This window comes from Leptosomus discolor, chromosome Z (genome assembly GCF_034619465.1).
Source record: "Leptosomus discolor isolate bLepDis1 chromosome Z, bLepDis1.hap2, whole genome shotgun sequence".
In the NCBI taxonomy this organism is placed as follows: domain Eukaryota; kingdom Metazoa; phylum Chordata; class Aves; order Leptosomiformes; family Leptosomidae; genus Leptosomus; species Leptosomus discolor.
In genome coordinates, this window is record NC_141419.1 from 79965969 (window position 1) to 80110147 (window position 144179).

At 39.1% G+C, this 144179-nt stretch overlaps 1 protein-coding gene across 4 annotated transcripts; it reads right to left on the bottom strand.

Moving 5' to 3' along the window:
* Positions 1 to 22379: 22379 nt before the first annotated feature.
* Positions 22380 to 86522, bottom strand: SLC1A3 (solute carrier family 1 member 3). Of its 4 annotated transcripts, XM_009949464.2 has the most exons (9): positions 86342 to 86522; positions 66763 to 66900; positions 40293 to 40497; positions 38871 to 38913; positions 30036 to 30331; positions 28172 to 28405; positions 25394 to 25588; positions 23828 to 23962; positions 22380 to 22584 (listed from the first exon to the last, which is right to left on the bottom strand). In XM_009949464.2, exons 1-9 carry the CDS (start codon positions 86520 to 86522, stop codon positions 22380 to 22382), a joined length of 1632 nt encoding a protein of 543 aa, XP_009947766.1. The 4 variants fall into 4 exon arrangements, with proteins under 4 accessions (XP_009947766.1, XP_009947768.1, XP_009947767.1 ...); XM_009949466.2 differs by lacking the exon at positions 66763 to 66900; XM_009949465.1 differs by lacking the exon at positions 23828 to 23962.
* Between the last annotated feature and the right edge of the window lie 57657 nt (positions 86523 to 144179).

Here is a 144179-nt window from a genome sequence, read left to right on the forward strand (position 1 = left end):
CCTGGGCCTGAATGAGGGATGACTCCACCCAGCTGGCAGTGATCCTAAGAGACAGTTTGGGTATCACCAGCTGTTACAGGACTTCTGACCCTGCCCTTTGCCACAACAACCACTGTGTTGGCTCCAAGTAGAGGTGATTGTGTCAGCCCACCATTATCTTGTATTTCCACTTGCCCTAAAAACCTCTTTTGCTCTGCACATTGGTGAATTTTAGAGGCACCAGTGGAGTTTTATCAGGTTTTGTGCACAATTTAGACTATAGGAGATTGATTGGATCTCCCAGCTAGAGATCTGTGGGATGCAAAACTGTTGAATGCTTGGGGTGAGGCTGATTCCCATGAGTGCATGGTTTCTATTTTCTTAGCATTTAATTTTGAAGCCAGTGATAGATTTCTTGTCCCTCTAGGGTGAGAGGAAGTGCTATCGGAACCACAGCCCTCCCCAGGGCTACAGGGAAATATGCCAAAATTATGTGTCTCTCCTTTTGCTCATAAGACCTCCATATATCTTGCTCGCCCTGAATGTGCCAAGATAATGCCAGAGGCACTTTTTGTGGTGATGAGGAGTGTTACACTGCAGTAACTCCTTGTCTCTGACTCATGCTTTGGGTTTTGTTGCCCTATTTGCATTTTGCTTCACACATTTCCAGAGTTCACAGAGGATGGGAACAGAAAGACTGGAGTTAATCCTTAGTGTTCAGGAAGCACTTCAAAGATGCCAACACATGACTGCTATTGCCGTTGTAAAAATGTGTTTTCCACCTCTGTCATGCATGACCTAATCAGCACCTACCTGTTCTGAGGGCGTTCCCAGCAGCACTCTCCCAGGTGGCAGTGCAGAGTGCTGCTAGCCTGCTAGGCCTGCTTACTAAGCATCCCTTTTCACATCTGACTCAAGCATTTTTATGCTGGCTGCATAATTACTCTCTGAAATGAAAATGGTTCCAGCCTATGTCTGGCTGAGATTTCTTACTTCAAATTAACCTTAAATGTTGCATGCATGAATCCTGTATAGACTGGAAAGGGAGGGGTGGTGTTGCTTTGTGGCATCTAGTTCCCACATTAGATGATACGAAACTAGTTTGGTGCAAAGAGCTGGATTTTCACAGACCAGCTAGAGGTGCAGTGGAAGATTTTCACTGTGGGGGAACTGTGGCTGCAAACATGACTTGAGCACAATAACCTATGAAGACAGTGAGATACTTACTTGAGTGAGCTCAAAGGGCTCAGGCAGAGGCGGATTTACTGTTTCTGTCAGAAATAGATTCCCTAGGAGAATCTAGTCAGTTCAAGACATCCGCCTGCAGATTCAGGCAGGGGATATTCTTATCTTAGAGAACTCTTCTCCACCTGGTCTCTCCTGTTATAAATGCCACTTCCTTCAAGCAGGAAAACAGAAGAGCTGTGAAATGAGCAAACCTGTTCAAATAGCTAATTACTTACTGCTGAAGAGGACAATAAATACTTCACTGAAAATCCTAGGATCCATGCAGAAAACTGAGATCACTGTGCTAGCTTAAGAAAGGATGCTGATGCATCTGGCACAGGGGCTGTGTCTGGCCACATTCCTTCCCAGTTTCCTAATGTGCTTAGTGCTTAGGTAAACGCCTGCTGGTAAGCAGGCCTTTGGACACTTACATGTAGATCCCGCAGGAACACCTATAATCCTGCATAGGTCAGAGCACAGTGTCCTATTGTCCACTCAGCGCTTTCAGGAGTTACTCTGTTGCTGAATCAAGACGACTTATTTCCCTTACAAAATTATTTAGATGTAAACTGAAAAGGTCCTTGATCAGTGAAGGGAATTCAACATAGTCCACTGCTGGCACTGACTCTCTGACAGAAGATAAACAAACACGATTTTGTACCTTGTTCTTTCCCATGCTGGAAAATGTCCAGCAAAATATTATTGCATTCCCTTTCTCACTTTCCCAGCCCCCCTCCCTTTTCTTCCTCTGCCTGATACTAAACCTGGTTTTAATGAAGATGCTGCTGCCAGTAAAATGGTGGCTGTATTTGTTTAATGAGCCTGTTCCAATGTGTCATTTAATTGCTCCATTATTTCCTTTGTCAGCGCTCTGGATAACAAAGTTATTAGTATTTGACTAATTTTTCATGCTTGAATTAAAATACATCAGTAAATACAATGTCAGCTGCAAAGAGGAACACCAGCAAATTATGGGGATTTAAGGACTTGTTTTTTTTTTCTCTATCCCTAAGCAGTAATTACTGAGGTAAATGAAACTTCTGGGAACTCTTATTTGAAATTGAATTTTAACTGCTTGCTTCCTGCAAGTGAAGACATCAAGCTTACTGTCTGAATGAAGCATAAACAAGAATAAATACAGAGATAGTGAAGAACTCCCAGGGAAGGCAGAGAGTGAGGTGCTTATGCTAAAGGTTATGCCTCTCACATTTAGGTAACAAAATATGTATTAGCTCAAGTGACTGCTACCGACATAATGTTTTTATCTGGGACAGGGTTGTCTCCTTCCCTGAGGAGATATACTCAAAGGGAATTTCAGGTCTATTTTCTTATTTTCCTTTCCCAAGAGGGTAGGGTTTCTAGCATGATCACTGGGAAATCAGAACACAACGCTCCAAGAGGAAAATGTTCTGCCGTCCCTATAGTCGGTGCTGTAAGGGAAAGACTAGACCCGGCTCCTATAGTACAACTTCCTCCCCTACAGGGCACCTTTCTGACCTGCATGCACCTCTCCTGTTCCTTCTGGGAAGGGAGAGAAGGGGAGGGAAGAGAGGGGAAAAAGGAAGTCTGATTAAATTCCACACTGATCTTTTCATGGCACCTGAAATGAGTGGTTGTATTAGTAGGTACGGGCAAAGTGGGACCCATAGTGATATCAAACACAGCAGTCATACTCAGAAAATGAGTGGATAAAAGCAGATGAAAGCGTTGTTGGCCTTTTGCAAGAGGATACTTTCAAGTAGGATATATTCTGAAATCATCTCAAGTAACAAAGACAGAGTTTCCTGCTAAGCTGCAGAAGACAAAAGTTTTCCTTCTGTGTTGCTATGCAAGCCCAGGCTTCTATAATCCCTTCAGACATCCTATCATTGGTTAGCATAGAGCATCATAAAGCAGGAAACTTGGAAAGCTACTTGGAACTGGAACACAGCCTCTTTATAAAACCTGTGATCGCTGCAGGACAACATCCTTTCTAGCTAATTTCATCTGAGCAGCAGAAGGTGAGATGAGAGCAAGTCAATGGAAGTCCTACTGCCAAAATAAGCATGGTGAGCAGCAGAGGAGCAGAGGAGACTAGGTGTGAGGATTGCAGCATTCTTTAAGAAAATAAATGGAGGGGTTAATGTTAAGATGTGGTTAATAAGGTACAGCTGTGCCACGGTTTGAGGCTGGGCCGGCCACTAACGAATGACAGACGCTCTCTACTAACCCCTCTCCCCTCCCAAAAGGGAAAAGGAGAGAGAACAAGGGAGAGAGACTTTACGGTTTGGAAAAGAAAACGAAAACAGCTTTAATGGAACAATAACAATAAAAGAAAAGATAAATAATAAGAATAAGGAAAAAAATGAAATATATACAATATGTACAAATATATGCAAAACCAATACCGAACCCAACTCCCCCCACCCTGATGACAATACGTCACCACCACACCGCAGGGCTGGCACTGGGGCAGTCCCAGGCTGGACTCGGCAGCAGGACAGGGATGGGATACAGGAGCTGGACTCAGGCACTGGATTCAGGGATGCACAGATCAGTCCTCCTCAGATATCGGCCATCGAAGAAGAGAGGAAGAGACGAAGAAGAGAGCGAGACCCTCGTGATCTCTCAGCTTTATACTGAATATGACGTCTATGGGATGGAATACTCTGTTGGTCAGGTTTGGGCCACCTGTCCAGTTCGCTCCTCCCTGTAGGTGCGACCCTTTTCACTCCTGGCACCTCAACACGGAGTACAAGATTTAGCAGTGACTTTGGTCGCCATAAGAACAAGTATAAGCAAGGGCCTCTCTGCACACTGTGCCTTGGTACAAACTATAAACATCAGGCCTTATCACTGCTGGGAGCAGTCACTGTCTGGAAAAACAGGCTGCTGTTTCAGAAAATGCTGTTAGAGGAGACTTAACTGAAAAGTTAAAAGCACTAAAACAGAATTAGTTCTGATTTAGCCCAAACCAGGACAAGCTGCCACTTGAGAACTGTGCTCTTGCATCAGGTATTTAGGCACTTTCATCATGGTTGTTCAGTCAACAAGACTGGAATTCATGCGTGTCAACTGATGCAACAGCGCTTATGGAGCTGAAAGCAAGGGACTAGTTACCTCTGTGATGGCAAGGAGGGAAAGAAAAACTCCTAAACAAATAGTTTAGGCTCTGAATTAGAATACAAAGGAGGACATCTGAAGTACATCAGTGCTACAGAAAAAATGTGTGAGATAGATGAAATTATATCTGTGGTCAAAATGATAAACTGATCTTTGAAAAAAGTGTAAAATTAGAAAGTACTAGTACTTTACTAAGGCTTCTACATGGGGAAAGGCTCTATGGGAAAAGCCTTAGGAGTCACTTGCAGCACAGCATGGGAGATCTTGAAGCATGGCAAGGCTCACATTTCCAAGATAAGTCTCAAAGAGTCTGTATTCTAATGATTTAGTATGTCTACAGTTACACGTTCTGTCTCCTGAACATCTCTTTTGATTATCGCATATGGAATCATGCGATAAAAATACCTACCTTCTTTTAAATGGAATTTGATAAATTTCTGGGCAGGCAATGTTACATGGCTGTCTATCCACTTAAGAGAGAAAAACTTTTAATGTCACTTCCTGCTTCAAGCTATGTTTATGTGTTTTTATAGTTGACTGTTTAATATAAATATTTAAGCATGCATTGGAGCAGAGGCCAGGACACAGCTGTGTATCCAAATCACCAAGCAACAGAATAATGATATTTCTAGCTCAGCTTCTTAAATTCTTTTCCACATAATGGTACAATTTTAAGCAAAGAAAGTGATCATACTGTCCCTGTCTGCCTCCATCCTGAGAGCTTTTTACAGTTCTTACCTCTGTGGCAGGTGCACCCACTGCACCTGTGTCATGAAAGGTACTCTCCTTCTGCTTTATCCAAGAATCAGTTAAGGGGAGAGCAGCACCCTTTGCTGGCAAAATAAATGTGGCAGAGCAGCACCTATTTACAAACATCTGTCTCCTCCAGAGAGAGCAGGGTACTTTGTCACCAGGTGGGCAGTCACTGCTGGATTATCCTGTGATGAGTTCTTGTAGTGAGACCAGAAGTGGAAAGTTACATGCTGACCAAAACTTCATTCTGATATTTTTTCGAATAGTTTTGAATACTGTAGAAACTGCTAGAAATTTTATGCCATTCATAGATGTAACAAGTCTATTAGCTATCTTAGATACTATTTACGAAATGTAGATTCGTATGTCTTAATAATAATTCTTTCGAAGTAGTAATCAAAAACTGTAGGCATGAACTCTGTAGAGTGATTGAAGTGACAAGTTTTAAAGTCTGTAGGATCAGGGCCTCAGATATGTAGAGGAGAGGAAAAAGTAAGATACTTCAGTTGGGCAGCAGGTGCATCTATTTGACTGATACACAGTGAAATATTTGCTTCTCTGGTTACCAGGCTCAGGCAGATCTTGTGTATATTTGTTTGTACAGGCTCATATGTCCCTGTGTACCTGTTGCACAGTAAATACTCACTGTATTGGTTGCCAGGTTTCATTCTTGCTTGAAACAGCAATTACAGGATTGTAGGGAAATTATACTGTGAATTACAAGGAACAGGTTAGAATATATAACAGTTTAAATGCTATTAAATAAACTGGAGAAAGTCCCAGAGAAAATGTGAAGAAATGTAAAAGGTTTGTAAAATATGCTATTGAGAGGCTGAGAAAACGGGGTTTGTCTAAACTGCAAGAATCAAGACTACGAAACAGCCACAGTCTATCCATATAGCAAGAATATTTTTCTTCAAGAACAGTTTTCTGTTCTGGGTGGGAAAAGAACAAGAACAATCCATCATCTCTTGTTGCAGAGAGGGCTTGAAGTGAATAGTAGGAGATACTTCTAACTGGATTGTAACACTGGCTGTGGTCAATTGGAGATTTTCACAGCTGTATTAGTTTTTGAGAGCAGATTGGTCAAACATATTTAAAGATAATGTTGGTTGTACCTGATCTTGCCACTGCACAGACACTTAGACTGTACAGATCTCTCTGAAGCCCTGTCTAGCCTATTGCTGTGACACCAGTCTAGCCTAAGCTTAGTAGAATGTAAAGACTTGGCAAAAGTCAGAAGGAAGTGAGATGTGGGGACTAAAGGCAACAGGATAAAATGCAGTGTGGATCCATGAGATGTAGGTCAAGCCAAACTTGCCATATAATTTTCTTATGTGTATATATATATATATATATATATAAAAATATATATATAAACCTAATGTTCTTGACAAAATCAATTTACTGGATCTTATTTATTTGCTATTCAACATAGTGTTTGGTATGATACTTTGAAGAAATTATTAACTGAATTGAAGAAGTTTGGTTTGTACAGAACTGATCAGGAGTTTGAGACACTGGTTAAAAGAGAAAAGAAGAAGAGTATCACTGAAGAGGGGGTTACTAGTAAAGTTTCCCACTTGAGACAAGTCTTAATAGTTCTATTAATGTCTTTGATATAAAAAGAAGTCATGTACTGATTGAATGTAATGACATTCATTTGTGCAAAGTGAAAAGTCGTTACACTTAGGGACTAATAACAAGAATTTTTGCTCTGAACTGGGAGATAATTAGTTGAAAATGTTTAAAGGATGACTGCATATAGAGAGAATAAGATGGTAGTAAAGCAGTAAATGAGATCTTGGGATGTGTCAATGAAGTATTTGGTAGCTATTAGGAAGAATTAATGTTTGTGTGCATCCTTAACTTCATATGAAACACCATTAGCAATTCTAGTTGCTTGTATGTAAGAAGGGTAAGGGCTCAAGTGTAGAAGAGGACTGCTAGCACAATCAGGTGAGCAGAGATATGTGGGACTAGACTTGAAAAAATTTGGTCTAAGTTCAGACAAAAGAAGGATGAGAGGGAATACTGTAACTCAACATGGGGAGTAAGAAGAGCTGCTTACATACTAGAAAGTATCTGGAATAAGAACAAAAGAATACAAAATAGTTTTATAAAATAGAAAATCAAAAGTGAATTCCTAGCCCCTGGATAGATTAATAAACAGCTTCCAAAGTATAATGATAGTGGTAAAAAGCCAAATCCTAATTGCATTTAAAATGGAGCTTGGTAAATTAATGACAGGAGAAGTACGATTTGGTATGAATGATAAGAGGGCATCTGCCTCACAAGATCTTGCTTTCTTGTCTTCCCATCCTCCAGTAATAAACATACATGTCTTTTGCTTTCACATGCTGCTGTGGTAATTGGGGACATGAGAACTGCCATCCTGGATCAGACCTCCAGTTCATTTCATTTGTTAATTTGATTTTGGCAACAACAGCAAGCCAAAGCTTTGGAGAAAGTGCTAAACTGCTGAAGAAGGCATGTGATCTAGCATGCCCCTGGGGGATTTTCCTCCTAGGGGCACACAGAGACTGATAGGTGTCCTGAGGCATGAGAATTTCTGTCTCTTTTAAAAATTTGTATATGAACTTATCTGATGGTGAGTATGGATGTTCAGATTGTCTTATAAACATGGAAATGCTCCTGGATTCTGCTGAAGTCTTCACCTCATTATAATCTGAAGTAACTAACTGTAATGTGTGAATTTTCAGCTTCTCATTTCATGGACTGCCACTTCGCTTCTTCATTAGAAGACATCATAAATGGCATATATTCTTTCCACTTGAATCCTGGCCACCTAATGTCTTCTTTAGTAGCACTCCAACTCATTCTACTCCTTCTATGCTCCTTTCAGCTAGAATGTTTACAATGTAATTTCTCTTGCCTTTCTTGGAATGACCTTTTGCTATTGCGTAGTTTTCAAAATGTTGTGCTCAAAGATGAACAGTGAGGAGCTGTTACTCAGCCCAATGGAAAAAATCCACAACTACTTTCTGCCTTTATCCATCCTGTCTGTGCATTGACTTTCTGAATACTGCATTTCATACTAGCAGTTCTTGGGTGTCTTTTTGGAAATTGTACTTGAAAGAGATATTAGCTTAAATGAGAATAGTGAAAAGTAACAAGTAAGGTACACCAAATCCAAGATTTCTATGTGTCATTTGTACTGAGTGCCATGTCTAAAGGTAACATGGTTATTTTGGAAAATCCGTATTTTGGCTGTTTTTAAAAAGCAGGACAATTGTGTAACACAGAACAGTTTTTTTACTGGTCATGTATCAGAGCTGTTCTTCCACGACATGCCTGTGCACGTGGGAAAGACTGATGGCAAGCAATTATCTTGAATATTGATTGACATCTCTATACTTTTATTTAAGTTTTTTGCTTCGCTTGAAAGGTAATCAGAATTCAGATCAAAATCACAGAAGCACAGAACCACAGAATGGTAGGGGTTGGAAGGGACCTCTGGAGATCATTTAGTCCCACCCGCCTGCTAAAGCAGGTTCATTTACAGCAGGTTGCACAGGATCACATCCAGGTGGGTTTTTAATATCTCCAGAGAAGGAGGCTCCACAACCTCGCTGGGCAGCCTGTTCCAGTGCTGTGTCACCCTCAAGGTAAAGAAGTTTTTCCTCACATTCGGGTGGAACTCCCTGTGCTCCAGTTTGTGCCAGTTGCCTCTTGTCCTGTCACTGGGCACCACTGGAAAGAGCCTGGCCCCACCCTCTTGACACCTGCCCTTTAGATATTTATAAGCATTGATAAGCTCCCCTCTCAGTCTTGTCTTCTCCAGGCTAAAGAGCCCCAGGTCTCTCAGCCTTTCCTCATAACAGAGATGCTCCAGCCACCTCATCATCTTCGTAGCCCTCTGCTGGACTCTCTCCAGTAGTTCCCTGTCTCTCTTGAACTGCGGGGCCCAGAACTGGACACAGCACTCCAGATGTGGCCTCACCAGGGCAGAGTAGAGGGGGAGGAGAACCTCGCTTGCCCTGCTGGCCACACTCTCCTTAATGCACCCCAGGATGCCATTGGCCTTCTTGGCCACAGGGGCACATGGCTGGATCATGGTCCACTTGCTGTCCACCAGCACTCCCAGGTCCTTCTCCACAGGGCTGCTCTCCAGCATGTCAACACCCAACCTGTACTGGTGCATGGGGTTGTTCCTCCCCAGGTGCAGAGCCATACACTTGCCGTGCTTGAACCTCGTTAGGTTCCTCTCTGCCCAGCTCCCTGTCCAGGTCTCGCTGAATGGCAGCACAGCCTTCTGATATGTCAGCCACTCCTCCCAGTTTTGTGTCATCAGCAAACTTGCTGAGTGTGCACTCTGTCCCTTCATCCAGGTCATTGATGAATATATTGAATAAGACTGGACCCCTGGGGAACGCCAATAGCCACAGACCTCCAGCTGGACTCAGCACCACTGATCACAACCCTCTGAGCTCTGTCTTTCATCCAGTTTTCAATCCACCTCACTGTTGACTTGTCTGTCCCACACTTCCTGAGGTTACCTATGAGGATGTGATGGGAGACAGTGTCAAAAGCCTTGCTGAAGTCGAGGTAGACAACATCCACTTCTCTCCCCTCATCTACCAAGCCAGTCATTCCATCATAGAAGTCTATCAGGTTGGTCTGGCATGATTTCCCCTTGGTGAATCCATGTTGACTACTCCTGATAATCTTTTCCTCCATATGCTTAGAGGTAACAGCCAGAATGAGCTGTTCCATCACCTTTCCAGGGATGGAGGTGAGGCTGACTGGCCTGTAGTTTCCTGGGTCCTCCTTCTTGCCCTTTTTGAAGACTGGAGTGATGTTGCCTTTCCTCCTGTCCTCATGCACCTCTTCTGTGCTCCATGAGCTTTCAAAGATGAAGGAAAGCGGCTTAGCAGTAAAGTCTGCCAGCTCCCTCAGCACTTGTGGGTGTATCGCATCAGGGCCCACGGATTTGTGGGTGTCTAGTTTGCCTAAAAGATTAGTAACCTGATCCTCCTCGACCAAGGGGCAGTCTTCCTTCCTCCAGATTTCCTCCCCTACCTCCAGGATCTGGGAAAAAAAGAAACTAATTTAAAGCACCTTCAGGGGAACATGCTCGAAAAGGCCACAGGCCATCCATCTGAAACAGTAAACATGGTGTTCAGACTGAGTGTGTATTATCCAAATGGGAAACGAAGAAAAAGCCGTGGAGAGCTGCTGAAAATGTTTCTGTTTAGGACCACTAGATGGCAGGCAGAACGAAGATTTCACCCTGCCTGATTCGGGGTCTGTTTCTGTCCTGGTGTAAGTGATTACTGCAAAGCCTGTGAACCTGCTTGAGGAAGGGAGGAGGAAACAGGTTGACACTCCTTGCGCTGGCTTTCTCTTCAGAACTGTATGTCACATCTATCACTCGAGATTTCTCTGCGCTTCTCTGTATGGTGACCGCTGCCCTTACAAATGTTCAAATTGGACGTTGTAGGGACAGTACATCTTCTGGACAAAAGCACTCTGCTGAAGGACTTTAAACCTCACCAAATTAGCACGGCTTTTAGATGCAAAATTTCTAGTGTGGGGGGAACTAACAAATTCTGTTCTGTTTCTTTTCTCAACTGATTTCATGACATGAGGATAAATGGCCACTGCACAGTTTCTGGGAGGGACTTCAAGGAGCCCTCTTGATAACAGGCAATGTACATAAATGTACAAAAAATGCCAGTCTTAGCTCTGGAGTGAAAGAGGCAGGAGGCAAAAACGCATAAAGGAGAGAGATGAAAAGGGATAAAAAGTAAATGAACAAAGCTGCTATCCTTTACCGTTTGATAGAAATGTGTGGTTCATTCTGTGATGTCAGCTGAAGGAATGTTTAATCTTGGCAAAAGTAGCTAATCAGCTGAATGAAATATAACCCTATGATTGAGCGATAACTGTTTACAGCCCTTACCTGTTAACATGTAGGAAATTGTGCGTCTTGTGTTCCCTCATGCTTCACACACTAGTTAGAATAGAGACATCACGTTATATCTGGAGACCCCAGGATTTTACTGCTAATGATATTTGTGTCTATCATGAATTCTCCCAAATGAATGCATCAACTCATAAGTCTGATTTGCCGTATGGTACAAACCTGTGTACTTTTTTTTCAGAACTGCTTTTCAACACAATAAAACCTGAAAATGCTCTGTACCTTGCAAGAGAGAGAGAAAACTAAGGAATTTCACAGTATGCCATTTCTAAATATCCTTATACTGTGTTTTCTAAGTGACATGTTTTTAATAGGATTAGTTCATAGATTTGCTAGCAAAGATGAAAATTCCTAAAACATTTGCACAAGAACATTTTTAATAATAAATTTTATTAACAAATGAATAATAATTTAATTTATTAAAATAAAAATAATTTATATTAAAGAAATTTTAAGCTGAGCTCTTCAGTGATGGATACCGGCAGCACTTTCATTAACAGGCAATGAATTACCATACTAAGTTGCTGTCTTTATCTATGGTTGCTCTCTCCAATCAAAGGAGTAGGATGAATCTGGAAAAAAGTCCATTTTATGGAATTTTTGTTTCACAGTCCAAATAGTTCCCCAAGTTCTTTAAGAGAATATTGCATGAAGTGGCAGAAACATCAGAATAACAAAAGCAGTATTTCAGGAAAGTGCATGTAGGTGAGCTGAAGTCTCTGTGCTTCAGACTTTGAGCTTTCTCTGAGTGAGTGGATCAGCTGGAAAACAGCAGAGCACAGCTGTACAGCTTCGTATTGACACGAGGCTGCTCTGAAGCGAAGCTAGATTTGCTGAAATTGGTTAAGGAATAGAAAAACAGGAGATGAGAAGAGGTGACATTTTGTTCAGTATTTCACCTGGCCTTTCTTGCATTGCCTGAGAGTACTTAGAAGGAACTCTAGGAAGCGGGACTTGCTGCTCCAGGTCTAGAAGAGAGATCAGTACCTGGGGAAGTCATGTCAGTTTTGTAAAAGGTTTAACAAGGAAACTTCGTAACATGCTGCAAAGGAGGATAGCAAGTCATAAACATGAACACATGCAGCACTGCAAGAGTGAGAGCAGAAAATAGATCTTCCTAAAAGATATTAACCAACAATTTCCAGCTCCAGGGTGACTACTTTATGCAAGACGCAGAACTTCGACGTGTGAGTCAGTGAAGTGGAAAGCCACAGAAGGAATTACTAGTGCCATAGGATACTTATCAGCAGGTAACAGAATGGACCATGCTGTGTTACCCAAATGCCTGTTGTTGTGGGACAGGTGGGAAAAGTAAACACATTAGGAATGTCCTGCTAGGTCAGACCAATGTTCTGTTGAACACAGCATTTTCTCACTGCCCTGCAGTGGAGACACTATTTAGTGAAAGCATGTGAACCGGCCGCTTCTGTGGGTGACTTCCTTAACTTCCAAAGTTGTAGTAAGGATGCTGGAGGGTTTGTCCATCCTTATTTCTTTGGGGTCTGCTTTTCTTTTGGGGTCTGCTTTTAGGACTGTTTGTGAATGTATGTGAACCCTTTTTGGGCTTGTTGATACACCCTCCTCCACTGTCACACTGTCTGCCTGTACGTCCTGTGACAGCCAAGTTCATTATCCACTTCCTAAAGTTGTACTCTCTTTTAACTAGTTTAAACTCCCTATTTAAAACCCTCTCCCAGTGTCATCCAGTTGCTCCTCTGTCTAGTGGTGGATAAGGTGAATAGCAGTTCTACGTTTACCTTATCCATTACCCTCTTGATTTTGCTATTCTTCATTATGCAACCTCTCCAAGTAAAGGACTCCCAGATGTTTTGCATCACCTCCTAAGGCAGCTGTTTTATTTCATGTTCATTTCTCTGTACCTCTCCTAATTCATAGAATCACAGAATGTTTTGGCTTGGAACGGACCTTAAAGATCATCCAGTTCCAAACCCTCTGCCATTGGCAGGGACACCTTCCACCAGACCAGGTTGCTCCAAGCCCCATCCAGTCTGATCTTGAACACTGCCAGGGAGGAGGCAGCCACAGATCCTCTGGGCAACCTCTTCCAGTGTCTCACCACTCTCACAGGAAATAATTTCTTCCTAAGATCTAATCTAAATCTCCCCTCTTTCAGTTTGAAACCATTACCCCTCATCCTATCCCTACCGTCCCTGATCAAGAGTCCCTCCCCACCTTTCCTGTAGGCCCCCTTTAAGTACTGGAAGGCCGCTGTAAGGTCTCCCCGGAACGTTCTCTTCTCCAGGCTGAACAATCCCAACTCTCCCAGCCTGTCCTCACGGGAGAGGTTCTCCAGCCCCCTGATCATCTTCGTGGACTCCTCTGGACTCACTCCAACAGGTCCAAGTCTTTAGTTGGGGGCCCCACAGCTGAACGCAGCAGTGCAGCTGGGTCCTCGCAGGAGTGGAGCAGAGGGGGAGAATCACTTCCCTTGACCTGCTGACCACACTTCTCCTGATGCAGCCCAGGATACAATTGGCTTTCTGGGCTTTGCGCACACATTTTCGGCTCATATTCAATTTTTCATCCACCAACACCCCCAAGTCCTTCTCTGCACGGCTCCTCTCAATCCAGTTATTGCTCATCCTGTATTGATACCGATGATTGCCCTGTCCCAGGTGCAGGACCTTGCACTTGGCCGTGTTGAACTTCATGAGGTTTGCACAAGCCCACCTCCCCAGCCTGTCCAGGTCCCTCTGGATGGCATCCCTTCCCTCCAGTGTGTCGACCACACCACACAGCTTGGTGTCATCAGCAAACTTGCTGAGCGTGCACTCAGTCCCACTGTCCACGTCACCAACAAAGATGTTAAACAACACTGGTCCAAATAAACACCCCTGAGGAATGCCATTCATCACTGGTCACCACTCAGACATCAAGCCGTTGACTGTGACTTTTTGAGTGTGACCGTCCAGACAGTTCCTTAGCCACTGAGTGGTCCATCCGTCAATTCCATGTCTCTCCAGTTTACCAACCAGGATGTTGTGCAGGACAGTGTCAAATGCATAAGTCCAGCTAGATGACATCAGTTGCTCTTCCCTTATCCACCAATGCTGTAACTCTGTTGTAGAAGGACACCAAATTTGTTAGGCATGATTTTCTGTTAGTGAAGCCATGTTGGCTGTCACCAATCACCTGCTTACTTTCCATGTGCCCTAGCATAGTTTCCAGGAGGATCCACTCCATGATCTTGTCGAACACAGAGATGAGACTGACTGGCCTGTAGTTCCCTGGGTCTTCCTTTTTTCCCTTTATAAATATGGGGGTTATGTTTCCTCTTTTCCAGTGAGCAGGAACTTCACCAGACTGCCATGACTTCTCAAGTATGATGGATAGTGGCTTAGCCACTTCATCCGCTAGTTCCTATACATCCTACTTGAAATGCACAGACTTGAACTGTCTAGAGGACTCGAAGTGTGGCTGCACCAAGGCACATAACACTACATAACAGTGAAATTATGTACTCTGTTCTTGTTCTGACTATCTTTGCTCATGATGTCCAGGATCTTGCTGTGTTTTTCGGCCAGTACCTTGATCCAATGATTTCAGGAAACTATCAGTGACAACTCTAAGATACTTTTCTTGGCTCATAACTGCCGGTTTTGAGTTCAGCATCATGTAGACATGGTTTAGATTATTTTTTTTTTCCATAGGTACACTACACTGTATTTGTCTAAAGGGAAGCTTACCTGTCAGCCTTTCATTCATTCAGTTTTGTGAGCTCCTTCTAGAATTTGGTGCCATTGGCAAGGATTTTAACTACTTGAAAGAGCATAATATCACCTGCACTCTTAAAGAGATTTCACTGTAAACTTCCCTTCCCTAGGGATTGATAAAGGTGTTGAGTAAAACTCGTCCCAGCACCAGTTTCTGGGAGGACTTACTTTGGACAATTTTTCATCCTGAGAAATGTTAGCTAATCTTTTAACAATCTTTACATCCATAAAAGACCTAACCCCCAGGCCAAAGCAACTTACTTCTGTATTAAACTTTGGTGTAGGACAATGTCAATGGCTTTTTGGAAATTGAGATATAGTGCATCCACTGATTTCCTTTACTAGTGCACTAGGGTATTTTAAGACAGCGCATGCAAAATTCTCCTAATTCTAACTCTACGAATTTGCAATGCAATACTTAGTAATACAAGAGTTTCAGCACTGCTGGTTGGCAAAGGAAAAGCTCAGGCCCTGGCCATGTACAACATAGCATTTTCTTCATGCACACAGAGAGCAGCTGCATAGCTAGTGGATGTGGCCCTGGAAGATCTCGCCTGACTCATCTGAATTCTGAAGTAGTTCAGAGATTTTGAGGCACATCATCAGGCCACCAGGAGGAAACACAAGGACGAAAAGTGCAGAGCTCATGCTTTGTTTGTACTCTGAGGGGCTCTGTAACTTGTTGGCAGGTTCGAACAGATGAGTTAGGGAACTGGCCTAAGCCAGACACTGTCTTAGGAGAAAGGAAACTTTAAAAGTTTTGTATGTTCTTCTCCTCATCAGGTACCAAATGCTTTTTGTCCACAGCTGACAGCTTGGATGATACTTTCTCAATTAGGTGTTAATCAAGGGTTCCTGTAGAAAGATGAATATTTGGCCTGCCTCCCAAGTCCCTTCAAAATGCATTATGTCAAGGTACTGTCTATATGTATCAACGGGGACAAGGTTTGGCAGGTATAGGTTCCAAATGTTCAAATCCAGCATTTTTGTAGCACCTTGGGGGGACATCATATTACCAAGAAAAAACCCATTGAACAAGAAACAGTTGAGATTGGAGGAGAGATGAATAGCTGCGTGAAACTCCACTGTGTGAGCAATTAGTGTTAGCAAACTAGCCCATACACCACCATTCCTCCAGTATCTAAACGAATTTTTCAGACACCTTCATCTTGCCCCAAAAATGCACACACATACGAAAGAATCCATATGGGAATAATGATGTTTACAGCTGAACATCTTTAAGGCTGTGCTGAACAGAGGACAAGATAAATGAGTATATTCTTTATGTGAATAAATTGGATTATAATAATAATAACATTCTGCAGCTGAAGCAAATGTTAAGTGTTGTGCTCAACTGTTCATCAGAGGACCTAACCTAATTTTTTTAATTGGAGGTAAAATGTTACTTGTAAAAAACATTTGCCACAAGGTGGCAGCATAATCCAATGAGACAAAAGTTTTGGCTGTCATTGCTGAGAAACACTTTGCAGTTTTTAGGAGGCTGATTATTACAGAGCCACAGTACATTTGAAAATGAAGCGTTGGCAGCATCTGAATAGCTCTTGTGCACTGTGGAGGCTAAGTGGCACAGTGGGTTAGTACCGTAGTCTTTTTCTTCTGGAGACTCGGCATTACATCCTGGCTCAGCCTGTAAATGAAAGCAAGTTGGGTGGTCTCATCCCAGTCCCCATTTGTGCATATCACAAAACCACCAGGCAATTTGGCATGGCCAGGAGTTGCTGCCTGGGAGAGGAGAGGGGTTCGAATAGGAGAGGAACTGCAGGTCATGAGCAAGGTGAACCGACAGATCTGTGAAGGGAGGTTTGGGGAGCACCTGCCCAGACTGAATGACAGTCGCCATCTGTCATTAGTACTAATTATTTTCTGAACATATTCACACTGTACTTTATTCTCTGTGTGTGAAATCCAAGTCAGATCTTTATTTTATACTTCTCCCTATTGCTATTCATGGGAGTTTTGCCAGTGAAAGGAGCCAGCAAACACCACAGGATTTGGCCTGTTTTTATGTACAATTACAATGAAAAAATTAATTTAAGTTTTGTTTTGAGGAGAAGGTAGTATAAATTCTAAAATACACCTTGAATAGCTACAGCACAGGAGATGATAATACAAAGGTACTATGCACTAAGGGCAAATCATCAAGGTTGGATGGTTCACGACATGTGGCCCAGGGGTGTGTGTGTGTCAGCTCTGTTGAGTGGGCTCTCCACAATCTTGATTTCTCTGAAAACAGCCCTGGTGCTAGGGCAATGCTATTGTCAGCATTTTATTGATTGGGAACCAAAACACAGAAAGGCTGAGTTGTGTCTAGGTTTATGAAGCAGACCAAGAATATCACTGAGGCCTAAGTCAGGGTTTATGGAGACCTGCTGCAGTGGAGTTCTTGGAGGAGAAGCTGTAAAAATGAAGAGTAAAGCCAAGAGAGAAAGTGGGATAGATGGAGAAGGAATGTGATACTACAGAAAATGGGAAACCGGTCGAGGCATTGAAAAACATCAAGATGCTGGAAATGAACATGTTTAGGATCAAGAGTGATGGTAATAATAGTGGAAAAACATAAGGAAAGAGTCGGTTTTTGTAACTTTTATCAAATATCAGGAGTTTTATAAAACTCTTAAAAAGCCAATAGTACAGTCAAGAAAAAATCTAAGTAATCAGGAAAAGCAGAAAAATGTGCAGTGTCTGGAGAAAGGAAGTTGTAAAGAGCAAAGAAAAAGCATTAATAGAAAGATATACTGCTGAAAAGTGCAGTTTTGGGGCAAGTACTTGTGAAGCTAAGCCAACTTCTGTAAATACAATTGGCTTTAAAATAGGGAGGTATTATAGAAAAGTTGAAATATTTCATTTTGACATTTTCCTAGCAAAATGGTTCAATGTTTTATATCCAAGTTAAAGTTAATTTTACAGCTGAGTTTGTCTTAATTTAAAGTGAGAGTAAAACAAATCCAGAAGTGAGATAGGATGTTTCAAGAAGCGGAGAATGAAACATTTTATTATTCCTGAAGAGGCTCTTATTTTTTTTTTTAAGCAATATCTTTTTTGTTGTTTAAGCAATAAAAAAAATGTTTCATGATGCCCTGGAAGAAGTATTCTCCCCAGTTTTTCAGTTCTCTCACTGAAGTGAAAAATCAATTATTCGTGCAGCCCTAGTTGTGTAATGAAGCATGTTGAAGAAAAACTTTGGTTAGACATGCAAGTGCTCCTGTACTAAAATTTTGGGATTTTACATACCAGTGGGTATCTGAGGAGCCAGGTGGGCAAAAAGGGGAAAGGAAAGGGCTCACCATGCAAGATTGTATCATCTGACTACAGCTCTCTTTGTTATCAGAAGGAATGTTCGTGCTGCACACAAGTTGCAAGTCTGGGTTTTCAGCTTAGCATGGGGGTATACAAGTCTTTCTTCATCTTCCAAAAGTCTTTCTCCATCTTCCTCCATGCTTCTAGGGTAAGCTGATCTCTTTAGAAAGAGGACATAGAAATCCAGACAGGGTGTGATATATCAGTTCACCTCAGATTTTTTTAACTTGTTCTGGGAAATTGTTGATCATAATAGACACAAGTTGATCACACCCTGTTGATCACAACTAGCACAACTAGCATACTATTGATCACACTAGAAGTAAGATAGACTCTTCTGTACTATTTCCATTGTAGCTTTATTAAGCCGAACAAGTGTCACAAGGTTAGTTGACAAAAAAATGCCCTAAAATTCTTATCAGTTGCACTTACGTTGGAACGCAAATGTCACTTGGGCAAATTCAGTCCTTCAGAAGGGAAGATGGAAACATTTTCCTGTGCCAGTAGTTGATTTTCCACATGCATGATCACTTTGCTTTATACTGGCCACACACTGTTACAGAGACATAAATTCTTGCCTAAGAATGGCATGTCTGTTTTGTACCCCAACTTCCAAATGAAAACACTGCTGGTAAATTATGGAATATCAGAGATCTTTATTCTGAATGGAGGCACAGAAAAGTGAGCAAGGCTGCCATGCCAGTAATATCTCCAAGTGATATGCTAACCCCCTTTCTTTAGCTCTTCCGATCATGGTAGTAATTCTAGAAACACAAAGGTATTTACCTGGATTGAGGGAATGAATGTGTAGATAACTAAAAAAACACCATGTGTTCTCTGAAATATTTTTTATGAAACTGATTGCATACATATTGCTTCCATTCAAAATAATAATGTCAAATTTATAGAGGTCATTATCCAGTGGTTTGTTGGTGTATGTTCAGGAAGGCAGGACTTCTCCCTGCTGCCTCTGTTTGCTCTGAGCAACAAAACTTTCCACATGCAAGTGATTGATCTCTTGTCTTTTATACCTTCCCAGTCCTCCTGACAAGACATTCACTTCTATTAGATGATAACTGCTAGCCAAATTTGCTGCCAAATGAATCCTGACACCATCACAAACCACTTCTGTGAGAAAAACAATGGATTGTCTAGGATGGTTGTAACGTTATGACGCTATGATACCCCAGTCAATGGGGGTTTTGGACCATAGAATCACAGAATGGTTTGGGTTGGCAGGGATGTTAAAGACCATCTAGTTCCAACCCCCCTGCCATGGGCAGGGACACCTTCCACCAGACCAGGTTGCTCAAAGCCCCATCCAACCTGGCCTTGAACACTGCCAGGGAGGGGGCAGCCACAGCTTCTCTGGGCAACCTGTGCCAGTGTCTCACCACCCTCACAGTAAAGAGCTTCTTCCTAATATCTAATCTAAATCTCCCCTCTTTCAGTTTCAAGCCATTATCCCTCATCCTATCACTACACTCCCTGATCAAGAGTCCCTCCCCACCTTTCCTGTAGCCCCCTTTAAATACTGTTTAATTATTCATCCAAAATGAACTGGCAGCTTTGCAGTAGCTGAATTAATGAAGATGTAAATACATATTATTTTAGTAATTTGCAGATATCAATATGAATTTATATTCTTGAATTTGGGTGTACGGTGAACACTGGTTCTTATAATTTTTAATCTTCCTCCCTCCCCTTCTTTACTTTTTTTTTTTTTTTAAATTATGAATGTGTAAGCAGGTATTTGAAGTGAGGAAGCCCTGCTACATCAAAGTCTTGCTATATCAAAGTCTTGCTATATCAAATCCCTGCTGAATAAAATGACCTGGAATTCCTGAAATCCCACATTATGAATTTGTCAGCTCTGAGTCTGTGCAAAACTACTATAATAGAGCATTTGAAAGAAATTCTAAATCACAAAAAAGCAGTAATGTAAAACTATTTTTATTGAAAATACATCTACAAAGTAATGTTTCTCAATCCACTCTGGGTGCATACCAATGCAGAACCAGTGAAGGATGGGGAAGGGAATCTTTCTATAATACCTGATTTCCATAAGAAACAGAGTTAGTATAAAAAAAGGATCACATAATTTGTGACACAATTACTTTTTCTCAGATGATGTTATAGAAAGACAGCCATTTACATTGTCTTTGCAACGTATTTCCAAACAAAATCTCAACAAAAAATTAAATTGTTATGCCATAAATTCTAAAGTTAATGTTTATACACACATTCTGAATACAATATCTATATAAAAATATCTCTAATTACATATTTGAAAATGCCTGTTTGTATCCTAGATTTGCATTCTGTTAGCAAAAAAATCCCCCATATTTGTTTTCTTTCAGTCAGAAATTCAGTTAGTGCTTTGTTGGTTTGACTGCTCAATACTCTGCATTAAACCCTGCTCACTTCATTCATGGAGAGTTCCTGCTCATATTGTCTGGGTTACTCAACTGGAGAAGATGTGCAGGAGTTTTCAGTCCTGAAAAAACAGTCTTGACCTGGAAAAGACTTGCTTTCAACCAGCATGCTGACATTTTCACTACAGTTGCTTGTACATGTATTTTTGTTCTTTTAGTGACAGAAGCAACGTGTTGAATGTTTTTTGAGTGGCAACTGGCACATTGCAAGGAATCCTTCATTTCCCTCATTAGAATTTTTTGGTCAGGGGAGGGAGAGAGAAGACAGCTGAACATTTTAATAATAAAGAGCACTCAACACTGTTGTGCCTGTTGATCAACATTTTTTTGTTCCTCCAACTGTAACTGCATTGTAAAACTTTCCAGTTTAACATCTATAATAATGCAAGGCAAAAAGGAAAAAATACATAATTTATGTTTCTAGAAAAGGTCTTAATCAGGGAATAATCTTGAAATGAACAAAAAAAGCCACAGGATTACAAGTGCATTGTCTCCCTTTTTTCGTTCTTTCCTTATCGATTCCCCGAAAAAAACCTAGACTATTGTGCTTCAAAATCCTTTCTAATTAAAATTTCAACATCTATTATAGTATTTACTATTTTGCAATTTATAGTTTTTCCTAGTAAAAAATAAAAAAGCACCCATTAGTTTTACTTTCTAAAGTGTTATTTTTAATTTTTGAGATGCTACTGATAAACACACAAGGATTTCAAAATTTCACATTGAGATAGGGACCCTTCTTCTCCAGATGCAAAAATGTTATTCCAGTTAATAGCACTATAACTTACAAGTGATATGACCCAGCACTTGGGAGGTTTCCATTCAGAAAACCTCCTGTTGGTCTCAGGGATTCAGATTAGAATCCAGTCTCTTTAGCATCTGAGCATCTCACCCTCTGCGCCTTCTGCAGAAGGCTGACACTGCCTTCTGTTCTTATTATTGCTTATTAAGCAGATAATTGGCATACCCAGAGCATGCTATATATTTTTTTTCCAAGTAGAGATGAAGATATGTTTTCTGTCACAGAGTCTATACAGCCTAGGGCCTTGCTCCTACAAGCACTTACACACATAGATTGTTCAGCTGGGATGTGATGTTGAAATTAAGCGGGCAAATTCAGATTGGAGATACATACATACATGCGTAAATGTTTGCAAGTCACTGGGAGCTGACTGGGCTAAGTTTTCGTCAAGATCAGCTGAGGCCTATGTGAAAAACTGTGTCTAGATGAAATAACTTTCTCAGAAATATTTAAACTCAGCTGATAAAAGTGCTGATTTCGAGTATTTTTATCTTTGTTTATGTATCTTCCCCCTTTTTATCCTTTCAATTAATGTCCTTCTTTTTGTTGTCCTGCTAGTATTTGAACAATAATGTAACACTAGAGAAAAACAATCAGATAAAAAAGCAAAAATCCTGTTAATTTACTTAGCTGGATGCAGATATCACGTTAGAAGTATTGATTGTGTGTTTACAGATGTTAGGAATTTTGCAACAGGTATTTAAAAAAATAAACCATTTAAATGCTCTGTTATATTTTTTTACTTTCCAATTCATGAAAAAAAAAAAAAAGAAAAGGAATTGGTTCACAAGACTAACATATTCACTGATTTTTGTTTTTATTTAATTGAAAATCTCTCTCTTTTTATTGTCATGTAACATATGTCTAGCAGGACAAATGTTGTTGCCTATTAATTTTTTTTAAGTGGTAATCCAACACTTACCCTGATCACTGCTAATTTGGAATACATTTTCATTAATTCTTTTCAGTGCTAGCATGAAGGAAGAAATCAAGGAATAAGGAACTTGGTGAATTCAAGATATAAATGGCTGGAAAAACTGTGTTTTCCACACTTGCAGTGTTGGACTCACGTTTTCTTTACCCTACATCTTGGTTTCACTATCTAATGGTTTCTCACTCTCATTTTCTTGTGAGATCAGTTGGTATGGTTTCTTCATTTCATTCTCCTCTATCACAGAATTACCCATTTCAGCATCTCTGTTCTTCAGCTCATGCCGTGATAAATGTTCCACAATTCCTGCTCCAATGGAGTCTCCCAAGACATTGGTAGTGGTACGGAGACGATCCCTAAGGAGAAATAGTAAGTTAGCCTTGATTTCACCCCTTGTTCAGGGAAGCATGCGAACTCGCTGTTAGAATGGCCTTTAAACAGCTACTAAATGATTCAGCTGTTTTATGTCTGTTCATTTCTCTGAAATGTTGATGCTATGATTTCTTCTACAGAAATTAACAAATATGCTAGGATTTGGAGTTGCAAAATGTGTTAATACTCTTGGCAACTTCATAGCAAGAAACAGCTATGTAATGAGGATGACAAAGCATATGGCAGATGCTTCTCAGAGGCATTTCTATACTCTGATGGTTTGGATTTATACCCTCTGAACATGTAAGCCAGTGGGAATCTACCTAGCTAAGGTAATTTCTCTCCTGACCATAAACTATGGTCAATAATTTAGGGTGGAGTTGTGCTGAAGTAATTCAAATTAAACTACGATAATTTAGCCCTCTTAGAGGGCTCTGCCCAGAAGGTGTAAGAGGCAGCTTGATAAGGAGTGACTGGCACAGTTACCCGATAAACGTTCACTTATGTAAGGCTGTGGGCATGTGGTTAGTTAATAGTTTGAAGACATTATGTTCTGGTAATGTGGGTAACTTCTTGCAAGGATCACTTGAGAAGACTGAAGGGTAAAAGCCTCTGGAAACTATAACTAATAGGCATTAGATGAAATAGAGATCTGAGGAAACCTGCCTTTGATTTAGTTCCTGGACCTAAGAGGTTTCCCCGTATACCTACAGGCGTCAGTCTTCCACAGACAGAAGAATGAAAAAACTGAGGGGCAATACACTGTGGTGGCTGGATAAGAGTCACACAACTGTTCTTGATTTCTGTGTCCATGGGGTAGATATACGAATCTTTCCTAAATTAGACAGTCATCAGGGCTACAATGAACTGGGTCAGATCTGAACCAGCTCTGAGCTTGATGGAAAGGTTTACATTGCCATCCTATAAAAACTAGAAGACTAAAGCAATTCTTTGTTAGTTTAATTATAGCGTGTCTGAAAGTTTTCTTAGTACCCTAAGGATCCAGGTTTCTAAGTAAATCTTTCTCATGGAAGAGAAACCATCATCAGCATCTGCTCTAAGAAAATACCTTAATTGCAATAAACTTTGATTCTTTTTAACACTTCTTTCCAATTGCCTTCCACAGCAAAAGAAGTACACCACTGATTGCAATATTGCCAGAATATCTCTGGCTATTGCACTTCTAAATATGGTCTAAGCCCTTAGTGCCTCCGTAAAAATACTTACAAGAACCAGTCCACTGCAATGATAAGAGTGATATCATCTGTAGGCAAACCTACTGATGTAAGCACAATGACCATAGTGACAAGTCCAGCTTGAGGAATGCCTGCAGCCCCAATACTGGCAGCTGTAGCTGTGATGCTGTGCAAAGAGATGGCAAGAGCAATTAATTGACTTCCATAATAAACTCTCCTTATCATCTAGCAAACATTAAAATCAGATATGAAGCAAGAAGGCATTTGCTCAGTAGTAAATAAAAAGATGAGCCCAGTCCTTTAAGTGAACACTGCATAGCTGCAAGTGAGTGTGGATCTTAATTCAAAATGTGTACACTATACCTCAAAACATGATTTTGTTAGGTGGTAAATCCCCTACTAGATGCTAAGGGGCAGACAAAAAACATTATAGCTACATGTACCCACCTTTAACAAACTCACTCCACAAGCTCAAACACGTTAAAAGAAAAGCTGAGGAGGTAATTTTGTCCTGGCAGATCTAATGAAAGAACCTTTATTCTCTGTCTGTCTCACTGTAACTTCATGCCGGGTGAAGTATCTGTCCTCCAGCAGTTGGCATTCTGCCATCAGAAAAAAGAAAGCTGCCAGAAACTCTGAATCCTACAGTCTAGTCACTTGTTAGAAATATGCTTGTTCACACCTGGTTTAGGAAGAATTTGTTTTATCAGGTGATTTGGCAGGGAGCAGCTCGGGTAGTAATGAATGTGGAACTACTGCCTCAGAGTGTGAAGGCAGAGTTTTGCCTTCTATTGATGAATATTGAATTAAATAGTGGTTTTTATGGAGAGAAGCACTTCTGCTTGAAAATCTTCTACATTACTAGTTCACCACATCTGAACTTTCAGTGATCCTGAGTGATAAATACGTATCTCTCTGTCCCATGGTGTCTACCTTTCCACTTGCTGACATTTCTTTCTTCTGCACATGTACCCATCACCTTTTTCTCTTAAATTGTTTGACCAACATATTGAAATTAATGCAAATCAGTTGTCATCGAGAGCCTACTTTGTAGGTTGTTTCCTGTTCTATTTCAAACTTCAAGGCTTGTGTGCTTGAAAACACACCTATTTTGTCCACCCTAACAGCTGGTGTAATAAAAGGTATTAATGCTTCTTACACAGCTTGCTCTACTTCTATGTTGAGACCATTAGGACTAGGAAGCCATTACCTCTCCTAGCATTAGCACTGTGACGCTTTTATGCTACTGCTTTGTACACGCATTAAAAAGTACCTGGTACTGATTGTAAGTCTAAACTCCCAACAGCTGCATGAGTTCTTAAGAAAGAAAGTTAAGAGCCATTAAAAACTGTTCTTGTTGACTCTACTAAATGCACTGGTAGGTGTGTAGTTACAGTTTTTTGAAGGTTTACCTAATGGAGAATATGTGCTAGGGGCTCTCTTCTATGCAGAAGATGTAAATCATCACAGTTATTCAGCTATTGTAGAAGTTCTTGAGTTTAGCTCTAGATGCTTTTGTTTAACCCCACATATAACAGCAAAAAGGAGTCGTCATAAAGGTGCTTTTATTAGATGTAGGTAATAAAGGCTTCTGTACCTGATTGTGATAATCTGTCCAAAGTTCAGATCAAAGTTGTTAACCTGTGCAATGAAAATTGCAGCCAAAGCCTCATATAAAGCAGTTCCATCCATATTAATTGTAGCACCAACTGGGAGTACAAATCTTGTAACTCTTTTGTCCACTCTATTTATTTCTTCCAGACACTTAAATGTAACAGGTAGTGTTGCAGAACTGAAACAAAAAAGAAAGAAGGTAATATATGACATAAATTCTACAAAGAGAGAATGAAAAGTATCACACATTGTGATAACAGGAGAGATTGTTTTGTCACATAAAAATTAATTTTTATGTGATCTACCAGAATATTTTTTTAAAAAACGCTAAGACTGAATTGAAACACTTCTAGTGATGGACGTTCTCTTAAAGCTGTCGGAAACTTTTTACAATGGTTAATTACTGTGAATCTCTATGTAGTCCCTAGTCTAACTTCAGTATTTTGTCATAAGATTCATCTGCTAGGCAGAGGAATTTATTTAAAAATTCTCACTTTTTGTTTTTTATGTAATGGAGTTATGATTGTATCATCCCTAAGCATTGTTTTCCTGAAGTTATACCAATTCAGCTTTTCAAGCCTTCAGTAAACAGTATGTTTCATCTTATTTATTTGCTGGATCCCCTGGAAAGGGCATTTTGATGGACAGTTACATTAATTTACCACTTTTGGGTTAACACCAGTAGGCAGATAAGCATCACACAGCCACTTGCTTACTTATCCCCACACCCTGAGTGGGACAGGAAAAGAGAAAAGAAACAATAAAAGCAGGGAAATGTAGGGGCTTATATTAAAAAAAAAAAAAAAGTTTAATAAGTGAAGGATAAGTGGAAGAAGAGAGAAAGAAAACAAAACAAAACAAATGATGCAAAGGCAATCACTCACCACCTCCCACAGACAGACCAATGCCCACCCAGCTACCAAGTAAAAGATGTCTAGCCTCCCTAAAACGCCCTGTTTTCCCTTTTTATTGCTGAGCATCATGTATAAGGCATGGAATATCTCTTTTGTTAGTTTGGGTCATCTGCCTGGTTGCATGCCCTCCCAACAGCCCTCCATCTACTCACTGCAGGGGCAGGGTGAGAAACAGAGAAGACCTTGATGCTTTGCAAATACTGTTCGGCAATAGCTAGAACATGAGTGTGTGATCAGTGTTGTTTATAAGCACAAAAACCTAAAACACAGCACCATACAAGCTGCTATGAAGAAAGTTAACTCTGTCCCAGCCAGGCCGTGTACTTAATCTCGTTTCCTTGCTGCTACATCCAAATATGACAGAAATGATAATTTCATTTAAAGATCAACCCAACTGAACATTTTTGCTTGTTACGCTACAGGAGTGTCCGTTCAGCCCACATGACACCAAGTTCCTTCTCAGAGACACTGCCTTGGAAGGAAGGATAAGATGCCCATTTTGTAAGAGCTGCCTGGGCTCTTTGTTCTTAAAGATGTGTATCTACATCTGATCACACCAAAGTAAAGAGGTTTTTCAAGACCCAGCAATTCAGATTACTCTGTCTCAGTGACCTCTTCATTACTAACTACTTAACAGACTTTCATGTCTTTGAAAACTTTATCAATATTGATAAAATAAAATACTGATAAAATGTTAAGTAAAGAAGGGCTGTGCAAGATTGTACTAGAAAAATCTCTTTGATGACAGTCAACCTACAGTTGAATTTTTAACAGCTTTTAAATCCACTTGCAGTGTAGTATGCTGTCTTACGTCAATCTAGGTTTTTACTGAGAATCTTTGGCAACATGAAGCGGAATGTCTTATGGAAGCTGGAACATGGCCTCTTAGTGCTATTACTGTTACCCACCAAAGTTGTAGTTTCATTTTATTTTCTCTTAAACTATGTTGACTGGCATTAGCTTTATTATCTTCTTTTAAAAATCATTATTGATCAAATTCACTTTTAGGCATTCCACAAATTTGCAAGGATTGACATCAAAATGTCAAATGTGAAATTAGTAATTGTCCCTCTCTACCCATTAATATACTGTCATAATTTTTTTCAGTCCTCAAAAGCTTTTTCAGTGATACAAAACTCAGTCAGATTTCTACATTTATGATCGCAATAACTTGTCATCCAGATTCTCAACACAATGCCAAACAGCAGGGACTTGGGTGTCTGACTTAAAACATCTGTCTTTAGGAGAAACTTTAAAATCTATTAAAATAAAAAGTGTTTTATGAAAGGTCGTATAGAATGTACATTTGATTGCAATGATGTTTCCTTTCTTCATAGATGCAAATAGGTTTTTTATTCATTTGATGTACCTATGACTTCATCAATAAAGAGCAAAACTGGCAGGTTGTATATCCATCAATGGCTATCAGGATTTTGAACACAGAATGTCAGCTGCCAGTAAGGGCCTCAAGCTCTCTCAGAATCCCCTCTGAACTTTCCCGTTTGCTGCTCCATTTTTCCATATGTATCCTTTGCGAGCTGCACTCTTTAACAGCAAGCCATTAAAAAATATTTTAAAATATCAGGCACCAAGGCTAATCACTCACAAGGGTTCCAGCCATACAGTCTGCATGACCAAATGGACTCATTTCATCTCTGTTCAGGGATTCTTCTAGGAAATAGAGGTCAAGTCAGTATAATGATAATCTCTATAAGTGAGCAGCAGAACTGAAATAAAGTGCCCAAGTGAATACTTGAATACAGAGTTAGCCAATTACATTAGGCAAAATCGTTTCTCAAACCACTAATATTATATAAAAAACATGGCCTTAAAATACAGTATTATACCTGGAAGATGTTCCCAAAGCTGTGACTAATGCCTGGATTAAGCCTCCAATAAATACCCAAGGGTTCTTACGAGTGATCAGGAAGTAGAGAAGAGGTAGGACAATGACAGCATGAATTAGCAAACCAATGATAACTGTTACAGTATACATGGCAAGCTGACCACCGATCACACCCATGTCTTCCATCTCAACAATTTTTCCAGCAATCAAGAAGAGAATTCCAAGTGGAGCATACCTGCAAATAAGAAATCCTATCAGTATTGTACTGAACAAAGTAGAAATTCACTCCCTATCCATACCTTTTGTGTTTATACACATGCACGAATGTAGGATTTCACTATTAGAATGACTGTAATTATTCAGAAGCAGTTTAAGAGTTTAAGTCTTTAGCTCCTAACAGTTCAACCTGGATTAAACCACAGCAGTGAATGTTTCTGATAGGCTCCGTTGCATTCAGGATTTGGTAAGGATTACAAGGTGCCTTTCAGACATGTAGGGAGATGAGCTCCTTTTGGAATTCAAGTGTAATTTAACTAGTTCAGGCAATTCTGTTATAAATCTATCTGTCTGAATGGAGGTTCAGCTGACATGGTTGTAGACTATGCCAAGTGCCTCGTTCTGTTATCTCGTCAGTGCAGTTTCCCATGCTGCTGGGGAAGGAACACACAGAAGGCTGATAACTGCCAATGATTTCAAGGTACTTCTGGGCATGCCCCATTTTATCCAGTGGGGATAAATACTTCAGCATGAGGCCATCTGTATGACAGAGGTTAGCTGCATTACGGAGCAGCCACAGAGGTGGTATGATCTGCTTTTCCCTATTGGTAAACACGGCTACAGGTGGAAGAGCTAGTGGTCCTGACCATAAAACTAACACAATTCTGCTGCAGCTGGACTTCTGGTACAGCCTTATTTCTGTAAAAGTCCCTTGTCTTTTCGTATTAAGTTACCACAGAACAAAATTTATCCAGCATATCTCAATTGCATTTTAAGCTGTCAAATCCATGTAGAAATTTCTCAGAAATAATAGTTCTCATCCACTGCTTCATCATCTTAAGCATGCTTTTAAAGAAGAAGAACAGGTTTTTGCTTTGTATAGATGTTTTCTGGCAGAATAGAATTTCAGTTACTGGAAAAAATACACTTATTTTAGTTTTGTATCTAGTACTGCAACGTATGTGAGTGTGTTCTTGAGTAGGCTTTTGAAGTTGATGGCTTGTTTGTTTTCTGTAGTAAAGAAGGCAAGAAGACATAATTTATTTTCATAATTAACCTTGTACCTGACAAAAAACTAATCTTCATTGTTGAAAAGGCTTCATGCCTAATGTTTGAAGGACAAGGTATTGGGTTTATTTGCCTATTGAATACAATAAAAAAGTAGGAAAATTACGTGTATGTGTAAGCAGTGCAGCTACAACGCAAGGACATGCATATATACTGCAGGAACCAGTTGTGTTGGAAACTAATGATAACAAGGTCTTTATGTGTAGAAATAAGATTATGAGAGACGTTTGTCAGTTTCCTTTAGTGAAGTCAGATTAGGACATAAGGAAACTTTGATAGCATGCTATTGTGATCACTATCTTTATGAAGACATGGAATGGCTCCATATAAGCTTAGCAAGTTCTGCCATAGACCCCAATTTTTCTCACGTCAAAAGCTAAACATAGTGGAAGAGTAGGTATGTTTGAGCAAGTTATTGGCATACAGAATTACAGTGCTTGGGTTCATTTATGAAAAAAGCTACAGGGTAGTTAAGAACTTATTGTCTGACTTCCTGCCAAACAGACCTTTGCTATCCAGTGCCTGACTGGGATGAAAAAATGTTAGTAACTTAAAATGGAATTTATCAAAGAGGCACTTACCACATGATTAGGGCTACCAATCTCATGATAGCCTCATTAAGGCTATCAAAGAAGTCTTTTAATGCCTGACCTTGCTCCTTCATGCTTCCGATCACCAGGCCAAAGCTTATTGAGAAAACCACTAAGCCAAGGGCATTCACTCCATTTACAGAACCTGGAACAGGAACTAATTCCTCTTTCATTCTGGTGAGGGTTTCCATTGCTTCTGACACATTGCTTATTATAGAAGCCACTGTGGATGTGTCATTGGATGCAATATCTACTTTAAACATTCTCTTTTCATAGTTAGTTTTGAACTGTTAAAACAAAAACAAAAGAGAGATAGGAATTCCGTGAATTATAGGAAACAAAGGTAAAAATCACACCTTAAATTATCAATTACAATTGTAAAACATTTGAATTCTTTGTGTAATACTTGTTGGTAAAATGTACTGTGATGAAATCCTGGCTTTCCTGAAAGCAACAAAAATCCATATTACCTACACATTAAGAGCTAAATCTTCAACTTTAGCTTCCAGAACTCATTTTCTCATAAATACATCAAAATTAAAGATGCAGATTTGTCATGCTCATGAGTTTTCTGAGAAAACTATTGATTCTTAATTTGCATTTTTTATAAATTACTATTTTTCTCAACAACCTATTTCCGATTGTTAAATAAATAGGGATTTTTTGGATAGTGAAAATACTTCCATGTGCCCTGGAGTTTCCTTACTTTTTCATATTTTTGAATGAAAAAAAATAAGACTGAAAGTAACTTAAATATAGCCCACCTCTTCTTTCCTTTGCTATGGCAAAGTCAGTAGTTTTCAATACTTTGCAGTAACAAATCACCACTTTTCTTAATTAAGAAAAGGATTCTACCTTAAATGGATCCATTATGGAATAGGTAAATAAATTTCAAAGTCTCAAGATGCTTCTCTGCTTCGAAAACCAATCTTTCACCATCTAATGCTTTTCCAAAGAGAAATGTGCGTCCTGTACATTTCTCTCTGGGATTAAAAAGCCTGCAGCCCTGTCTTGATTAAGTTTTGTTGAACACAAAGAATACTAAATATCACTAGTAAAATGTTTCTAATATATCTCAGGATGCTAACTACATTATTAAAGCAACGGGATGCTGGTGTGAAGGCTATTTAACAACTTTGGATTTTTACTCCTTTGGGCCTGCCAACAAAAGGCAAATATTAAGTCCAGGAGCTGTAGTATTATTAGTAATATCTGGAGACCGTTGCACACTTCCAAAGTATTTGAGTGAAATGAGAGTACTTATGACTAAGATGAAAAACATGAACATCAGCATCTATCCACACTGACCTAATTTTTTGTTATTTTCCACACCTGAATAGATTTATGCACTCCTTACATGTATTTGCTGTATCTCTGTGAAGGCTTTTAAGTCTTTCAGAATTTCAAATAAAACTGGCTTACAGGAGGTTTATGGAAAGTTTCTGAATGAGATGTAGCAGAACAAATCTCCATGGAGGTCAGATATTCTTGAATGTTAAATGAAATTTGCTAAGACTTTTTAAGATTTGGGCTGTGGTTAGAGGAGAGACTGAGCTGTTTGAACAGTGGGCTGACAAGGAAAAACCCAGTTCCACTGACCCCCCCCCCCCCCCCCCCCATCCACTCACATCCAACCTGTGATAATTCTCCTCTGTGTCAGTTCTAGTTTGATTTCTCAGTGAGACAATTCTACTTTTTAAATTGGCAGAAACTTCCCAAACAAAAAAATTAGTCATATTTGGGTAATGGCTGTGGAGGTAAATCAGCTTACTGAATGACAAATGCCAGAGAAGGCAAAACACTAAGACTGGAACTACACAGCCAGGGAAGGAGGGAAGGTATTACTTCTTTAAGTGACAGAGAGGTATTAGAGTGAAAATGGAAATTTTCTCAATAAAGGGTTTTTTAATTCAGTCCTGACAGGAAGATTAAAATACTGCCTAACACTATACAACAAACAGTTCTAATTTTTTTTTGTATTTTAAATCCATACAGGTATGATAATTGTGGTGGTTTTTTTTTTTTTAAATTACTGTTTTTCAGTGAAATAAAAATAGGTAAAAATTACCTAATGCAAATATCTGAAGGATGTAATTATGCTGGACTTGTGGGCACACTGATTAGACAAACATAAAATAGTAAGCTGTTTAATGAGGACCGGAATTAGAGCCTGATGTCCTACTGAAAATCCTGTTGATTTCCTACTTTTCCTAGACACATCATAACTGACTTTGTCCTGATCCTCCTCCATTACCCTCAGGTCCTTCTCTCATTCCTACCTATTTGACTAGGTCAAAAGCAACACATGATATGGCTGTTAGATATGGCTGTGTGCTGCTGGGCTCGTTAACTGCTGCCTGTTAGAACAAGCCCCAAGCTAAGTTATAAAATCCTTTTCTTTCAGTGGCAGCACAGTCTTGATTGGTCTGAGAATTGGCCCCTTCATGTCAAATTAGATTAGAATTGGTCATTGGGCTCAAAAACTATGACAGGGGACCGAGAAGTTGGACAGATACAGGGGAGAAAACACAGTCACATGAAGTTTCTTACCTTTAAAAAAAACACCGGTTAGAAATCGTTTTAAGTTGCACTAAGCATATTCCTTTTTTTTTGGTGCTGATTCTGGAGTTCTGTCTCAGCAAGAAGATGACATCTTTATTTGTTAATTCTCTTTAGGGATTTTAGGACCTCACTTAGTAAAGTCTGTTTCTGTTTCAGCTGCTAGACTGGTATACAGAGATGTAGATCTTACCTGTTGATTCACCGTGTTGGTCAGACTTAAGTGTTCAGAAAGGTTACTAGGGAGAATAGTCTTTTTAGAACCCCTTCCAGAGCAGTGGAGAAACGGTTTATTTAGGGTGAGATTCAAAATGGGCATCTGAGCAACAGGAATCAGAGCAACTTTATTTGCTCTAGGACAGTCACTTTAGCTAGCCTGCCTTTCATTATTGCTAACTGAGGTTAAGGATAACTCTGTGGATGTGCCTGTCTTCTTATGCCTAAAGTTGTCTATTGAAAGTAATGAGAAGGTTCCCAGTGAAGTAAATGAAATTAAGGAAAACCAAATACGAGTTATCTACTAAGGAAAAAGTGTAGGTCGGGTTTTATTGTTGTTAGTGCTTTTTCAGATGACACTAAAGGCAAAATGTAAGATTGCTTGCCCACCACAAAATAGATTTTCTATGTGGAATGGTGAAAAAGCCAACTCTTTATAGGAAGTGACAAGATGAAAGACCACCTTCAAGATGATGTAAAATGTCAAAGGTTTTGAAATGGATGAAGTAATTGAGGAGTTGACTATTACTGCTCTGCAGAGAAACTGGTGATAAGAGATCATTTTGTGAGCTTTTGTGAGATTCCTGCTTTCAGGCAGATCTCTGTGTTGGTGGGAATCAGAGTTACCAGTTGTTCATGTAGCTCAGACTGACATTTTAGTATTACACTGTGATTCTGCAGATCCTTGTTCTTTTGCAACATTCAGTAATGGAAGAAATTAGACAAACTCCTCATATAACAATTTGTAGGCTTAAGGGTCTCAGAAGAGCTGGTTAAGCTTCAGTAGAAGTCCACACACCCACACTGATAATCTGTGATGGGCTAGATAACATCACTGAAGTCCTGTCATTCCTGAGGATGTTTGGTGCATTTTGTCCCCAGGCATTTTTGCCTGGTAAGATTTTGGTTGCAAGATGCTCGTAATTTGTCCTTCAGTTCATATACAGAGAACAAATTAGGAGCAAGGTAAATATTATTTGGAACATATTAACACTAACAGCTTCCTGTGAACACCTTATCTGCAAGTAAAATATAAAAATAATGTAATTTCTGGACTTTTTTACAAGACATGGTGCTAATGAACAGGTTTTTAATTAATTTTAATTAAGTTACGTCATTACGAAATAGAAAATATAATTATTTAATTGCATGATGTAATGAATTAATTATTTACACTTTTATTATTATTTTGTTTTCATTAGTGGTACAAGATACCCACAGCCATTTGACTTGAATATATCACATGACTTTTTAAGAAGCAACATTGTAACACAGCAGCGGCACATTTCAGTGGTTAACTTGCAGACAAGGTAATTGCATGGGTGACTGCTCTGAAAACTCCTAATTTACTGTTGGTACTCTAAGATGGTATAATTAGAGCTGTCTGTGTAATGATGTGTTTAGTGAATGATGATTTTAAAAGCAAGAAGTTTGCTTAAATGCCAACTAAAAAATTAAAATAAATGAAAATAAGGCAGTGATATCCCATCTTTCTAATTAATTTTTTCTTTCCTTTCCATATGTACATGTGTGAAAGCATTATAAATGGTCTGCAGAAGAGCTGATAACATGGGTTAAAATATATCTTAACTAGCCAAAATTATCATGAGGAATAGACAGCATATATTAGTTAGTATTCATGTCTGGATGTGCGACTAACACTTCCAATACCCTTGATAAGGATAAGTTCAGGAAAGCGTTATTTAATTAAATATAGCTCAGAAGAAATGTGATTATCAGATGCACCCTTCCAGTTCTTTAAGCTTCAGCTGGCATCAAATTTCACCTATTCATGCCCTCCCCAGATTGTTAGGCTCATTCTGTTTCTCTTGATGTCTCAAGTTCACTTGTGTTTCTTTTGTGTTTTGATATATTCCCAGAGCAGAGCACAAAGAACAAGCAGTTAAAAAGCAGTAGCTGCTTAACAAACAGGCTGCTTACAACTGCTTAGCCCCAGGCTAGATAGCATTTTTGAATTTCGCAAAGAAAGAGAAATGAAGAGGTAATGGCCAGACCTGAAAGATAAATCCAAAGATTTGTTTAGATATCTCTAAACTAGGGGAGCATATAGTGGTATACAGAAAGTTTTGAGCAAAGGTATCTAGTTTTAGGCAAGTGTGGAACACTTACCTGCAGTCAACCTTTTCAGATTCTCCTGCTACTGATAAAAATTACAAAAGCCCCCAAGTGATTAGTACATAGTGAAAGCAGAAACATATGTCGTATGGAAATAACCATGCCTGATATAGTTCTGCTAATTCTCAGCTGAAATGTTTGAATGAAAGCATTTCCTTAGCTTTTCTGTGGGCTCTCTTTCTCTCCTACAGAGACTCCTCCTGACTTCTGGAATCCACAATGGAAGGTCCTTTTTGGAGGGGAAGGGGCATTTTGTTCCACCACTCTTCCTCTTTCTGGGGAAGAAAGTGCACAAAGAGGGAGAAGGAGCAGGAGAAGTAGAAGCAAGAGGAGGCAGCTTTGTTTGCCTCACAGACTTGTTGGGAAAGAAGAACAGGAAAGGGAATCCAAAGGACCGGAAGACTGAATGAGGAATAGTAGAAAATTTAGGAAGATCCTTCCTAAATAAGTCCTAATGTCCCAGTCTTCCTTCATGACTCTTCTTCCAGCAGCAATCCTATAAAAGCTTTCCCAACTCCATCTAGAAGCACTCCCTGCCTTGGTTACCTTCTCCACACATCTCCATTTCATTTTACAGGAGAGCAGTTCCACATCCAGAAACTTAACTTTACTTCACTAAAATTAATTACATAAAGGTCAGTACAATTTTCCTTGTCTTGATGTTACAAAATCTGAGTAATAGTTCATCTTTTGAGGTTAAAAATATTGGAAATGATAGATGGTCCTGTGTGTTAGTGGAGCTGCTTGGGGAACTGTTTGCTGCTGATGAGGAAAGTAACAGGTTCAAAACTTGCTGTGAGTAGTAACACAGTCATTAGAGGACCTGTCTGCTGGCCATTTTAAGAAAGAAAGAAAAACCTTCCAGTGGATTCCAATGCAGATCTCTATCAGGAAAGAAACCTGCCTAAGAATGGTATAAGACAGACTTTTGAGCACATAATATATCAAAAGATATGATTTGAATTAATTATGCATGTGCCAGTGATGGTTTCCAGGTGTGCAAAGCTATGGATCAATATTATGCCTTTGACTGTGGACAGCTATGAGTAGTAGTCTGTTTTGGGTTTGGGCCAGAAAGCATGGTGTTAAGAGAACCAGCTTAGTGCCGGTTGGATCAACCTCATCATAAATCTGAGAAACATGTGAAAAACCTGATGTAAATTTTTCAAAAGAAAGTTATGGAGTCAGTTGTACAAAGTAATCTGGATATCTATGTATCTTACACGTTTCTCTTGTAAAACGTTTTAAGTTTAACAAGTCTGCTACAACAAAATAACTTCAACCTAAAAATCTAGGTTTTGGTAGCTGATGCAAAAATATCACTTTGACGGATTTAAAATCCTGGTGCTTCAGTAAGCATAGCTGACAACGAAAATCAGAAAAACCTTTCATTAAATATCTCCTAGTTTTTGAATCATTTTTTGGAAACCCTTTTAATCTGTAAAGTGGATGAGAAATACAATATACTTACTGTAAACAGAATCTACAGGACACCTTTAATTAAGAACATAGATTTAGGACTGCTAGTCACCAAGTCGAGTTTCCTGTTGCTGTAGGATACTTTATCGAAAGAATTTTACAAGCTGTATCTTAAAACTGATGAGGTAGTTTGTTTCCACAAGTCCTAATTGAAGATTGTTCTATGACCTCACTTTTTAGGTGATGAAGGCTAAACCCCTTACTAATTCCCACTTTAAATTCAGCTGCAGATTTCCATTTCTTCATGTATAAACATTTTTCTTTATCTTATAGAACTCTATTCCCACTTTGTTTTTTGTACCTGAATAGTTTTTAAATCAAGCTTCTTTTTGCTTTATACACTGTCTTTTTTGATAATCCTAGCAACTCCTCTCTCCATTGTGCTCATTTTGCATGAATCTTCCTATGAATGTAACGTTCCCAATAGACTGAGTATTCCAGACAGTCACATTCCTCTGGATTTATTTCCTCTCCTGGGCTTACATCACCTAGTATAACCTATAGCTGAATTAGAAGGCTTTTATTTTTTTTTTTTATTTTATTTCTGTTGATAGCTTCCTGTCTCAAAGCAGAAATTACTGTTAATTTCTAAATGTTTGTTTCACATGTGATGAAGACTACAAGGAGATAACCAAACATGCCAATGTCTGCAAAAGCCATTTCTCTTTATTGTGACTTTATAATATTACAGTGTGCCAGGGACATACCAGCTTCTTTGGCATTTGTTAGTTATCTCAATACAAAGTGCTTGGACTTTCTTGTCATCTGTAAATTTCATTGTGTGCATCTTATGTCATTCAAAACATATCAGTTGAAGTATGCCCAGTTCTTCAGCAACTTCCATTATTATCTCCACCAATTTTACAATTCTTAAAATAATCTTATCCCCTGCTCAACTATTTCACTTCCCTTACATTAAAAACTTTGTTTTACAGAAGTCCGAATGGATTAGATACATTGCACTTCTGTGGCACCAAAAAAAAAAAAAAAAAAGAGTGGTCTTGCGAAAGAAAGGTGAAAAGTTTTGGTACAATATATGTTTTAGAAAACTGTGTTATTTTTTATCTTTTTTTTTTTTTTTTTCCTTCATGTATTTTTCATTTTAATTTGTTACAAAGTCTTTACTCTTTCCTTCAAGGTACTTATATCCTTCAGTACAATGGAGATCAAGCTAATGGGTTATTAATGGCTTGAATCAATTCCCAAATCTTTTTGAAATTGCAATTTGAAAGGCACTGTAATTGCTCTCACCAGTTATAGATAATAACTTCCCAACTTGAGAGATTTATTGAAAATACTTGCTGCTGTATCTGTAACTTAATTGCTTAATTCTTTCATTATTGGAGATAAAGATTATATCTTTCCCTGACTTTATTACATTAAATTCTTTGAATTTTGTTTCTAGTTTAGACACAGACTTTTGTATTTCCATGCTGCTCTTCCACATCACTGTCCTGAGTTGATCATCATCCTTACTGAAAACAGAGGCATAGAATTTGTTGGTTTTGGACCCGAGTCTAGTTTATCTTTAATCTTGACCAAATCTTTAATGTAGAAAGTCACTGCTTTTTATTTGTCTCTGTTTATATAACTAAAGAAAATGTTACTGTTTCTTTTCAATTCTTCTGCAAGATGTAATTCAGCTGGACTTTGGAAAGTTTCTACTTTATCCTCTTGCTTCTTGACCTCCACATTTCAGCTTTTTTTTATTGCTACAGAAATAACTGCTAAACAATATTGGTTCAAGATTGTCTATGGGGTCAATGTGAAGCAATTATATCATGGAAATACACATTACAGGTTTCACTGAATCTATATGTACTCCTTTTAGAAAAGGAATGTAACTAGTTACTGTTATTTTCTCTGTAGAACAGCTAAGGATAAGACCAGGCTAATGGTAGAGGAATTTGGGAAGAAACATGAAAAGAGCATTCCTATGCACTCCTTTCACAGGTGTCAGGAAATCAGGAAATCTGGATTTTGTTACTGATGTCCACCAAATTATTTCATCTGTTTCAAACCTGTGCACATTTCTCACATGACATTCTTGAACGTCTTCCAGTCTTTGTACAGATGATGTTTATCTCAGTATCTCTGAGTTTAACATAACACTGTTTTTGAGAAGTAAATACTGTATTGACTTTAATGAAGATTGCCATAGACTTAAGAACTTGATGTTTTAAAAAAACTTATTTTTTTTAATTTGTTATGCCAGGTGTGTTTTCTTCACTTCTCATAGCAAATACTGAGACAATAGGATTGAAAACAAAGCACAGGTTTGGTTGGTTTAGTTTGGAGGGTTTTTGACTGCTGACAGCATACATAAGAGTTGTTTCTCCTGTAAGTACAAGTACATGATATTCCTAAAGAAAATGCTATTACATTTCAGTTTCTTACATTTTTATGTTTTACTTGGAAATAACAAAACATTTTTACCTGTTTAAAGCAAGCTTCCACCAGATTTGGAGGGAACATATTTCTGTGAAAAAGAAAGAAGATAACATGAGAAATAGTAGGGGCACAGCTAATAAAGGAATTGACCAGCTATTTTTCAAAAGAATCCTAAGACGAATATGTAATTATGTATACAGTGATTAGAGCTTTGCATACAGCATTGGCCTGGTTAGCTTTATCAGAATGAAACATACCAGGGTTGGATAGATCCTGACAATTGCAATCTCTGTATCCAATATCGTATAGCAGGTCTGGTTATGGAGCAGAATATTAGCTAAATTACCAAATGAACAAAGCTCTGTGGGTCAATGCTAACTTTTAATTTTGTATTTATTAATGCTTTCTAAATCCAGATTAATAAAGACATTATTAATATTTAATGTACTTCTACTTCTCAAACAATTTTTGCGGTCATGTATCCTAGTACATCATGACATTTATCACTTGATTTAGAGTCTTGTGATTAAGAAATAAGTATTTCTGAAGTTTGAGTATTCTTTAACAATAACACAAACACATATAACTATATATGTGTGTGTATACTTGTTACATTATGGGGGTTTGATTCTTTGCTTTCCAGAATGATGACATTTCTGAGGGAATTAGAAGCAGCCTAACTGAATAAATCTTGAGGAATCTGAGTGCAAACCTCTTCATGGGTCTTTCTGAAGTCCCCCTTCCTGGCAGCATGACTCTTGGAGGCCTTTCTCCATGTCTCTGGCTTCTCCAAATGGGTTAGTGGAACACAAAATTTTGGTGGCTTTACCTGTGGAAAAGCTCCTGAGTTCAAAACCTCAGCTTCCCTACTCCCTGGAATACATCTATGACATATTAGCTCTATAAAAGAGGCATTGCAGAGTCTCTGAGCAAGGAGAAAACAAGATTTCATATCTGTGTCCCTCTATTTCAAGGATTTTACTTGCCTGTTGCTGGAATTTATTTCCAATCCATACAATTTAACAGGTTGAGTAGTTGTACCCAGATTGGCAGCTACAATTCAAAATTAAGATGAATAGCTAAATCAGGCATTCAGGTGAAGTGAGAAAACTGTCAAAAGTTGGAAGTAAAGGAAAGCAGAGGACTGTGGTAATAAGAATTGTGCTATGGAAGGAGGGGAAAAGACCCATGCAGATAGCAGGACAGGAGTCTTCTGTGTGTGAAAGAAAGAATCTTTCTTTGAATATTAAAAGCAGTTTCTTCCCTTGCAACAGCTTGATTTGAAAATAAATCCACGTACTCTTTTGTAGCGTTGTAGGGGTTAGAGATATTGGTATCACATAGTTGAAAAAAAAATGTCTAGTTTATGCAGTCACTGTCTAAATTTCTCTACTTTTGTTCTTGTGTGAATCTAAATATTACTGTGGTTGTTATTTGTACAGAAAATGTGCAATATCATAGCCATACCTGATTAAATCAAGAAAGGCATCTGCTGCTGTCACTTGCACAATTTTGCCTTCTCTGTGCATGTTTTCTTTAGTACCTTTCCCAGGGTGGATGATGACCACAATGATTATACCAATCAGTACAGCAATGATCGTAGTACTCATGTAGTAGACTACCGCTCGGACTCCCATCTTCCCTGATGCTTTACTATCCAGGGCAGCAATTCCTAGTAAATTTAAGCACAAGGACATTCACCTCATACAGTTGTGAGTAAAAAGTATAAACTCAGCATGATGAAAATGGTTTTGTGGGAAGAGTTTTGGTGACCGGTACATTTGAAGCTACCCAAGGTAAGTTGGCCCTCTTTTGCAGCTCGTGCTGCCACTGTCTTCCCATCCCACCCCTAGTGCTTGTTATCACACACTTTTTGGTTACAAGAGTGAACAACTGTCTGTGCTTTTTTAACACTTTGTTAAAAGCAAAGATTATTGGTCTGATGCAGTGTGGCACCACCTGTATTCCAGTGAGCCAGTTCAAGTTTTTGATTAGCATAGTAACTATAGTCTGAAAAATGTGCCTTAAAAATGTGCTGCACCTGATTTGTAATAGTAAGAAAGAAAACAAAGTACTCTCAAGAAATGTTAATAGTGTTTGCTACGATTAATGTGTATGAAGAGTTTTCTTCAATCCCTAATGGAATGACCTTAGTTTACCTCTGTCCCAAGCCATGGGAGTTTAAAACAGATTAAATGCTGTTAGCTTGTTTCAGAAAATCCTTGCTATTGTATGAATAAACATTTAGAGTCTCTTATAAGCTTTGCAAAACTTGCAACATTAATCCTAATTCTTGGCTTGTCTTAATGCAGCTGACTTAATGTGAATACTAGGGTGCTCACTATGGCATCTGCTAAAGTGTTTGTTCATCAGATTGCACCAACAGGGCTGCACTGTGGTTTTTAAAGGAAGGTGCAGTTCTGCCAGGGAATGAGCTCTGAGAAGTGTCTCGTAAGAACTGTCAGAAATGGAAATGCTCTTTCTCTTTCCAAGCAGGTGCAGTTAGTGTTTTCCTTAAAATGCTGCTCCTTCTTAATATTTCAAGTAGTCAATAATTTCTGCATACTTCATCTGGAGGGCTACACCATCTGTCTCAAAACAGTGCTGATGCTTTTTGTTTGAATGAAGCTTTCAAAGTGCAGAACGAAAGAAGAAGTCAGGAAAGGATCTCTTTGCTTTATTATCTCCTCCTATGGACCCCTATATAGCACTGTCTAATCCAGACTTCGGTGGACTGCCCACACATTTACCTAGATGCCCTCTTTGAACATACAAGATATAATGCAACTGGCCCACCTTCTGCTCTGAGTACCAGTCTCAGAGGAGAAAACATTTAAAATAAGGCAGCAGGACAGCATGAATATAAATAATATGGAAACCTAAAACTAGAACAGTGACCTGGCAAAACTTTTCTCAAATCATTGTTAGCTATATCATACTTCTGTTCTATCTTCTAATGAGGAAATTTGTGCTGCTGGAGTTACAGTGAAAGTACTCTAGTCACTGATGCAACTGAGATCAAGGCTGTGTTCCAGGCTGTGATCAGATCTTCAAAGTATAAAACCAATCACATGCTTCATACTTACCCTTTCATTTCAGCTAGCGTTTGCCTGTCCTTTCAGCAGAAGCCATTAGAGTCAGTAAGATTTGTACCCACAAAATGAATTGCAAAAGGAGTTCACTAGATTTGCACCCTGAATTGTTTGATTTACATGTGCCACTGTAGTGGAAGAACAAAGTGTTACTGGCACTGTAAGAAGCTGCAAGTGGAAAACTAACATTTGAAGGATCTGGTCCTTTATTTCTCTGCTCAACTTCTCCATCTCTAAAAAAGGATGGTAATGCTTGTGGTAAGTTTACATTTATGTTTTGAAATTCTGTGAGGAAAATGGTAAATGTTAGTGAGTAATAAACAGTTGTCTTATCATTACAAACAGGAAGTAGGTCCTGTAGCCCTCTTGTCAGTGGAGGGAGGATCAATTTTTTTTTAGAGTCCTCAAAGTAATGCAAATGCAAATAGTACAATTAAACAATGCATAAAAATAAAGCTAATAATTTTTGGAGAATTTCAGATCTGTTATGGATAAACATTGCACAATGTTTATATCAGACAGCATTTGATTCAAATTTTATTTTTAAAGCATCAGCGTGTAACTTAAAATGAAGTATCATTTTAAAAGTGAAAAATGTGTGCATGCATACAAGTCCAGTCAAATTTATCTTTATGTATTTTAATTGCTGATTTATGTTCTTACTTGCTATTTGTAAAGTAGCAGCAATGCACTGTGTGGTTTTTTGTTTTAGCTAAGATCAGCTTTAAACTTGGTTTACTTCCTGAGCATGAAAAGGTTTAACCTATATAGTTTGTTAGGAAGGTCTGGAAATGCACATCTGTTAAATCAGTCAGTTCCCAGTATCCCGCCCTTGTCAGGTAATAGATTCAGGACCAGATGATGAGCACTGTCAGTCTAGAGGGTTCTCAGGCACACTTACTTCTCTAACAGAGCCTGATCTTTCTTTGTACTCCATGCTTGATACTAGGTTGAGTTTCCTACACTCCAAAAATCACTACGAGTCAGCGTAGGGCATATTTTACCACTGAAGATTGGTGTGTTGATGGATTAGATCTTGTCATCCTATTTCTTTCTTGGACTGATTCTGGGACTGAGTGGTGAACCATGTGCAAGTGATGTGTTACAGAGCAAGAGTCATGCTCTTTTCTTTATAAGCTGCTTTCCAGCTTGTTTTCCTATTATGCACTCTGACTGTGACTACACGGCCCCTGATTTTAGGTTGCTCAGTCTAATTCCTGCTCTTGCTATCAGATAAATGGCTTCTCAGCTTGAAAGTAGGGAACAGCAATTCCTCTGTTCTTGAGCTCTAACTGCTCGTGGCATGTACAGCAGTGAGAATTCAAAACAGAGGAATGACAAGCGTAAGTATGAACAAAAGCTATATGAGGAGGAGGCAAGGTCTCACCTGAGACAGCCCTTATTGGGGAGCTGCTGGGCAGCCTTCCCTCCCACTGAAGTTGATGGTAACTCAGGGAACTGACAAGAGAGACACTTGTTATCATTCAGGCTAAAACTGCAAAAGCTTCCTGCATACCAACAACAAGAGTTATGTAAAAAAATATTTTAAATCTGTTTTTAAAACATAAGAAAATGAAGGGCTTTGGGTTTTGTACATTTTAAGATGTTGACAAGATTTCTTAGAGCTGAATGGGGCTCTGGAAGGGTCCTTGATAGAGAAGCATTAAAGTTCACTCCAAAGCTTTCATGTGTCACAGACCATTGTATCCTCAGTGTGTGCTTTCACAGCCAGCCAGCAAAACTCCCATTGTCCCGCGGGAGATGTATGTGCCCCTTTCATCCTGCTGGCTGCTCTCTCCTCCACACTGCTGCTGGCTCCAGCACCTCTGCCTCCTCTCTTCCTCTCCCCTCCCCTTCCCCAGGGGGCCTGGGAAACTTTTCTGTGCCACAGGTCCCCATGCACAGGGATGCCTTGAAGTTGTCAAGGCAACCTGGAGCAGAGCGCCTGTAATTTCTCCCAGCGTGTGCTTGCACACAACATGAATGGGAATGATTTTTAAAGTATTGATGGGGCGGGAGGGAGGCAGAGAGGGAGGAAGGGAAGAGAAGAAAGAAGGGGGCAGGCATAAGTCTGTAAAACTGCAAACAAACCCTTACCCCTGTCCTCTCTCTTCACCTACTCTTTCCCTCTCTTGAAAAACGGGGAGTCAGTCACACTTTGGGTGAAATAAAGACATGACAAGAAGTTCTCCAGAGTGTCAGGGCAAAAAGCAAAGCACTACGTTGTTCTTTAACAAAGCTGTCAGAGAGCACATGAAAATATTCGAGATTTAGGAAAGGCAGCAAGGAAGTAAATATGTAGTTGCAAGAGGAGAAAGAGAGAGAAAGGATTCAGGGAAAAGGAGAAAAAAAACTATTTAGGGCAACTTGTTAAAATTTCTGAATTTTTAATCTGATAGTTCTGATTGTTCATCTGACTTGATCATGGTTCTGCAAATTAGCATGAGCTAATAATGCAGCAGCTTTCCTGAATGGCTACTGTACTATGACCAGCTTTGTGCCAATTACAGTTTTGTATATTGTACTTATGATTCTAGATTATACAGAATTCTAGAATTTACAAATCTAGAGTTGCTTCTATCATTTTTGTTTTATTGACATTAAAAGCATGCTGTACGTAATCTATGTGTAATCATGGATTATAATAGGGCACACTAACGCAAAAGGATGGTACTGTACTCCTCAGTAAGATCAAAAGTAAAACATACTAAGCATGTTTTCTTTAGATAACATTTAAGCTAATAATAGCTTCAGATCCCTGTGTTCAAAAATAAATTCCAAATAATTATTTTAAAAGCCAAAAGACAGAGCCTATGCTAAAAAGTCCTACAACTTCAGAACACTTCCTCCCTTTAATTAGTACAACCGCATCAACAGATTTTTGCAGAACAGTCCAATGTCCTGAAGTCATAAGCTATGAGTTATTTCAGTCTGAGATTTGAGTTTAAGTACATACCTAATTTACCTGTTACAATACCGAAGATTTTCTGCCCATGGGCTTTTTTTAGAAAGAAGGAATACATGTATTTACACAATTGGACAGAATATGTGTATTTACCACAACAATAACTGATTGGCAGCTGGTATGACTGAGGCTGGCCCTATTTCTGGGTGTAAACTCCTGGTCAGTAAAGCATTCTTGAACTTGTATTTGTACTTAATGTTAATCACTAACATGCTTTGCTGAATCAGGGTCCATAACGAGCAGTTTTTAAAATTCTTTTTCACACTCCATGGTAAGTTCTATGCCACTGAAGAGCTGGGCAGGCAACAAGATTCATTTTCTTTCGCTTTTCCTAAAAAAAATAATGGTTACAACTTACAACTGATCCTAGTACCTTCAGTGATTTTATCATTTGTCAGAGCAAGTGAGATTCTGTCACTGAGGAGAGGGGGGTGCATGTATATATGAATGTGTGTAATTTCAGTTTTAAAACAGTTAAAATGCTCAGTTACTGCTTTTCATGTTGAAAGTCCCTCTTTCTGAAATCTTTTTGCTGCACTTTAAAAACTTTTGGAAAAATTAAGAAGTTTATGTGTTTGCTTTCCTGTAGTAAAATTCTTCTGTTTGTAACAAGAGAATCTAACATTTTTCCCACAATATTTTTAACTTGTGCTTTCTTTAAAACTACTTTTGATGTATAATGATGAAAATTTTAAATTTAGAACAGTTCAGTTGGAAGGGACTTACAACGATTATCTAGTCCAGCTGCCTGACCACTTCAGGGCTGACCAAAAGCTAAGGCGTGTTACTGAGGGCATTGTCCAGGGGCCTCTCAAACACTGACAGGCTTGGGGCATCGACCACCTCTCTAGGGAGCCTGTTCCAGTGTTGGACCACCCTCTCGGTGAAGAAACGCTTCCTCATGTCCAGCCTAAACCTCCCCTGGTGCAGCTTTGAGCAATTCCCATGCGTCCTGTCACTGGATCCCAGGGAGAAGAGATCAGCACCCCCCTCTCCACGTCCCCTCCTCAGGAAGCTGCAGAGAGCAATGAGGTTGCCCCTTAGCCTTCTTTGCTCCAAACTAAACAAACCCAGAGTCCTCAGCTGCTTCTTGTAGGGTAGTAGTAATCGTGCTCAGTATGAGAGCAACTACAGGTTCAGAGCTCTGGTGCGCACCTGCAGCCACTGGCAAGAGGTTATCATCTGTGGGCATACGACTGAACATCTCATCTGGAGTCAGAATCCTGCCAAGACATAGCGATATGTTGTTGCAAACACGTGAAATGATGAACCAGTTCTGAATGCGTCTGTAGAACACACCATGCGTTCTGGTCTTTAGAAATATTGACTACGGGAAATAAAAAAAGAGAGGATTTCTGTGACCACGATGAATTCTTTCCTTATTCAACGTATTAGAATTGAATTGATGGGACTTCCTTACTAACTTGTATTTTTACATAAATTTCCTTTAGGTGTTTCGGACTCGGTCTTTAAAAACAAAACATTATTAACAGAGCATCTTTTTATTGCTAATTATTTTCCTGTTTTATGGTCTCTTGGTTAGGAAATTGCAGTTGCTTGTTAAGGACTCCTATGGTGGAACAGCAATAATGGCAACTGTTGACTCAGGAGTGTTGCCCTAATTTTGTTTCTTTAAGGTTGTCTTTCACTCTCCTAATGAAGCAGTCTTAAATGGGCTACTCCCGACCCCCTACATCCACTAAGCACTGTGTGATGAGTAAACTCTCAGTGTGAGACCATGAGAACAATCCCTTTTCTGTATGTTGATGAGGATTTGTGGAAATGAGTAACACTGGGCAAGGTCACGGTAAAATGTGCTGACAGAAAAATTGTAAGGAAAAGCAATAGTTAGGTAAAGACAGTGCAAATATTGTTCAAGTTTAATTAACATGATTAAGCTCTAGAGCTTTATTCTGATAGCTGCTGAATGTGTCCTGAGTGGTGTTGAGAGTTCTCAGAAAACAACAGTTAAATAATATTTAAAGCTTTGACAATTCAGCCCTTCACAAGATCAGGTCCAAAATTAGTCCAAACTCTACATCATTATTTTTAATTGCAGTAGCAGTAAAAGAATAAAACTGCAAATAATAAAAGCTAAATAACATTTTCAAAGAACTATATGCATTGGTGAAGTTAATTAATATTAAATCAATACAGCTAATGACTTCCTGAAACCGCATAAAATACATGACTGAAATATAGCTCTGTATGCCTTTTTGCATGAACTAATGGAACAAGCTGCCCCCAAACCTCAGTTTAACTTATCCTTATTTGAATATGGAAATTCAAATAATGAAATTAGATATTTTATTAATTTTTCCAGGTCCATTAAGAACACTGGGCAACTATCTCACAGGAAAATTAGCAGTTGTATTTGATCCAAAATTATGTGACCATAGTTAAACCAAACTGACTAATGAAACCCACAGCTGGCATATAGTAATGCAATTCAATGAGTCAACTAAATGGCCAAGAGTGGCTTCTAAAGGACTAGACGTGCCCCACAGTTTTGTAGTCCTACCCAACCCCTTACCACCAGAAAACTATTAACTTTGAGTTTTGTAGGGTTAGTTTTTCTACTTGTCATTCTGAATTATCTCAGAATTGTGTCATGTGACCACCAGAACTTTTACACAGAAGGAGACTGTGTCTGGAGACAGAAAACTAGCATTTTGGCAGCAGTTTGCCTAAATTTCCAATTGGCTGTTTTGTTAAACTGCATCCTTTGCTCTTTGGTGGCAGTGCTGCTCAAGCATGTTAAACATTCCTTACTTCCTTCTGTTTATCTTTAAGATGGCTTTGTTCTCACCAGGTAGCTGAGCAAACACCATCCGCTGTTTGAAGACAAGGAGGGACAAGACTGTGCAAAAGAGCACCTGGGCTTTGGAGGGACACGGCTACTGAAACCAGCACTGCCTTCAAAAAAAATCGGCGTAGAAACATACCCTTATGAAGATACACACTGTTCCTATTAAATGCAAGAAAAAATTTCACTATGTGAGTGAATCAGAGAATCATAGACTTTAACAGAAAGGTGTGACTTAACAACATGTAGAAGAGTCCACATAAGCACTTAAAGCGATATACCTTCCTTTGTGGATTCTCCAGTACCTTTTCTAGAGGATGGTAACCTAACTCCACCATACATACTTGTTTCTGATATTCCTAGAGTGCTTGTATTGAAGTCTACCTGAATGTGGATGCTGGATACCTCTTAGTGGTTCTGAAATCTTTTGCATCGGCAAAAGTGATGCAAACTGAACATTTTACACCTGTTAGTCCCATACTTCTTGGTGGAAACAGCATAAAAATGTGTTAGCAAGTAGGTGTAATTCTAACTCTTGTTAAGCGAAAATATTTTGTAACTGACCATGTTTTTTCTCCTTCATCCTTTTGGCTGCAAATGCATGCTTTTCTAGCCATGGTTTATTCGTTAAAAGGAAAACATTTGTGAAACCATGGTAAGATAATGTCAGAACATCCCTGACTGATGAAAATGGTAGAGGCCTAAATAATCTCTAGTGGCCTTACAGTGTTTTTTACCTTTTAGTTAACTGTGAAGAATGAAATATCAAAGGTCCTTTCCAAACCACTGTATTCTGTGACTCTTTGATTCTTCCTTTAAAATTCTTCTCTGTGTCAGGACAGTGTCAGTCAGTGCGAGCAGGGAAGAATTCCATAAATCTCCCCAGACTGTGTTTGTTGTTGCTAAATAATTTATAGACACCAAAGTATTACATGTCCCAGTAAAATTAAATACATATGGTACACTTGGTTGTTGCATTTATTGTCAGTGATATTTGCATTATTACAGGAAACAACCTGCGGGAATATGCTCTGCTGTTCTGAAAAGCAAAATTGATTTACTTTTCAGGTTTGCAATATAACAGAATACACTTGGAGAAATGGTAGGAAAGTACATTTCCTGAAACTCACATCTGCCTGAGAAGAACCCTGCTGTGGGGCTGTTTAGATACCCATTTAACTCTTCACATTATTCCATCTTTTGCTCACAGTATTGGAATGTGCCAAACAATATGCTTTTTGAAGGGAAACTAGGGAGTAATTTATCTTCTTTATGTGTGCTAAGCAGAGCAGGAGGGAGAGGCAAGCAGGGATTCACAGCAAGCCATGGAGCAGTGATTAGTAACAGCTGACAGTCTCAAACCAAGACTCTCTTTCTTTGGTTACCTCATTGTAATAACAGAGTACAAAGGACTGACTGTCTTCAAGCCAAGAATCAGAGACCCAGGAACACAGAAAATAGCAGCTTACAATTTTTTTGGTAGAAAAACACTGCTGCTACCTGCACAGTGTAATTCTAAAAAGACATCCTTTTATGTCCAGATATTTGGACTAAGCTTTTCTGGAAATGGGATTCTTCTGTTTGGCACAAAGCTGCTACTTTTCTGTATGAGTGAAAAAATGATCACAGTTGCTTAGGAAAAAGCGTAATGTAACAGAGCAAATTATTTCAGTTTAATTAGGAAAAAAAGTTAACGTAGTGGCTGATAAGCCAAAGCACATTAAGTTAGCTTAAATCCTAGAGGACATGTTGTTACAAGTCTGAAATGAATATGCTAATAGTTGTAAGACTTCTACCCTGTTCTCCAAGGATGAAAATATTAATTTTCAGTTTTTCTGAACATATTGCCAAAAATGTATTCTTTAAACATGAAACGCACTGCGTGCTGGCAAGATACCATTGATAAAGATACCTTTGCCTTCTGGATGGTGTTAAGCACATTACTTAGTGCTCCGTAAAAATCCATGATGCAATTTCTTAAAATTCATGTGGAACCTTTTAATCTGCTAAAACTCTGGCAGGCTGCGCCTGGAGTCCTTCACAGACATGTTTTTGTATGTGCAGCACTTATTAAACAGCATTCCAGAAATGTACAGTGCTTCTGTTATCTGACTGGCTGTATACCATGTGATGAAGCTGTGAACTATTTGCTACACTAAATCACGCCTGATCTACTTTAGCTGCTACTGAAAAAATCATATGACGTACCTGGGAATACAGATGTGAGATTACAGTATCCATAAAGGAACAGTAGCTAGTAATAATGTCTAATGTGAAAATGCATTTGCTTTTACATCTTGGTATGTAACAGATGTCTGAAGAGACGCTTCTGCTAAATTGACAGAAAAAATGAAGGGAACCAATTCTAGTGAGAGAGGTGCAAGATTTAAAGAATGGAAAATTAAGGTTGCCTGGCTAAATAAAGATAGAGACATCTCTCTCTATTTGGGATTTGGGGTATGGGATTGTACTGATCTGTAATTTGTCACATCTTGATGCTGGAGGCATCACCTTCTCACTGAAAAAGTGATCCAGTATTGTTGGCCAGCCAGTTCTTGGCTTCTTCACTAGAACTTCCAATAATAGACTCTATTACAGTGATAGTGTCTTTTATTTGGATGACCATCCACTAGGCTCTGACACTAGTTAAGTTAATTTTATAGAGTTCATGCAGCAGCTATCATTTAGAAATAAACTTTGCCCAGTTGAATGTGACTGAACTGAGATTTAAACTAATGGTTGTGTGTTACTAATGCATCTGGTAGCAATCTGGCCTTTGGATTTCTGCTTAGAATATTAATTTTAGCACAATTTTTAAACCCCTGAGATAATCTTTCTTTCCTAATTCAGCATTATTAAGGTAATTTGGAAAAGAACAGTGTGGCATTTGCCTTTTGATATGTTCAACGAGACTTTTTTGAGAAACCTGAAGTTACTCTAGTAACCGCCCACTCACTAAAGAATCCTGCGTATTTTTTGTTGTTGCAGTAGCTACTGTCTTTTCTTGTACCAGGGTACCAGGTTTACTAATAATCAAAATTGGTCTGTACTTTTTTTTAGAAATCTTGTCAGTAACACAACACTGACTGATGCATCTGTATCCAGCTTAAAAGTGATACATTTTCATTTTGCTTTCAAGCCAGCAGTTCATTCATCTGCTTTACCCATTGATCTTCCAGTGAATTTATCTGAACTCCTCACGGAACTGTCACTTTCCTTTCTGTCTATGTTATACACATCCTGCTGGTGTTTTCATGTTCTTGTAATCCTTTTAGTTTATTACATTCCTTCCCATGTGCCACGCATTTTTTCAGTTTGTACTATTTTGCAACATTATGTGTGCTTCCGTGGGCTGTTCTTGATGGATTCACACTTTGTTCGCTAAATTTTCTCCTCTCTCACTTCAACTACAATTGTATTTTCCGCCAAGTTGTAGTGCTATCTGCATTGACATGAAGCAACACAAATAACTTTGAATGGAGGTCCGTGCTGCTGTTGCTATCCTGTTTGCCTACTTGATAGAAAATTAATTTAGTTATCTGTCTATGACAGTGAAGTCAGCAGTGTCGACATAACATCTTCTCAATCTGGGGAAGTTTGTCCTGAAAGACATTACCCCCAATACTGTACTAACTTTGGTGCAGGACTTAGTATAGTGGGGCCTCAGTCCCTCTGATAGTTCAGGTACAAATAAGATGCGCAACTACATTGTATTACCTATCCTTGTCAAAAGGAAACGCGTGGAGATCTTTCATGTCTCTAAGTCAGTATTTGCATTAGAAATGGAAGTACAGAACTAATTCGACAATACAGGGTACTTTTAGATTCTTATTTTTCAAAGAATGTCATTAACCTGGATTTTATAAGAAAAATTCTGCATTTAAAGTTTTATATGCCATCAAAAAATGAATCTCATATTAATAAAGGATCTAGAAACAATCTGAGACTTTTTCTAGTATAGCAAAGTCTATTTAAAGAGTAATGGGATCAGATGCAGACATAATTTGAAAAAAATTGTATAGCCATTTTTAAACTTATGAACTAGGAGCATTTTAAAACATCATTTATAATCCTTAAGTTAGTATCTTAATAATAAATAAGAACATCCTAATGCGTAACATCATAAACATTTTTCCATCTTCTTTATGGACCATAAACATAATTTAATTACACTCTAAAGCCCCCCCCAGATTTTAATGGGTAACAATAAAATTAAGTTTAGGAAAAAAATACCTCCTATTTATGAATTTAAGGTCCTCTGGTAATATGCCATATGAATACTAAGGAGTCACTACTTTACCAATTAGTCTATTAGGTTTTAAATTGTCATTATAATTTGGAGTTTTTTTCACAATTCAGTAATGATGTTAAGGCTGTTCTGAGAACTCATTACGGAAGTGTGGAACTGGAGTTTCATGTGAACAGGCTTTTGTCTTTCTTCTTTTCTCCCCTTTGTTTCACTGACCTCTTGAACTTTGGGTCACCGATTCAGTTACAGCTTTGCAACATCAAAGCCGTACAGTTTTTGCTTTGTCTTTCTCCACCTTACAGACTTGTAGAAGGCAATGGAAAGAAGTTAAGAATTCCTCTGGAATGCCTGATAGTAGCAACCAGTGCTTTTTAATAATATTATTCAGCTCTTTCCCAGGATATTACAGTGCTAAGTACGGCTGAAAAATAGGTTTTGGCTTCCACAATTTACGTGTTGCACATTTGCCTTCTGGGGATCATCTGCTTGCAGGCAGGATTGAGGATATGCATTTCTCTGAGAGGTCTGAGGTACCAAAAAAAATATCAGCTGATTTTAAACCAAAAGGATGAAAGAGAAGAGAGTTTTTTAAGATCACTCGTGTTTTTGGACTGTAATGTTCTGCAGACAGAAAAAAAGCCTATTTACTTTCATCCTATCTTGAATTTGAAAACTTTGTTTTCCTTATGGATGTGTGCCTTTTGCAGAGCTTTGTTAGTGTTGAGGCAGATGCTAGTCAGACTTATTAAGCTAATGTTCTCTAAATTTGTTCGGGGAGGTAAGACATACTGTGATTGTAAATATTGGACAAAGCTGATTTTTAGTGCAAGAATGTATTCATTAACGAAATAGCCATTCATTAGGTGAACTCTTGACCAAAATCTATTTTTTCTCTAGCTTGGAAAAGAAACTATTCACTGTAGAATCTCTGATATTATCAGAGCATTCAAATCTATGTTAGAAGTGGGTGGTGAAATGTCAGAATAAAGTAAGTATTTAGCTTTGCTTATGAGTAGAGAGAAAATTAGAGAGTTGTTTATGGAGGAAAGAATTAGCATCAGTGTGTTAATTCTAGTGTAAATAGCATACTTCTAGTACTATGCTGTACTTTTCATTTTCTTATCTACCACCAGTAAGGAGCTAGCAGTATAGTTATATGAGGATGAAAAGTTGTAATTATCTGAAAATTACATATAACTATTACAAACTGAAGCCTGATCCTGAAAACATGATTAACTGAGGCACTAAATAAATATTTGTGTTAATGTACTTAGTCCAAAAAACTCTTCACAACTTATGATATGTTTGAAACCTTTCGAACTCTTCAGTGAAGTGGAGGAGATCAATATTGCTTAAAGATTAATACCAGAGCTGATAACTCTAACTATGGAGGAACTGCAGGTCATGCTCTCCAATTACTGGAATACCCTAAACCCCAATGTTTTTTCAAATAAATGCTCTTTGTTGTGTGACTCTTGAATTTTCAGAATATAGTTAGGATCAGTTTTTGAGCTTTTCTTCACAACCAGGGGACTGGGAATTTAATTTGCTTTGCTAATTGTCTTGCAGAGATGGTAGGTCTGTAAGAATAACATTAAGATCTGAAAGCTTCTCTTGGTGTGACAGTTGAGCACTTGACTCTTTTCTTCATTTGCATGTTTCTTACTCAGTATTAGAACTGAATTGCTATTCAGTTGTGTGAAACTGTAAAGAATTTTGTCTTTGCATTCCAACATGATAAGGTCCCATAAATACTGAGACCTTTTTTTTTTGCACAAGCTTTCTGTGTCCTAGTAGTTTTTACTTTTCATTGTAGATCAACATCTCATTTTGATAGCCTCCTGCAGAGAAAAAGCTCCTTTCATGATACTATCAGCAGAAGGAATACATGGATCTTTTCTATCTGGTGAGCCGCAGAACCAAAAGAGCTTGCCATCCCAGGTACTCTTCTTGCTGTTTTGCTAGGTATGACTGTCTTCACAGTAGCAGGAACTGAAAGTTTGTGGTCTGCTAAACTGCCCTGTTCTGCTAAGTGTATAAACTTCTGAGGAACCTGTGCTGGTACTGATTTCATATGTCCTTCTTTCAGATGGAAATGCCATGTTTTACAATGATGAATGATTGGCCATGATCAAAACTGCCAAATATACAAACTTTGTTGATCTGAGAAACACCGGGACAGGTGACTCAGGAAAGGCCAATCTTGAGAACAGGTAGGAACCTGTAGGAATTCCTTTTTCCCCATTTCTGGAATTCATATTGCACTTGTTAACTTCCAGAGACACATAGATGGGCTTTTAGGTAAATTGAACTAACTTTGCTGTAGTATGTATCAGTGGCATCATTCAGTCCAACCTGGGAAAATCAAGTCCTAGAAGGATCAAAGGAAAAAGGCGTTGTGTAGATGGGGAAAAGTGTTTTATCAGGGTTGCCCAAGTAAAATATCTGAGGCAGTGCATAGAAGTGGCAGTGTATGAACAGACCTAGCCAAAGCCGATGCTTTGTAGAATAAGCCATCACCACAAAACCCAGTTATTTCTGGGACTGGTGGTATCTTACAAGAGTTTTACATCAAACTTCAGTGATATAACAGCACCCTGGCCACACTTGCCTGAGGAAAACCAGATTGGACTGTGTGAGCTTGAAAAAGTTCACATGGAGAGATTTCCACCCAATTAAAAAAGTCTGGCAATTCTGTAAACAGATTTTGGGTTTCAGCAGATTTTTTGCTGTGTTCATGGATGCCTCAGGCACTCATCTGGAGACAACATTGCAACAAAGGAATAAGGAAAAGGTATTTTATCGTGTGCCAGCCACACCTCTGCAAAAAGTTATCAACTATGAAAACGAACTATGACACAACTGGAAAGCAATTCCTAGCAACCAGGCAAGCTCTGAAATATTTGCAGTGATAACATTTGAGAGACTATTTATGCCATAGTCAACAGCATTGTTTATATTTTGCTGCATTCCTTTCTTAAGGTCTGAACTGAAGGATATAGAATATATTCAGAAACAGACTGGAAGAGAAAGTAAAGAAAAAATATGCACTAACAGGAGTGTCTGGGCGAAAATTGTAGCTGATGCAGGAACTGCTGTGTGACTCTCTAACATGCAGTTCAAATTCCAGATGTTGCTGATCCTTAGTTATATCTGTAGTCTCAACAGATCATTAGAGGTTTCTGTCCTGGGTGTCTCTGTTTTCTCCTTCTTATCCTCTATCACCAGTGAGAGATGTGTCATGTGGGTGGATACCAGGATGAACAATTAGCTGGCCAGCCTTCATCCTCTTCCAGACAATCCAGCATCTTACTAGAACCCAGACTCAAGGCTTGAGTCCTGTAGCTCTTGTGGTGCACAGTGACTTTCCTCATTCTCCATTGTTCAGAACTCAGGTGGAACATCCAGTAGTGCTATCAAGAGAAAAGTATTCGGTATCCCTACCTCCAGTAATGATGATGATGATGGATCTGCCTTACAGGAGTCTCTAATCCAAATACATGGCTGAAGGACAGCATGTAGGAGATCCAGCAGTTAATATTGAGAATTAAATGGAAATAATATAAAACAGGTCAAGAATTATCCATTATCAAAACATGAAAAAAAAATCAGAGGTGAAAACAAGAGAAGACCTAATGAGAGCATTACAGTCTCCTGTCTCTTAAAGTTGACAACATTCTTTGTGCGATTTTGTTTGCAGCTGGTCCTTCTGCAATGATCTGTGTAGCTGATGCAGTGATTCAGAAAGTACTTTGTGTCTATCAGATTTTACAGCATTGACTAAAGGATGATAGGTGTTACTTCTGCTGATGTGCCAGTACTCCCAGTAATGTTCCTGGTGTCCCCAAAATGCATCCTCAGGAACTTTCTTGATGAGATTCTTCCAGTCTTCATGAGCAGTTACAGCAAAGACAAACTGACAAGTAAGCAAATAAAATGGAGGTGTCTACCTTCATCTACAGGAAATAGGGATACAGATCACAGTGTTCAGGTTAGAGGTAAAGAGGGGAAAGGAGTAGGAAAGTGAAAGCTGTTAAAGCCTGAACAACACCTCTGTGTAGCTAACTATCTCTGGGTGTAACTCGTCACAGGTTTTCAGGCTGGTTTTTTGTCATGTTTTGATAATGGCTTTTACTCTATTGTTGTTTGTCAAATTCCCAAGAGTGGCATAGTTAAGAGCGCCTGATATTGTTATGCATAGTTCTTTCCTTCTTTCTTGACATACGGTTTGCCTTATCACTTTTAATTTTAAGTCTAATTTCATGTCAATGGAGTGAGTTTACATTTGTTGAAGGTGAGAAGATTCTCAGGTCCTGGAAGAGTTTTTCCTTGGTTTTGAGCTGCCTCTTGAGAAAGAGCTATGTAGATATGTGTCAGAAAGTTGGAACCGTTGACAGTAGTCGTTGTCTTAGAGCAATTAGTAGGTGAAATCTTAACAGGTGAAAACAGAGAGACGCATTCAATCTGATGTGAAATTTTATGGAGTGCAACAGTAACATGAAACTATGGGAAATCAGTTAGTCCAATGGCTGGCCAAGCCATCTCTTTATCTTCAGCTCTACCTAACAACAGATTCTTACTGAAAGACTATGAGAAATAGAAAAAGATAGTGTTAACTGCCCTTCCTTGCTCTCCCTGCATCTAGCCACCAGTGAGGACTAGGGCCTTCCTAACTTGCTAGTTCCCCAAATTCAATGATGGCTGTATCTCTAGTTTCATTTTGAAATATTAAGTTCTGGCTTGTGACGCTGCACAACACAATTAAATTGTGTGCTATGTGAAAAAGTACTTCCTTTTCTTTATTATAAATGCACTACCTAGTTATTTAATTGGGCACCCCGTATTTCCTTTATTATGAAAAATAATTGTGAGACATAATAATAAATAGTTACTCCATCTAAGCCTCTAATCAGAAATGATTCATGATTTCTGTGGATTTTTATGATGATTTTCTACAGTCATATCTTTTTCTAGCCAAGAAGTTGTAGTCTGTTTAATCCCTCATTGCATTTCACTAGAACTCTGTTTGACAAATAAGCAGTGTTACATTCTCTGGACTGTTCACAGTGAGTCTGGGAACTCTTGCCTGTGTACTAATAGCCATTTCAGAGATTGTGATTAGGTGTAGTATAGGTGTAGCATGTTCCCCTTTCCCAGCTGTATTACTTTGCATTTGGCACGATTCTATTTCATCTGTCACGTTATCACAGAATCCCAGAATCACAGAATGGCAGGGGTTGGAAGGGACCTCTGGAGATCATCTAGTCCAACCTCCCTGCTAAAGCAGGTTCACCTACAGCAAGTTGCACAGGACTGTGTTCAGGTGGGTTTTGAACATCTCCAGGGAAGGAGTCTCCACAACCTCGCTGGGCAGCCTGTTCCAGTGCTCTGTCATCCTTAATGTAAGGTAGTTTTTCCTCATATTGAGGCAGAACTCCCTGTGCTCCAGTTTGTGCCAGTTGCTTCTTGTCCTGTCACTGGGCATCACCAAAAACACCCTGGCCCGATCCTCTTGACACCTGCCCTTTAGATATTTATAAGTGTTGATAAGGTCCCCTCTCTGTCTCCTCTTCTCCAGGCTAAAGAGTCCCAGATCTCTCAGCCTTTCCTCATAACAAAGATGCTCCTGTCACCTCATCATCTTCGTAGCCCTCTGCTGGACTCTCTCCAGTAGTTCCCTGTCTCTCTTGAACTGGGGGGCCCAGAACTGGACACAGCACTCCACATGTGGCCTCACCAGGGCAGAGTAGAGAGGGAGAGAAGAACCTGCCTCTCCCTGCTGGCCACACTCTTCTTAATGCACCCCGGGATACCATTGGCCTTCTTGGCCATGAGGGCACATGGCTGGCTCATGGTTAACCTCTTGCCCACCAGAGCTCCCGGATCCTTCTCCACAGAGCTGTTCTCCAGCAGGTCGACCCCCAACCTGTTCTGGTGCATGGGGTTGTTCCTCCCCAGGTGCAGGAGCCTACACTTGCCCTTGTTGAACGCCATTAGGTTCCTCTCCGCCCAGCTCTCCAGCCTGTCCAGGTCTTGCTGGATGGCAGAAAGATCACAGAGTCATTCGTTATTGAAAACCTTGTTCTTTATAATTTCAGTCTTCAATATCCTGAATAAAATGGTTGCTCTCAGCATCCTAATTCCCAAAATTCAGAGGAGACGTGATTTTGCATTTTGGGCATTTTGCTGTACAAAATACAAACCCAAGTCTTTTCCATTTAAAATCTAATTTAGCTGATTTTACATTTCATAATTTTTTTTTTTTTTTTAAATTTCAGGTGTTGCTTTTCTGTAATCAATTCATATTTGTTTGTATTAAACTAAAAAATCCAGTTTGAGTTGTCCCTAAGAAGTTTTCAGCCCTTCTGCCTTTGATTGAAATAGAAATGTTAATAAAGCAACATTATGCATTTACAATGGTCCATCAGTGCTCAGGCAAGACGCTCTAACTCATATGTTTTCTTTCAAATAGCTTTTGCCTTTTTTTTTTTTTTCCCAGTGGTTTGCCTGTCAACTTGATGTTATGCATTTGAACTAAGATAATAAATCAAAACCAAGACTTTGTGGATGGGAGATTGTTACCTATTATCAATTCAGCTGGAATCCCATGTGGAATGCAACCTGAATAAAAGTGTGTAACAACCTGTTGTTCAATACTTTGTGAAACAACTAAAAATAGTTGTCCAGTACAAAAAGCTATATTTTCCATGAAATTTAAATCAGAGTTTAATTAAGGGCTTCTAGCAAACTTGTATTATTTTAGAGGTTTTTTTTTAGTTTTGCTGTCTTTAATTATTGCTGATTTTGATTTTTGAACACACTTTCTGTTTGTGCATTACTGCTTGCAGAGACTAAGATTTCAAAAACTATACTGCCATGCACTTTCTGCTTTTCGATGCTGTATATCATGCTTAAGTTTTCTTTTTTAAGGTATAATCAAATTTTATTTTATACAGAGTATCTTCATATGCAGGAATTTCATCTCTGCTCTTACTGCATTTTAATTTTTAGTGGGATCTGGTTTCACTTAGAATTGTTCTCTCAGGCTCTCGTGAAGATAGATTGCTGTGCACTTCGTATAGAAAAGTTGTTCCAGAAACGGTTCAGAAGTGAGTTGTATTTTCATTTTATGTTCCTTTCTGTAGCTCTTTGCTTTTAGAATTTGCATAGATTAAGATACATGGCACTTTCTGATTAAGAGGTTCCACCCAAAGCTGTATTTATTGTATAAATATGTATGACATTCCATTATGATTTTCTAACACTTGTGCCTTGCACAATGCTTTCTGACTTTCAACCGGGTATAGTTTGTTTCCTTCTGGAGAACTTTCTGTGAAAAAGTTGTTCAGGAAACATATTCAGGAAGTTGTAGTCAAACTGATGCCAACACACACTGAATCTGCACATAGTTCTTTTTGTGTTTTGACTAGAAATTGATTACGTGACATAATTATTAAATATATCCTGCCCACATTCCCTTAAAGATTGTGGAGGGGAATAGTATAAGAATGTTCCAATTTTTTCATCTTTGAATGCCTGCCTGAATAATGACTATTAGTGGCTATATGTCAGACTTGATAGACATTTATTTTATATAGTGATACAGGTACTAAAGAGCACGTGTTTAAAGTAATTATGTAAATGAAGTTTCGTGTTTGTATATTTTTAGCAGCTATTGGCCAGAATCTAGCGTAAAGATGCTAGGTTGAGATGAAATTGTTACAGAACATGCACCAACACTAGTAATATTTCTTCAATTGTTTCTTTATCCCTACAGGAAATCCTGCTTACAAGATGGCTGAGTCTTTACAAACTTAGGAACTTGCCCACATTTTTAACCAGTGTTGGTTTCGGGCACACACAAATCACAGCACGAGTTTCCATTTGTTCGTGGAAAAAAGCATTTGGATGTTCAAATTAAACAGCACTGTCACCCAATTATGCAAATTGCATATGTAAACACCTATACTAATGCATAAACTGATGTATGTAAGAAATGTGCAAGTAAGTGAAACTGAAGCGACCATGCAGTTCAGCTTTTACGATGTTGACATGCATATATAGTATTAGGTGGGGGAGAAAGAGGGAAGAGTAGCTTGAAAGAGAAGGGAAGTTGCTTTTTTAATAATATTTTATGTATTAAAAGAGACACGTAAGTAAAAAAATAACACACTCCTAGGATGTTCATGGATTAGTTATTCACAGCAGGCTTACTACTGTAGGAGATATCTACAGGGTTCCTCTGTAGAAAGCTTCCAATACAAATATAAAGGCAGCTCAAATACACTAGCAATCTAAAAGGTGCGTCATAGAACATCTGTCAGTTCTCATCTTTTGCCTATGACCAGAGTCAACTGAGATCAGTATAAAACTTTTCATTGATTTAATGGGTTTTGATTATTTTGACTTCTAAAATAATTTCTTTAGGACATGTAAAATTTTCTGATTTTTAGAATCTGGAATATGGATTAATTGCTTTGTGACTAGCTAAATTGCACAAACGGTGCCTAATTATTTCTCACTTTTTGTGTATGAACTATATGAACTGAATCAGTAATGTCTTTCTTAAACTGAAACACTGAAGAGTAAGACTGACTTTTGTTAATGCTTTTGGCTTCCAGTTTTACTGTGAGTACACAAGATGTTAAGCAGGCACCAGTTATAGGTCTGTTCTGTCAGAATGAATTAAAAGGCATTACTGCTAGGCCCCTTATTTTTCTTCCTGGGAGAAGGATATTGCTGGCTCCACAGCATTTGTTCCCCTCTCTGGAATCCTGCTGAATGAGAGTCTTTCCATCTGTGGCAATTACTGTAAACATTTGTGGCTGATATGAGACAGCACCTGGGACCTTGCAGTGAGCGATAGCCTTTTTTCCACAGTAGACTTGTCAGTGAGTAGACACAAGAACACTGGAACTAAGTAGTTACTTCATGCTGTATGACTGCTGCTTCTACAAACCTAGGGGCAGGACGGATTTGCAGCCTCTCTTTTGAAGAGGTGATGCACAGGTCTCTTTATGAGACCTTCCTGTTGTGTGCTTTGATGTGAGCGGTTAAGATGAGCAAATTCAAAATGCTGGCCCTTTCTGTTTTCTACTGTTAATTTATTATGTTAATAAAGGCTATTACAATTGCCATAATGGAAAATGCTAGTGCTTTACTAGAGCATAGGTGTTTTGGTAAGATTTAATTGCATTTGCATCCAGTTGTGCTTGATGGGTCATTTACTGCCTCATTCCAAATATTGGAAAGGCAAATATGAAACCTAATTTCTTAAGTTGAATAACATGAGACTGTAGTATTTTCTAGAATTATGTCTTTTCAGAAGACTGAATACAGCTGCTATCTGGATGTGGGAGGCTGTGCCATTGTATCACAGTTCTCTGTCATACAGCCTAGTTTAGGTCTATCACACCATGTGCTAACTTCAGGAGAATTATTTGGTTTTTATCTTCATGGCTAACACATTCCTGTTAAGCAGTTGTAGTGAAAAAATACGATCTGTTTATACATATCTGATTGTTGGTGATATCATCATAGCTAGCTGCAAGTGGTCACAAGGTAACTTTGGGTGTAGTATATCTACAGCAGCTGTTACACTCATGGCCCCATATGCCATTTTTGCTGTAATTACTGGCTTTATTTCCATCTCTACAGTGATATAACTAAAATAGCTATATACTTTGTGTCTGCTGAGCTGTGATGACTTAATTTACATGTCTCCATTAAAAATTCCATCATCCATAGTCATCTTCTTTTCTGCCTAGTAGCTACAAAAAGACCTCACCAGCACTACCTCTGAAAGGAGAAAGAAAGCAGAGATACAAAAGGGAAACATGATTTGCCTACGGTTATACAACACGTCACAGCGTTAATTTTCCACGTTTTACCCCCATAAGTTGCTTTGGGCAAAATTTGGCTTTCAGCAGTTGAATCTGTTCATATCCAGATGCTGCATTTTTCCTGACTTACATAAGGGAGTGCCTTGGAGACTATTTCAAGTTCAGTTCTTTCTTTGAATATTGTCCTTGTTTCATGATAGGCGGTTTCAAGCAACTGCGCCTGAAACTTGGCTGTTAATTTTTATCTTTACTTGTGTTTTGGTTTATTACTTGAGTCACTTTGTGTGCCATTGGTTTTATCTCAGTGAGGAGATAGAACATGTTCCTTACTACTTGATTTTAACATTCTCACCACTCATTGCACTTCTTTGATAGCTGAAATTACAAACATCATATGTAGATCCAAGGTTAGTTAAGTGCCATCCTTTCATAGTTATTCCAGCTTTCTGCACATTTTTTTCAACACTTTCTATAGTTTTTGTAGTGGTAAATACTACGAACATGTTGAAAAAGCCTGGGTACAAAACCTCATGTCTCTGAGTCTGCCCAAAGGAAAGTAACTCTTGCCACCTGCAGGTGTCAATCTTGTAGTTTGTTGTTGAAAGGCTGCATCAGAGGCAGGGAAGTTTCTGTATCTTCCAGAATTCATGAAAGACAGTCATTAAAAAGGTGAGTGAATATAAACAAAGACATACAACAAACTACATACTAAGATATTTTTCTTCTTTGAGGTAAACCTTCCATACATCGTCTTCTAAACTGTTTTACTATACAGCCTTCTCTTGTGTAAGAAGATCCACAGTCTTTTTCTTTGTGTTTGTGCAGAATCTTGCACACAAAATCCCAGTGTGTGATTAAGATTCATTTATGCCATATTAGTGTTACTCCCATGAACAGTTCGGACAAGCGCTATCATCTTATGCAAAGTGCATTGTACTGATCTTCACAATTGGGATATTTGCCTGATTTTGTTGTTGCTGACCTGCTGTATAATCTTTGGCAAGCTAGCGGACCTTGTTTTTTCCCTGTTTCTACATTCCCTTTCTCTTTCCCCAGCTTGATTTACATTAGTAAACAAACTATTTTCTTAGTGTTTCTGCGATGTGCAGCAAAAATTACACTCAGATCTTGACGGGGCTTTTTATGCTTTCTGTGCTTTACCAGACAAAAATATTTGAAAGAAATGCACAGAATTTAATCCTAGTTTACTTACCCTTGTTCAACTAAATTCCAAGCTTCCAAAATTTTGGGAAAGGAGAAGCAGCCTGTCTCTTAAACTGTGAACTGTGAAAAATATTTGCAAACAAGCCTTATAAAATTCTCTACATTTAATATTTGTCACAAATGTTATGCTCCAAGTATGCTTTTTATAAAGACTGGTATGACTCATTTTTGTGAATGGGGTTTCAGGAAATGTATTGTTTGGTTAAGAGAAGGCATTTCATTCTGATGCCCTTATATTCAGTGAATAACTCATACACACAGATAAAACTTGTGGGCCAGTTTTAAGGGCTGGAATTTCAATGTCATTATGGTCTTGTTGTAAGAACTCAGAAGGTGCTCTTAATGCTGGTGAAAATCTTGCAGTCTTTGCCTATTTCATGATAAGGTGACTTGTTATCATATGCATATGTATTTGTTTTATGTAACTTTTAGGGACAATGTATATTTTAATAATTTTGTCAAGCAATTCTTTTTCATCAAACACTTCAAGTTATAATGAAATAAGAAGGTATAAAATATTTTGAACTCCTACAACTGCAGCAAATTCAAAGCAGAAATGGAACAAAATTGTCAGCCCTGTGTTTGTATAAGAATTCAGGTCAGATTTGGCCATAAAATAATCCAAATGGGAATTTCTGACTGAGGAGTTCTCCCATTTCAAGACTGTAGAGAATAAAGATGAGTATAGAGTATGCAGTTGGATTTGTGCATAAACCACAAAAAATAAAGAACACAGCTATTTGTATAATTATCTTTTCCAATAAACAGTAAAAGATGGTGAAAGGTATGCAAATAACCTCTATTTTCTCCCTAGCAGATGTTAGTACATGCCCTGGCAACACACATCAGAAGATAGAATCTCATGGAGAAAACTGCATACCTGGTTAAGCCACATGTGATAATGGTAAGTCATAAGCTAAACATGAGTAAAAACCTCTGAATGTGATTCTGCATTATTGCTTTCATGAAAGAAAGGCTATAGACAAATGTGACTGGGCTGACTTCACCTTTTATAATTTATTTTCCCAAGAGTCTGTGAATAACCATCAGAACTGTTTACCTGTATAGCAGAAGTCTTCAGTTTTTCAATTTATCTGTCACTTACGTAACTTCTATACGATCACTTTTTTGTTGTTGTAGTTCTAATTTCTTTGGCATTCACAAAACTTGCAAAGGACTGTAAAAATCCACAGCCTGTTTCTAATACCTCAGAGACCATATTCTGATATTGTATCAACCAGTCATATTGAACACGCTTACATAAATACAAATGGAAACCCAGAACATCATATCTGGGAGACACTGTTGTGCCTGCAAACAGCAAAAATATTTGTTCGGATCATTTACAGTCCTCCAGCGTGCAAGACCCTGGAGGAATCTTCTTGCTTTAAGAGGCGTCTGCTTTGGTTTGCCAAACAAAATACAGGAAATAAGAGATTTGGCTCATGGATGCCAAGAGTGATCTTAAGACTGACTTGAGAAGCATAAGACTTTTATCCAATTAATTATCATATAATATGTAGAAATAAGAAACCCATAGCATCTATAAAATTGCACAGTAGTACAGCTGCAAAGGTTGTAGTACATTACTATTTATATATTCAGTAATACCTGTATATTAAGTATGAGAGTTCTGCAGCAAATATGTAAGAGCATCTTGTTTTTTAAAAAATGTGTGTACACTAAATGAAGCATTGTTCAGTGTAGAAAAGTTTTTCCACAGTTGTAAGCAAGAAAATGGGAAATATCTTTTAAGCCCATGAGGAAAGATATAGTCCTTTTGTATTTAATGGAAGAATTAAAGAATGAAATCTGTCATTTGTGAATTGCATTGAGTTTTGTCTGGTTGTTTCTTGCCTGACTAAAGAGGTTCAAAATGTTGTTTTTCACCTTGAAAATTACCATCTGTACTTCGAAGGGAAACTCTAAGTATAATCTACTTAATATTACAAGGCACTTGTATGATAATAAGGCAGATCTTACGCAGATAAAATTTCTCTTTGCCAAAAGCCTTTATGTAATAAAGGAAATGATTGTTTTGAAAAAAAAAGGCATTAAAAAAGGATAAAGGCTCCAAAGAACTTAAAGGGGAAAAAAAGCAGTCATCAAAAAGAAGGGTACTGTTTGAATCCAGAGATTGCAGATTCTTTTCAGAAGAGAATTAGTCGGAAACTCATTGCTCTGGTATTTCACAAAGTCTCTACCAAGACCTGATAATACAGCAAATGAGCTTGTTTTATCACAAGGCTAGTTCCTTGTGACGCTTGTGACTCTCTTTCTGATCTTTACCTGAACAAAGTATTTCTACTTGGAATTTTGAAAGTGAGTTCAAATCCTTGTATAGGATGATCTACTAATTTCCTGTTCTACCTTGAGCTGTTTTAGAGAAATATGGATGCAGAGTTAGAAGGAACTAAGCAGGTAAATTCTCCTGCCGTAACTCATCCTACAAAATGGAGCAACATTGCCAGTCTCAGCTGACACTGAAAAAAGGTAAATGCCTCTCCTTTTCTACTTTCAACTGTTCTTCTATCAGTGTCCAGCCAACATGGGGAGTTCTGCAGGTGAAAGGTACAAGAAGACAGCAAGGACATATGACATGTAACATATTACACACTGGCTGGGAATAAAAACTGTCACTGTTTCCCCTTTAAGACTGATAAATTTCTCTCCAGTTCCAGTGTTTGTTAAGCTTTCAGTATACATATAACATGTGTATAGAAACAAATTTTGCTTTCTCCTTGAAATATGTGAAGGCAAATGATTTTATAGCTGTGAATACTCTAGTTCTCTACTGTTTTATTAACAGCTTTTATACACACACGGTATCTTTGGTATCTGTGAAGACGGAGTCTATGCTAATTTCCATTTGCAAGCGGAGATCTTAACACTAAAATATTTGAAAATCATTTAAATAGAGAACAGCTTATAGTCTCTGGATCCTGACAATTAAGGTAATATATTAGGTATTTAGATCCTAGGACTGCACAGTGGGCTTTTTTGATTACGTTCTCCAAGCTGTACCACTGATTAGACCATAGACCAAAGTCCATGCTTTCTTTTTCTTCAGGTAGTTAAAGGGATAAATACATCATAAGTATATCCTGAAAATTTATAAAAAAATCTGAGACCTCTTGCATAAAACTTAGGTGGAGTGACAAGGCATACATCATTGTAAGAAATTAATTATTGTATCTCTAGCTCAATGAACAACTTAGTAAAGAGGGCTTGAAGGTGCTGACCAGAAGACAGGAAAACAGAACTTCTGGAATGAAGTTTCTTCCAAACTATCCAATCTATCCCATCTATCACCTATTTTTTCTAATCTGCTACTAAAAAATTAGGAGGTAGACAGATGTTTTACAGATCTGGGTTACAGGCATGGATTATTGCTCATGATCAATAGTTTAAACTTTCTTGGGTCTTGGAACTATTTTCTGAGATACATTATCTTGGATAAAAATAAGACATTGTGGAGGAAATATCTATTCAGAAAGAGAGAAATTAGAGTACAGAGCCAGCTTTGTAGCAGCTACATGTAGTAACTTGTATAGTCAGATTGTCTTGAAATGGGGAAAAGCATCTTTGAGTTTCCTTGTGTATTAAGTCAAACCTCTTGTTACACTGTCTCTAAAACAGCAATAGCAAAGGTGTCTCTGTCTGCAGGTTATAACACTTTTAGGACACGGAATGTTCATTCTTTATATTTGGTGTATGCATCTTTATCAATTTATATAAAAGAACTATTTCATGTTTTACCTGTGACTAAACTGGATACAATTAGTGGCAGGACCAGCATTTGCAGCATTCTCATGAGTAGTTCTCCTGGAAACGAAAAGTACTTGACTTCCCGATAGCTCATCTTATATGAGCGGAGAGAAAATCCAAGGATTACACCTGAAAAGAGGGAAAAGATATCATTATTTACTCTTGTAAAGTAGTAGTAACATCTGACCATGAGTATCTGTATAGTACTTAATTTGACGTATCTGATAGTAACATGCAGTTTTTATTATGCTCCAGATTGCACTCCTGATTTGCTCTCTCAGATATCAACTACTATTACAAGTAGCACTGCTGAAGCCATTAAATTATTTTCCACTGTAACAGATTCAGAAGGTTACTCGTGGTGCTGTTTTTTAATACCTGGGCTAATGTAAAAGGTACACCTAGAGCATTAATTAAAAGGAAACAGTCCCTGCTACTGAAGTCAAGTGCTTTGAATTCTGGGATTTTGAGTGTAATCATGTACGCAATGCATGTACCTACTAGCTACCAATCATCAGCAGTCTTGTCCATGCCTGCTTACTCTGTGGGGCCTGATCCTGTAGTAGTGCTTCAGATTGGATGAGATAACCGAGGCAGATGTATTTGAGAATCCCCTTGTGGTTAGGTCTTTACACAGCAAAATAGCATCAGAAGGTAAGTAGCTTTACACATACCTACCTCCAGAAACATAGGCACTTGCAAAGAAGCAGCTAATCAGGGTTGGAAGGTCTTGCTTGATGATTAAGTGGTGGGTTTCAGTGCCTGAGGGAGTGGATTAAGGGAGTGCCTGAATCTATTTATTTTGCTGGGAACAGATAAATGGTGTTTGAGATATTGTAGATTCTTACATCTGGGAAAGAACAACCCCGTGTACCAGTATAGGCTGGGGACTGAGCTGTTGGAGAGCAGCATAGGGGAAAGGGACCTGGGAATCCTGGTGGACAGCAGGATGGCCATGAGCCAGCAAGGTGCCGTTGTGGCCAAGAAGGCCAGTGGCATCCTGGGGTGTATTAGAAGGGGTGTGGTCAGTAGGTCGAGAGAGGTTCTCCTTCCTCTCTGCTCTGCCCTGGTGAGACCCCATCTCGAATAGTGTGTTCAGTTCTGGGCCCCTCAGGTCAAGCAGGACAGAGAATTGCTTGAAAGAGTCCAGTACAGAGCCACAGGGATGATGAAGAGGGTGGAACATCTCCCTTCTGATGAAAGGCTGAGGGAGCTGGGGCTCTTCAGCTTGGGGAAGAGGAGACTGAGGGGTGACCTCATTAGTGTTTAGAAATATGTAAAGGGCGAGTGTTAGGAGGATGGAGCCGGGCTCTTCTCGGTGATGTCCAATGACAGGACAAGGCAACAAGTGCAAGCTGGAGCACAGGAGGTTCCACATTAACATAGGGAAAAACTTTTTCACTGTGAGGGTGATAGAGCACTGAAACAGGCTGCCCAGAGAGGTTGTGGAGGCTCCTTCTCTGGAGACGTTCCAAACCTGCCTGGATGCTTTCCTGTGTGACCTACTCTAGGTGGTCCTGCTCTGGCAGGGGGCTTGGACTAGATGATCTTTTGAGGTCCCCTCCAACCCCTACCATTCTGTGATTCTATGATTCTGTGAGATAAATTTACAAGGGGAAGACATAGGCAGGCTGATGTATGGCAAAGTAAATGTCTCAGCTAGAACTTTCTAGATGTTGTCCTGTACTTGGCACCAACAACTTTATTTGCTTATTTGATCAATTATTTGGTTACTTGACATAATTAGTTATAATTTACTGAGTGTTAAATGTTTGGTGCCTATCTGATGTAGGTCTTCTACATCCAGCCAGGCAAGTTATTGCTTTTTCTGGAACACCTTAACCATACAGAGAGTGAAACTCAACTATTCCTCCTTCCCATACCTGACTCCCTGTTTCTTCCCACTGTCTAGTACTGGCATTGTGCTAATTGTGGCTGTAAAGAAAGTTAGATCAGAGAATTGATCCTTCTGCAAAGATAATTTATTTCACTGGGTTAATTTTCAGCCAGATCAATTCCCTGAGGTAATTTGTTTGCATGGCTGAACAAGTGTTGGTACCTTCACAAGGGAATAAATAGAAATGTGACTTGGAGAAGAATGGTACTGCCCTTTTTGGCGGACAGGCAGACTTAGGTGTCCTAAAACTTTTCATGAAACTATGTCCTCAGTGATGTTAGGCAGCAGAGCATTCAAACTCACTTCTAGATCACGTTAGAACTTGGGTATGTCCCAAAAATGCCGTAACATTGAGCACTTCTGGAAACTGCTAGTTCCAATTCTTAATCACCTTGTGATTTTGCTGGGGTTTTTAATCAGATTTTAGGTTGGTACATCCATACAGCAGATAATATCTTCATGCCATGTTTTACTAGCTAAAATATGCTGTTGTGCCTCCTACACGAGCTTGTTGCCATCTGCTGATGTTAAAAAAACAGTTATAACTCTTGTGGTAGTGACCGCCGTCTGTCTGATCAAGCTGTTAGGTACTTCAGCAGGTTGGTTAAGTTAGAGAAGTCCACAAATGTCTTGCATGGGACAGAAAATCTCAGTGTTAGAGGATGGGAGAAAAGTAATTGGAGCACAATTGGAGCCCAGCATGGAGTTCACACTAAGGAAGAAAGTAGAGGGCCTAGAAGGTATTTGTTTTAGTCTCATCTGTGTCCATACACTCAGGTGGTCAAAGGGCACTTTGCATAAATGACTTTTTTACGTAAAAGTAGATCACAAAATGCATAGAGGAAGGGCCTCTGAATTATTCTTTATTCGAAGACCTGCCTTAGAGTTTGCCTTCTTTTCAATAAAGTTATAAATTCCACTGCCGTGGTACTCATTATTTTCTTTTTATATGGGAAACACATTTCTCAGATATAAAGAATCCATCTGGACCCTTTGTTTCTGCACCTAATGAGCACTACATTTTGACAACTGGATAACAAGCAAATAGAGCTAGGCCAGTTTCTTACTTAGGCCACAGTTCTGCAATTAGTTCCACATGAATTAATCTCTGCACTAGTACAATGGCTTACTGAAGTTATAAGGGTTTCTGAGGCTGCTATAAGAACTAGTCCTTATGCTACACTGTAAGAGCTCGATTATCTGGTCTGCTACTGTCCAAGCAGTACAAAATAGCCTAAGAGAGAATCAAGGCTTGAGTAGATGACTGTTTGAATGAATACTATTGGTAGTGAGAGTAAGTTTCTGAAGTTCCATGTAAACCTGTTGAGCCAAGAATTACTGCTTTTTTTGTTCTAAAGTGCTCTGTGCATAATTACAGGGTTGCCCAGCACTGCAGTTTACAAAAAGAATTTCTGCGATGTGGAAAAAATGTGCCCTGGTAGTGTATTCTGGTGAACTGGGTCAACACCCTATAGTTACTAATTCTTCAGCCTTAACATTAGCCCTGCTATTAATTTATATGCAGTCATGCCTAAGCCATAAGAATCTTTCTTTGACTCAGTTTCCCTACTTTTAAAATAGGTATAGTAGTGGTTACTTCACAGATGTTTCTGAAAATTAATTCAAATATTTTCACATAGTGATCTTAGCAGCACAAGAAGGAGTTTAATCAAATTATTTCCTCGTTGTAATGTGTGATAATGAAAGCAGAACAGCATGATTTTATCAGTCTCTCTTGATTTTAGATATGGAGATGAAACTTTGCTCTCTGTTCTGAGTTTAAATACCTAGATACTGGGTGTTACACCCTGTACAACAAAGTTTTATTAAAAAAAATTATGAACTTGAAACAAAAGTCAAACTTGACAAGTTAGCTTTCATTTCTTTGACTTGACTTCTCAGAAGCAACATTCACAGGTTTTAAATAGTGAGATAACAGCATACAATGATGATTTAAAGATAGACACAATGACAAAGTATCAAAATAAAATGGGGAATTAAGACCTGTAGGAGGTAGAAAACCTTCGGAATGTGTGCAGTATTTCAACAGCCATTGACATCTTTGTGTGTGGTAAGAGCTGTAGTGCTTAGCACCCTCAACAATCAAGACTGAGAAGATTAAATACTGGAGCTGCTCTTTCTCAGTAAAAGTTTCAAGTTTCTGATTAATTCTGAAAATTGTAACGAAACAAAGCCTTTTGTGAAACAAGTTCCCGCAACCTGTTATGCAGGTTTCTATCTACCCTTTGTAGCAGAAAAGAACAACTAATCAACATGCTATCAGAGCCTGACCTCTCAAATAGTAAATGGTGTACTGTTTCTGCACTGCAGGAAGAGTAGGTTTCTCAACAGAATTTGATAGTTTTTTTCTGGACAAAAATCTGTAGTGCTTATTTAAACTAAGGAGCCGAGTTCTATACATGTGTATAGTTATATAACAGAACCATATTGCTGAATAATTTATACAGTTCATAATGAAGAAGCAAATCAGATTAGAGTTATAAAAAGATTTGAGAGGTGTTCTTGTCAGTGATACAGTCAAATTTATGGAAAACTTGATTTGCAGATAATCCTAATGACAATCAGAACAATCCTTAACTAAACTATTTTATGGCATTTTTATACCAATGTAGATGTTCAAAATAAAATTCAGTCTGTATGAATACAGTGAAGAAAGGATTTAAAACTTGAAAGGGCAGAAGGTGAGAATAATTCTGACAGTGACAGGAATGGGATGGAAATAGAAAAAATGGCAGATGCGATTTGCGATTGCTTCCAATCCCTAATATAGGAAGACATAGACAAATAGCTTAGTGTTTTCAACCCTAGATGCTGCACCACCTGAAAGGAAATAATAAAGTCTTCATGTCAGGGTATACCTGTAACTGTTAAGAAACATACAACCTTCTATATAAAATTGATTAACATCAAAGTGTGATGAAGTAGGCATTAAAATCAGGGTCTGAAGCAGCAAGACAAAAAGTAATACTTTTGTAATATTCAGTTTTTTAGGAATAGATTTGTTATGGAGATGGGGAGATGGTACTTTTTTTTTTTTTTTTTTTTTAATCAAAGTAATTGTTGTAGCGATCTAACAGAATATCGTGAATTTACTTATAATATCCTAAATTGAATTTGAAAATAAACTTTAAAGTTCTCCACGCAGAAAATTAAGTTCTTAATTGTATTACAAAATGCCTTGATCTCACAATGGTAGAGAGCTGTTTCACATGATTCTTTATGTTGTGCATATGAAATAGGTTGCACATCTACACACAGGCTTAAAATACTACATTAGTAAAAAAAAAAAAACCACCATAACTCTTAGGAGATGACAGCTGTGGCTCTACCCACATCTAAATGCTGATTCAAGAACTTCAGGGAAGCTTAAATCTATCCTGCTGGTTGGCCTACTTAGAAGAATTAGATATAAAAATTTAATTGAGAGGATTTTTTTTTTCACTGCTTCAAATAATTCAAAATTTGAGAGAATAAAGAAGCTCCTAATTGTCATCATGTCTTTAAGTGAACAATAACAGCAGTTTTGTAAATAAGTGAAGTCTCAGTTTTTAAAATTAATCCTTACAAGCTTCTGGTCTCTTATTTCAGAAACACACAGGAACAAAGACCATACCATTATTTGGAGTTAATGTTTTTTATAACGTCCGTGCTCTCTGCTGTATTTTCATGCAGAAAGTAGAAAATCTAGCAGTTTAACTTCTTAATAGATCAAAAATCATTCAAGTATATTTCAAGAGGAAATTACGAGGTGTCACATTAATGACAGTGCAAGAGTTGTCCTTTCTATATTAGCAATTGCCAGTTCAAACAGAATACCCCAATAAGAGCTACATACACCTCTGCTTTTTACCAGCAAATCTCAAAACAGTTAAATGAGTTCTGTATCAATACCCTTTTCTTTAATAGATGAGGTACAGATTTATCTTTCTTTTTCAGCAGGAAATAGAAAAATTCGTAAAAAACTGGAAAAGAATACCTTAAAATAGGTAGAAGAGTGCATGAAAGCAACAGCTGCTAATAGCGCTATTCCAGAAAACCTTGTAACCGGCAAGCAAATAACATTTTGTTCTATAACTGAAATTGGGCTAGAGCCAGTAAGAGAATCAAGCTCCTACCAGTTTAATGGGACATTGTATATTTTTGTTAGCTGCACAGCCATTTCATTCTTATGTTCCTGCAGAGCTCTGGAATGAATGTTTTTGTTCTTTGGGTCACTTGTTTCTGCTTAATTTACCATTTTGTTCTGACACCTTTTCTTCCAACAACCAGTTTCAGATAAGGCTGCAACTGTATTTACTTGAGACAAACAGGTAAATATCTTCTCTAGTGATAAGAAATCCTTCAAGTTGCCGACAAAATCACAGTCATTCCTAATCTCCTTCTTTGCTTGCCACAAGAACCACAGACTCACCAATTCACTTGCATGCTTTTGATTTTCATTTTTTTTTCCTATAATTTTGTATCGAACCTTTCCCCCATCCTCACCCCTCTTGTATATCACTCACTCCTTCCTTACTTTCTGGTTTTCCCTAGGTGGGTAGGGAGGTGTGTTCCCTTTGAAACCATTTTATTGAACCTAAATACTATGTACTTCAGCTAAATAATCAATACCTAAATACTGCAGCAGTCTTTTTTATTGTTTAGTAGTTAACTAGTATTTGGTTTAGTTTGGTTTGGTTTTTTTTACTCGATTCATTAAATTTAGGACTGCAGCAATGTCCCTGTACTTAATCATTTGAGAACTACTTGTATTATACAACCATCAGTGCTGCCTTATTGAATCTCTTTGGTCTATTTTATCCTAAAGGTGTAAGATTATGACCCCCTTTAAAGTCCCTTCACACAAAGCATATTTGATGGGATAACCTAAAAAGCACTTTATGAGTCTTCATTCCAAAAACGGAGAAATGCTCTTGGCTCAGGAGAAACAGTTACAGACTCTTTTGTCCCAGTCCTGTGGCAGGCGGATAACTAAGGTAAGGAAGGGCATGTTTGACATCAAGATGAGCGGAATTATGCTGTGGAGAGCAGCAAATTGCTATGGCCAGGAAGAGACTACAATCTAAACTGATCTTTTTTATAGAATAGAATAGCATAGAATAGAACAGGACAGAATAGAACAGAACAGAGTAATTTCAGTTGGAAGTGACCTACAACAATCACCTAGTCCAACTGCCTGACCACTTCAGGGCTGACCAAAGCCTAAGGCATGTTACTGAGGGCATTGTCCAGGGGCCTCTGAAACACTGACAGGCTTGGGGCATCGACCACCTCTCTAGGGAGCCTGTTCCACTGTTTGACCACCCTCTTGGTAAGGAAACAGTTCTTCATGTCCAGCCTAAACCTCTCCTGGTGCAGCTTTGAACCATTCCCATGTGTCCTGTCACTGGATCCCAGGGAGAAGAGACCAGCTCCTCCCTCTCGACTCCACATCCCCTCCTCAGGAAGCTGTAGAGAGCAACGAGGTTGCACCTCAGCCTCCTTTTTTCCAAACTAGACAAGTCTGAAGTCCTTACTTCAATGTACTTGTACTTGTCAGATACTGAGATGATCTCATCTGGGGGCTAAATCAGGGAGGAACTATTTTTAACTGGGTTAGTTTTCTGCCAGATTAGTTCCCTAGACAGGTTTACTGCTGTGCTAGGTGGTGATTGTGCTGGTGTGATGGCAAGGGAGGAAAGCAAACATTTGGGGGTGCAAATATGCAGCCAGGGAGAGAGATAGGACTGGCTTAATCAATCACAGAAACATAACTTAAGCAACATTGACAGTTACTCTTCCTATGGCAAGCCAGAATTGGAGCTAATAGGTAGCTTAAAATTCCCTTAATTTTCTTCTTCTGAGGCTAATTTTAGAGCAAACATTTTACAGATGAACTTGATTCTCTGTTTGATACCTGAAGAAGACCAGGTATCAGTTGGCTTAGTAAACTAGCTGCTATTCCTCTAAAGCTCTCACCTGAGAGAGATCCAACAGAGAATCTCACATGTATAGCTGTATATATTTTTGTGTAATGTGTTCCTTCTCTTTTAACCGGATGGTGCCACTGGAACAAAGAGCTTAAAGAGCTGTGCTACAAGTAGCTCTTATAGGTGGCTATATGGAAGCGGCATATGGATTCATTTGGACACAAATAGCTACCCCTCCTTTGCTTGAGAGATATCATGAGGGATGTCATGGGAGAAGTACTGTAGAAGAGCTAGATATCCTAGACATGATTGGGATCCAGAAGATCCCAATGATACGATACATTGTGGTATGGGATGGTTCTAACAGCAAAGTGATACCTTACATCTTGTTGGCAATTCTGTTGGGAAGAATGAACTACCTGGTTTATCTGTATATAAAACACATATATACTTTGTTGAGGATGCATTATACTTACTTTGCACAAACAGACTAACCATGGTATTTCTGAATGGCACATACTGATTTGTGTCAGGCTGGACACTTTCTGAGTGTGCTAAAATCATTGTCTAGATGCTACAGGATGAGTGTGCATGCATACATGCGTCCTGGGGCTCTCTAAGACAGCCTTCCAGACATCTTGTCTTCCAGACATCAAGCAATTTAGCTGAAACTCCTGCCTCAATTAAGCTGTGAAAGATCAGAAAACACCAGGCAAAAAAGCCTTCAGTTCCACCTGGACAGAATTCTAATGCTGTAAAAACAGACATCCAGAGAAAATCATGTGTATAGTGAAATAAGAGTTACATTCACTGCCTAAACCAGGATGTCTCTTATACCAAATCTGAGGATATAACAGCATCTGTGTGATGTTAAAGAGTTTTTTTTAAAAATCACTGAAATCTGTCCTTTGCTACTTCTTGGCTCCAGTGTTACACATTTTTTTCTCTTCTCTCTCTAGTTATTTAGTTTATTTGCCCTTCTTCCCCAGTTAGGAGGTAATTTTCTTCCTTTGAGAACATGTCCAAAAGATTATGCTCTTCTTGTCCAACTTCTGCTTCTTCATTTGCCTTCAGGATTTTTCTTAATTTTTTTTCCCTTGTTGTCCTTGAACTCTCTCTATATTTTTTTTCTCATCTCTGGTTTCTCTTTTGTTGTTACTTACAAGACCAGCAATTGCAGGGCATTTGTGGAGGATTTGGAACGAAGAAGAGTTTTCATTGCTGATACTGAAGCAGAATGTTCTTTATGGAATAAGGACATTATTCCTGATTTCATCCTCAGACAAAGGACTTCATTGAAAGAGTAACTACTGCTAGTTTATGTACTCTTATTAGTCTCTGAGCTATAGAAAAAATACTTTGATGCAAAAAACCCCAAATAATTCCATCAAAATTCAGGAATTTTATCTTACTATGCATGTAAAAAAGATCAGGCGTTCACAGTATATACCAGATTATATTTTGTGAAGGATTATTTAAAGTTACGGTACTACTCAGTGCTTTACAAAGTTACTGTAATAACTGGGGTTTTTCAAGCATGGATTTACTTTGCTGCTTCACCTTCTTGACTAATGCTAATGTTTTTTACTCCCGTAAAGCATAGTTCCCAATAGATAAGAAAGCTGCTCTCTTGAAGTTTACATAGTTCCTTTCTTGCCTTTACATTTCTTTCTTTCCTGTTTTTCCTCAACTGGAAGCTGACATAGTCCTTAACAACACTGAATTCTGTTTTTCTCTACCACTGTTTCAGCTGCCCATTTTGTCTTTTTCACAGTATAGGAATTGCAGTCAATGAGACGGAGGTCCCTCAGCGCCAAGAACTTAGTGCAAACATGCTCACAGAACAGAGTTCTACTTTGAAAAACTTCAAGTGTAATTTAGCTGAAGAGCCTGATGTTAGACCTTGATAGTTGCCTTTATTTGTTTTTTTTGGTTGGTTTTTTTTGGTTTTTTTTTTTTTAATTCTGCCTTAGATATACACTACAAAACACTTCATTGTAGGCTTGGCTTCCTTGATATGCAATTTTACACAGTCACTTGTGGGACATGCAAATTATGCATTCATATCTCTATGGAGCTAGCCCAACTTTTCATTCCTACAAAATCACCTGTTAATTCAGCTTAGTGCTGATAGTCTAAATCTGTAATTGAGATGTTTGCCACTGAGAATTAAGTATTTTGTTGAATTAAGATATGCCTATTCCAGAGCTGTTTGGTCATGGAATGTAACTCACATGGCAGACTTTGTGAAAAGATTTTAAAGAATTTTTTGTCCTGTATTTTGCCAACACACGCAAACAACCTGGACAGACTGAGAGGAAGCACTGCCTGTTGTAAAATACAAGACTTTTGCTGTATCAGGTGTAAGCATTACCAAAATCCTTTATTCAAGTTTGTTTTATCATTCAGTGGATTCTTTTGATAAGGAAATCAAGTTCATGACTGAAATTCATGTAATCATGTTACTGCCTTTTTCAAAAGATAGCTAGGGTGCTTTCAGTCCCTAGGTGTTTGATTTTGTTACTTGAGCCACTTCATCCCTAAAAACCTCAATATGACTATGAAACTATCATAGCTAGAACCTTCCATCTATTTAGTTTACTGATCAACAGCCTGTTTCAACACATGAATTTCCAGAAGTGTTTTATTTCAGTTGATTTAAAAGAGGTGTCACGCCTAACTTCTTGTGAGTTAACTCATCTGAAGGATATGTTGTAGCATAAAGGATTAATTTAGGTGAGGCCTCCATATAGGTTGTGATGCCTTTCTTCTCGCTGTTAGATGTTATTTAGAATGGCAGAATTTCCCTATCTTAAAGGTCATAAAAATGGCAAAGGGAAACTGGCACCTGGAACAATACTTAATTACATAGTAAGTACGTGAGTGCAAATTGTGACCTTCAAAGTCCCATTATATAAAAAAGCTTAGTTCTGGAAATCTAAAATTTAAGTGAGCACTTCTCCATTTGTTTTGGAAGACCACTCACTTCTCACAGTTTTTCTTGTGTTCTTCTCAGGACTGCCATGACCTAAACATCTATTTGCCAAATTCTGGGCTGAGTCCCGAGGTCTCGAAACTGAACATGACTGACACACGCATGCAGAGAATCACCTGGATTTAGGATGCCCTGTGTTCTTGCTCAAAGGGTTACTTCACACTCTGGGACTCCCTGTTATAGATGAATGTTTTAGCCATAGGTTAAAATATGCCATCTTTTGCTCTCTTGGCATATGTTTTTGCCTTTTGAAGTCTTGCGTTTCCCTCTGCCTGGTGACAAAACTTTGAAAGGAATAGTGGAATTGCATCCTCCTATAACTTGCCTTTTGAAAGTAAAAGAGCAAGCCAATTCCTGAAGCATTGCTGACACCATTCCCAAGTTAAGGGCCCTTATGGTTCTGGATCTTGACTGGATGAAAATATCTGGCATGGTCCTGACTCACTCAGAAAGGAGTGGGAGCAGGAACGTAAACCTGCTTGTTTGTTTTTCTCCTGGCAAGTTTTAGGCAGTTATATGCTTAGCTTGTGGACTTGAGGGGTTACCTTTATGTGTCTTCTAACCCTTGCTCATGCACTGAAAATATTTGACTTCCATATGCAGCTTCCTTTGCTTGCCTTTTAGGCTTTGAAGGACTAGATTGTACATCCATGTTTGTTTAATGTATGTATTTTCAAGATAAATTATTTTAAATGACATCAAAATACATGCAGTAACCTTATTTATCAAATGCTTTTGGTTAGTATTCCCAGGAATTCCCTGGGTCCTGCTGTATAAGGGGGTATAGAGGGTAGTGGTCAATGGCTCAATGTCCAGATGGAGACGCGTGACGAGTGGTATGCCTCGGGAGCCTGTGCTGGGACCAGTGCTGTTTAATATCTTCAGTGATATAGACAGTGGGATACAGTGCACCCTCAGCAAGTTTACAGATGACACCAAGCTGAGTGGTGTGCTTAACATGTCTGAGGGACAGGATGCCATCCAGAGGGACCAGGGAAGCTTGGGAAGCTTGAGAATTGGGCCTATGTGAACCTCATGAGGATCAACAAGGCCAAGTGCAAGGTCCTGCACCTGGTTTGGGGCAATCCTGGTATTAATACAGGCTGGGGGAAGAAGGAATTGAGAGCAGCCCTGCCGAGAAGGACTTGGGGATGCTGGTGGATGAAAAGCTGGATGTGAGCCAACAATGTGCTCTTGCAGCCCAGGCCAACTGCATCCTGGGCTGTGTCAGGAGAAGTGTGGCCAATAGATCAAGAGAGTTGATTCTCCACCTCTACTCTGCTCTGGTGAGACCCCCATCTGCAGTGCTGCGTTCAGCTCTGGAGCCCTCAATAGAAGGACATGGACCTGTTGGAGCGGGTCCAGAGGAGGGCCATGAAAATGATCGGGGGGCTGGAGCACCTCCCCTATGAGAACAAGCTGAGACGGTTGAGGTTGTCCAGCCTGGAGAATAGAAGGCTCTGGGAAGACCTTATAGCGGCCTTCCAGTACCTGAGGGAGGCCTACAGGAAAAGTGGGGAGGGACTGTTTACAAGGGCACATAGCAATAGGACAAGGGACAATGGTTTTAAACTAGAAACGGGTAGATTTAGATTGGATATTAGGAATAAGTTCTTTACCATAAGGTTGGTAAAACACTGGAACAGTTGGCCCAAAGAAGTGGTGGAGGCCCCATCCCTGGAGACATTCAAGATCAGGCTTGATGGGGCTCTGAGCAACCTGATCTAGCTAAAGATGTCCCTGCTCACTGCAAGGGGGTTGGACTAGATGACCGTTGGTGTCCCTTCCAGACCAATGCATTCTATGATTCTATGAAGGCAATTTTATTATTTTCTTAATTTAGTCCTTATGAATGGTAAAGCCAGGGCATTTACTAGAGACAGTTTGAGGGACCAGCTTATGTTCAATGTAAATAAAGCTTAACACTTAAGTTTCATCCTTTATAGACCTTTTTTGAATAAATGAATTTTCAGTTATGCCAAGTTACAGTAAATGTTGAAAACCAAGCACACATTTTCTGTCGAATTGATTTCCATTTATGATCTTCTATCCATGCCAATAGAAAATACAAGGACATTTCAGGCAAGAAAATTAATTTCTTCGATGTACAGAATTGAACAAGAGTTCAAAATGTGAATGTAACTGCTACTAAGAGAAAGGATGTGGGAGAACATCCACAAAATACAAGTAACTAACACTTTGTTATCCTACTGATCCTCCTGCTATCCTTTTGGTTTTCTTTGCCTCTTTTCTTGCTTTTAACTGTTTTCTTTTTCACTGTTGTACAGTTCATCAGGCTTATTATTTCCCCTCTTTGTTAGAAAATGCCTTATAAAATCTGTCATCAAAATTAATTTCTTTTGTATGAATTATTAAAAGCTACACACTCTGTGGTTTCATCCTGTTGATTAAAAGTACAAACAGTGTCAGTAAAACTTCGAGTCTGATAGGTAATAATCCAGCTCTTAGTAAAATTCCTCTGGTACAATTTCCATTTGTTCTTTCCGTATTTTCCATAGTATCTTCCCTATTCCGCATCATCTATTTTTGTTGTATCAATGACTAATTTAAAACTCCTTGGTCAGGAGCTTCATTGTTTTCGGTCTAGGTTTACAATGGCTAGGGTGCTAGTAAGGTTCTAACAAAGTTATACACTTACTCAGCATACAAACCATTGGCACCTTGCTTATGATTTAGTACTGCTTTGCAGTCACCACAGTGACTACAGTGCACACCTACTGAAAAGTAGAAAGGACTGGAAAGGTTCTCCTCCGCCTCTACTCTGCCCTAGTGAGACCCCATCTGGAATAGTGTGTGCAGTTCTGGGCCCCTCAGGTCAAGCAGGACAGGGAACTGATTGTAAGAGTCCAGCGCAGAGCCACAGAGATGATGAAGAGGGTGGAACATCTCCCTTCTGATGAAAGGCTGAGGGAGCTGGGGCTCTTCAGCTTGGGGAAGAGGAGACTGAGGGGTGACCTCAATAATGTTTAGAAATACCTAAAGGGTGAGTGTCAGGAGGATGGAGCCGGGCTCTTCTCGGTGATGGCCCATCATAGGACAAGGGCCAACGGGTGCAAGCTGGAGCGTAGGAGGTTCCACATTAACATAAGGAAAAACTTTTTCACTGTGAGGGTGACAGAGCCCCAGAACAGGCTGCCCAGGGAAGTTGTGGAGTCTCCTTCTCTGGAGACATTCCAAACCTGCCTGGACGCTTTCCTGTGTGATCTACTCTAGGTGGTTCTGATCTGGCAGGGGGCTTGGACTAGATGGTCTTTCAAGGTCCCTTCCAACCTCTAACATTCTGTGATTTTGTGATTCTGTGAAAGCCTTAATACTAGTTCATTCGATGCTGAAATATCTTTTTAGTTCCCTTTGATGCTCAACACAAAATTTTTTTTTACAGTGTTTGAGATGACCACTGTTTCTGTCGTAACAAATCTTTGATAGCCTGATTCCCATATTCTACTGGCATTCAGGGAATTTTCTTGTAAAATCTTCAAGAAACCACATAAACATCCTAAATATCTTATGCAGTTACTGTCCTGCATTCCACACAACTGTGGAAACTGCCTTAAAATATACTTTGTAAGAAGTGGTGTTACATAAATAAATTTAAATGTAATTTCCAGAGAGAATTTTGAGAATCTCACCTTCCTTTTCACAAACTGTATGAAGAGTGCAGTGAATGCATGTTTCTCTGGATTGTTTTATGACCAGTCAGACATACTACTTTTGACCACTACTTTGCAAGGCCACTGATTTGACAATTTAGAGATAATAAGAAAGGAGTAAGTCTATATTTATCACATTTTGTATCTGTATTGTACATATATGCACAGCTGCTGTCTCCAGAACACACAGTTGTCACAAAGTAGCCAAGTTTATTGTTGCTGCTTTGTGCCAAGTATGGCAGTCCAAGAACCAGTGCTGTTTCACCAGTGTTACTGAAATAAGTAAGAAATTAAGATTGTGATAATAAATTAACATAATTTTATTTTGCAGTTAACTGCTGAACTAGTGTACTGTTCATACTTCATAGTCTGACTTTCATTAATGGCTACTTAATAGCAGAGTTAAAGTTCTTTATATTTCTATACTTTTTCTCACTTTTGAAAAGGCTAATCTCTTTTGAATTTTTAAATGTTACTCTAGATCTCATGGTGTCTGTTTATGTTCTTTCCCCAAAATTATAACTATTTCTTGTTAACTTGAAAAAGAATTAAGGTTCTGCTTAGTAATTTTTTCAGGATATTGCTTAGCAAGGTTTTATCACTCAGAAAGCAATTGTGATGGGTAGGTTCTTTAGGAGAGCATTGGGACAGGGGCAGCCTTTGAGTTAAGCGTAAACAGAATGAATTTCTCCTTAGCTGTCCCCAGACTATCTTGATTGTCTTGTACACATCTTAACCTTTTGTCTGGTATCACATGTGTCTTTATTTTTTAACATAAGCTCTCATCTAGAACTCACCTCCCACAGCTGTTTCTCCTATAGCAATGGATCTTTGCTTTGTTCTCATGCAAATTTTACCAAGGCTGCCTTAGGCACTGTCATTGTGTTCATTGTTAGTTCGTAATAGGGTCAAATACTCTTCTCTGGGTATGTCAGCCTCCGTCTTCAGTGGATACAGAGGATCTGCCAGTAGCAGAAAAGATGTCACTTCAAGACACACTCTTTCGTGGGTGACATCCCGGATTCTGTCTACCTGCGTATTACAGACTTGTACCTCTTAGGAATTATTTTAAAGTGTTCAGACCAGGGGTATGTTGAGATAGGAGAATCAGCTGCTCTGCACAGCTTTTCACTGTTCAGATATTTTAGGGGTTTTGTGGGGTTTTTGCCTTCTGCATTATGAAGGATCATCTGCTTTGTTTAAATCTTTGTTTTTTTCAGCGAGATAGGGACATTGGCAATGCCTTCACCTCTCTTGTCTTCTTCCTGTACTTTTAACTAGTCTTTTTTTTTTTTTTATAAAGGCATTGGAAAGTTTTGCAATCTTATGTATGGTGCACGCTGTTGTAGAACAGATGTTGTATGGGTCTATCTATATTTCACATCTATTGTGAGATTGTCTGCAATTACAGACTGGGTTCGATGACTCAGCCAGTCTTGCGCTCCCTTCAGTAAACAGGTAGCCAGAAACAGAACTGGATCCATCTCCGTCCGCCTTGAATGTCCCAGTGTACAACTGCAGCAACCTAAAGGGAATTTTAGCTAATAATTTGGAGCTGTAATGACTTCATAACTATGGAGAAACTGCTTTTTGTAGTACTTACTCCACAACCTCCTTCTATGTCACTGAGCCCCTCAATTAAAACAGTATTTCTCTGTGAACAGCTTCTCAGGATGTCTCTGCTCAGCAGCTCTGTGTGTCTCAATCTTTCCTTCAGCACAAGTTCAGAATCCACAGGAGATTCTTCGACATTTAGGACTACTGCCAGAGTAAAGTCTGGACTCTTGTGGCATCTTTGGAAAATGGGAGGTAAGTAGCAGAGAATCAAGATAGTCTCCTGAAGGAAGGGTATTTGAAAGGAAGGCATTTTGGGGACAGGATGATGGAGCTAAGTAGCGTGGGAGAGAGGGCACTGCCTGAGATTTTGCCAGTGATTTGGCTAGCACTTCAAAGTTTGTAAAACTTCCTGCAGATTTTCCATGAACTAGCATGACCCCTAGCCTACCTTAAATTGCTCCTGGTCATCATGACACTGAATTTACCAGTGGTCAGCTTCCCAAATTTGCCTCACGTAATTGTTCTCATCTCTTGGCTTTTGCCAAGATCTACTGCAGAAGACTAATTTAATATTTCTAGGTGTACTAGACGAATCTGAAAAACCACATCGTAACTTGTTTACTGACCATGCTTTTCTCAAAGTTTCTCAAAGGACTTGAGAGCAGTTTAAATTTTACTAATACAACAACAACAATGATAACGGTGATGTGCTAGACAGACTCCTATCTATGCAGAATGTGAGGTCAGAAGGACCTTTCATAAAGTGTTTAAGAAATGGAGAATAGTGCTAAGTAACTCAACTTGAATTATAACTCGTTGCATCTTCATGATTATGCTTTTAAAGATTAATTGGTTTTGTATTGTAGCAGCTAGCAAATTCCATTTAGAATTAGCTCAGAATCAGAGCAACAGCAGAAGTGGTGGTTGTACTTCTCCTCACGTGAATGCTAGAAAATCTCTACTTTGTCTGCAAAATACCAGTATGCAACAAAAACAAACGGATGTTGCAGCTACCCACTTCATGACAAAGTGCATGTTACCACAGACACAAACTCAAGTGCCTATTATAAACTGCAGTCCTGAAAATGGTTTAAGACATACGATCCTATCCACTTAACCTCTATCAGCATCAATCCTGTTCAGCAAAGAAATCGGAAATCATCTATTAAATAGGCTTTTTCGTGTCAGTCTGTTGACCGAAGAGGACTGAAAGAAATGTTTCTGAAGAAGTGTTACTCTCTTTAAAGCTAGAATTTTGCTTTTCCTGAGTTCAGTCTTTATGAAAATTGCTGGACTGACAGTCCTAAAAACTGGTGTCATCTCTCTGTTTAGATTACAGAGAGCATTAAGCATCAGTTCTTATAGATGATTCAACCGTGGCCTGAGTATAGTTTGGTTTCCACCTACACTCACATCCAGGCATCTCTTATGAGACAGGCAGTGGCACTAATTGGTGGGTTAATTTCGCAATGTTGATTACTGTCTGTTTGGAAAGGGATCAAGCCCACCATCTGATTTTCCCCAGATTACCAATTGACAGACGATAACAACTTAGTCCTTGCCAAACTAGACAGATGGGGTTCAATTACTGAGTGTTTTCCAAACTCTTTAGCCAACTGTTCCCTACTTCTGAATATTTCCACAACAGAAAAAAGATCTCCAAAAAACCAGATCTTACCTGTGAACTTACTGTTCTAATCATACAGATTTACCAGAAAATTACACCACAAATAACAAACGTGAAAAAAATTCTGGAGTGTTCTGTCATAGTAATAGCTGTTTTCCATGTATTACACCAGATAGGTCTATAGGTTCATGAGCAGAATTGGAGCAGCCTGCTTATCCTAGGCTGCACATTTTCATTAGTTCTCCAACTTGTGTTCCAGCATTACTGGTTCTCTGCCATTGCTGTAGGTGGTAGTGGAACTGTGGGCAGATGTTTGTCACTAGTCATCTAAAGCTAATTTGAACATGTAACAACAGTAAAAACACTTGTCCAACCTACATTTCTTTTCCTACATTGACAAGCTTATGGGATTGACACTGGAGCTAGATGACAGTGAAAAAATTACAAGACCACATTGGTCTTGTGCAGTATAGACAAGCGACAATCTGAGAATTGCATTCCTTTGAGGCTGGACAGTGTTTCAAAACCTGTTGAATTTGTTCTGCCTTTCCTGACCACTGTAGATAAAATTACTAAATTTTTCCCCCCTGACATAAATGGGGTATTTGCATTTAATAAATTCTTGTTTAGGAATTAAAAGCACTTGTGATCATATACTCTTGATAAATACAAGAGACTGACATTTCTGACTGACATTGTTATAGCAACAAAGTGCTTTATTTTACCAATGTGAAGATTAATCTAATTGTCTCCCAGAAATCAGACCATCAAACCCGAAATTAATTTAAAATAGCCCTGCAGTTGTGATATCAAGTAACAACAATGGTAAAGCCCTGAAGTTTTAATTCCTAAAAAAGTCCAGAAACATAGCAAGCAGATTTATACAGAACTACATTATCAAGGACATTAGAACCTACATAAATGTAGGATATACACTCTTAAGTGCTAACATTCGGGTTTTCACGAGAAGATTGCCAGTTTTATATTTTAAACAAATTAGAAAATAAAAATGAAAGTAGTACAGCAAAGCCATAATATTCTTGCTCACACTATAAACAATGGTATTTCATGAAACATATGATGCCATTTAGAAAATCTCATTAAAGGAAAACTACCAAGTGACCATGTAATACATAAAGGAAAATTTATTTTTTAAATTGCTTGTTTTTCTCAGAAGATCTCTTTCTAATGTAAATACAAAATGTGTAGCAATATTTTAAATTTACATTTTAGTGCATTCCAAACTTAAATGCTGCTTGATGCTTTGGATTCCTCTCCATATAGTCTAAAAAGGCATTTAATCAGGTGCTATCTTGCAGTCCTTTGAATAAGTAACATTACCATTGTTGCCCCAATTGCATCTGAAAGGTGTTTGTGTAAGATTGTGAGTGTCGGAGAGAGCAGAAGCTTGTACTTATGTTTGATTGTTTTTCATTTATCAAGGGAAAACTGAAAAGATTGAAGCTCTAATACATGCTTTGCCTAGAAATGTCATTTCATTTCACTCACTAAGGACTCCTGTTTGTCATTGCAAGGTAGATTACATTAGGTAAATACAAGTTACATCCTGAGCATTTTGCTGCATCTGGCTTTGGTAGAAAAAGATTTTATTGAAAACATTTAATTCAGTTGTTAGTATACGATTCTTTAAGAGAAGAATCCATAAAACAGCTGATTTTTTCACCAAAATTCTCCTTAGGAATACAAGAGTAATTAAAATGGGTCTTCCCTAAACTTCAACATGCAGCTGTCACAGCCAAAACTCTCCAAGCCAGAACATTCTTATCAGTGTAGAAGAATTTGGGATCTCATTTGTGATGCAAATCACCCAGGCAAATCGTCATTGTCAAACGCATTGGAGAACAGAATATTCCTATTGAACAAATTACTCACCAAGAATCACAGCAACAACGGTGAAGAGCACAAAGGCATTCCTCAATAAATAACTTTTAACATCTTCTTTTGTTATGCTCTGTACTTTTTTTTTTGCCAAAAGTGTGCGTTTCCGGACTCCTTGTTGAATGCGTTCCATCCTACTTCCAGTTTTTGGATCTTCTCCGTTAGCTTTAGTCATCTATCTTGTAGAAAGTTTTCTTTTATAATTAACTTCTGTCAATATCCCTTCAGAAAAGTGGAAGATTCTTTTCCGTGAGAGGTACTGGGGGAACCTGTAAGAGAAGAAATACCAACTGCTGCAATAAGATTTTAGAGGAATGATTAGCCATATGTTTACATAGAAGCAAATATTCCTCATGTTTCAGTAAAACTTGTTTTATTCCTAACACCTAAGTTGTTGATCGCAGGTTTTGATACCTAGCCTCAATGACTGTTAAGGAAATCTTTGAAAGAAGGATTATAGGAACTGGTCAGATATGTGTCCTGTATCCTCAGAAATTAATCTAAATTGCTACATGCTGTAAAACCTAGGAGTAACTTTTTTTTTTTTTTTTTTTTTTCAGTAGATAGCAATATGCTAATATAAAATGAGTATAATTCGTCGAAGCGTAAGGTGCTATAATGTTTGAAAAGCTATTGTCAGGCTTGCTCTTCGTCTGTTTAGCAGGCCAATATTATCTGAAAATAATTCGACCTCACCTTCACATTAACTGTTGGCGAGAAATATTTGCTTGAACTGGCACGTTTAAAATTTTCTGCATTTCAGATGTTTTTAAATGGTTGACTGCATTGGCTGAATTCCTCTTTTTCACATGGCAAAACACAGCAGGGATAGTTTATCACTATTTAGAAGATATGCCTTTGACAGTTTTATGTTGATTACATTAATCTTTGAAGTGTATAAACTATTCAGAGCGCATCTGTAAAACATCAGAAGCTATATCCCACTTAGCTTGTCACTTTAGACTGCAATATAAGTTCACATTGCAAAGTAAAGCTTAGCTTGGTCTGACAGCAATTAGGGGGATATTATCTGGTTTTAAGATATTACTCACTGAATCAACCCTGAAATATTTTAATATTAAAAGTCCTTCATTAGGACATTGCTTTTAATTTTATTTTTTTTTTTTAAATTTTTTTTTGGTGGCTGCTTCTGGAGCCTGCACAGAGGTATTTTGCAGACTGAGAATCCTGTTTCTGGAGTCTCAGTTAAAACACTGGCATGTTTTTATGGAGAAATTGGAAATTAATAAATGGGTAGAGTTAGTTGCTTGCACTGAAGTCTCCATTTGCACACAGTCCAACTTTAACATCTTATTTTTAATAAATCTAGTGCCTAAATACTTTTTTAAAGGATATATTAGAATATAAATACATAAGGGTTTCAAACAACATGTTTTAGGGGAAATATCATGATGTAAAAAATTCGTTTTGATGGGATTTGATCACTGCTTCTACCATATGTTTCAAGACTGACACTTTAGTGCACATCCTCTCTGAATTTTAACAGAATGCTGTATGCTTTGTTTCTTTAGAGAGTGGAAACATTCTGAGACTTAGCTAGATATTTAAACTAGTAAGTATTCCAGCTTGGACACGACTACTGTGTGCAAGCAGGATTTTTTTCAGAATAATTAGGTTTAGTATTTTGTAAAAAAAGAGATTCATTCACCGTGCTTTTTCTTTCCAAGATGATTAATACGGCTAATCTGACCTTTATAGTGCATATTAAGACCAAGAAAGAGCATGAGTACAGCCAAAAGGATATTACATTAAGTAACATACAAAGGCAGAGAGCAAAAAATTAAGACTTTGTACTCAAAACCCCACGAAATGAAACGATCGGCTCACCTTTTTAGATCTTCAGTACTCTAAGAACACGGTGATGGCAGATAAGCTAGGGGTTTCCCAGCAAATATACACAGCAGCAGAGTCAAGCGAGTGGGAGCGGAGAAACCTGACAATCTGCATGTGCTCTGGAATACAGCAATTTACTATCACTGTAACTTAAGGAAAGGGGAGGAGACTGTTAGCCCAACTCCGAAAAAAATAAAAACACACCAGAAGAGAGGGGAAGGCTGAGCTTCTGGAATATTGATTAGTCTTGGCACAGTGAAAGCAGGGTCACTTTCTTTGTTTTTCCTTTTAGACCACTTTCACGCTTTGTCAGTTCAGCTTCGTTAGAAATGCAAAATCAGAACCCAGAAAGATTTCAAGGATGGCGCAGGCACATACACACACAGAGCAGGGGAGGCTGGAGCCCTTGTTCACCAGATATTCTAGGCTGGAAATCTGAAAAGCCTAAACATAATTATATAACACTATTCCTGTGCTTTTTTAAAGAAATGGAAAAATATGTGAGCACGCTAGTTTGTTCTAAAAAGAGGTAATGGTGTGAGTCTGTCACGTATTTTCTCATTCTTAAAGACACTTATTCATGATCTATACTCCTCCCAGACTCGGGAACCAGACATATCTTTGAGAAGCAACAGGAGCATTATCAAGAATAGAGAAAAACGTAATCAGCTTTCATTCTTTGTATGTTTCTCTTAGATATTCAAAACACATGATGAGACTTGCCTCTTGTTTAGCAATTTAAACTCACTGGTACTAAGCCCCATTCAGCCTGTTTCAATAGCATGGAATGAATGATGAAGGGAAAAGCATAAAACATTGACTTTTGAGAAATAAGTGGCCTTCAGTGTTTTTTTTTAGCATTTAAAAGTTTGTACTATTGAAAAGATGCTTGCAGAAGAGAGTCAGGGGAATTCCCAAAGACTTTCTTTCACTTTTCAGATGAACACTTTCATTTTAGGGGTTGGTAAAGTCAGTTTAAAATATTCAATAATTGTATTTCAGTGTATCTTTTGTGGGATTTTAAAGTGTATTTCCTTACAAGATGATCAAATACTGTAAACGGAAATTTATAGAAATTTATGCTAAACATGTAATTTAAGAAATTTATAGATGATGTGGCTTTTAATTTTTTTTCCTGGAAAGTAATTTTAAGTGTGCAGAAATAATCTTGTGTACTAGACATGCAGAAAATAGTTATATGTGAGATAAAATTAAGAGCGTTGTTACTTCTCCACAATCACAGCAGTGGTTTTGCTAAAGTCTTTTCTAATTTAAATGTGCTTCAAATAATGATGTATAATGCAGAGAAAAATAATCTTACAGTATAATGCAAACTAGCTCATGATTAATGTAGGTGTGAGATTGAGCTGTATACTACAGAAACTTGATCTTAGGTATCTAACTTAAGAAAGAACAAAAGCATCTAAATAAACTTACTAATTGTCTTTAAAAAGCAAGAAAAAATGTTGACAGCTTATGTTGCAAAGATAGAAACACATGCTGTATTTTCTTATACCTGGCAGCTTAAGTGTCTGTCTCATTCTTATTTTTCATGGTGCAGTTTTTAAATACTTTCACCACTTTGCCTGGAGATGGGAACTGACCTCTTAACTGATCTTTGGCCTTTAGTGATCTGCTTGTTTGATCTTTCTTTCTGGAGTACAGCATACTTTCTGTGAAACTTCCCAGATAAGAACTTCATTCTGCCCTCTGTTCATATGAATAGTCATGTTCCAGTTGCCTTAATGTGACAGGGGTCAGGCCCCAAATGAGGTGATCCAAAAGTATGTCATCATTTAATGCTTTCCTTAATAATGAAGTCTATGAGAAACAAAGATAATCCTGTGAGGGAATTAGCTATTCAGTGAGACAAAATGGAAATAGACAATAAGCAGTTGTACAGCTTAGCTTAAATTAATAAAGTGATACTTTATTAGCTCTCAGTGAGCAACAGATAGTATTACACAGTGCTTAGAAAAACAGCTTATTAAGAGCTTTTTGGCAACATGTTCTTGTCCAAAATTTTCTTTGTCTTTTTTCCTCTCTCCTTAATTTCCTGACATCCATTTATTTTACTGTTTCTTACTTTGATGGTGAAATAAGGAAACTATACTATGTAAAGAATATTATTTTTTTATATTACAATAAACATGTATTTTAGGTATCTGTGGATAGCAATAAATGAGTCACAGTTTGTAGTACAGTGTCACCTTGCATACATGAAATAACAATGCACTGGAATTTCCTTTTACATAAGGAATAGATTTAACACATTTAGTATGCAGTATTTTATACTAGGACTAGGACAAATCTAAAATGTTGATGGTTAAGTGCTTCTGTCTGTAATTTTCAGTAGTATTATTAGTTTCTAGGAAGAGCAACTTGAAACATAAAAGTTACTAGAAACATTGTAGACTTTAGATCAGCCAACACAAAGAATATAAAAGCATCAGTACGTTTCGTAGAGTAACACAGAACAGCAGTCATTGGTGTTACCGCCAGTTTTACATTGACAAAATAATTTCTTCAGGGTTTGGTTGTTGGTTTTGGTTTGGTTTTTGCTGTCATAAAAATCAACAAGGCATAACCTAAGGCCTCGATGAGCTTGTCTTTGTTGTCTTATTAGCTCAGCACTCTAATTTGTGGTTTGGGTTTCAGCTTCAGTCCTTCTTTAACAATGCACCAGGTGCCTTGCAAAGCTGGAAAATGCAAGGAAAGGGTAAGGACTGGCTTTAATTTGAACCTCATCCTCACAGGCAGTGTGGATTCAGCCAGCTGAAACCATGTGTTGAGGTAAACTCAAGACTTGTTTGGTTGTGGCTAACAAAATCAGTCAGTAAATGTACTTTGCATGTCGGCAAAGTATCTGAATGCTTTTGTAAAATAAGTGAAGGTATTAGACTGGAAGCTGCTGTTCAAACACAAAGTATTGTTATTTTCAGCTGACTGGAGCTATGAAACAAAAACTCAGGGAAGTCAGTTGTAGCAAATGCAAGAAGTGGAAATGAAGCAACAAATTGTACAACCATCTCATTTCCCAGATTGTAATAAACCTAGCTTGAGCATGCATGGGTCCTAGTTGAAATAAGCTTTTTAATATTCAAACTAACTCAGTCTTCACATTAATAAATCAGCACTATAAATTAATGCTGGCTGAATCTTTGAAGTTTTGTATTTTTAGGTAGAAGCTCAGTGAAGTATTGTTGAATCCACAATGGCAAAATTGGAATAAAATTCTTGTGAAAGAATATGTTTTTTCACAGTAAAGGGTATATCAGTATGTCACTAGTCTTCAATTAAGTGGGACAAAACAGGTACAGACGCTCTCTATTAACCCCTCTCCCCTCCCAAAAGGGAAAAGGAAAAAGAACAAGGCAGAGAGACCTTATGGTTTGGAAAAGAAAACTAAAACAGCTTTAATGAAACAGTAACAATAAAATAAAAGATAAGAATAAGAATAAGGAAATAATGAAATACGTACAATAGGTATAAACATATACAAACAGATACAAAACCAATACCGAACCAAACTCCCCCCCACCCTGATGACGATACGTCACCACTACACTGCAAGGCTGGCACTGGGGCAGTCCCAGGCTGGACTGGGCAGCAGACAGGGATGGGATGCAGGATCTGGACTCAGGCACTGGATTCAGGGATGCACGGGTCAGGATCGATGACAGAAGAACCGACAGAGTCCTCCTCAGATGCCAGTCATTGAAAAAGAGAGATTGACCCTTGTGATACCTCAGCTTTATACTGAATGTGACGTGTATGGGATGGAACACTCTGTGGGTCAGGTTTGGGTCACCTGTCCGGTTTGCTCCTCCCTGTAGGTGTGACCCTTTTCACTCCTGGCACCCCAACACGGAGTACAAGATTTAGCAGTGACTTTGGTCGCTATAAGAACAAGTACAAGCAAGGGCCTCTCTGCACACCGTTCCATGGTACGAACTATGAACATCAGGCCTGATCACTGCTGGAAGCCATCACTGTCTGGAAATACGTGCTGCTGTTTCAGAAAGTGCCATTAGTTAGAAGAGACTGAAAAGTTAAAGTACTAAAACAGAATTAGTTCTGCTTTAGCCCAAACCAGGACAATATGACTCCCTTGCAAGCTCCAATTCATCTTAGAACTGTAAATTACCATTATACCTTGTTGTACCAATGAAGAAACTGAGTCTCTAAGAGGTCAAATTTAATCTATACAAGTTAGCGAATTGTTGGCAGAGCTAAGACACAACCTTAGGCTCCTGAATATTTCCACAGGACCATGGCATGTTCTTTTCCTGAGATACCTGACTGGCTCTTGATTTTTTTTTTTACCATGATAAAATGAGTATGAGAAATGGAGGTTTGGTGTTTGTTCCTTTTCAAATGTCTTTATCAGACTGGGATTTGACAAATACTTCAGTTTTGGCCAGCCAAATGTGAAAAATGCGCTTTATTTTTTTATTGAAATCTGATGCAATGGAAGTTATCACATTGCTTTATTGAAGACAGCGGGAAGAGACAGTGCTGCAATGTATATTTTTGCACGTGCTTTACACAAAAGACGTAGGCTATGTTCTGTTAGCAAATAGGAAGAGCTGCAGGAAAAGATCTGTAGATCAATATTTGGTGTTGAGCACATGACATTTGCAGTGTACACTCTGTGGAAGTGTTACTTTGGTTCAGTTCTAACCTTGTTTTGTGGCCCAAACACCCATTAGTGCTTGGACTGCATGATCTGGTTTTGTTTCTCCTGAAGTAATCCAGTTCACACCTTCTAAGACCATTCCATGATGTGAATCAAAGCATGTTGCTGTCGGTCACTTTTAGCAGGAAATTTCCTCTGCCGATTACACTGAATTTGAGTTTATCTTTGATGCATTGCAAATCATTGGTCAAGCTCAGTAAATAAAAATCCTGTTGTAAAATATTCTGTTGATGGTAAAAATTACATTATTATAATTATTAAAAGCTACTATTCCATGAAAAGAACATTTCAAAAGCAAAGCATTTTGCCTGATCAGTAGTAACAACCAATCTAATCAGTAGGACTCAGATTTTCAGTGATCTGTTTCTACATTTCTATTTAGTGTCCCATTACAGTCTTAACGGTGCTCACTCAAGCCTGCCAACAAATTCTCCTGGCCACTTTTTTCCCTACATTTTGAGATCTAGTGCCGTGACAGTAATTGCAATTTTATGCTTTTGAGCTCTGTCAGATGTCACTCGGAAGTTGTACAACAAAAACGCGGCATTCCTTTTCTGCTCTGTGAAAATTCCCAGCAGAGAAACACGAACCTATAGTATCTCCATTCAACATCACAGGCTGTCTGGGCCTTAACACATACTGTATGTCTGACCGCAGCTGAATAGACAACCTTGTTTCCTTTCAACACAGAGTCAGATCACTCACTCACTTTTGGGAGAAGGGGGAAGGGAAATAAGTTTTACTAGCAGAGGATGTGGCTCGTGAACTTTTCCCCTCACTGTCTTATCATGAATGTGAATGTCTGTACGTACAAAGAAGCAATTCTCACCAAAGAATAGGCAAGGTTGTCTAGGAAGGATGGGAGATAGGATGGGATTGTGTCATTGTAAGAAAGCTAATGGGATCCAATTGATAGCTGATAGCATTTCAGATCGAAAACGCAGTATAGTATGGCTTCACTGGCTAGTATCAACCACTTCAACGGGTGCTGAGGGACAGATAGGTTAATTTGAAAAGTTAATACAGCATTGTTGCTAGTTACAAAAGAGTGGGGCATTGGAGCCAGAAATTTGCTACTCTCTTTCTCTTAGGTCCCTCTCTGTTTCCTCTTCCTGAATTCTTTTTTTTTTTTTAAACCTTTTCTCTGATCAGCTGTAAATGTCAGTAACTTGTGAATTGACTGACCTACTGTGAGTTACCTGGGGAAGCTCTGGCTGGAAGTGCACACTGTCATGGGTACTCAAAATTGTGACCTCCAATCCATACTGGTCACAGTAGCCACAGAGCAACAATCCCACATAGGTCCTGTTCTGGAATAACAGCCAGGTCTCCCACTGGCTGAACTGTTTTCTGTCTTTATTCCGTACCAGACTGGTTGTTGAAGAACACCGTTTCCTGGATCCTGTGATATACTTTATACTGGATGTTCTTTATACAGGGTACAGGCTTATCACTAGTACTTGTGCTAGCCTGTACAACAGACATGGTCTCAGGTTCCTTTTTCCTTTTTCATCGCATTATTTTCTTGATATGATCTCCTTAAACAAAGCAAGCACAGATAGGTGAGAAACAAGACTAAACAGAAATGCACATTTCTGAGTTACAATCTGGTATTATCTGTGTGAAACAGATTTCGTATAAAACATTGCTTTTCATTTGAAATCTTTGTCCAGACCTATTTTTTATAATGAAGCAATGGGTTATCAGCTATTTAGTATGTCTTACTGTGTTGTTAGCATAGCAAGTAATATAAATACAAAGAAAACCACTCATTTGTATGAAGTTCATTTAAGGAAACTCGTTTATTTGGAGCAGTAAGCTAACGTGACTTTTTAAATACACATTTACTACTATGGAATCATAATTACTGCAATCAAGACACATAAAACCTATTGTAAAAATAATTTTAATTTAAAAGCACAGAGCTCAAAGTTGCTGTTATAATAATGACTATAATAGCAACTGTTTAGCATTTGGACATTTTTTTGGCAGGAGGGCTTTGTATTGTTTATTGTGAGAAAGAAACAGGCTCTGAGAAAACATGCAGATTTTCAGCAAGGGAAAAAGCAGCTTCAGGTTTGGAAAATAGAATGGCAGAAAGTCTTCGCTTCTATCTTTCCAGTCCACATACGCTGAGATGATTTAAAGCCATTAGGTCCTTCTGGATGATCTCTGTTTAATATTCCATGGAAGATCTCAAAATATCTCCGTTTCATGGTGTATCCCTGGCATCCAGACACTCAGGCTGTGTGGTGGTCAGCGTTTATTTTCTTGCTGTGTTTTTCATGCTGAAATTCCATTCTCTGTTGGGATCCAGGGCCCACAGAACTCATTGGTGCTCTGCGATTTACTTAAAAGAAAATAGGAACAGTCCTTTAATATTTATTACTCATTGTTCTTCTTGAAATGTGATCAAATGCCTGTCATCAGATCTATGGAAAAATTTAACATTAGATAGCAGCATGAACAAGTGTGTTTCAAAGGAAAGGTGACATGTTACTTGTGTGATATATTAGCTCAATTTGTTCTGTTCAGAAGGACTAGGTTCTTCAGTCAGTGTCTGAGAAGATATGAATATTACAGTTCTACAAAAGAAATTCAGAAAATTGTAATTAAAAATTGTGTTGAGTCCACATTTTAAAACTGTCTTTTTTGTGACAACAAAAAGGATTGATACACTGTACATTGTTTTTATTTAGATTTATTTGGTACACAATGAAAGCTGTTCTGACATACATTATAAATACATCTGTAGAAAGAACACAAACAGTAGTCTTTGCATTCAGACTAAAATTGTTAAGACAAAGATGTAAATCAAACATTTCAGCCATAGTATGGTATCCTATCCTTCATTTACAGTTTCACTGTATAATATGTATCAGGTTTGCTTTTTTATGCACTTACTCTATCCCTTCTGCTCCCTTCCGAACTTCTACCCCAAGAGATCACCACCTCCCCCCCTTCTCTTTTTCTTGATAGAGCAACTACTACTCATGTTTTTGCAGGTTCATTGCTCTCCTTCTCCCTTTACTTCCATTAAGTCTGTCTCCATTTTTACTCCTTAGCCCACCACTACTTTCCTTTGAGTCAGAGAAAAATTATTAAGGACAGGTCTTGCTTTCATTTGAATCAGTGAATCCAAGTTTTGAGGAAACCTTAGATCTTGGCCCTATTTGGTTCTTAGACACCTATCTGAAACCATCCCTTGTTTTATGCTCCTTCTGTGTGTAGTTCTGTAATACTCCTTTTTTGCTTTGTTCTCTTATGTTCTCTTTCCCCTGTAGGCTTTCTTGTCCTGGTATTTTGTTCTTTTTCTTTACTTCACTCTATCTCCTTTTTCACCTTTAGCTTTTCACTGTGTTCTTCTTATACTAAATCTCAGTTGGGTTGGGCAACAGGATTGAAGGTCTTGCATATGCTGACATATGTTCATGGATGAGTTTTTATTACAAATGTATACGTGGGAGCATCTCTATAGATCAGTGGATATGCACTTACATAGCAGCATGTTGAGAACTGTTTAGCTAGAAATCTCTCCCTTCTCCAACTAAACAATGATAGAGGGTATGGACAGTGGAACAGATTTCTGTTTTCAGCTGCAAGGATGTCAGTTCTCCCCCTCCAAACAGGGATGATTCTTCCACCTACAAACTACAGGCAAAAAGGAAATTATTTTAATTAATTTGTTAAACCAAAGGGAATGTCAGAACAAACAGCCAGATACCTTTGAAAACAGGGGGAAATAAGAGAGAATACATTTGAAGTGCTGCTTTATACAAGTCTTTCACATGGCTCCAAAAATGTCTGTATTTCTTCCAGTTATGTCTACCACCTAGTGTTAACTTCAAAACGGTGATGTATTGGGTGCTTTACTTAGCTACTCTGTGAATGGCTCCCATTCACTAGAAGTCCCAGCTCACTCCATATGCAGGCAAAACTCCCAGTGAGGACAATGGGAGTCCAGGTCTCCTGACTCACATTTTGCTCAGGCAAAACCCCCATTGTCCAGTGATTGCTTTGCTCAATGAGCAGTGATTCAGAACTGCTGAATAGGAACCCAGTCAGCTGTGCTTTGATATTAATTTCCTGATGATTCATTAATTCTGTAAAATCACTATTAAATTCTTTGTAGAATTAGCACGGAATTTTGCTTTATCCTAAACATTAAAACCACATCATCTATGAGAAAGTGTCATCTTGGGAAAAGTATCCATAAAGCAACATTTTCTCTGAGATCTGAATACTTCTTAAAAAGTATTAGCTATTCTTGACTTCCTTGAACCCCAGGAATATGAAAGCATTTAATTCTTTCATCAGTTTCCTGGTAAGTTATTGAAGAGAGAATTCCAGTAGTTCAGCGACTCAAAATAAGAGAATAAAATAAGAGATTAATGCGATGAGATGATCACATTCAGCTAGCTGCTTTTGTCATGCTGTATTCAAGCAGCTTAAAGAAAGATACATGAACATTGTGTAATCACAAGCTATTAAAGTTTACAATGGTTCAGTAACAAATGAAACTCAGAATTCCAGTTTGCACACAAAATGTAGTTAGAACAGTTGAAATCTTGTTTGGATTGTAGGAATAACATTTTACTGTGATGGACCCATGTGACTATCATAAAATCAAATATGCTTTATCTCAGATTAAAATTTTTGTTTTGTATTTCCCTCATTTTATTAGCCATATGTGAAAGCTTCATTCCTTTTTTTCCTCTGATAACTAAAGCTTCTCTAAATGTAGTGCAAAAGAGTAAAATGCTGCTGATTTCACTTCCTACTAATTCCACTAATGTGAATGCTTGTGTAGGTTATGTGTATGCAAAGTTTATTCTGTAAACACTTTGATAAGAGGCTGATTTTTACACATTCACAGAATCACAGAATCACAGAATGGCAGGGGTTGGAAGGGGCATCTGGAGATCACTGAGTCCACCCCCCAGCTAAAGCAGGTTCACCTACAGCAGGTTGCACAGGACTGTGTTCAGGTGAGTTTTGAATATCTCCAGGGAAGGAGTCTCCACAACCTCCCCGAGCAGCCTGTTCCAGTGCTTTGTCACCCTCAAAGTGAGCAAGTTTTTCCTCATGTTGAGGTGGAACTCCCTGTGCTCCAGTTTGTGCCAGTTGCTTCTTGTCCTGTCACTGGGCACCACCGAAAACACCCTGGCCTCATCCTCTTGACATCCACCCTTTAGATATTTATAAATGTTGATAAGGTCCCCTCTCAGTCTTCTCTTCTCCAGGCTAAAGAAACCCAGGTCTCTCAGCCTTTCCTCATATCAAAGATGCTCCAGTCCCCTCATCATCTTAGTAGCCCTCCACTGGACTCTCTCCAGTAGTTCCCTGTCCCTCTTGAACTGGGGGGCCCAGAACTGGACACAGCACTCCACATGTGGCCTCATCAGGGCAGAGTAGATGAGGAGAGAAGAACCTGCCTCTCCCTGCTGGCCACACTCTTCTTAATGCACCCCGGGATACCATTTGCCTTCTTGGCCACAAGGGCACATGGCTGGCTCATGGTTAACCTCTTGCCCACCAGAACTCCCAGGTCCTTCTCCACAGAGCTGCTCTCCAGCAGCTCAACCCCCAATCTGTTCTGGTGCATGGGGTTGTTCTTTCCCAGATGCAAGACTCTACACTTGCCCTTGTTGTATTTCATCAGACTTCTCCCCGCCCAACTCTCCAGCCTGTCCAGGTCTCTCTGAAAGGCAGCACAGACTTCTGGTGTGTCAGCCACTCCTCCCAGTTGTGTGTCATCAAAACTTGGTGAGGGTGCACTCCGTCCCTTCACCCAGGACATTGATGAATATGTTGAATAAGACTGTACCCAGTACTGACCCCTGGCGAACACAGCTAGTCACAGGACTCCAACTAGATTTAGCACCACTGATCACAATGCCCTGAGCTCTGTCCTTCAGCCAGTCCTCAATCCATCTCGCTGCCCTCGCATCTATCTCACACTTCCTAAGCTTACCTATGAGGATGTGGTGGGAGACAGTGTCAAAAGCCTTGCTGAAGTCGAGGTAGACAACACCACTGCTCTCCCATCATCCACCCAGGCAGTCATGCCATCACAGAAGGCTATCAGGTTGGTCAAACATTATTTTCCCTTGTTGAATCCATGTTAACTACTCCTGAAAATCTTTTCCTCCACATGCTTAGAAATAACAACCAGAATGAGCTGTTCCATCACCTTTCCAGGGATGGAGGTAAGGCTGACTGGCCTGTAGATTTCTGGGTACTCCTTCTTGCCCTTTTTGAAGACTGGAATGACATTGGCTTTCCTCCAGTCCTCAGGCACCTCTCCTGTCCTCCATAACCTGCCACAGATGAAGGACAGCAGCTTAGCAGTAAAGTCTGCCAGCAACCTCAGCAGTCACAGGTGCATCCCATCGGGGCCCATGGGTTTGTGGGTGCCCAGTTTGCCTAAAAGGTCTCTAACCTGATCCTCCTTGATCAAGTGGCAGTCTTCCTTCCTCCAGACTTTCCTTACCTCCAGGGTCTGGGATTCCTGAAGACCAGCCTCAGCAGTAAGGAGTGAGGCAAGGAAGGCATTCAGTAACTCTGCCTTCTCTGTACCCTGTCACCAGGGCACCTGCCTCTTTCAGCAGTGGGCTCACATTTTCCCTAGTTTTCCTTTTGCTGCTGTTGTACTTGAAGGATTCCTTCTTGTTGTCCTTGACATCCCTAGCCAGATTTTATTCCAAGTGGGCCTTAGCCTTCCTCATTGCATCCCTTCATACCCTAACAACTTTCTTATGTTCCTCCCAAGTGGCCAGTCCCTTTTTCCACATGCTGTAAGCTTTCTTCTTCAATTTGAGTTTTCCCAAATGCTCCTTGCTCATCCATGTGGGTCTCCTGTGTCCTTTGCTTGATTTCTTACTCATAAGAATGCACGTATCTTGAACTTGAAGGAAGTGGTTCTTGAATATTAACCAGCTCTCTTGGACCCTGCTACCTTCTAGAGGCCTAACCCACGGGATTCCTCCAAGTAGGTCTTTGAAGAGGCCAAAGTTAGCTCTCCTGCAGTCCAGGGTTTTAATCCTAGTTATTGCCCTGCTTCTTCTATGTAGGATCCTGAACTCCACCATCTCATGGTCATTGCAGCCAAGTCTGCCCGCAACCTTCACATCCCCAAACACTCCCTCTTTGTTTTTTAACACAAGGTCCAGCAGCGCCCCTCTCCTCGTTGGCTCTTCCACCACCTGTGTCAAATAGTTATCATCAGTGTTCTGCAGGAACCTCCTGGAAACATTTGCAATGTACTATAAAATTATACTTTAATTAACTATGAAGTATAACCCTTAATATAGTTCATTTCCATTACTGGAAACTCCAGGAACCATGTGTAACAGTGATTCCCATCTGCCACAGATAACTCACTGCTCTGCAAGATGTGGGAGCAGTGATCCAGAAAGTGCAGCTCTGCCTACCACAGAACTTCCCTTGGATTACATTAAAAATATAGAAATTTGGTACAAGCTCTTCAAAGCTTCAAAAATGACAGCCATAGTGTAAGAGTCATGAAGCACATTGTGTATCAGATGAAGGTATTAGTGGGGAATTTATTAAGTAAGAATCTTTAAATAATCTGGAAACGCGTTTCATCCAGTGTTCTGGGATGGAGATCAGCTAGGTATTAGATTTCCATCACCTGTAATCAATCAGGATTTTACTTTCATTGGGATTCCGGTCCTTTCCTTTTCCCCATTAGATATCCTATCATGCTCTTGCATAAGATCATTTTTAGATATAACACGCATATAGAACACTTCAACACTTTTCATCCTTCAAGAGAAAGTTCCCTGCTGATGATTCTTTTCCTTGTAGGGTTTTTACTTACTTTTAATGGCTTTTTGAGGTGCTTTTTTTTAAGCAAAGGTAACCTTTTCCTACCTGGCTATAATGCTGGCTATTGTAATTGATATAGGGTAATCACAGGCCTTCTTCCCATCCCAAATACTGGGCTTCTCAAGGTTCTTCCAGTAAACAGCACAAACTAATCTCCATAAAAGCCCAAATTTCTGTACAAACTTGAAAGGTAAATATAAACACAATTTTTAAAATTTTTTCTTCTGTATCAGACTGTTTCTTGAACTGTTTTCCTCTGAAATGCGTTGGTACATGTAAAAGGACTTATCACATCTCTTTTAATAAATTATTGGTAGGTTCTAACCTTTAAATTATTTTCCTTTTTCATTATTATTGTGTACATTACAATCAGAGAGCTGTTTGACAGGGCTTGTTTGAAAGAGATCTTTCAGCTTCCACTTGATTTTGTAATTTTTAAAAGTTTATTACTAAACTGCTTAACAGAGGGAGGTTTCACTTTGGACTTCCGAACACTGTTAGAACAATTTACAGTTTTATTGGTTTTCTGAGTGCTTTTTGCAAGAGCACTGGAAAAGCGGCATTTTCAGTTCCCATAGCAGGGCATCAGTACATGTTAATAGTCTCTCCCAGACTCAAGATCTCAGAACTGTTCTCTTCATTCTGCTACTTTAACACAGTACATTATAACAGGATTTTCAGAGTCCTCATACCTCACTTCCAGCTGGAGTCTTAGCACATAGGATGCATAACAATCTTCAAGCAGCTAGAAAATTTTTATCACAATCTGTCTCTCTTTTTTCCTTTTTCCCCCCCCTTCTTTTTTTTTTTTTTTTTTTTTTTAAATTGCATGCTTCAATTCTTATTCAGCAGAACAGCTCTATAAAGAAAACTGGTTTTACAGCACGTTATATTTGTATGGTTTCCTTAATATGCTCATGCTCTCTGAAAATAAATATATACACATACATGAAACTTGCTTGTAAGTAAGAGTATGAATGTGTATAGTGTATGTGTAAAATAGAACCCCAGCAGTCATTTTGAAATACTATTTGTAACAGACTATAAATGTGATCCTATATTATGGTACATCAGAATGTAGAAAAATGAACATAAATTTTCAGTTATTTTAAAATGATTTTAAATTTTTGTTTGCTGCAGACATTATAAGCAATAGTAATAATATTTTTACTAACTTATTTTTAAATTTTAAAAAATGAAATTGCCATTTATGGCACTTTGAAATCTTCCACTCTTAGCAAAACAGCATGTACCCTTCACAGCTATCCATAGTAAAGTTCTCTGTAAAACAGTCAGGTACTTTTTGGATACTAGATTGTTCCTGAAGACAGTGTAACATTCAGTACGTTTTAGGTCTCATAATATATGTAAGTAAATACTGTTGCCACAAAAGAAGCCCAACATGGAAAATTGGTTTTGTTTCGGTGTTTTGTGAAATGGAACCGTGAAATTGCTATTAAAATCATAGTGAAGTGTGTTTCTTGGTGCTTTGTTTTTAGAGATTTCAACCTTAAAACATGTAGCAGGTTACTGCAGTTTGAGTTTAATAAAACAATGACTTTTAGAGTAACTACTATAATAAAATAATTACTTTAGAATACTAACTACTGAAAAAGAAAACCAGTAGAAGATTTCTACATAAGCTAATTAAAATCAAATAGTAACACGAAATCTCGATTTACTGTAGAATACTGGCAATGATATTCTATACATGATGCAACTTTTGTTCTTTACATGGCAAACTTTGTATGAACCAACCACACAAGTGTAATTCTGTCTGAACAATCACGATCAGTCTGAAAATTCAAAGTTATCCATATATGCCCCATTTTGACAAGTTTCTGAACCAGAAGACATAAGACCTTCAACCAGGGAGCTAAATATTGAAACTATTTAAACTATTTATATGTATGAACTTTTCCTTTTTAAATGTAAAATGAAAGAAATTTTTCTAGTAACTTCCACCAGATGCTAAATTAACTATGAGAGTTAGAAAGTTTTGAGGTAACTAATAAGCATCATGAAAAATAGCAGAAACTGTCCATTCTTCCTAGTATAGATGAATCAACGTATTCCTACACTGTAATGTTAAGATCCCTTGTAGATAAAAGCTTACAATTTTAGTTAGCATTAGCATGTTAGTACCTTTGATGTGTTGAAAGCTGTATGTTTTGAAAAGGTGGCACTGTGGATGACCCTGTGAAGCTTCTGTTTAGTAGCTGATTTTTATCTTGTTCAGAAGATATTCTTCAATCTGAGATAACATGTTAAGGTATCCACCAATTGCTCTGGATATTTCATAAGAAAAGATCTTTAAAAAAGATCATTACCCTAATGAATATTCTGCAGTGCACCATTTGATCACATTACTTGCTAGAACAGTCCACAGAAGAGTTTTCTGACATCTGTATTTGCCTTTTATGAGCGTGCAAAATTTTTCAATTTTATATTAAGAACTGTATGAGGCTTTTGAATGAACCGTTGGTCAACAAGTGAAATTACTGGAATATAACCTGGACTATCAAGTAATCTACAAATCATTTAGGAACTTTCCTGTTTCAAAACTCCTTGTTGCTTTGTAATTTGAACCAAATCACAAAGGAATCCAACATGCATCAGAGCTAGGTAAGAATAAAAGACAGGAGAGTGCAGCTGGGAGTAGAAAGGTGGGTAGAGTTGAGGGAAGATGACCCCTTGGCAGAGCTGTGGTCTTTGATGGCCTCACACATCTTATGTAACTAACTGTCACAGGATATGCAAATATTTCCAGGGAAGCAAAGGACCATATTTACGCATATGTTGTGTTTACTGACACTCACAGCACTATTTTCCCATTGTTTATTCATTATTTGCTTGTGTATCAGTCCTTGACTACAATACTAAATGCTTTCCTGTCAAAGACTTAGTCTTACCAGTTCTCAAACGTCATTAGTGTAATTTTTGAAATGCCTTTTGGATTAAATTTGTTGCAAAAACAGCTTTGGTGTTGTGCATAAAGCAAATTCAGTATATTTTTCAGAAAGCTGTAAACAGTTGATTATAGTCTATTCATTCACTATTTAATATCCTCTGCTAGTATAGGTTTTTATCATTTGCACTGAAACTACAAAGTTTGTAAAAGGCAAGTGCTGATTTTTTTTTTTTTTTGGTCATGACAAGGTAATGTCTGTGTTTGTTATGATAATAATATAAAATTTTAATGTCATAGATTTTGGGTTCGAAAAAGATGGTAAATGAATGGTCAGATTCCAACAGGAGCTGCAACCCAAAGCAATAATTGAGGTGGAAGAGCCAATGAGAAGCTACACCAAATGGACTGTCACCTTACAAGCATGAGGCTGCTGGATTGACAGGCTGTAGTTGTTGATGTATGTGTTTGCCAGTGGCACAGAGCAAGAGAAAACACAAACAGCAGTGGTGACCACAATCCTATTACGCATCAGAGAGTCAGAGCTACTTTGGGAAATGATTCTAACTAGAATTGCATACTTCTCTGTACTTAGAAATGACCTGTTATCTCATATGCTTAATACATAGCGTAACAGGGTCTTGTGCATGTTTTTGAAAATAAAGAGGTACCTGGCTATCAACTTTCTAGTCAACAATCTGCTTCTGCTCCTGAAACTGACTAAGTGCTGAGGGCTGTACATCTTTCCTTGTCCCTCTTTAACATTAACAACAGATCAAATATCTCTTGAGTGAGAAAAATATTCAGTGAAATCTGGATGCTGCCATAGAGTGAGTAAAAACGTTGTGATTCTAAACCTGGCTTTAATATTTAAATAAGCTGTATGTGTTTATCTAAAAACTATTCTTATGCTAAGAACTTTGAGGTCTTTTGCTCTCTGGACAGGAATCTTAATTCTACTGCAGGGCAGAGAAAGTAGACACAGTGCCTACCTTGCTATCCTAACAATATCCTTCTCTTCCTGACTTTGATCACAAACAGCTTGGCCTTTTCTAAACAAACAACCAAAAAGAGCCTCCCCCTTACTAATAATGCTTTCTCCTTTTCTAACAATATATGGAGGATAATTCCCTGGCTTTTTTTCTCTACTCATACATGTGAAAGTCAGTACATGCAGACTTTTGAATTACAGGTGTTCTGTGCAAACTGCAAAACTTATTAGCAAATACACAAATAGAAAAGTTCTGGACTGACGGGTTTGGCATAGAAAATCTTAAAAGAGATCCTCAGAGAATAAATCATAGAATCATGGAATGGTTTGGATTGGAAGGGACCTGCATTAGGGCCACCTTTATATACTATTCCTCTAGTTTTACTGCTGCTGTAGCTTATTCTGTTAAACTAACTTGATCATGTAATTTGGAAAAAGTTTTTTACAGTATTTTGGGGCCATCAGTATAGCATTCTGTAGTCTACTTGAAGAAGAGTCTTGCAGACAGGAAAACATTAACCTCCTTCTCCCTGCTGGTACTCCTGCATTTTCTCATTGTAAATTCTACCAAGATTAAACCAAGAATTCTATTAGAAAAGTTTAATATTGCAATATTTTTGCCATAGGTACTCTCAGAAAATTTTCGGGGAGACCGTTCCAAATAGCTACAGCAGTGATTTTAAACCAGACATTCTTCTGGGTTCAGAAAAGATTCCAAAGCCCTCATTTCCAGTGTGTTAATCCATCACTGCTTATATTACGCACATATGAAACTTGAGGGACAAATCTCTCAGCCACATTTTTGCAACCTCATTAACATCATTCTGCTTTTCCTCTTTATGTCTGTCCCTCCCTTTTGTTTACAAATGTGGTAATGAGTGAAATCTTGATATGAACTACCAATATAGTTAAAGTTTGTATAGTTAAAGTGGTTTTGTTTACCTATTCTTCATTGTTTTCTTGATAAATCTGCACTTTGACCATGAAGCTGCCTTGCCCCTGGCACACCTCTCATTCCAGTGGTGCCCGCAGACTTTTTGTGAATGAAGAGTAAAAGGTAGACTCTCCAAGCACATGAAAATGTGAGAGTTGTAATTCAGATGAAGTATAGACATTTGCTGGTTTGTTTTCAGAAAAATGTGCAGTCCTTGGGCAAACTCAGAGAAAAAAAAAAAAGACATTTCATATAGCTTACAGTAAGGGCTATGAATTCCTTCCCAGGGCTGCTGTGAAGAAATTTTATATAAAACTTACACCTGAGTTGACTGAAAGAGAGAAACTGATGTCCTTAAATGCTGCATTACAAGGGTAACCTTTGGATACTCTTCAATAACTGACAGTGATTTGAGATCCACCATAGTGAGAAAATAAAACCTGAAAAGGCAGTAAGGAAAAAAAATAGACAGATTTAAACTAGATTTTTCTGCGTAAGATCTTTTTCAACTTGAAAAGTATTCTCATTAGCTGTTGTGGATTTAGAAATGCCTAATCTTGAAGGAGAATGGCAGTGGAACCCCTGCAAAGATTTTTCTATTCAGAGCATATGCACTAGAATAATAAATATGGCATGTACCGCTGGCATGATATAGTCTTGCCACTTCTTATTTTTCATTCCCTATTTGTGTTTACAAAGGTTGATACGTTGGCACAGTGGGAATCTTATGTTTGCCTTCTAGCCATACACACTTCTGTGTGATAGAGGCAGACACACTGGGAGCTCCCTGGTACCCTGCCAAAAACCTCAACTCCGCAATCAAAAGCAAAAATTTCTTCAGGACAAGAGGTAATTCAATCTCTACACTTGTTTGGTTTGGGCCTAGCGTGATGAGCAGTTTAGAAAACATCCTTTGTATTTGCATGGCGATTTCACAGCTCCATATGGACAGTGAAGTCAAAATGCTTGCAAGAGTTTGTGTTCCATGCACTTACCACTATGACTATTGTATCTGCAATTTTTGCATGTCGAAATATCCATATTTGAATGTGTGTATTGGGGGGTTTGGTTTCCAACTATAGGGCCAGATCATATTAGGCTTAACGCAGCTACAGGGTCCTGTGTGCAGTAAACTGTGAGCACAGATTCAGAGATTGTAAGGGATGGATTCATTGTGCACAGGCTGACATACAGGGACAATAAGGACAAGGAGTCTTTTTAAAAGAAGAAAAAGAAATATGCGTTCATTTGTATATGGATTTAATGTCTGATGTCAAATGTAGAAAAGCCTCAGCAGTCTGAACCTGATGTCTTGTAGGGATGGCCTGATAATGGAGGGAGATCAAAGCGTCTGTGAGAATCCAGATAGTTCCCAGGGAGGGCTGGGCCTTTTGTGTGCTTTAAGCACAGAAGAGAGACAGACTGTGCCCTCAAGGGCTCTCTGTCTGAAGACACAGAATAAGGGTAGGTTCTACCAAACAAATCAATGTGTTGGGGAATTGGCCCTACTGTCAGAATTGTATGGAATGCACTCTTGTCCCTTTTGCTTTTCTTCAGCGTCTGGAGATCGGGAAGGAAGTACCATTAAAAGGAACACAGGGATGAGAAACAGCCACAAAATCTTTATAGTTGGAAATTACCCAGAAGCTTGAGGCCTTATGGAGGGATTTGGTAGAAAGCAATTCCCAATTATTTATTGGAATTCTAAGAGGAAAGTTTTCCAAATCACAGTATCATGATAGAAAGAATTTTAATCATGCTTAGGATTTTGGGGCTAAAAGGGAAAAAGAAGAGAATGTAAGTTTCTTATAACAACAGGTATTATTTATGGTGTCACAACTTTGTGCAGTTTATGTACTATAAATTCACCTGGATCCATGCTGCTTTGAACTGTTAGGATTCATTTAGGAACTAGACATATACGCAGGATTTCCACTGAATCCTGTGAATTTGACTCAGTTAGACTGAAATGTTTTAGGAGGTGCTTGCAGAGAAGCTCTGCTGGCAGGACAGAAAGCATGGTAAACACTGCAAGACATGGACCAGTGGGTAGCCAGGGATGAATAGGAGTTGTAGCTGTTTGAGCTGGCACAGTCACCACCAGAAGGGAGTCATGTATGTGCCCTAAAATACTCACGTTCTGCTGCAGTACGACGAGTAGGTATCTCCAGCGGAACATGCCAGGTCAGCAGAGAACATGAAGAAAAAAAAACAGCAAAAGAGCAGAACAGTCTCATTGCCTGCCCAGTAGTATGAGTGATTATTATTCCGCTCAGATGTAATCTGATCCTGTCTGTACCTCTTCCAGGCAGGGTTCAACATCTTCATATAGTCATACTGACTAAAAAGCTGGGAGGATCTAGCTGGCATATTTAATGTCCAAGAATTTAAGATCATGTGGCTGTACTGCTGGGGTTCAAAATTAATCTGTTTTCTGGATTCTGCTATGTTAAACAAATAGAATAATGAACACCCCCCCTTCCCACACAACCCCCCCCCCCCTTGTTTTGTGGAGTGACATATTTCAAGTACAGTATACTAAAGGCTATATAAGAGACTCAACAGGGTTGGTGATAAATGGAGGACTAATTTTTTTTTTAGTTCTCTGAAATTTTGGTGTCTTTTTCGTGCTATGGAAAACTTACTTTTCTACAGTAGTTTTGATATTGACTTCTATTTTTAGTAGTAAAGATAATTTAATTTCCTTCTGTTTTGTTCCTGCTATGCAATTACAGTAGATTTACATGTCTGTTTATGGTGATGGCTCTAACAAATGAAAGTAAACCATCCCCATCTCTGTTAAGCAGTTACAGCTGAGTGTCATGATTCTTTCTCTTTTCACACGTCTGTGACTTTTGCACAGCTTGAGAACATTTATTGGTTCCATCGATAGGTTTGCACAGCATCTCCACATGCATTAGCCTCCAGGGCTGACTGTAAAATGCTTATATATGGCAATCAAGCAGACAGGGAATGCAAAAGCCTCAATAATAAACTCTGTTGACCTTTCTGGACAGCGCACCTTTGATCATTTTATCTTGGTTTTCTCAACAGCTTTTTCTCTGTGTTGTTTTTTCTTGACTCTTCTCTTGGCAGAACAGCTGCTTCTCTCTGGCCACTGCGTATAGCCTTATTTTATTTATTCTTTCCTTTAACTTTTGTAGGGCAGCCAGATACATGGGGATGGGTGTTATATAACAAATACAATAAATAAATAAAGCCCTATTTGCAATGTTCTTGCTGTCCACAGTGAAAGCCGTGGTCATGGAGAAAGGAGTTCATTAGACAAAAATGCCCTGTTTGATCCTGTTGGGGCAAATGGCTAAAAAATAGAAGGGGTAGTTTGAACACAAAGTTGAAAGCTGAAAAGTGAAATTAACAGAAAATCAGCTGGTTTAGGGAGAACTGCTAGACTTGATGAGTTTTTTGGTTAAAAAATAAAATTGAAGTATAAAAAGTCCCTTTAGGCCGAACAAGTCACTGGATTTAGATTTAAATTCCTAATCCTTCCAAATTTAAAATGGTTGAAACTCAGGTTGCTGTTGGCACTGGCTGCTGAGAAGCAATGCCAGCATTTCAGTGTACTGTGGAAAGTTGATTATGCAGAGCCAAAAGACTGATCAAAGATTCACGCACTGCAAGCAGTCACTGAGTTTATTTGAAACACTAGGATAGATTTTATAGCATTTAGAACTTTAAAAGGGTTTGAAAGAGGAGGTCAGCAGGGTCTGTTTTTGCAGTAGGCTCTAGAGCTTGAAAAGAGGCCTTTGCTAGTGTTGCCAGGCTTTCCAGATGCTTATAAAGACTAAAGACTATTTCTTCCCTACCTTTCACCTCTACAATAATTCTCTCACCCTTTCCCCTACCTTTTCCCATTTTGCCCTTTAATTAGTTCCCTCTTCCTTTCTTCCCATGCCATTATTCCTCCTTGCTGCTTCTCATTACAGCTCTTCCCTTGAACCATTTCTTCCCTTTGCACTCTCTAGCCTTGGGATCAAATACCGTTTGTGTAATCTTCCCCTTAAGGGCTAAGTAGTAAGTTGCCAGCTTGAATGGAATATGGTTCCTAAGCTAGGTAAAGTATGAGACATACATAACTGTTTTGTTTGAAATTTGAATAAGAAAGGCCTGATGATGCATTTAAGTGTACAATCAAAACAAAATCTTTGTTTTTGCTGGCCTTGTAAATCAGTGGCAGTGCATGTTTATCTTCACCTCTGTTAGGAGTAACGTATTTTTATGGCTATGTTAGTGTGCTTTTGCAGAAGGCCAACCGCATTAACAAGATTACTTTTATTTTGTAGCTGGTAGATCAAGGGAACTTTTTTTCCCCTCTACTTGGCACTAGTGGTACATCAATCAGATTACTATATCAGGTCTTGGGCACACCAAGCAAACAAGCAGTGAGGGGGTGTATCCAGGGCGTACCCGAGGCATTGCAGTTTGTGAGCTCTGCTAGTTCAAGAGGTAAGTTCAGTAAGTTCAGCTGGTGGTAACCGGTCCCCCCCTCCTGGCTTGAATGACGAGGGTGAGCCCCATAAGTTGTTGTCACCCTCTTGGAAAGATCTACCGCAGCAGTTTGTGCGGTAGTCTGTACAGGCAGGGAAAGTGAAGAAGGCACAGAACTCCTGACAGAAGCTAGTTTGGCTCTACCAAAATGGTGGGTACTTGCCTCAGGATCGAAACAATTGCTTCTTCAGGGAAAGCCCCAGTGATGTGTAATGTATCCGCTCAGACACAACTGGTAACAGAGGAGACTTCAGTACAGGCAGTAGGCTGCAGAGACTGCCCAAAGTCCTCTCCTGGGGAAAAGGTAAGTACTTGCACAAGGTGTGCACAGGTGGATGACCTGTTATGTCAGGTGGCTGGACTACAGGAAAGAGTAACTAGGCTGCATGGCATTAGAGGAGCAAAGGCAGAGATTGATAGGTGGCTTTGGAATCAAGTTCCAACAATAGGCACCACTGAGGATGAAGCACCCTGGACTGGTGTCCCACAAAGGCGGAGCTGCTCCACGACAGGTTCCACCCTCCAGCATCTCAACTAAAAACAGATTCGAAGTTTTAACAACAGTAGACACCCACGAGCAAGGCCCACAAGGTGCAACTGAACCAGCAGCTCACATCACATATCACAGAAAGAAACGACGTGTGCTCGTGGTGGGAGACCCCCTTAAAGGGCACAGAAGCATCCATCTGCTGACCTGACAGGAAGCCAGGTGAGGTACACTGCCTTCCTGGAGCTAAGATACATGATGTTACTCAGAGGGTGCCACAACTTCTCAAAAGTACAGGCTACTATCCACTATTACTTTTTCATGCAGGCAGGAAGGACACCATAAGCCCCAACTTAGGCAGAATCAAGAAAGACTTTAAGGCCCTGTGGGAGAAAGTGAAGAAATTTGGAACCCAAGTTACCTTTTCTTCCATCTTATGGGAGACTTTACCCGGACATCTGCTGGAAGAATGACATAGCAGTTTACCTGTCATCCATCAAGTTCCTGGAATGCTTAGAGGACTCCTTCCTCATATAAATGTTAGATGCGCCAACCAGGCATGCAGCACTGCTGGACTGCTGCTCTCTAACCAAGAAAACATGCTCTGTCATATCTCAGTTAGTGACAGTCTTGGCTGCAGTGATCACAACATTGTGGAGTTTGGGGTAAAGCTGAGCACGCAGAAGGTTACCTTCAAGACAAAGGTTTCAGAACTCAGAAGAGCAAACTTCAGCTTGCTCAGGGCTCAGTTGGAAGGCATGGCATGGGAAGCTGCCATGGAGGATAAAGGAGCTAGTGAGTGCTGGAAGTTTTTCAAGAACACTTTCCTAGACATACAAAACCAGTTCATCTCCCCTAAAGGCAAGGGAAGTAGGTGAGAGACCTCCTTGGCTTAACCGTGAAATTCTGGGTGTGCTCAGAACAAAAAGGGAATCGTACTGGGGATGGAAATGTGGAACATTACCTTTTGAAAACTACAAGGGCATTGCCAGGGTATGCAGGGATGTAGTTAGGAAAGCAAAAGCTCATCTTGAACTGAAATAGGCCAGAGATGTCAGAAACTTGGAGAAAGGGTTCTTCAGATACATTAACAACAACCAGAAACAGAAGGAGAGTATTGGCCCACTATTAAACAGAAAAGGTGAACTAGTCACCAACAACGCTGAAAGGGCAGAGGTCCTTAACACCTTCTTCACCTCTGTCTTCACCAGTGCTATTGGGTCCCACATAACTTAAACTATATTTCTGCCTTGAAAGGCTGGACTAGATGGTCCTTGAGGTCCCTTCCAACTTGATATTCTGTGACTCTATAATTCTCTCCAGTATAAGAAAGACATTGACACACAGGAGCAAGTCTGGCAGAGAGCTATGAAGCTGGTCATGGAGTTAGAGCTTATGATATGTGAAGAGAGAACTGGAGTTGTCCTGCCTTTAAAAGAGAAGACAAAATGAGCCAGATCTTACTGCTGTCTTCAACTATTGCAAATACAGGAGGGTGTAGAGAATATGAATGCAGACTCTTCTCAGAGGTGCACAGTGGAAGAACAAGAAAGCAATGGACAGAAGTTGGAAGAAGGGAAATTCTGACTTCATACGAGAGTATTTTTTTTAACTTCAAAGGTGATAAACTTTGGAACAGGAGATCAGAGATGTTGTAGACTTTCCATCAGTGGACAGTCAAAATCTGAGCAGCAAGGCCTTAAATGACATAAATCTGTCATTTCTGAGGCTTACTGTTGACCTTGCACAGAATCATTGTCTTGAGGGCATTACCCTGAAAGACATAGTAGGATGTAACTTGCACAGCAGCATACTACAGATAAAGACCATAAGCCAGCTCAAAAGAGTAACAGGGATCAAAACGGTCTTGAGCTACTGAATTTATTTATATTTTGCTAAAGTGAATGTAAAGTTATTTAAATTTGGTCTGGGATGTACGTTGCCATAAAACAGGCTCAAAGTCTCCTTCCATTCACTTGCTCTTGAATTCCAGCAGGGCAGACTGAGGCATCAGGGCGTAGACCACAGGGGATGCACTTGTGCTGGAAGTGACTTTCTCACACTGCCACACAGTTCTTTTGGAAAATGTAAAGAGTGATGTACAAGGAATGCAGAAGGCAAAGCCTTCATTATTAACACAGGGAGAAAAAATACTCAGATCTTACAGGGCACTGACATTTTGCTTCTTGCATTCCAGATGTTCATTTCTCCATCAATATAACTGTATGTCTATTCACAGTGCTAGTAAACTTAAACCAATGCTAGAGTCAGTTTTGTTCTGAAGTAACAAAAAAGTTTAATAGCAGAGATACGATACATCCAGTGAAATTTGCCTTTACTGGTCATCCCAGTTGCATAGATTTAAATTGACCTGGAAAGGTTTTTCTTAATGAAAGCCTGTACAAAATTAAACTGAAGTACAAGGTGAGAGTTGAAGTGGGCAGTTACAGAGGTTTCTCTTTATTTACTTGTAGAGAATATTAAAAAAACATCATATGTGCAAGTAAATTTGTCTGGTAATGGTTGTGATGCCATCATGAATGACATTAGAAATGATTTTATAAATTTCTGAGTTTTTTTTCAAAGGAAAAAATTTAAATGTTCTTCTGCATCTTTATATGCTTATTGTCATAGTGCAACTGAGGCTTCTTAAATTTGCCTCCTTAAATGATGCAGTAACATGCTTTCATCATTGTTACACTAAGTCAGTACAACACAAATACAGTCTTTGAGTGCTAGGAACATCTCCCACAAATTTTTATTTCTATTTTTGCCTAGAACTTAATAATATAAATTACTGCATTGATATCACAACATCTGTATTAATAAATGGAACAGGGCCGCAGTATGAACTGCAGCATTGATCCATAACTCTTCATTCTACTTAAGTGAAACATGCTACCTGGTGTTGTTTTGACTATTGACCAGCTTTTCCATATATTGTGAATGGGCACAGGTCAGGATGCAAAACTTGCCAGGGACTGTTACACTGCCCTGGTTTAGGAGAGATGGACATTTACTCATGTAGATGAAAGTCGTGCTGTAGGACTATATGGCCTTTATGCCATATTTTCCTCATGTTTCAGGCAGTCTTTCAGAGCTTTTTCCATTATTATAAGCTCTGGAAAAATAAAATCAGGGTAAAATTTTATGATGGTAATGAATAACTATACTGGTCAAAGTAATGAGTCAATGGAGACAGCAGTTAGATAACACCAGCCTTTATTGGGTCTGCCACTATAGAGCAAATTAGATTCTGTCACTTTATGTCTCTTCTGTTGGCAGTTTACAACAGATTTTTGCAGAGCCTAGAATGAGGGTTTGTGCTGGCTACTTTCCTCCCACAGAATTTGCTATGGATTTCTGCTAGCTGTCTGTACACTAAGAAGTCCTGTATAGATATAAAATCTATACCATCTTTTCATCAGTTAGATGAAACTGTGCAGTTAGGTGTTGTTTAATAAAATTCATATTCAACAGGTTACCTGTTTGGTTTCAAGCTATAAATATCAATTTTGGCCAAGCACCCACGTAAGATTTCCTTCACTTAAGGTAGGTCTGTGGCTAAGCCTAGGACTTGGAAAGCTCAAGGGAAATTACCAGTTTTATCTGATTCCTAGTAGAACAGGAGCTAAGTGCTTGTTTTGCAGGGAAATGCACATAAATTCTTGGTCTGAACGATTGAAGGACTGGAAGGGCTTTTTTTAGTTACTTGTCTCATAATTTAAGCACAGATTCTCTGTATGACGCCTTCCTGAGAGTCCCACATTTCACCACTGATATTTGCCATATAGGATTGAGCATCTTGAAAATTCCCTGGCTTACTTAAAAACCAAAGCCTCCTCATGGTGTAGCCTTAGAGTATTCTGGTTCTAATGTAATCCTCTAAGACATACTTGGAGCAAGTGTAAGACATTAACACTGTGTGAGTACAAGGGGAAGTAACCGTGTGCTTGCTCTGTTCCTTGATGTTCTGTTCTTAAACGCTTCCCTAAGGATCCTCTTTTTGGCCACCACTGGAAATAAAATATTGCCCTAAAGAGATCTTCAGTCTGACCCAGCACAGCCATTGTTATATTCTAACAATGAATTAGAATTAAAGTAGGGGGGAGGATTTTTCAGCTCTATTGTGAAAGACAGAGGAAACTGTGTAATATGCAAAATATCTGTAGTTTTGTGTCTCTGTTTCCTTACCACTTTGGGAATTTGAGAAAACGCCCATTCAGGGTTTAATATTCACAAAGACTTCACCCCTTGCTTCAGGCTTCCTTAGGTTATAGTTTTCTTTGTTATTTGTGTGTATTTCCTTTCACTGTCAACTTGTAAGTTAGTCTAAAAACTTTTTTTTCAGGTGGCATGTCCCTTTGTTCTCAAACCCTTAGATCTCAGTTTTTAAAACTACTATGAACATTTTGGTTCTTTGTTCTGTTCTTCCATGTTAGACACATCTGCCAGATCATCACTATTAAATGCTAACAACTTCTTTGGCTGGTTGGTAACTTCTTTCAGTATGTTAGGTGGCTGCATCTTTTTCAGCCATTTGTTCAAGAAGGTTTGGAGAAGTACATGTAATTCATAAACTTCAGAATTGGGTTTGCATAATTTATAGAAATCAAATTTAAATATTTGTACAGAGACAAATTAAATATGTACAAAATTGATGCTCTGAACAAGTCATGTTTCAACAGGATTTAATTAGAAAACTTTTGCCACTATTTTCTTTAAGGTTCCTGGAGAATTAGTCTTTAGGAGATGGAATAAGAGAGAGAGTTCTGTTCTGTCTTTGTATTTTTGTAAACTTATATTCTATCATGGAACATAGTAGGAAAAGTCTGATCTTGTGAATAAAAGAGGCTAGGAAACTGGTCATGCCAGCTACAGGAATAATTTAGTGCTAAGATATCCTAATTCAGTCTTCTCAAAGGAATTCAAATTACTGGGGCAAATTTCGAGGAGATAAGAATGAGATAATTTACACCTAATTCTGTGATGCATAAACCCTCAGGACAAATTCTTCCCTTCACTCAGAATTTCCATCTCAGGGCAAATATTAGCTTCATTCTCTCTACAGCAGAGCACACCTTTTTTTTTTCTTACTGAGACACAGCGACACCTTTGTGCGTACCAGGTGGCCTCAGGTGAGAACTAGATAGCTGACAGTGCATCTGGAATGAAGAGTATGACAGGTTCAGACAGGAAAAAAGTTTTGGCTTAAAACATTTGGTACTGCATATGTTGCTTGTCACGAACATAAACTTTTAAATTCTGCACAAATTATGCTCTGAGTGCCTAAATTCTGCATTTGATTTTGCCTAAGATGGGGACTAAGAAGGGAAGAGATTTAATATGTTTTACTAGCCTACCCCAACATTGTTAAGGCGACAATTCCTTTCCTGCAACCACATTTTGAGTCATGAGGGATGCAAAAAAGAAAACTGGGCTTATTTAGTTAATGTTTGAAATGTATTCCTACTCTGCTGCTTCTTTTGAAGGCCTAAAATAAGAAATCATATAAACTGTGACTTTGGTATCTGCATGACACGATTAAAGCATTAGCAATGACTACATACTATAATTTTACTTACACATAAGTTGTTTCAGTTGAGGGATGCGTGTGAAAATGCAGGAAATGCCATTCCTAGAGCTCAATTACTAGAACTCATGTTCTTGACGAAATTTAGAGAATCTTGAACAAATATTTCTTTTCCTGCTTTTCCTTTGGTTTGAAATTTTCTTCCGGCAACATGAAAAAAAGGTTATTTTATTTTGCATTTGTTAGCAGTTCGATATCTATAAAGACTCCTAACAATAAGTAGGCAATGGGCTGAATGACCTAAAACCTGGAGAAACTTTTTTAGGACTAGCTAATGTTGCATATTAAGTCGCAAAACTGAGGGAAAGCAAAAAAAAGAGATGCTGTTTTGTACTCATTATTCAGGGATTTGTGTATCCAAACTAAAGCAAAAGCCCAAAGAACAGGAACATAAATTCATAGCTGTACTGCATGGAGTGAACAGAATAAAAAATATCTGGTTTAATGTATCTGTTCTTGTACTGGGACAGACTGTACTGCTGGACAGAAGAAACATTAAAACATTATAAAAGCACAATGCAAAGTTGATTTACTTTATAGAGGGAACTTTGATCTTTACAGAATTAACTGCATATGCATTTAAAAATTCTCATTTCTGGTTCTCACATGATTCTGTAGTTACCTCAGTTACCCACTGATGAACAGTAGAATGCTTTACTCAGATATCTTTACTGACTCTACGAAGACCAAAATACTCAAAAAACCCCCCCATTTCCTGTGCTCTTGTTTCACATATGTCTTTCATGTGTGATGTAACACCAAAAAAAAAAAAAAAATCAATCACTGAAAATCTCACAGGGGGAGATTGAACACGACCAACATTTTCTAATGACAAGGAAAACGCTCAAATCACTAAACAGTCAAGTTAAAAGTAAAACTTCCAGTCCCTACTTACATTCTTTTACATTGTTTGGAGAAAATGATCTGTGTGCCAGTACTCAAATGCATGACTTTGCTTTTTGCTGTTAACAGCTAAAGTGATCTAACATCTCCATCAAAAAGTTGTGACTGCTCTAGCAGTTAGTCCAGCCTAACTCCACTTTGTTCCCTGTGTGTCCTGCCCTCACCTCACCTCTCTGACCCATATTGCACTCCTCATATCTAAGTGGATGCGGAGACAGTAGCGAGATCTGATGGGAATTGCAACTTTTTCCTTCCCATAATGTTAGTTTAAGTCAGTTTAGCTTTCTGACCCCGATCATTAAAGTGCCAAAGATGCACCACTGCTAGTGCAAGGGAAGGAGTAGGAACATACCAAGAAGGACCAGGGGAAAAGCTGATCTGCCAGTTAGCAGCATTCAGCCATTAGATACACTTAGCTGTACCATTGTTCCATATCCTTAAGCTGCAGTTTCTTGATTCCTTTAAGCCTTTGCTTAAGCTGCTGCCCAGTCTTACTTGCCAGAATGAGTTCTAGCCAAGCTAAACTGTTGGCCAGTTTTGGTGACTGATCTGGCTGAGAATTAACTTCATGGCATCAATAACAAAATTGCAAGTTTTCAGCTCAATTGCTTCCTTGATTTGGAAGTGGATCCCCAGGCAAATGTGTAAGTGCCAGCAGTAACACGTGGCCAAGGGCTCTGAGCTCTGGACTGAAGTTTCACAACTGCAGCTTCCAGACAAGAAAGGGACTGTATTCCAGACCATTTTTTTTCCTTAGCATTTCCTGCCACCTGGATTAGGTATTGCTTCCTCCTTACACTGGCTGCTATCTAAATATGTAGCTCCCTCTCAGTCACAGCCGAGGGAATTTATCAGCACCTAGGATTTTAACTTTTAGGCACTGAAGTATTAAGAATCTCAATAACAAACTCATTTTTTGGATCTCACGCTATGAATGAGGTGAGAGGACAGCTCAGGAAAAATTGTAGAAAGTATTCCAAAGCTTTAGTGACTCAAAGCTTTAGTGACTCATTATGTTGGGGGGAGTGGCATGGCAAAAATGAATGGAATATTTCAATGTTATTACTTTTGTCTGTAAAGAAGTTCAGGTAATTTTTATCATGACAGATCAGACCTGACATCACTTAAAGATGACTTTCAGAATATAGTTCTTGAAATAAGCCTATGGTTTGTAACATTGCTAATTGATACAAGTATATGGCATCATCTGATATAATATAGTAATTCTATATAACGTATAAAAACTATAACATCGTCTGATTTTCCTTACTGAGATATTACTTTCTCAACTAGGTTTCAGTTGGTTTGTTTGTTTGCTAACTGCGTATTATAAGTGTGGAATAAGTGGCTTCCCTGAGTTTTACACATAAAACTTGAGTTTAGACTCCTGTTTACAAAGATACTAATATAAAAGTTACCTTCTTGGTCACAATGCTTTGAAAAAAAATGTTAATTTTATGTAATTAATTATCTTGCACCTGCACTGTATGTAAATTAAGTATTCTGAAAACCTGGATTTTCCCTCATACCAGTACATCTTGGAAAGATCTCTTTTTGACATGAACATGAAAGAGCTGCTACTGTATTTACCACTGATAGTTATTTTGGAAATGATATAGGCATAACAGCTGTTCAGAGGCAGAAGGTGCAGAGTAAAAACTGTCTTGCAATCAATTCTGCCATGGGTACTTTCCCAATTTCAGTTACTGTTTTGCCCTCTGATGTGTTGTCTTCCTGGGGTAAATGTCAAGTATTACCTAACAACATGTCTTTTTATTTTATGAGAGCTTCTAAAAGGCAGAAAGTAGCTGGCATTATGCTTGAAGCTCACCTTCGAGAATGTTGGAGTGGGTGTGTTCAGTGGCGCCTATGATATGTGCAAGTAGCACGTTTTTGTTTAAGAAAGCTATGAACATAAAGAATTTAAAGAATTTGATAGGAGGCAGCTATGAATGAGGCAATGTGCAAGCTGGCAAGAACAGCTAGAAGTAATTCTAAAAGACAAGATGCAGGAGAGAGACTTTTTGCCTAAATGATCCCCTTACAAAAGAAGCTGGCAGAACATGAGAATCTGAGCAAAGATGCGCATAGGCGAACCATTCTTCTTTAGGGACAGCAGGGGAAGGATGCTCTCTAGTAGAAAAAGCAGAACAGTGCCTATTCCCCAAACACGGCAGATATCTGAGGACAGACAGAAGACTCAATGGAGATAGCACGACTCTATGCCCCCCCCATACCTCCAGTTGAGTTCCAGAGAGCACAGCAGGCGAGAAGTCATTCTGGATGACAGGTCTACTCCACAAAGGACTCCCATTTTTATAGCTTTACAAATCCTGTACAAGATGGAAAGACATGATGTGTATTTTGTTTATTGCTCTTTCTTTATTCTGTCCTTTTACTGCTTTCTTGTCTATACCGAGCAGGCAGAAGGAAGGATCTAGGTCAGTCTCCTACAGTGTATTACTTAGTGTCTTGTTTCAGCTACTTTCAAATGTTTTCTGCGGGACACCATGACCGTAGCCAGGTTACTTTCATGAAGTTTTTTCACTATAATGTCCTTTCATGACCATAAAATAATGTTGCTCTCCTTCATAATTCTGTGCCTTAAATCTTTCCTATGTTACCATCCAGCCATTACTTAGCCATCACACATTAGGCTGTAGATTTCATCCCAGCTCTCATATGAACGTCTTTATTCTTCTGTTGATCTTGTCTAACTAGATTCAACTAGCTTTTGAGTGTTGAGTAGGTATTAATGACAGTGAAATTTTTTCATGTTCACACAGGTTTCAGTTTACACGATTTGTGTGTAACAACAATCTATATGCAGGGATTTAAAATGCTGCAGAAAGAAAGCTTCTCTTTAGACTTCTGTATGGCATCTTATTCTTGCAACTTTACCTCCTTTACATAAAATAAATCATGAGGAAAATGACTGTTTGCGCAGTGCAATTTGACACCCTGGAGAGATACTGGGGAACTCAAAGAGTACTGCATTTCAAGCAATTCTGTGACTCCTTATATTTTATAATTCCTTTGCTAATTACTGTTAATTATGGTTGTGAGCTGTAAAATTGCTTGCTTTCTTTAGTTTATAATTGTATCTTCTTTCCAAGACTGATGACTGACAGACTAAATAATACACTAACAAAACAGGTATTGTTAAAAGTTGCATACGCTACTTCTAGAAATGGTTTTGTGTGATACTCCTGTGCTGCTTAGTCTGCAAGCCAGACAAAGATTTCCTGAAAATGGTTACGAAAAGAAGAAAAGTTGCCATTTCTTGGTTATCTCTTTGGCAGATTAAAACCCTCAGTTTCTGCATCTGAGAGAGATCATAGATTGCAAACTCTCTGGGAGACGCTTTCCCGGTTTAGGTAACTTTCCCTGCTGTCACACTGATGTCAAAGAACCTCTAATGTATTCACCTAAAGATGTCCCTTTCACATGTTACACCCTCCAGGCTTGCCCATGCATGTAGCTGAAGTATTCTTTTACCTCCTGGACATCCTTAAGTTTTTCACTGAGATACTAATTACTCTCAGAAGGGTCCTGCCTTCCAGTTTTCAGAGCTGGTAAGAATGTGGTGCCCTGTCCTCAAACTGCCTTCTTACTCAGAGCTAATCTGCACTCTTCTCTTAGGATTTCTGTGAACATAAATTAATATGGAAGTTGACCCTTTTAGGGAGGGTTTAAGCTTCTACGTAATGTGTAGAACTCCTAAAGCCAGCAGTGCTTATTTAGGTGGAAAACTCTATCCAAGCAACAGACTCAACCTGCTAGAGCATTATCAATTTTTTAAGCATGAGAATAGTCTTTTCAGCCCTGTGAGCCGCGGTTTAATTTGAAACTTAAAGTTTAAATTGAAACTTACAACTTTTATAAATATGACCATGCTGATAACTGTTTATTATATGAACAAAAATAACATATACAGGTTGTTTTAAGCCTTCAGAGACTGAATGCAGTAGTGATGTTTTCCTGTAACAGATTTGGGTTCCATGACTTTTAACTTAGTCTTTAAGTTTCTGAACCGTAAGGTAGCACATTTAAATCACGTTTGCCATGGTTAGGAGCCCGCCTTTGCCGTTGACTGCAATTCATTACACTGTGTGCACTCAGCCAAGTATCTGATACTTTATTCCCTGTATCGCATTCTTCCCTCTGCAAAATGCTTGCCCAGCTCACTGGAGTGTTTATACAGGAGTTTTTTGAAACTAAATACACTAAGAATTGTCTGGTGCTTATGTACTTGTATGACCCATGTAACTTGTAAAAACAGAGATAATGGCTGACCAAGGTGTATTAAAAGAAATTTTTTCAGTCAGCAGCATAATGAGAGTTGAAAAGAGCTCTGCGCAAGTGGGAAATTTAAGCTTATGGGGTAAATTCATTCTGCTAGCTTATTTCTCCATAATCAGCCCTGTGTCTTAAGTCACAGTGAGAAAGGGAAATGGAATCTGGTCCTGCAGCAAGTGAGCTGAAAAAAATGTCTTATCTTCCTGCATTTTAGTGCAAGATGTATTTTCTTTGAATCCTTTTTCCTCTTCTCTCCTCTCCTCTCCTCTCCTCTCCGGCAGTTTATTAACAGTTACCATAGCAGTTGTTGTTGCTATAGTAACTGCAAATGAATGAATTATGTGACCAAAAGTTGGAAGTGGTAGAACACAGGAACAGCAGCCCTGTGGGCAGTTCCTGTCACTACTGGAGAGTGAAGGAAGTGTATTTAAAAAAAAAAAAGAGTACTCAGCACCCTTAAGTGGAACATAAAAACAAATAGGGGTTTCCTGGGGCATTGTGAGTAACAGGATTCAGTTACAGGTGATGTGTCTCACTTTATTGCAGTATAGTCAAAACTGCAGTCACTGTACAAAAAAATAACACTTTCTGCTATTGTATTTTTCTGGAATTATCGTTCAGGCCTGTTTGTAATGTACCAGTGCACTACAATAATGTACCAGAAAAATAATAGTTATTAAAACCCACTTCATGATTTTGCTCCTCATTTTTGCTATGTGGGAGGGTAGCATATGCCCATAAGCTTCCATGAATGATTCTTCCACTTTTTCATATTCCTAGAGAGTCTGAGGTTCACATTCAGGTGTTGCACTTTTTATCGATACAAAAATGAACTAAAAAGGTCTAGCATTTTCTTGGCAATTTAGCTGCACTTCATGCCCAGGGTTTTATTGTATCAAAAGTGTAAAGTGGTAGAATAGCCTTCAGTACAAAAAAATTCAGTTGCATCTGATTAAAAAAAAAAAAAAATCAGTTGCAAAGAATCACAACTGCAGCTGAAAACATTCAGACACAATGCATCCTCCATCAGCTTCCTGACCTGCTCTGACTGGAAGAGGGATGTGTAGCTGCTCAGTTTGAACAGCCTCTGTGGAATGGAAAAGATCTGTGAACCAGGCACCTTCATTCCTCTTTGTGGATTCTTGTGCTTACTTTACCAGCAAAATGCAGACAAGTATGTCTGCGTGGAAGTGAATTTTAAAAGGAACAACAAATCATTATAGTATGCCAGGAACAAGAGCTATCCCTCTTAGAATTAAATTCCACCTAAAAAAGGGAAGCTGACCCTATTGTTTCCACTAATCTGAATATTAATCTCAAGTGCTAGTGCTACATACCTACAGAGATTGTGTCCCAGGTTTTTTCCTGCTGCTTGATACGAAAATCTTACATTCCAAGTTATTAAAGAAATGGATCATAAGGCTGACACTGCAGGGAAATTTGCAGAATACTGCAATGAAATTACAATTGAAAAAGTCAGGACATAAATGGGAGATATGCTCTGACTTGCTATTACTAATAGTTTTATAAAGAGAAATCTGGAAGATTCAAACAGGGGCAAAACTTTCCACGTGTCTTATACTATCCAAGAGACTTTTGGAACCTTAATGTGTTTAATTTTGAAACCAAGATCTCAGAAAAAAACCCAGTTGTTTAAAAGAGAAACTGTAATGGGAAAATAATCAAATTTAGTAGGGAGAAACAGATATAGCTCTATAAAAATAATTTCAAAATAAGTAAACAGAAAATAACAAAGGATGAGACTTGTCTGGTTTTTCCGACTTTATCAGTTGACATAATAAAGACCAATTTCCCCTTCCTATACATCTTGCTTGCACATTTTTATACCCATTTATGTCCATGGTTTTGAGGCCTTCTAGAAGAATATAAAATTCTGTAAAACCTTTCCATCAGAGAGGTGCCCAAAAACCCACACTTGTGACTTGCACTTAACATAATGCATAAAAATATAATCCCTGAATAGAGTGCTTGGGTAACTAATAGGCAGGAGGTGTAAGTTATTGATTTGTATTCCTGGAGGACACAAATTCTGCTAACACTTGTCACTATTGTTCATTTACTACAATGTTAGTGTAACAAAGTTTACTAGAGGACATCCCCACCCTTCCGTTGGCATTTGCTGTACTTCAGAGCACATAAGGAAGTTACATACCTGTCTCATTTTCCTCTTTAATTCTGCTTATCTTTTATGGGATTTCAGTCATGTTTAGAAGCTGCAGGCAACCCAGCTTCATTGGCTAAGTTCCTGCAGTAATTTTATAAATGTGTATTGGTCTGCCATAGGTGGCTGTGCTCTGTTTGGGTTTGTTTCCACACTTTACTAGCACAGTCCACTAGTAAACTGGCAAGGAAGTGCTATATTTCTATGAAGCCTACCATGAAGCAAATACCACAAAATATGTAGCAGATAATATACTGGAGGCAGTTTTTGACATCTGTCATGAAGTACGGTTTACTTGGACAGGCACATGAAATGCATTTTTGCTTTGTTCATCAGAAAATTTCTGAAAAAAACGGCAGTAAGGAGAGGGTTCATAGCAGTTTAATTTTTTCCCAGTATATGTCCCAGAATATCCATGAAGCTTGCTAAAAGCATTGCTGTAGATTAGATATGCATCCAGAAATGATTCAATGTGAGTTTGTGTACCAGACAATAATAAAAATAGTTCTAGCGAAGAAACATTAGAAGCATGTGGAAAATCAGTTTGAAGTCTGAAATGTTATGAATAACTGAGCAGTTAATATCAGAAACCACGAACAAATCTGTTAATATCTTATCATTCACAGATAATTCCTAGCAGGAAATCTTTGAATTGTATTGTAGTTTATTTGCTGTAGGTTCTCCACCTAGTTAGTCAGAAATATTACCTTCTCAAATGGGAAAGAATCTTCTTGATCTTCAGGAACAGCAAAACATTAACTATTATGTTAATCAAAAACATTTCATGACATAAATCTAAATTTAACTGCAATGTGAATCTGCAATTAAATCTGAATCTCAGATAAGGTGTATGTTATTTATAGTTTCTCGTTTAATTTAGAGAGAACAGTTTATGTGTATTCAGACAAAAGTACATTCAGCAAATTTATATAACGGCACAAAAAGTGCTTAAAGCAAGGGTAGTGGTTTAAAGAGATGGAACGGAGGAAAACTAGTGATCCAATTCAGTATTTGGATTTATATTTTGGTTTCAGGTGTGCTCCTAAGGCAGCATACCTGCACAGAAGCCAACTACTCATCACTTTTAACAAAGTCACAGTTGAGTCTTCACAGAATTTATAACTTGCAATTCCAGTAAAGGGTATGGATTAGTTTCTGTTTTATTCACTAACTTGATAGGCTACACATTCATGTGCACTGTCCGTGGATTAGTGTCAGCCTGGTGGAAAGAATTAGGCAAGAGAATGGACTGCGAATTGCTTATGACCCAAGTGATTACTAGATTTCTTTTGTCCAAATATGTAAAAGCAAGACACGAAAGCAAAAAACCAAAGCCCCTCAGAAAATGTATTATGGAAGACTTTCACAACCTGAAAAATGTCAGTATTTAAAAATTAATTAGTTTTCATAAATTAACATTCACATGAAGAGATACTATAGTTTTGTTTATATCTTGCTGTAGATGTCAATATCACTTGTTTCACTGCTGTAGCCTGTAGTATTTCATTCTGTAGGTCAGATATGAACACACAGATTGCTTCTAGTGAAAGGTAGGTTGGAGTAAACAAAGAGTTTTGGTATGCGAACAAAGCAAAAAGACAGAAAAAGAGTTTTTCTGGATTGTTGTAAGCACAGTTAAATCCATGTGTACAGAAAGGCAGCATTATCTATGGAAATCTGGAAACTTTTATTACATCTTCATTTTCAATTCTTAAGGCAAAGAGTGATGTCAGGGGACACGTGTACAATGAAAAAGTGTATGTATATTGCATGCATTTTCCAGATTATTATAAATATTTTCCTAAGGTTTCAAATTTTCAGAGTAACGTCTTTCATCACACATCCAGAATGCTGTCTCCTGTCGCAGTTTGAAAGAACGCTGCTGTGAGCTTCGTTTGTCAAACACTCACTTACTGTATAGCTGCTTGGACAGGTTACGATGTGAAAGGAGATATTAAAATAAACATGTATTTACATTTACCTGCATTGCTGTAGGGTGTTTGAATTAGGAAAACTTCTGTGTTAAAGCTGGTGTCCCAAATTGTAGATTTCACTCAATATTACTAACATTAGTTACAATAAAAATAATACCTAGTTCTAATGTAGTGCTTCCCATCTGCAGATTTGAAAGTATTTCACGAAGTATCTCAATTGTATTTTACTCATTTCACAGATGGAGAAACCATAGTGAAAGGATGAGAAAGGACTTGGGGCTGATTATTTCGTAACATTTCTTTATGGTCTCTAACATAGGTGGCTTCACGTATTTTATGTTGCAAAGACTGTTTTTGCTTTGTAAATGGAAGAACAAGTTTCAACTTAGCAAATAGCCTATCACAAACAGTATTTACACAGAGGGAAGAATTATGGAAATGAGGCATTCCGCTTTTAAATTATAACATCAGTAAACAGGGATTGTGCCCTTACAGTGCTGGTAAGCTAACTCAGGTGCTAAATTGAGTAAAAAGTTAGATGTACGGATAGGATATGGATAGGATATGGATAGGATGGGACTGAAACAGAGATCTCGAGAGAGCTTAGCTCCCTTCTTGTTTCCTTGAAAACTGTATTTATCTGAGTTACACCTCAAACATTTTGGGGATCTCTGGAGTGATAATGAACAGAGGTTAAATCCCTTGACAGCAAGGATTTTTAATGTGTGCTCTAACTAAAATTAAAAATTTAAATTTTTATTAAATAAGGATGGTTCACAACCGTGGACTTCCAGAGGGCTGACTTTGGGCTGTTCAGGACACTGGTCAAGAGAGTCCCTCAGAAGACAGTCCTGAAGGGCGAGGGGGTCCAGGAAGGCTGGACATTCTTCAAGGAGGGTGTCTTAAGGGCGCAGGAGCAGGCTGTCCCCATGTGCTGGAAAATGAACTGGCGGGGAAAATGACAGGCCTGGTTGAATGGGAAGCTTTTGCTAGAACTCAGGGAAAAAAGGAGAGTTTATCACCCTTGGAAGAAGGGGCAGGCAACTCAAGAAGTGTATAGGGAGCTTGTTAGGTTATGCAGAGAGAAAATTAGAGAGGCAAAAGCCCATCTAGAACTCAATCTGGCCTGTGTCGTGACAGATAACAAAAAATGTTTCTACAAAATACATTAACAACAAAAAGAGAGCTGAGGAGAACCTCCATCCTTTATTGGATACAGAGGGGAAGATTGCCACCAAGGATGAAGGAAAGGCTGAGGTACTTAATGCCTTCTTTGCCTCAGTCTTTAATAGGCAGACAAGCAATACACAAGGCAATCAGCCCCCAGATAGAAGCTAGGAACTGAGAGCAGAATAAACCCCCTGTAATTCATGAAGAAGCAGTCAACGACCTGCTCTGCCACCTGGACATCCACAAGTCTATGGGGCTGGATGGGATCCATGCGAGAGTACTGAGGGAGCAGGCAGAGGAGATGGCCAAACCACTCTCCATTGTTTATCAGAAATGCTGGTCAACAGGGGAGGTCCCAGACGACTGGAGGCTTGCGAACGTGACACCCATCTACAAGAAGGCCTGGAAAGGGGATCCGGGGAGCTACAGGCTTGTCAGCCTGACCTCAGTGTCAGGGAAGGTTATGGAATGGTTCATCTTGAGGGTGCTCACATGGCATGTGCGGGATAACCAGGGGACCAGGCCCAGCCAGCATGGGTTCATGAAGGGTAGGTCCTGCTTAACCAACCTGATGTCCTTCTATGACCAGATGACCCACCTATTCGATGAGGGGGAGGCTGTGGATGTCATCTACCTGGACTTTAGTAAGGCCTTTGACACCGTATCTCACAACATTCTCCTAAGAAAGCTGTTGGCTCATGGCCTGGACAGGTGCACTCTAAGCTGGGTTAAAAACTGGCCGGACGGCAGTGCACAGAGAGTGGTGGTGAATGGAGTTCAACCCAGCTGGTGACTGGTCACCAGCGCTGTCCCCCAGGGCTCAGTATTGGGACCTTGGTCTTGTTTAACATCTTTATTGATGATCTCGATGAGGGCATTGAGCGCTCCCTCAGTAAGTTTGCAGATGACACTAAATTGGGTGGGAGTGTTGATCTGCTCGAGGGCAGGAAGGCTCTGCAGAGGGACCTGGGCAGGCGGAATCGATGGGCTGAGGCCAATGCAATGAGGTTCAACAAGGCCAAGGGCCGGGTCCTGCCCTTGGGTCACAACAGCCCCAGGCAGGGCTACGGGCTTGGGGGTGAGTGGCTGGAAAGCTGCCCGGCGGAAAAGGACCTGGGGGTGCTGGTCAACAGCTGGTTGAACATCAGCTGGCAGTGTGTCCAAGGTGGCCAAGAAGGCCAACAGCATCCTGGCCTCTATCAGAAGTGGTGTGGCCAGCAGGAGTAGGGAGGTGATCGTGCCCCTGTACTGGACACTGAGGCCACACCTCGAACGCTGTGTGCAGTTTTGGGTCCGTCACTACAAGAAGGACATTGAGGTGCTGGAGCGTGTCCAGAGAAGGGCAACAAAGCTGGTGAAAGGCCTGGAGAACAGTGAGGGGTGGCTGAGGGAAGTGGGGTTGTTTAGTCTGGAGAAGAGGAGGCTGAGGGGAGACCTTATCGCTCTCTACAACTACCTGAAAGGAGGTTGTAGTGAGGTGGGGATCGGTCTCTTCTCCCAAGTAACTAGCGATAGGACGAGAGGAAATGGCCTCAAGTTGCACCAGGGAAGGTTTAGATTGAACATTGGGAAAAATTTCTTTACTGAAAGAGTGGTCAAACACTGGAACAGGCTGCCCAGAGAAGTGGTGGACTCACCGTCCCTGCAGATTTCCAAAAAATGTGTAGATACAGCACTTCTGGACACGGTTTAGTGGGAATGGTGGTATTAGGCCAACAGTTGGACTTGATGATCTTAGGGGTCTATTCCAACCTAATGATTCTACGATTCTGTGCTTTGCTTGAGTTGCAGCCATTTAAACAGAATAATGAAAGAACCACTCAAATCAGAAGGGACTAGGTATCTGTGGCATTTTCAGCCTCTACAGCTGTTGTAACCTGGACTTTTTTGAATTAATTTTCTTGAGTTGTTCCCCTGAGTATTTCATAGCTTTTAAATGATAATATTCTTGCATGCCTATAAGGAGCTTAGTTTGTTCTGAAATAGAAGTCATAGCTATAATGCAAACAAGTATATAGTTTAGGATACAACAGGATCCTAATAAACTTAGATTTCATCTCTGGAGTCTAATTTTATTTATTTCTCCTTTGTTTAGCAATTACATTAAGTTATTCCTCACTCTAGTGTTCTATTTAGATGACCAGTATCTAATATAACTCTTTATGCTTAAATAGACAGTCAGTGTTTATGTTTCTGGGCTTTCTTCTCTACTCTTTCTCTTCCATGTGAGGATAAATGCATGATTCCCACTGAAATCTACCACTGTTGGTTGGGTGAACTAGAGAGTAAATTGTCCATGGTAAATTCTTTTACTCAATGGGAATCTTTTTTTTTTTTTTCTATATGGACCAACCCCAACCATATAAGTCTTTTCTGGGGCATATTTTGACCTAAGCTGCATGCATATGGGTCTCACTAATGTAAACAAGATCCAGATGCTTTGTTGTTAAATGTTTTTCAGTCCACTTTTCAAATGCAGTATTAAACTTACCATACTCATAGACTTGGCTTTACTGCTAGGCTTGAAAAAGGAGATGTGAAAGACTATCCTTTAGTAAATGACCAGTAAGAACCAGAACTTCAAAAGTGGGTTTATAGATTCAGAAAAATACACTTTCTGTTCTTTTGTTTGACACCTTAAACTAAATAGCTTCTCAAGAAAAGCCCCCTCACTCAATCTGTTCAACAGTAAAATGCCAAAGTCATAATGGAAAGGAATGACTCCTGCTAAAGCAGCTGCATACATCAAGTGCATTCTACCTTCTGCTGACCACCACAGGGCTAATTTAAAAGCTCTTCGAGAGCAATAAGCAGGCAGTATGGGAGAATTCTGAGGCTGGGATCACACTCAAAAGTGTTATGTTCTGAATATTTCACAGAACTCCTGTGTGTTTTTTGAGATACCATATATCTCAAAATTTTCAAAAGTAACCACCATTTTTATAGATCATTTGAGAGAGCTGTTTTTTTCATTTTCAAAAGTACTGAGTGTCTTTTACTTGCCACTCAAACGAAGCAGTGAGATAGAGGCTCAGCATCAGGTTGTCACTATAAATATTTCCATTGAGTTTTCTGAAAAATGAACCATTCACAGCTATTTGGGAAGGTTTTGAAAATACAGTCTTTCTGTGCCTTATTCTTTAAGAAAATAAAAGTGAGTCTTCTTCACCTCAACTCACAAACCTTTGAAAATGGCTAACTTATATTCCAATGGGAAGTGTCACATAAATGTGTATTAATCTAGATTATAAAGACAGAAATCGCTTCTACGTAACTTAGACATGAATTTTTAGCAAGTAATCCAAACACTAGCTGAGTTTCCACTAAGGTTTTCAGTGTGAAAGTAAGGAACACAGAACAGGAAAAGTGACAGTAATGTCAAAATATAAATATGTATATGCATATCTGCCAGAGTGACAATCTAACCTTTTTTCCCAAATTTGTAGAACAGGCTGCCAAAGGGTAAAATTCTTGGCGTATGAGGTACAGGTATAATATATGGATATGACCTTTAAAATTAAGCACTCATAAAATAAACGTATCTTTTAATCTTAGCAGATTGAATCACTGTATCCCTGTCTCAGGCTTCTTTCCTCATTTCTATTTATACACAATACACGTTAAACATGTGGGAAAGAATCATAGGTTGGCATTTACAACTTCATTTGGCTCCAGATACCAACAAAAGAATGACTGTGCACAAAGTAGAACTCTGCCAAGCCTCTGTCACATGACAGTATCAATTTCTAAAGACAAATAACCAAGAATCTTGAAAACTTAAAGTTCAGTAAAGTTTCAGTACTATGTTTACATTTGCCAGTGTTTATAAATAATCTTGCTTTGAAAATGGAGTAGCAGCAAGAATGATAAACAACTTTTTTGAAGCCTAATGCTTGAAATTTTTTTTCCAATAACACAGTTTAAAGTTTCACCTTGCATCTGCTCAACACCATCTCATTGGAGAAAATGCTGTAGGTGTTATATAGACTAACCAAATCCTGTGTCAGTCTGTAATGTAACCAGGTCTCTCTATTCTGATAGGTTCAATAGTTGTATGCCATAGCTTGAAAAAGGTGTTGCTGCTGTTGCTACCATGTTAGCATTTCAGCTCATAGTAGCTTCTCTTTGCTAGGTATTATCTTACATACTGTCTCAGAAATGTTATAGCACAATAGCTGCTAGCACCATGTGAATGAAGTATGAAATCAAGCTTTTGCTGTCATCTGAATAATGAAAATACTTACAGCACCATTCTTAAAAGTACGTTTGTTTACCTTTATCTCTTTGCCAAGGTTAAAAGGAAAAAAAGACAAGAAAAACCAGCCTGGTTATTTTTTTGAAGTAAACCTACAATTTTCTCCCACTTTTCATGGAGTTACTGCTCAGCATGAAACTACTGTGTGCGTCTTCATGAGGTGGGGTGCCGAAAGGGGAGGTCTTCATTTCAGCAGTGGATGTGTTCATTCAAGTAAGTTACAGGGATTCCAATGCGCTTGGGGAGGATTTCAGTTCCAGGAATTAAAAAGCAGTGTATGCTTGAGCATATATATTCCCCAGAGAATTTTAAATCTACTGGTTATCACATATTAAAATCCATCAAGTACGCACAGGTTTCAACCCAGGTTTAATATTTTTAAGAATTTCATTAAAATATCTTTCTAAATTTTGCAAGTAGCACTTGCAACCAGGATTTTACTTCTGTAGTGTGAGTTTGAGATACAATTTGGTTTTAGAGTTTTTTTTCTTGGTGTTAAATTTTGTGTTTATATTTTCATTTTGTTCATTCTTTTATTCCAAGCACTTCAAACTGCTTCATTGCTGTTAGGAGCATCACAGATTATTCCGTGGCTGGCAACATAAGGACCATATTTCAAAAGATGGAAACACAACTGTTTGACATTCTCTTAGAAGAAGTACTCAAGCTTGCTTGGCAAGGTTGAGCACAGAGCAACCCAAATAACTACTCACATAACCAAGAGTTGACTACATGGCTGCCATGGTTCTCGCTACATTCTTTGGACCTTGGAGTCCCATAACATCAGAAATTATACTTTCATCATTAGCAATTGCACATCTAATAAAGAAAGAAAAATACTGAAAATTCTGTCAACTCTGCCTGGACAGTATTTTGAAGTGGAAAAATGAAACCAGGCCCTGGAAGAGAAGGCATGCAGTCTTGCACTCTGTAGAGTGGATCTCGTTTTTGAGTTATATTCCAACCTCTTTATTATGTGTAGGTCGAGATGACCCTCAGTTTTTACCGAAAAATGATGGTCTTGTTGGTGGAACACAGGATAGAAATAAGAGATTGAGTCTGTCTCCAGGTTTGCAAGGGGTGCTTAGTGTGACCCAGGATAAGTTACTTGCAATCTTTAAATCTGAGGGTACAAAAATAGACTAATAAGAGATATCTCTTTCTAGATCTGTTAAATGCTCTGAGCTCCAGGGAGAGAAGCTAGCTATTACTATTTCATGCTGTCTTTCAGCAGGACAGATCCCAGCTTATTTGGCAACCCATGTGGTTTAAATTCACTTTCTAAGTGGAAATTACTTCTTAGAAGTTATGGACTAGATTGCACCAGAATAACATCCAGATCCGTGATCAGGCACGGTGGACTCCATATTCCCTGCCATTCCTCAGCTCTGTCCCACAGCAACCAGGACAAGATATACTTTAAACTACAAACTGAAGCCATGTGGTGACTTTTGGTAAACAAGACAGATTTTCCAAAATGGAACTTGTCGGAATATTTGGGCCTATTTTTGCAAGAAGTTCTAAGGGGGGAGATTCTCAAATGCATGAGGCTTCAGATACGCCTGTGATTAAACTATTGCAACTTCTGAAAACACTTTCTTACACCATCATCCCATTTCTAGTACATATTATAAAGCTTTCCTAAGAAAATAATGATAAGCTTAAGCCATTAACATAACTAAAATACCACAAGGTAATTTTGTGTGAGAAACCCTGAAGGTTCTGAGCATAAATCTAGTTCCCTGACAAACACTTTTTAAAAATAACCTTGCTTCATGAAAGTGCGTGTTTAGAGTCCCAATTGCTGTTTGATTTTGTACTAGCAATTTAAAGTACAATTAGCAGTAAAATAGCCAGTTGTTAAGGCCACCAATAAATTAAAGCCAGAAAACAATGGTGACTTGTGCTTAGTATGCAGATCATATAAATCCCAACTGCAGAGCTGAGCATTAGGATTCTGGACAACTGGTCTGCTCTGGTGGTGAATAAAGAGCAGGGCTGAATGTTGGGCTTCGGTCGTACACTTCTAGTAGTTAATCCTCTTTGTAATGGTCGATTTACATGTTAGAAGATCTAAAGGACAGGAAGTACAGTGTCTGGCTTTGAGTCTTGGTCCGAGAGCTTTCTGTTCACCTTCCTACGGCAGGAATTGCAATTTATTACCCACTGTTTTGTAGCTTGCTTTGAAAGGTTTTCATACATCACACAGTAATAGAGCAATTGAAAATCATGAATACAGTTCAGACTCTGTATGAAAATAAGGCAGCTCATAATATATATTAAATACTAAATATTATCTAAAAAGTTCTGACATTATTGAATATGACTCAAATACGGAAAAAAATGTTCAGGTGGATAAGTGTTCAGGTGGATCTCAGGCCACTTCATCCGTAATACACTGCATACCTTAATGCAATTGTTCTATTTTTTAAATTGCAGTAAATATTACTAAACCAGTTATAAACCAGCTTGAAACATAGCAATCAGTCACCAGACAGTAATTTGCAAAGGTAACCCAGTCACAGGAATGTGCTGTCCATTTCGAGGGTCCCACACACCTTGAATGAAGCCTGTGAGCGAAAAAGTACAAACCCCAGTCCCCCCATGATCGCTCAAATTTCCCCCTCTAACTAAGCTGCCCTCAGCTGAGTCCTTGCTGACACGTGGAGAATCTTCCAGAAGGGCAGGCTCTGAGAATCACAACAGCCAATCGGCAGGTGATGTGGGAATTTGAACCAATCAGAACCAGGCATTCTCTACGTCATCTGCATAGATAATGGGGAGACTCAGCAGAGACCCATGAAAGGCTCCTGGAGTGCCTGAGGGCTAATGGTGGTGGGGAGACAGTGCCGCCCCATGTCCTTTGTCTGCATTGCCAGCTGGGACCACTGTGCTGGCCTGCCTGGAATTTTCTTCTGGATTACACTGTGCCCTGCTGAAGGACTGGGAGGCCTGGTGAGAAACCATTACGCTGACCAGCCCAGCTTCTCTCCTAGCCTGTGCAGTGGCTGCTGCACAACAGGCAGGTCGTGGCACTTGTTAACATTCAACAACACATCTGTGGCTGAACTAAATGGGCTGTGGTATCCAAGCCCATTTAGTCTCTGCAATGTCAGCTCAGTCTCAAACGTCAGTTTGGTCTCAAGCAGACTTGAACAGATTGATGCTTCTGTTTCAGTGGTCACTTGTTTTCTCCCCAGGTGTTCTGTGCCCCTCTAGGTCTCCCTGTCTTACAGCAAATTCTTTTGGCTGGGCAAGCAATTTAATAACTTAGATAAGCTTGATTCTGCATTTCTGGCGGGTATTTCCCATGCTTTTATCTTCTCCAACACAGTCAAATATGCAGATGGGATTTTACTTATAGCTCATTAGTAAAAAATACACTATGTTACGCTAGATGTTGAATGATTGCTATTAAGTGTATCTTTGATCTAGAATCATAGAATCACAGAATGATTTGGGTTTAAAGGGACCTCAAGATCATCTAGTTCCAACCCCCCTGCCATGGGCAGGGACACCTTCCACTAGACCAGGTTGCTCAAAGCCCCATCCAGCCTGGCCTTGAACACTGCCAGGGAGGGGGCAGCCACAGATTTTCTGAGCAACCTCTTCTGGTGTCTCACCACCCTCACAGGAAAGAACTTCTTCCTAATATCTAATCTAAATCTCCCCTCTTTCAGTTTGAAACTGTTACCCCTTATCCTATCCCTACACTCCCTGATCAAGAGTCCCTCCCCACCTTTCCTGTAGCCCCCTTTAAGTACTGGAAGGCCGCTATAAGGTCTCCCCAGAGCCTTCTCTTCTCCAGGCTGAAAAACCCCAACTCTCCCAGCCTGTCCTCATAGGAGAGGTGCTCCAGCCCCCTGATCATCTTCGTGACTCTCATCTGGACCTGCTTGAGCAGGTCCATGTTTGTCTTGTGCTGGGGGCCCCAGAGCTGGGCACAGTACTCAAAGCAGGATCTCACCAGAACAGAGTAGAGGGGTAGAATCACCTCCCTCGACCTTCTGGCCACACTTCTGATGCAGCCCAGGACACAACTGGCTTTCTCAGTTGCGAGCGCACATTGGTGGCTGACGTCCAGCTTTTCATCCACTGACACCCCCAAGTCCTTCTCCACAGGGCTGCTCTCGATCCATCCTCCACTCAGCCTGTATCTGTGCTTGGGATTTCTTCGATCCAGGTGCAGGACCTTACACTTGGCTTTGTTGAACTTCATGAGATTCGCACAAGCCCACCTCTCCAGCCTGTCAAGTTCCCTCTGGATGCCCTCCCTTCCCTGCAGCATGTCGACCACACCACACAGCTTGGTGTCATTGGCAAACTTGCTGGGGTGCACTCGATCCCGCTCTCCATGTCACCGACAAAGATATTAAACAGCATCAGTCCCAATACTGACCCTTGATGAATGCTACTTGCCACTGGTGTCCACTCGGACATCAAACTGTTGACCGTGACTCTTTGAGTGCATCCATCCATTCAACTCCTTAGCCACTGAGTGGTCTCTCCATCATTTCCATGTCTCTCCACTTTACAGACAAGGATGTCATGCGGGACAGTGTCAAATGCTTCACACAAGTCCAGGTAGATGATGTTGATTGCTCTTTCCTTGTCCATGAACACTGTAACCCATCGTAGAAGGCCATCAAATTTGTCAAGTATGATTTGCCCTTGGTGAAGCCTTGTGGGCTGTCACCAGTCACCTCCTTATTTTCCACGTGCCTTAGCATAGTTTCCAGGAGGATCCACTCCATGATCTTGCTGGGCACAGAGGTGAGACTGGCTGGCCTGTACTTCCCCAGGTCTTCCTTTTTCCCTTTTTAAAAATAGGGGTTATGTTTCCTCTTTTCCAGTCAGTGGGAACTTTGCCAGACTGCCACGACTTCTCAAATATGATGGATAATGGCTTAGCAACTTCATCCACCAGTTCCCTCAGGGCCCGTGGATGCATCTCATCAGGTCCCATGTACTTGTGCACCTTCAGGCTCCTCAGACAGTCTAGAATCTGATCTTCTCCTACAGTGGATGGTTCTTCCTTCTCCCATTCCCTGCCTTTGCCTTCTGCGACTTGGGCAGTGAGGCTGGAGCACCTGCATGTGAAGACTGATATAAAAAAGTGCCTCAGCCTTCTCCATATCCCAGGTAATCAGGTCTCCCATTTCTTTCTGGAGAGGGCCCACATTATCTCTAGTCTTCCTAAAGACCAAAGTCTGCTCTCCTGAAGTCCAAGGTAGTGAGCTGGCTGTGTGCCCTCCTTGCTGCCCTAAGGATCTTCAACTTCACGGTTTCATGGTTGCTGCAGCCAAGGCTGCCCTTGAGCTTCACATTCTCCACCAGCCCCTTCTTGTTGGTGCCAACAAGGTCCATCATAGCACCTCTCCTCGTTGGCTGCTCTACCCCTTGGAGAAGGAAGTTATCATCAACACATTCCAGGAACCTCCTGAATTGCTTGTGCCCTGCTGTGTTGTCTCTCCAACAGGTATCGGGGTAATTGAAGTCTCCCATGAGGGCGAGGGCTTGTGAAGATGAGGCTGCTCCTATCTGTCTCTAGAGGGCCTCATACACTCAGTCTTCCTGGTTGCGTGTCCTGTAGCAGACTCCCACTATAATGTCACCTGTCCCTGCCCTCCCTTTAGTCCTGACCCTCAAGCTCTCAATCAGCTCCTCATCCATCCCCAAGGCAGAGCTCCATGCAACCAGCTGGTCATTGACATAGAGTATGGCCAAGTGGTCCACCTGTCAAATCCATGTCTTTCCAATTTGGATTCCAGGATGTCATGCGGGACAGTGTCAAAGGCTTTGCACAAGTCCAGATAGATGACATCACTTGCTCTTCCCTCGTCAATTGACACTGTAACTCCATCATAAAAGGCTATCAGATTCGTCAGGCAGAATTTTTCCTTGGTGAAGCCGTGTCAGTTGCCACCAATCACCTCCACATTTTCCATGTTCCATATCAGAGCCTTCAGGAGGATCTGTTCCATGATCTTGCCAGGCACAGAGGTGAGACTGACTGGCCTGTAGTTGCCTGAGTCTTCCTTTTTTCCCTTTTAAAATATGCGGATTATGTTTCCCCTTTTCCAGTCAGTGGACACTTTACCAGACTGCCATGACTTCTCAAATATAATGGAAAGTGGCCTAGCAACTTGGTCTGCTAGTTCTCTCAGGACCCATGCATGGATCTCATCAGATCCCACGGACTTGTACAGCTTCAGGTTCTTTAGGTAATCATGAACCTGACCTTCACTTATAGTGGATGGATCTTCCTTCTCCCAGTCCCCGCCTTCAGCTTCTGCAACTTGGACAGTGCAGCTAGAGCCCTCGCCAGTGAAGACTGAGGCAAAGAAGTTATTGAGAACCTCAGCCTTCTCCATATGCCTCGTGACCAGTTCTCCTGTTTCCTTCTGGAGAGGGCCCACAGCTTTCCTTGATTTCTTTTATCACTGACATGCCTATAGAAGTTTTTCTTGTTACCCTTAATGTCCCTGGCCACATTTAATTCTATCTGGGCTTTAGCTTTCCTTACCTGATACCTGGCTGCTCGGACAACTTCTTTGTATTCTTGCTAGTCTACCTGTCCTTTCTTCCACTTTCTGTAAGTTTTCTTTTGGTCTTCAAGTGTGTCCAGTTATTTGGATTCATCTGTAAACAAGGCTGCTCTGGTTTCCCCAATCAGGACAGAAAAGTTTGCCAGAAATTTTGGGAACATAAATGCTGCTAACATATGCTATGGACTCCAGTGTCCCTTGCTGTGTTTCAGTGATGGTGAGCTTTGCAATGTGAACTATTTATGGGGCAGATGAAGGATGATGACTGAGTGCCCTTTTAGTATCTAAAGGCCAAGTTGTTTGTAGCTCATTATCTCAGACTTTGGGTACTTGCTGTGTCTTGTACCATACCCGTGAAAGGGAAGGTGAGAATGAAGGTGTGTGTATGTATCAAAAATATCTAAAGAGCAGAGTATGGAAACATGCACATACTGTGACACAAGCAAGCAGACAGCATAAGAGATTTTTTCTGCTCGCTGGCTGGAAAGGCAACCTTGGACTTGTGAGCAAGGAATTGCTTGATGTAGTTTGATCTTACCACATTCAACGAAATGAGACTCCTTATAAATTCTGTTTAAAAGATAGAAAATAAAAAACCCTAGCGATATTAGAAGTATCTCATTCCATATTTTTTTTTTCAATAGAAATTAAAAAGAATGTGTATAGTGTTTATACTCTGGCCACAACGGATAATAGTATTTTCTCTGTTAATGGAGTGTAGTGCACATGAATACTTCTGTCTCTTTCACAGGAAAAAGATGGGACTAGCTTAAGTCACACTATATTTTTTGTTCAAGTTCATGACCAACAGCATTACAAGGACACAGCTTTTGTTTTTATCACAAAAACAACTGTAGTCAGCCATATAGTGCTCGCTACTTTTCAGAAAAAATGCTAACTGCTATTGGCCTTTGTTAGCTTTCTTCATTCATGATACATTTCTTTAGAGATACGCAGAACGAAGGTAATCAATGTAACAAAAGTTTTAACAACAATTTGATATATTTGGAGATTTTCTTCTTTTTTTACTGTTTTGGACTACATCTACTACATTTATCACTGCCTACAGGTGAACAAAATTCTTAAAGCTGCAAAAGAAATTACTGCTTAACATTTTCCAAATAGAATTCATTTAAATCTGTAGATTTTCAAATAATCACAATTAATCAGCTTAACCAATACTTAAAACATAAGTGAACAAATGGATAGGATTGGGGAAAAATTAGAAAATAAAGTATAATCGGAAAAAGTAATCTCAGGTGAAATTTGTCCAACTCAGCAAGTAATTTCAGGGATTTTTAAAATAAAATACATATTTTTACAAGTGTATTTAATATTTTTGATATTGTTTTGAAATGTCCCACTTTTATACATTTAATTGAAAAAAAGGTAAAACACCTGAAAGCAAGGGATAACATTTTATTTTAGCCAAAAAATAATTTTGATCCACCTTTTCTCTTTGTTCAGTGAACCGAAGGATCAGTGTTCACTGAGTTCCACAGACTGACTTTATGCCATACTGGTGTAAAGCTCTGCCAGACTGGTAAAGGAAAAAAAACTCTAGGAGTGAAAACAGTTTGGCAAAGAATTTCAAAATCAGTCAATGTTGGCCTTACCTTGCTTTGCTTCCACTCATGTCATCCAAAGCTTTAGAGATCTGCCAGTGGAATTCTCCCTTCATTTTTGCCTATACAGAAAAAATTGTCATTGGTGTCTAGTTTACATAAACTCAGGCTGTGATGATGAACAACCTTTATTAGCAGCAAGGCCAAAAGGTAACCTTTCACATAGCTAGGCTGATTTTCCAGATCATATTGAAGGTCAGCTACCAAAAATTGGAGGAAGGTCTGGTTTTAAGGAGTTCTAAATGTAACATTCTTGCTGTCTTAGTATGCTATTAAATTGCTTCAAGCTAGATTTCTTTAAAAGTAAAACAAGTCTTTTCAGTACATACACTGTAACCCTTCACAGCTCTCAAAGCAATTAATGAAATCTTTCTAGTTCAGTGTCTGACCATATTACTTACTTTTTGAAATAATGTCATTAGCTAACTTCTGCCCATCATCTGCAGTTCTTGTTCTTGCATTTTAGGCCCTTCATAATTTCATAATTATGAAAACTCCCTGTTTGTCTTCACAGACTTATATCGTCCTATTACAAATGCTGATAATCTTGACTTCTACTGTGAATTTGACTGTTTCTTAAAATATCATGGTTGTTTGGGTTTTTTTTTTTTAGTTGTTTTTTTTTTTTCATTTGTATGAATGCATTGCCTAAATTAATTCCTGTGGAATTATTTTCTCCTGTCAGATAATTCTGTGAGACCCACTTCCTTGAACTTGCAAGCCCTTGAACTTGCAAGAAATAGGCTGTAACTTGTATAAACTTGCAGGAAAACACACACCCTGTAGCCATAATGTATACAATAATAATTATAGGTAGGGCTAGTAGCAGTTTCTTTTATGAAAGCTGACTGACAATTTTATTAAGAATCTACTATTGGCTGTTTATAACTTTTTTCAAGCTTTTGCTCACATTTCAGACTGAATGTCATAAATTGAATATTTGGAGGAATGTTTTTTGTATGTAATGTTTCCATTCAGACAGAAGAAACCTCTTTTCTTGCAAATTAAAAAAGATATCTATCAATCTTTTCTTTAAAAAGCCCTGCCATTTCTTTACTATGGTGTTTGCAGTTTGGCAAAGTGTGCTTATATCTATTACCATGGAGTTCCACCCACACATTTCCAAGATATGCTTTGAATTATCTCACTTGGAATAGGCTCCAAGACTTCTTAAAGAGTTCAGCACCATAATATGAGGATGGATGGAGATGGCCTCTCTCAGTTCTCGAAGGTGGCCAGCCTGTATACACCACCCTGCAAACACAGTTATGCGTGCTGCTTAGTAGCCAAGTAGGCACAAACTTCTCTTGGTATAGTTACTCACAGCTGCTTGTGCGCCAGCTCAGTTCCAGGCAAGCAAATACTAGAAGCAATGGGGTTTCTTCGGCACTCAGTTGTGCAGCCAGTGCACGGGCGGGAGACCCCTGACTGGAGTGCACTCGTGACAAGGACTGAACTAGGGGCAGTATGAGGAGCTGAGAGTTGACTTGAGAGGGCTGGATGGGCAAGCGGAATGGAGTACAAATTGGTCTAAAAATGGCCGCTCAAATTTATGGGTAATGGTGGGGGCATGGTCTGCAGGTCAAGGGAGAGAAATCTCATAAGATTTAGTACAGAAGTAAGATGAGTTTGACTGGAACAAAAGGACAAGTGATCCAAGTTTGAAAAGGCGATGGGATTTGACTGATACAAGTTTGAAAAGGTGATGTGATTTGACTGATACATAGGAATTTTGCTGGTAACGGTGAAGTGAATGGTAAACCAAGAGGCTGAATTTACTTCCTATCTGGTTTTATCACTGTATACTTAGGGACTGTAAGTAAAAACACGGAGAAAATGAAAAGGTGAGAACAAAAGATAACGCCATTCCTTTCGTAGGGTAGGCAAGGGAAATGGGATTGAAATTAAGAAGATATCAATACAGGTTTAGAACTGTTTCCCCGCAAAGGGTGGATGCAATATAGATTGATTGACAATTTTTGGAAGACCTGTGAGTGTCAATACATGACACATTCTTCACAACATTCAGTTAGCACCCTTTAGCATAATGCAGTATGGAGAAAACAGAAGATGTGAAAAAGAGTACATTAAAGAACATTCATGTCCGGGTTTTCTGTGTTTCACTGTTACTCTCTCAACAAGTACCTATGCATATGGCCAAATACCAGTTTGTTTTGGTGCCTCTCAGGACCTTATTAAGGCCAGTAACTGCTAATGATGTGAGTTACAACTTCAGCACAGTTGCTGTGCCATAAGTCTGATATACTTGTTCTCTTGGTTTAAAAAACATGAAAGAACAAAAAAGAACAAACTAACAGAAAAAAAAAAAAAAAGGAGGAAAGGAAAAAAAAAGGAGTATTAATAGTAACCACGAAAGGAGGTCTAGGGAGAATCTTCCTCCTTTACTAGATAGAAGGGGAAACACAGTGACAAAGGATGAGGAAAAGGCTGAGGTCCTCAATGCCTTCTTTGCCTCAGTCTTTGGTAGTAGAACTACTTGTTCCCTAGACACCCAGCCCCTTGACGTGGAAGACAGGGAGCAAGGGCAGAATATGGCTTTCACACTTAAAGAGGAAGTGGTCAGTGACCTACTACACCATTTAGATGCACCAAGTCTATGGGGCCAGATGGGCTACATCCAAGAGTACTCAAAGAGTTGGCAGATGTGCTCACCAAGCCTCTTTCCACCATCTACCAGAAATCCTGGCTAACTAGGGAGGTCCCAGTGGACTGGAGAATAGCAAATGTGACATCCATCCACAAGAAAGGCCGAAAGGAGAATCGGGGCCACCACAGACCTGTCAGTCTGACCTTGGTGCCAGGGAATGCCATGGAGCAGATCATCTTGAGTGCCACCACAAGTCATTTACAGAACAACCAGGTGATCAGGCCCAGTCAAAATGGGTTACGAAAGGCAGGTCCTGCTTAAAGAACCTGATCTCCTTCTATGACAAGATAACCGCCTGATGGATGAGGGAAAGGCTGTGGATATTGTTTACCTCAACCTCTATAAAGACTTTGACACTCTTTCCCATGGAATTCTAGTGAATAAACTGGCTGCTCATGGCTTGGATGATCATACGCTCTGCTGGGTAAAACACTAGCCGGATGGCCGGGCCCAGAGAGTGGCGGTGAATGGAGTTCAATCCAGCTGGCGGCTGGTCACAAGCAGTGTTCTGCAGGGGTCAGTACTAGGGCCACTCCTGTTTAACATACTTATTGATGATCTTGGTGAAGGGATAGAATGCATCCTCAGTAAGTTTGCAGATGACACCAAGTAAGTGGGAGTGTTGACCTGCTGGAGGGCAGGAAGGCTCTGCAGAGGGACCTGGGCAGGCGGGATCGATGGGCTGAGGCCAATGCAATGAGGTTCAACAAGGCCAAGGGCCGGGTCCTGCCCTTGGGTCACAACAGCCCCAGGCAGCGCTACAGGCTTGGGGATGAGTGGCTGGAAAGCTGCCCGTCGGAAAAGGACCTGGGGTGCTGGTTGACAGCTGGCTGGACATGAGCCAGCAGTGTGCCCAGGTGGCCAAGGAGGCCAACAGCATCCTGGCCTCTATCAGAAGTGGTGTGGCCAGCAGGAGTAGGGAGGTGATCGTGCCCCTGTACTCGGCACTGGTGAGGCCGCACCTCGAATGCTGTGTGCAGTTTTGGGCCCCTCACTACAAGAAGGACATTGAGGTGCTGGAGTGTGTCCAGAGAAGGGCAACGAAGCTGGTGAAGGGTCTGGAGAAGAGTGAGGGGTGGCTGAGGGAACTGGGGCTATTTAGTCTGGAGAAAAGGAGGCTGACAGGAGACCTTGTTGTTCTCTACATCTACCTGACAGGACGTTATAGAAAGGTAGGTGCTGGTTTCTTGTCACAGGTAATTAATGATAGAATAAGAGTAAATGGACTCAAGCTGCACTAGGGCAGGTTTAGGCTTGACATTAGGAAAAATTATTTTACTGAAAGGGTTGTCAGGCATTAGAACAGGCTGCCCGGGGAGGTGGTGGAGTCACCATCCCTTAACGTGTCTAAAGGTTGTTTAGATGTGGTGCTTGGCAATATGGTTTAGGGGTGTACTTGGTAGAGCAGGGTTGATGGTTGGACTTGATGATCTCAAAGATCTTTTCCAACCAGAATGATTCTATGATTCTATGAAACCTCATGATGAAACTTGGGGGCTTTTTGTTGTTTGTTTTTTGTTTCTCATTTGATTTCAGGGAAAGCCTAGGAAATAATGTGCACCTCAGAGTAATAGACTAGAATCAGCAAGTATCTACTCAACCACTTCATTGTATCTGTAAAGTGGTATGTCCCCCCTTCATTTCACATGAGTGTCATGAAAGTTAAATTAAGAAGAATGAACAACCTCGATATTATATTAATAAAAGCCAGAGGAAAGCTCATGAGGAAAGCAATAGTTTTTGTTGTCAGACAGGATTTTAATATTATAGTATTACAGTATTATAATATTTTAATATTATTAGTATTATTCTCACTCACAAAGAACTGTTTTGCAGATTCGGTATTGGCCTGAGATCAGTGCCTTAGTTACGACATTATAGTAAACTCACATAGATGCAGTGGCCTTCGTTTTCATCTAGTTTTACATATAATTTCTTTTCTCCTTTATGTAATCATTTCAGACCATAAACTCAAGGCAAGAACATCCATAATGTCTGTACGTGCTGCCATAAGATTGGGAGGTACCTGATGGTAATTATGGTCATACAGAAAGATTTGAATGGCCTCGAGGCTGGAGTAATAGAAATGTGATAGTATGAAGTGTAAGGTAATGCGTTTCTAGGTCACTGAAAACATTTCTAGGAGCTTAACAGTTGGAAAAAGCTGTTTCCAACAGACGAAAAAGAATTTAATGTGTTACTCAGACAAATGTAGTGAATCCAGTATTACAGGCATGGTTGCAATAGAATTGTACGGAGTGTAGCTAGACCTTTTTTTTTTGCTTAATGTCAGCTTACTTGGGCATAAGTACTTCAAAAAGTATTGGTTTTTTAGCCATATAATTTTGCATACTCACAGCTTGTTTCCTATTTGTTATCTGGTTTGCTATGTTGCCACTTTTCCTCATTCCTCCTTAGGTAT

Bases quoted from the DNA above. Each gene is read 5' to 3' on its own strand.
- SLC1A3 (XM_009949464.2), bottom strand. From the start codon at position 86,522: ATGACTAAAGCTAACGGAGAAGATCCAAAAACTGGAAGTAGGATGGAA. The intron at 30,332-38,870 runs GTAAAAATGTTT...TTGTTTTAACAG, and splicing joins TGGAAGCTTGCTTTAAACAG to TTCAAAACTAACTATGAAAA. The intron at 28,406-30,035 runs GTAAGTGCCTCT...TCTTATTTGCAG, and splicing joins TTGGTAGCCCTAATCATGTG to GTATGCTCCACTTGGAATTC.